The following is a 138,891-nucleotide window of genomic DNA, read 5'->3' on the forward strand; positions in this document are numbered from 1 at the left end:
CCTAAACCTCACCCACACAGTCACCCGTGTTCCGGAATTCTGAGTGTGGGGAGGTTCCGTCTTATGTCTGCAGCACCCGGGTTCACCTAGGAGCCCTTCGAGTGTCTTCCCCCAGTGCCTCCCAGTGCGGGCTGCCGGGAAATGGCGGAGGTTGGGTTGGAAAAGCAGGTAGCATCTTGTGCCTCCCCATGGACAAGGGAGGTAATTAGCGGTCTTCCCCTTACCAGGGAACACCTGTGACACCAGGAAGCTGTGTGGAGGGCGGCCCTAAACCTCACCCACACAGTCAACCGTGTTCCGGAATTCTGAGTGTGGGGAGGTTCCGTCTTCTGTCTGCAGCACCCGGGATCTCCTAGGAGCCCTTCGAGTGTCTTCCCAGAGTCCCTCCCTGTGTGGGCTGCCGGGGAAAGGATGGGGTTGTGCTGGAAACGCAGGTAGCATCTAGTGCCTCCCCATGGACTGGGGAGGTAATTAGCGGACTTCCACCTGTCAGGGAACACCTGTGACACCAGGCAGCTGCGTGGAGGGCGGCCCTAAACCTCACCCACACAGTCACGCGTGTTCCGGAATTCTGAGTGTGGGGAGGTTCCGTCTTCTGTCTGCAGCACCCGGGTTCACATATTAGCCCTTCGAGTGTCTTCCCACAGTGCCTCACAGTGCGGGCTGCCGGGGAATGGCGGAGGTTGGGTTGGAAAAGCACGTAGCATCATGTGCCTCCCCATGGACAAGGGAGGTAATTAGCGGACTTACTCCTGCCAGGGAACACCTGTGACACCAGGCAGCTGCGTGGAGGGCGGCCCCGAACCTCTCCAACACAGTCAGCCGTGTTCCGGGATTCTGAGTGTGGGGAGGTTCCGTCTTTTGTCTGCAGCACCCGGGATCTCCTAGGAGCCCTTCGAGTGTCTTCCCCGAAACCCTCCCACTGCGGGCTGCCGGGGAAAGGCGGGGGTTGGGCTGGAAAAGCAGGTAGCATCTTGTGCCTCCCCATGGACAAGGGAGGTAATTAGCGGACGTCCCCCTGCCAGGGAACACCTGTGACACCAGGCAGCTGCGTGGAGGGCGGCCCGGAACCTCTCCAACACAGTCAGCCGTGTTCCGGGATTCTGAGTGTGGGGAGGTTCCGTCTTTTGTCTGCAGCACCCGGGATCTCCTAGGAGCCCTTCCAGTGTCTTCCCCCAGTCCCTCCCTGTGCGGGCTGCCGGGGAACTGCGGGGGTTGGGCTGGAAAAGCAGGTAGCATATAGTGCCTCCCCATGGACAAGGGAGGTAATTAGCGGACTTCCCCCTGCCATTGAACACCTGTGACACCAGGAAGCTGCGTGGAGTGCGGCCCTAAACCTCACCCACACTGTCACACGTGTTCCGGAATTCTGAGTGTGGGGAGGTTCCGTCTTCTGTCTGCAGCACCCGGGTTCTCCTAGGAGCCTTTCGAGTGTCTTCCCCCAGTCCCTCACTGTGCGGTCTGCAGGGGAAAGGCGGGGGTTGGGCTGGAAAAGCAGGTAGCATCTTGTGCCTCCCCATGGACAAGGAAGGTTATTAGCGGACTTCCCCCTGCCAGGGAAAACCTGTGACACCAGGCAGCTGCGTGGAGGGCGGCCCCGAAACTCCCCCACACAGTCAGCCGTGTTCCGGAATTCTGAGTGTGGGGAGGTTCCGTCTTCTGTCTGCAGCACCCGGGATCTCCTAGGAGCCCTTCGAGTGTCTTCCCCGAATCCCTCCCACTGCGGGCTGCCGGGGAAAGGCGGGGGATGGGCTGGAAATTCAGGTAGAATTTAGTGCCTCCCCATGGACAGGAGAGGTAATTAGCGGACTTCCCCTACCAGGGAACAACTGTGACACCAGGAAGCTGTGTGGAGGGCGGCCCTAAACCTCACCCACACAGTCACCCGTGTTCCGGAATTCTGAGTGTGGGGAGGTTCCGTCTTATGTCTGCAGCACCCGGGTTCACCTAGGAGCCCTTCGAGTGTCTTCCCCCAGTATCTCCCAGTGCGGGCTGCCGGGGAATGGCGGAGGTTGGGTTGGAAAAGCAGGTAGCATCTAGTGCCTACACATGGACTGGGGAGGTAATTAGCGGACTTCCACCTGCCAGGGAACACCTGTGACACAAGGCAGCTGCGTGGAGTGCGGCCCCGAACCTCCCCCACACAGTCATCCGTGTTCCGGAATTCTGAGTGTGGGGAGGTTCCGTCTTATGTCTGCAGCACCCGGGTTCACCTAGGAGCCCTTCGAGTGTCTTCCCCCAGTCCCTCACTGTGCGGGCTGCCGGGGAATGGCGGAGGTTGGGCTGGAAAAGCAGGTAGCATCTTGTGCCTCCCCATGGACAAGGGAGGTAATTAGCGGACTTCTCCCTGCCAGGGAACACCTGTGACACCAGGCAGCTACGTGGAGGGCGGCCCCGAACCTCTCCAACACAGTCAGCCGTGTTCCGGGATTCTGAATATGGGGAGGTTCCGTCTTTTGTCTGCAGCACCCGGGATCTCCTAGGAGCACTTCCAGTGTTTTCCCCCAGTCCCTCTCTTTGCGGGCTGCCGGGGAACGGCGGGGGTTGGGCTGGAAAAACAGGTAGCATATAGTGCCTCCCCATGGACAAGGGAGGTAATTAGCGGACTTCCCCCTGCCAGGGAACACCTGTGACACCAGGAAGCTGCGTGGAGTGCGGCCCTAAACCTCACCCACACAGTCACACGTGTTCCGGAATTCTGAGTGTGGGGAGGTTCCGTCTTCTGTCTGCAGCACCCGGGTTCTCCTAGGAGCCTTTCGAGTGTCTTCCCCCAGTCCCTCCCTGTGCGGGCTGCAGGGGAAAGGCGGGGGTTGGGCTGGAAAAGCAGGTAGCATCTTGTGCCTCCCCATGGACAAGGGAGGTAATTAGCGGACTTCCCCCTGCCAGGGAAAACCTGTGACACCAGGCAGCTGCGTGGAGGGCGGCCCCGAAACTCCCCCACACAGTCAGCCGTGTTCCGGAATTCTGAGTGTGGGGAGGTTCCGTCTTCTGTCTGCAGCACCCGGGATCTCCTAGGAGCCCTTCGAGTGTCTTCCCCGAATCCCTCCCACTGCGGGCTGCCGGGGAAAGGCGGGGGTTGGGCTGGAAATTCAGGTAGCATCTAGTGCCTCCCCATGGACAGGGGAGGTAATTAGCGGACTTCCCCTACCAGGGAACACCTGTGACACCAGGAAGCTGTGTGGAGGGCGGCCCTAAACCTCACCCACACAGTCACCCGTGTTCCGGAATTCTGAGTGTGGGGAGGTTCCGTCTTATGTCTGCAGCACCCGGGTTCACCTAGGAGCCCTTCGAGTGTCTTCCCCCAGTGCCTCCCAGTGCGGGCTGCCGGGTAATGGCGGAGGTTGGGTTGGAAAAGCAGGTAGCATCTTGTGCCTCCCCATGGACAAGGGAGGAAATTAGCGGACTTTCCCATGCCAGGGAACACCTGTGACACCAGGCAGCTGCGTGGAGGGCGGCCCCGAACCTCTCCAACACAGTCAGCCGTGTTCCGGGATTCTGAGTGTGGGGAGGTTCCGTCTTTTGTCTGCAGCACCCGGGATCTCCTAGGAGCCCTTCGAGTGTCTTCCCCGAATCCCTCCCAGTGCAGGCAGCCGGGGAAAGGCGGGGGTTGGGCTGGAAGCTCAGGTAGCATCTAGTGCCTCCCCATGGACAGGGGAGGTAATTAGCGGTCTTCCCCTTACCAGGGAACACCTGTGACACCAGGAAGCTGTGTGGAGGGCGGCCCTAAACCTCACCCACACAGTCAACCGTGTTCCGGAATTCTGAGTGTGGGGAGGTTCCGTCTTCTGTCTGCAGCACCCGGGATCTCCTAGGAGCCCTTCGAGTGTCTTCCCAGAGTCCCTCCCTGTGTGGGCTGCCGGGGAAAGGATGGGGTTGTGCTGGAAACGCAGGTAGCATCTAGTGCCTCCCCATGGACTGGGGAGGTAATTAGCGGAGTTCCAACTGTCAGGGAACACCTGTGACACCAGGCAGCTGCGTGGAGTGCGGCCCTAAACCTCACCCACACTGTCACACGTGTTCCGGAATTCTGAGTGTGGGGAGGTTCCGTCTTCTGTCTGCAGCACCCGGGTTCTCCTAGGAGCCTTTCGAGTGTCTTCCCCCAGTCCCTCCCTGTGCGGTCTGCAGGGGAAAGGCGGGGGTTGGGCTGGAAAAGCAGGTAGCATCTTGTGCCTCCCCATGGACAAGGAAGGTTATTAGCGGAATTCCCCCTGCCAGGGAAAACCTGTGACACCAGGCAGCTGCGTGGAGGGCGGCCCCGAACCTCTCCAACACAGTCAGCCGTGTTCCGGGATTCTGAATATGGGGAGGTTCCGTCTTTTGTCTGCAGCACCCGGGATCTCCTAGGAGCCCTTCCAGTGTCTTCCCCCAGTCCCTCCCTGTGCGGGCTGCCTGGGAACGGCGGGGGTTGGGCTGGAAAAGCAGGTAGCATATAGTGCCTCCCCATGGACAAGGGAGGTAATTAGCCGACTTCCCCCTGCCAGGGAAAACCTGTGACACCAGGCAGCTGCGTGGAGGGCGGCCCCGAAACTCCCCCACACAGTTAGCCGTGTTCCGGAATTCTGAGTGTGGGGAGGTTCCGTCTTCTGTCTGCAGCACCCGGGATCTCCTAGGAGCCCTTCGAGTGTCTTCCCCGAATCCCTCCCACTGCGGGCTGCCGGGGAAAGGCGGGGGTTGGGCTGGAAATTCAGGTAGCATCTAGTGCCTCCCCATGGACAGGGGATGTAATTAGCGGTCTTCCCCCTACCAGGGAACACCTGTGACACCAGGAAGCTGTGTGGAGGGCGGCCCTAAACCTCACCCACACAGTCACGCGTGTTCCGGAATTCTGAGTGTGGGTAGGTTCCGTCTTCTGTCTGCAGCACCCGGGTTCACCTATTAGCCCTTCGAGTGTCTTCCCACAGTGCCTCACAGTGCGGGCTGCCGGGGAATGGCGGAGGTTGGGTTGGAAAAGCAGGTAGCATCATGTGCCTCCCCATGGACAAGGGAGGTAATTAGCGGACTTCCCCCTGCCAGGGAACACCTGTGACACCAGGCAGCTGCGTGGAGGGCGGCCCCGAACCTCTCCAACACAGTCAGCCGTGTTCCGGGATTCTGAGTGTGGGGAGGTTCCGTCTTATGTCTGCAGCACCCGGGATCTCCTAGGAGCCCTTCCAGTGTCTTCCCCCAGTCCCTCCCTGTGCGGGCTGCCGGGGAACTGCGGGGGTTGGGCTGGAAAAGCAGGTAGCATATAGTGCCTCCCCATGGACAAGGGAGGTAATTAGCGGACTTCCCCCTGCCATGGAACACATGTGACACCAGGAAGCTTCGTGGAGTGCGGCCCTAAACCTCACCCACACTGTCACACGTGTTCCGGAATTCTGAGTGTGGGGAGGTTCCGTCTTCTGTCTGCAGCACCCGGGTTCTCCTAGGAGCCTTTCGAGTGTCTTCCCCCAGTCCCTCCCTGTGCGGTCTGCAGGGGAAAGGCGGGGGTTGGGCTGGAAAAGCAGGTAGCATCTTGTGCCTCCCCATGGACAAGGAAGGTTATTAGCGGAATTCCCCCTGCCAGGGAAAACCTGTGACACCAGGCAGCTGCGTGGAGGGCGGCCCCGAAACTCCCCCACACAGTCAGCCGTGTTCCGGAATTCTGAGTGTGGGGGGGTTCCGTCTTCTGTCTGCAGCACCCGGGATCTCCTAGGAGCCCTTCGAGTGTCTTCCCCGAATCCCACCCACTGCGGGCTGCCGGGGAAAGGCGGGGGATGGGCTGGAAATTCAGGTAGAATCTAGTGCCTCCCCATGGACAGGGGAGGTAATTAGCGGACTTCCCCTACCAGGGAACAACTGTGACACCAGGAAGCTGTGTGGAGGGCGGCCCTAAACCTCACCCACACAGTCACCCGTGTTCCGGAATTCTGAGTGTGGGGAGGTTCCGTCTTATGTCTGCAGCACCCGGGTTCACCTAGGAGCCCTTCGAGTGTCTTCCCCCAGTGTCTCCCAGTGCGTGCTGCCGGGGAATGGCGGAGGTTGGGTTGGAAAAGCAGGTAGCATCTAGTGCCTCCACATGGACTGGGGAGGTAATTAGCGGACTTCCACCTGCCAGGGAACACCTGTGACACAAGGCAGCTGCGTGGAGTGCGGCCCCGAACCTCCCCCACACAGTCATCCGTGTTCCGGAATTCTGAGTGTGGGGAGGTTCCGTCTTATGTCTGCAGCACCCGGGTTCACCTAGGAGCCCTTCGAGTGTCTTCCCCCAGTCCCTCACTGTGCGGGCTGCCGGGGAATGGCGGAGGTTGGGCTGGAAAAGCAGGTAGCATCTTGTGCCTCCCCATGGACAAGGGAGGTAATTAGCGGACTTCTCCCTGCCAGGGAACACCTGTGACACCAGGCAGCTACGTGGAGGGCGGCCCCGAACCTCTCCAACACAGTCAGCCGTGTTCCGGGATTCTGAATATGGGGAGGTTCCGTCTTTTGTCTGCAGCACCCGGGATCTCCTAGGAGCACTTCCAGTGTCTTCCCCCAGTCCCTCTCTTTGCGGGCTGCCGGGGAACGGCGGGGGTTGGGCTGGAAAAACAGGTAGCATATAGTGCCTCCCCATGGACAAGGGAGGTAATTAGCGGACTTCCCCCTGCCAGGGAACACCTGTGACACCAGGAAGCTGCGTGGAGTGCGGCCCTAAACCTCACCCACACAGTCACACGTGTTCCGGAATTCTGAGTGTGGGGAGGTTCCGTCTTCTGTCTGCAGCACCCGGGTTCTCCTAGGAGCCTTTCGAGTGTCTTCCCCCAGTCCCTCCCTGTGCGGGCTGCAGGGGAAAGGCGGGGGTTGGGCTGGAAAAGCAGGTAGCATCTTGTGCCTCCCCATGGACAAGGGAGGTAATTAGCGGACTTCCCCCTGCCAGGGAAAACCTGTGACACCAGGCAGCTGCGTGGAGGGCGGCCCCGAAACTCCCCCACACAGTCAGCCGTGTTCCGGAATTCTGAGTGTGGGGAGGTTCCGTCTTCTGTCTGCAGCACCCGGGATCTCCTAGGAGCCCTTCGAGTGTCTTCCCCGAATCCCTCCCACTGCGGGCTGCCAGGGAAAAGCGGGGGTTGGGCTGGAAATTCAGGTAGCATCTAGTGCCTCCCCATGGACAGGGGAGGTAATTAGCGGACTTCCCCTACCAGGGAACACCTGTGACACCAGGAAGCTGTGTGGAGGGCGGCCCTAAACCTCACCCACACAGTCACCCGTGTTCCGGAATTCTGAGTGTGGGGAGGTTCCGTCTTATGTCTGCAGCACCCGGGTTCACCTAGGAGCCCTTCGAGTGTCTTCCCCCAGTGCCTCCCAGTGCGGGCTGCCGGGTAATGGCGGAGGTTGGGTTGGAAAAGCAGGTAGCATCTTGTGCCTCCCCATGGACAAGGGAGGTAATTAGCGGACTTCCCCTACCAGGGAACACCTGTGACACCAGGAAGCTGTGTGGAGGGCGGCCCTAAACCTCACCCACACAGTCAACCGTGTTCCGGAATTCTGAGTGTGGGGAGGTTCCGTCTTCTGTCTGCAGCACCCGGGATCTCCTAGGAGCCCTTCGAGTGTCTTCCCAGAGTCCCTCCCTGTGTGGGCTGCCGGGGAAAGGATGGGGTTGTGCTGGAAACGCAGGTAGCATCTAGTGCCTCCCCATGGACTGGGGAGGTAATTAGCGGACTTCCACCTGTCAGGGAACACCTGTGACACCAGGCAGCTGCGTGGAGGGCGGCCCCGAACCTCACCCACACAGTCATCCGTGTTCCGGTATTCTGAGTGTGGGGAGGTTCCGTCTTATGTGTGCAGCAACGGGTTCACCTAGGAGCCCTTCGAGTGTCTTCCCCCAGTCCCTCACTGTGCGGGCTGCCGGGGAATGGCGGAGGATGGGCTGGAAAAGCAGGTAGCATCTTGTGCCTCCCCATGGACATGGGAGGTAATTAGCGGACTTCCTCCTGCCAGGGAACACCTGTGACACCAGGCAGCTGCGTGGAGGGCGGCCCCGAATCTCTCCAACACAGTCAACCGTGTTCCGGGATTCTGAGTGTGGGGAGGTTCCGTCTTTTGTCTGCAGCACCCGGGATCTCCTAGGAGCCCTTCGAGTGTCTTCCCCCAGTCCCTCCCTGTGCGGGCTGCTGGGGAACGGCGGGGGTTGGGCTGGAAAAGCAGGTAGCATATAGTGCCTCCCGATGGACAAGGGAGGTAATTAGCGGACTTCGCCCTGCCAGGGAACACCTGTGACACCAGGTTGCTGCGTGGAGTGCGGCCCTAAACCTCACCCACACAGTCACCCTTGTTGCGGAATTCTGAGTGTGGGGAGGTTCCGTCTTCTGTCTGCAGCACCCGGGATCTCCTAGGAGCCCTTCGAGTGACTTCCCCCAGTCCGTCCCAGTGCGGGCTGCCGAGGAAAGGAGGGGGTTTGGCTGGAAACGCAGGTAGCATCTAGTGCCTCCCCATGGACAGGGGAGGTAATTAGCGGACTTCTCCCTGCCAGGGAACACCTGTGACCCCAGGCAGCTGCGTTGGGGGCGGCCCCGAACCTCCCCCACACAGTCAGCCGTGTTCCGGAATTCTGATTGTGGGGAAGTTCCGTCTTCTGTCTGCAGCACCCGGGTTCTCCTAGGAGCCTTTCGAGTGTCTTCCCCCAGTCCCTCCCTGTGCTGGCTGCCAGGGAACGGCGGGGGATGGGCTGGAAAAGCAGGTAGCATCTAGTGCCTCCCCATGGACAAGGGAGGTAATAAGCGAAATACCCCCTGCCAGGGAACAACTGTGACACCAGGAAGCTGCGTGGGGTGCAGCCCTAAACCTCACCCACACAGTCACACGTGTTCCGGAATTCTGAGTGTGGGGAGTTTCCGTCTTCTGTCAGCAAAACCCGGGTTCTCCTAGGAGCCTTTCGAGTGTCTTCCCCCAGTCCCTCACTTTGCGGGCTGCAGGGGAAAGGCGGGGGTTGGGCTGGAAAAGCAGGTAGCATCTTGTGCCTCCCCATGGACAAGGGAGGTAATTAGCGGACTTCCCACTGCCAGGGAAACCCTGTGACACCAGGCAGCTGCGTGGAGGGCGGCCCGGAACCTCCCCCACACAGTCAGCCGTGTTCCGGAATTCTGAGTGTGGGGAGGTTCCGTCTTCTGTCTGCAGCACCTGGGATATCCTAGGAGCCCTTCGAATGTCTTCCCCGAATCCCTCCCACTGCGGGATGCAGGGGAAAGGCGGGGGTTGGGCTGGAAATTCAGGAATCATCTAGTGCCTCCCCATGGACAGGGGAGGTAATTAGCGGTCTTCCCCCTACCAGGGAACACCTGTAACACCAGGAAGCTGTGTGGAGTGCGGCCCTAAACCTCACCCAAACAGTCACCCGTGTTCCGGAATTCTGAGTGTGGGGAGGTTCCGTCTTATGTCTGCAGCACCCGGGTTCACCTAGGAGCCCTTCGAGTGTCTTCCCCCAGTGCCTCCCAGTGCGGGTTGCCGGGGAATGGCGGAGGTTGTGTTGGAAAACAGGTAGCATCTTGTGCCTCCCCATGGACAAGGGAGGTAATTAGCGGACTTCCCCCTGCCAGGGAACACCTGTGACAGCAGGCAGCTGCGTGGAGGGCGGCCCCGGACCTCTCCAACACAGTCAGCAGTGTTCCGGGATTCTGAGTGTGGGGAGGTTCCTTCTTTTGTCTGCAGCACCCGGGATCTCCTAGGAACCCTTCGAGTGTCTTCCCCAAGTCCGACCCAGTGCGGGCTGCCGAGGAAAGGAGGGGGTTGGGCTGGAAACGCAGGTAGCATCTAGTGCCACCCTAAGGACAGGGGAGGTAATTAGCGGACTTCTCCCTACCAGAGAACACCTGTGACACCAGGCAGCTGCGTGGAGGGCTGCCTCGAACCTCCCCCACACAGTCACCCGTGTTCCGGAATTCTGAGTTTTGGGAGGTTCCGTCTTCTGTGTGCAGCACCCGGGATCTCCTAGGAGCCCTTCGAGTGTCTTCTCCGAATCCCTCCCAGTGCGGGTTGCCGGGGAAAGGCGGGGGTTGGGCTGGAAACGCAGGTAGCATCTAGTGCCTCCCCATGGACTGGGGAGGTAATTAGCGGAATTCCCCCTGCCAGGGAACACCTGAGACACCAGGCAGCTGCGTGGAGGGCGGCCCTATACCTCCCCCACACAGTCATCCGTGTTCCGGAATTCTGAGTGTGGGGACGTTCCGTCTTATGTCTGCAGCACCCGGGATCTCCTAGGAGCCCTTCGAGTGTCTTCCCCCAGTCCGTCCCATTGCGGGCTGCCGAGGAAAGGAGGGGGTTGGGCTGGAAAGGCAGGTAGCATCTAGTGCCTCCCCATGGACAGGGGAGGTAATTAGCGGACTTCTCCTTGCCAGGGAACACCTGTGACAGCAGGCAGCTGCGTGGGGGGCGGCCCCGAACCTCCCCCACACAGTCAGCCGTGTTCCGGAATTCTGATTGTGGGGAAGTTCCGTCTTCTGTCTGCAGCACCCGGGTTCTCCTAGGAGCCTTTCGAGTGTCTTCCCCCAGTCCCTCACTGTGCGGGCTGCAGGGGAAAGGCGGGGGTTGGGCTGGAAAACAGGTAGCATCTTGTGCCTCCCCATGGACAAGGGAGGTAATTAGCGGACTTCCCCCTGCCAGGGAACACCTGTGACACCAGGCAGCTGCGTGGAGGGCGGCCCCGAACCTCCCCCACACAGTCAGCCGTGTTCCGGAATTCTGAGTGTGGGGAGGTTCCTTCTTCTGTCTGCAGCACCCGGGATCTCCTAGGAGCCCTTCGAGTGTCTTCCCCGAATCCCTCCCACTGCAGGCTGCCGGGGAAAGGCGGGGGTTGGGCTGGAAATTCAGGTAGCATCTAGTGCCTCCCCATGAACAGGGGAGGTAATTAGCGGTCTTCCCCCTACCAGGGAACACCTGTGACACCAGGAAGCTGTGTGGAGGGCGGCCCTAAACCTCACCCACACAGTCACCCGTGTTCCGGAATTCTGAGTGTGGGGAGGTTCCGTCTTATGTCTGCAGAACCCGGGTTCACCTAGGAGCCCTTCGAGTGTCTTCCCCCAGTGCCTCCCAGTGCGGGCTGCCGGGGAATGGCGGAGGTTGGGTTGGAAAAGCAGGTAGCATCTTGTGCCTCCCCATGGACAAGGGAGGTAATTAGCGGACTTCCCCCTGCCAGGGAACACCTGTGACAGCAGGCAGCTGCGTGGAGGGCGGCCCCGAACCTCTCCAACACAGTCAGCCGTGTTCCGGGATTCTGAGTGTGGGGAGGTTCCTTCTTTTGTCTGCAGCACCCGGGATCTCCTAGGAGCCCTTCGAGTGTCTTCCCCAAGTCCGACCCAGTGCGGGCTGCCGAGGAAAGGAGGGGGTTGGGCTGGAAATGCAGGTAGCATCTAGTGCCACCCTATGGACAGGGGAGGTAATTAGCGGACTTCTCCCTGCCAGGGAACACCTGTGAACCAGGCAGCTGCGTGGAGGGCTGCCTCGAACCTCCCCCACACAGTCAGCCGTGTTCCGGAATTCTGATTGTGGGGAAGTTCCGTCTTCTGTCTGCAGCACCCGGGTTCTCCTAGGAGCCTTTCGAGTGTCTTCCCCCAGTCCCTCCCTGTGCTGGCTGCCAGGGAACGGCGGGGGATGGGCTGGAAAAGCAGGTAGAATCTAGTGCCTCCCCATGGACAAGGGAGGTAATAAGCGAAATACCCCCTGCCAGGGAACAACTGTGACACCAAGAAGCTGCGTGGGGTGCAGCCCTAAACCTCACCCACACAGTCACACGTGTTCCGGAATTCTGAGTGTGGGGAGTTTCCGTCTTCTGTCAGCAAAACCCGGGTTCTCCTAGGAGCCTTTCGAGTGTCTTCCCCCAGTCCCTCACTTTGCGGGCTGCAGGGGAAAGGCGGGGGTTGGGCTGGAAAAGCAGGTAGCATCTTGTGCCTCCCCATGGACAAGGGAGGTAATTAGCGGACTTCCCACTGCCAGGGAAACCCTGTGACACCAGGCAGCTGCGTGGAGGGCTGCCTCGAACCTCCCCCACACAGTCACCCGTGTTCCGGAATTCTGAGTTTTGGGAGGTTCCGTCTTCTGTGTGCAGCACCCGGGATCTCCTAGGAGCCCTTCGAGTGTCTTCTCCGAATCCCTCCCAGTGCGGGTTGCCGGGGAAAGGCGGGGGTTGGGCTGGAAACGCAGGTAGCATCTAGTGCCTCCCCATGGACTGGGGAGGTAATTAGCGGAATTCCCCCTGCCAGGGAACACCTGAGACACCAGGCAGCTGCGTGGAGGGCGGCCCTATACCTCCCCCACACAGTCATCCGTGTTCCGGAATTCTGAGTGTGGGGACGTTCCGTCTTATGTCTGCAGCACCCGGGATCTCCTAGGAGCCCTTCGAGTGTCTTCTCCCAGTCCGTCCCATTGCGGGCTGCCGAGGAAAGGAGGGGGTTGGGCTGGAAAGGCAGGTAGCATCTAGTGCCTCCCCATGGACAGGGGAGGTAATTAGCGGACTTCTCCTTGCCAGGGAACACCTGTGACAGCAGGCAGCTGCGTGGGGGGCGGCCCCGAACCTCCCCCACACAGTCAGCCGTGTTCCGGAATTCTGATTGTGGGGAAGTTCCGTCTTCTGTCTGCAGCACCCGGGTTCTCCTAGGAGCCTTTCGAGTGTCTTCCCCCAGTCCCTCACTGTGCGGGCTGCAGGGGAAAGGCGGGGGTTGGGCTGGAAAACAGGTAGCATCTTGTGCCTCCCCATGGACAAGGGAGGTAATTAGCGGACTTCCCCCTGCCAGGGAACACCTGTGACACCAGGCAGCTGCGTGGAGGGCGGCCCCGAACCTCCCCCACACAGTCAGCCGTGTTCCGGAATTCTGAGTGTGGGGAGGTTCCTTCTTCTGTCTGCATCACCCGGGATCTCCTAGGAGCCCTTCGAGTGTCTTCCCCGAATCCCTCCCACTGCAGGCTGCCGGGGAAAGGCGGGGGTTGGGCTGGAAATTCAGGTAGCATCTAGTGCCTCCCCATGAACAGGGGAGGTAATTAGCGGTCTTCCCCCTACCAGGGAACACCTGTGACACCAGGAAGCTGTGTGGAGGGCGGCCCTAAACCTCACCCACACAGTCACCCGTGTTCCGGAATTCTGAGTGTGGGGAGGTTCCGTCTTATGTCTGCAGAACCCGGGTTCACCTAGGAGCCCTTCGAGTGTCTTCCCCCAGTGCCTCCCAGTGCGGGCTGCCGGGGAATGGCGGAGGTTGGGTTGGAAAAGCAGGTAGCATCTTGTGCCTCCCCATGGACAAGGGAGGTAATTAGCGGACTTCCCCCTGCCAGGGAACACCTGTGACAGCAGGCAGCTGCGTGGAGGGCGGCCCCGAACCTCTCCAACACAGTCAGCCGTGTTCCGGGATTCTGAGTGTGGGGAGGTTCCTTCTTTTGTCTGCAGCACCCGGGATCTCCTAGGAGCCCTTCGAGTGTCTTCCCCAAGTCCGACCCAGTGCGGGCTGCCGAGGAAAGGAGGGGGTTGGGCTGGAAATGCAGGTAGCATCTAGTGCCACCCTATGGACAGGGGAGGTAATTAGCGGACTTCTCCCTGCCAGGGAACACCTGTGAACCAGGCAGCTGCGTGGAGGGCTGCCTCGAACCTCCCCCACACAGTCACTCGTGTTCCGGAATTCTGAGTGTTGGTAGGTTCCGTCTTCTGTCTGCAGCACCCGGGAACTCCTAGGAGCCCTTCGAGTTTCTTCTCCGAGTCCCTCCCAGTGCGGGCTGCCGGGGAAAGGCGGGGGTTGGGCTTGAAACGCAGGTAGCATCTAGTGCCTCCCCATGGACTGGGGAGGTATCTAGCGGACTTCCCCCTGCCAGGGAACACCTGTGACACCAGGCAGCTGCGTGGAGGGCGGCCCTAAACCTCCCCCACACAGTCACACGTGTTCCGGAATTCTGAGTGTGGGGACGTTCCGTCTTCTGTCTGCAGCACCCGGGATCTCCTAGGAGCCCTTCGAGTGTCTTCCCCCAGTCCGTCCCAGTGCGGGCTGCCGAGGAAAGGAGGGGGTTGGGCTGGAAACGCAGGTAGCATCTAGTGCCTCCCCATGGACAGGGGAGGTAATTAGCGGACTTCTCCCTGCCAGGGAACACCTGTGACAGCAGGCAGCTGCGTGGGGGGCGGCCCCGAACCTCCCCCACACAGTCAGCCGTGTTCCGGAATTCTGAGTGTGGGGAGGTTCCGTCTTCTGTCTGCAGCACCCGGGTTCTCCTAGGAGCCTTTCGAGTGTCTTCCCCCAGTCCCTCCCTGTGCGGGCTGCAGGGGAAAGGCGGGGGTTGGGCTGGAAAACAGGTAGCATCTTGTGCCTCCCCATGGACAAGGGAGGTAATTAGCGGACTTCCCCCTGCCAGGGAACACCTGTGACACCAGGCAGCTGCGTGGAGGGCGGCCCCGAACCTCCCCCACACAGTCAGCCGTGTTCCGGAATTCTGAGTGTGGGGAGGTTCCTTCTTCTGTCTGCATCACCCGGGATCTCCTAGGAGCCCTTCGAGTGTCTTCCCCGAATCCCTCCCACTGCAGGCTGCCGGGGAAAGGCGGGGGTTGGGCTGGAAATTCAGGTAGCATCTAGTGCCTCCCCATGAACAGGGGAGGTAATTAGCGGTCTTCCCCCTACCAGGGAACACCTGTGACACCAGGAAGCTGTGTGGAGGGCGGCCCTAAACCTCACCCACACAGTCATCCGTGTTCCGGAATTCTGAGTGTGGGGAGGTTCCGTCTTATGTCTGCAGAACCCGGGTTCACCTAGGAGCCCTTCGAGTGTCTTCCCCCAGTGCCTCCCAGTGCGGGCTGCCGGGGAATGGCGGAGGTTGGGTTGGAAAAGCAGGTAGCATCTTGTGCCTCCCCATGGACAAGGGAGGTAATTAGCGGACTTCCCCCTGCCAGGGAACACCTGTGACAGCAGGCAGCTGCGTGGAGGGCGGCCCCGAACCTCTCCAACACAGTCAGCCGTGTTCCGGGATTCTGAGTGTGGGGAGGTTCCTTCTTTTGTCTGCAGCACCCGGGATCTCCTAGGAGCCCTTCGAGTGTCTTCCCCAAGTCCGACCCAGTGCGGGCTGCCGAGGAAAGGAGGGGGTTGGGCTGGAAATGCAGGTAGCATCTAGTGCCACCCTATGGACAGGGGAGGTAATTAGCGGACTTCTCCCTGCCAGGGAACACCTGTGAACCAGGCAGCTGCGTGGAGGGCTGCCTCGAACCTCCCCCACACAGTCACTCGTGTTCCGGAATTCTGAGTGTTGGTAGGTTCCGTCTTCTGTCTGCAGCACCCGGGAACTCCTAGGAGCCCTTCGAGTTTCTTCTCCGAGTCCCTCCCAGTGCGGGCTGCCGGGGAAAGGCGGGGGTTGGGCTTGAAACGCAGGTAGCATCTAGTGCCTCCCCATGGACTGGGGAGGTATCTAGCGGACTTCCCCCTGCCAGGGAACACCTGTGACACCAGGCAGCTGCGTGGAGGGCGGCCCTAAACCTCCCCCACACAGTCACACGTGTTCCGGAATTCTGAGTGTGGGGACGTTCCGTCTTCTGTCTGCAGCACCCGGGATCTCCTAGGAGCCCTTCGAGTGTCTTCCCCCAGTCCGTCCCAGTGCGGGCTGCCGAGGAAAGGAGGGGGTTGGGCTGGAAACGCAGGTAGCATCTAGTGCCTCCCTATGGACAGGGGAGGTAATTAGCGGACTTCTCCCTGCCAGGGAACACCTGTGACAGCAGGCAGCTGCGTGGGGGGCGGCCCCGAACCTCCCCCACACAGTCAGCCGTGTTCCGGAATTCTGAGTGTGGGGAGGTTCCGTCTTCTGTCTGCAGCACCCGGGTTCTCCTAGGAGCCTTTCGAGTGTCTTCCCCCAGTCCCTCCCTGTGCGGGCTGCAGGGGAAAGGCGGGGGTTGGGCTGGAAAACAGGTAGCATCTTGTGCCTCCCCATGGACAAGGGAGGTAATTAGCGGACTTCCCCCTGCCAGGGAACACCTGTGACACCAGGCAGCTGCGTGGAGGGCGGCCCCGAACCTCCCCACACAGTCAGCCGTGTTCCGGAATTCTGAGTGTGGGGAGGTTCCGTCTTCTGTCTGCAGCACCCGGGATCTCCTAGGAGCCCTTCGAGTGTCTTCCCCGAATCCCTCCCACTGCAGGCTGCCGGGGAAAGGCGGGGGTTGGGCTAGAAATTCAGGTAGCATCTAGTGCCTCCCCATGAACAGGGGAGGTAATTAGCGGTCTTCCCCCTACCAGGGAACACCTGTGACACCAGGAAGCTGTGTGGAGGGCGGCCCTAAACCTCACCCACACAGTCACCCGTGTTCCGGAATTCTGAGTGTGGGGAGGTTCCGTCTTAAGTCTGCAGAACCCGGGTTCACCTAGGAGCCCTTCGAGTGTCTTCCCCCAGTGCCTCCCAGTGCGGGCTGCCGGGGAATGGCGGAGGTTGGGTTGGAAAAGCAGGTAGCATCTTGTGCATCCCCATGGACAAGGGAGGTAATTAGCGAACTTCCCCCTGCCAGGGAACACCTGTGACACCAGGCAGCTGCGTGGAGGGCGGCCCCGAACTTCTCCAACACAGTCAGCCGTGTTCAGGGATTCTGAGTGTGGGGAGGTTCCGTCTTTTGTCTGCAGCACCCGGGATCTCCTAGGAGCCCTTCGAGTGTCTTCCCCCAGTCCGTCACAGTGCGGGCTGCCGAGGAAAGGAGGGGGTTGTTCTGGAAACGCAGGTAGCATCTAGTGCCTCCCCATTGACAGGGGAGGTAATTAGCGGACTTCTCCCTGCCAGGGAACACCTGTGACACCAGGCAGCTGCGTGGGGGGCGGCCCCGATCCTCCCCCACACAGTCAGCCGTGTTCCGGAATATTGATTGTGGGGATGTTCCGTCTTCTGTCTGCAGCACCCGGGTTCTCCTAGGAGCCTTTCGAGTGTCTTCCCCCAGTCCCTCACTGTGCGGGCTGCCGGGGAACGGCGGGGGTTGGGCTGGAAAAGCAGGTAGCATCTAGTGCCTCCCCATGGACAAGGGAGGTAATTAGCGGACTAACCCCTGCCAGGGAACAACTGTGACACCAGGAAGCTGTGTGGGGTGCGGCCCTAAACCTCACCCACACAGTCACACGTGTTCCGGAATTCTGAGTGTGGGGAGGTTCCGTCTTCTGTCTGCAGCACCCGGGATCTCCTAGGAGCCCTTCGAGTGTCTTCCCCGAATCCCTCCCACTGCGGGCTGCCGGGGAAAGGCGGGGGTTGGGCTGGAAACTCAGGTAGCATCTAGTGCCTCCCCATGGACAGGGGAGGTAATTCGCGGTTTTCCCCTACCAGGGAACACCTGTGACACCAGGAAGCTGTGTGGAGTGCGGCCCTAAACCTCACCCACACAGTCACCCGTGTTCCGGAATTCTGAGTGTGGGGAGGTTCCGTCTTCTGTCTGCAGCACCCGGGATCTCCTAGGAGGCCTTCGGTTGTCTTCCCAGTGTCCCTCCCTGTGCGGGCTGCCGGGGAATGGAGGGGGTTGTGCTGGAAACGCAGATAGCATCTAGTGCCTCCCCATGGACAGGGGAGGTAATTAGCGGACTTCCACCTGCCAGGGAACACCTGTGACACCAGGCAGCTGCGTGGAGGGCGGCCCCGAAACTCTCCAACACAGTCAGCCGTGTTCCGGGATTCTGAGTGTGGGGAGGTTCCGTCTTTTGTCTGCAGCACCCGGGATCTCCTAGGAGCCCTTCGAGTGTCTTCCCCCAGTCCCTTCCTGTGCGGGCTGCCTTAAAAAGGCGGGGGTTGGGCTGGAAACTCAGGTAGCATCTAGTGCCTCCCCATGGACGGGGGAGGTAATTCGCGGTCTTCCCCCTTCCAGGGAACACCTGTGACACCAGGAAGCTGTGTGAAGTGCGGCCCTAAACCTCACCCACACAGTCACCCGTGTTCCGGAATTCTGAGTGTGGGGAGGTTCCGTCTTCTGTCTGCAGCAACCGGGATCTCCTAGGAGCCCTTCGAGTGTCTTCCCAGTGTCCCTCCCTGTGCGGGCTGTCGGGGAAAGGAGGTGGTTGTGCTGGAAACGCAGATAACATCTAGTGCCTCCCCATGGACAGGGGAGGTAATTAGCGGACTTCCACCTGCCAGGGAACACCTGTGACACAAGGCAGCTGCGTGGAGAGCGGCCCCGAACCTCCCCAACACAGTCATCCGTGTTCCGTAATTCTGAGTGTGGGGAGGATCCGTCTTATGTCTGCAGCACCCGGGTTCACCTAGGAGCACTTCGAGTGTCTTCCCCCAGTCCCTACTGTGCGGGCTGCCGGGGAATAGCGGAGGTTGGGCTGGAAAAGCAGGTAGCATCTTGTGCCTCCCCATGGACAAGGGAGGTAATTAGCGGACTTCCCCCAGCCAGGGAACACCTCTGACACCAGGCAGCTGCGTGGAGGGCGGCCCCGAACCTCCCCCACACAGTCAGACGTGTTCCGGAATTCTGAGTTTGGGGAGGTTCCGTCTTTTGTCTGCAGCACCCGGGATCTCCTAGGAGCCCTTCGAGTGTCTTCCCCCAGTCCCTTCCTGTGCGGGCTGCCGGGGAACGGCGGGGGTTGGGCTGGAAAAGCAGGTAGCTTCTAGTGCCTCCCCATGGACAAGGGAGGTAATTAGCGGACTTCCACCTGCCAGGGAACACCTGTGACACCAGGCAGCTGCGTGGAGGGCGGCCCTAAACCTTACCCACACAGTCACCCGTGTTCCGGAATTCTGAGTGTGGGGAGGTTCCGTCTTCTGTCTGCCGCACCCGGGATCTCCTAGGAGCCCTTCGAGTGTCTTCCCCCAGTCCGTCCCAGTGCGGGCTGCCGAGGAAAGGAGGGGGTTGGGCTGGAAACGCAGGTAGCATCTTGTGCCTCCCCATGGACAGGGGAGGTAATTCGCGGTTTTCCCCTACCAGGGAACACCTGTGACACCAGGAAGCTGTGTGGAGTGCGGCCCTAAACCTCACCCACACAGTCACCCGTGTTCCGGAATTCTGAGTGTGGGGAGGTTCCGTCTTCTGTCTGCAGCACCCGGGATCTCCTAGGAGGCCTTCGGTTGTCTTCCCAGTGTCCCTCCCTGTGCGGGCTGCCGGGGAATGGAGGGGGTTGTGCTGGAAACGCAGATAGCATCTAGTGCCTCCCCATGGACAGGGGAGGTAATTAGCGGACTTCCACCTGCCAGGGAACACCTGTGACACCAGGCAGCTGCGTGGAGGGCGGCCCCGAAACTCTCCAACACAGTCAGCCGTGTTCCGGGATTCTGAGTGTGGGGAGGTTCCGTCTTTTGTCTGCAGCACCCGGGATCTCCTAGGAGCCCTTCGAGTGTCTTCCCCCAGTCCCTTCCTGTGCGGGCTGCCTTAAAAAGGCGGGGGTTGGGCTGGAAACTCAGGTAGCATCTAGTGCCTCCCCATGGACGGGGGAGGTAATTCGCGGTCTTCCCCCTTCCAGGGAACACCTGTGACACCAGGAAGCTGTGTGAAGTGCGGCCCTAAACCTCACCCACACAGTCACCCGTGTTCCGGAATTCTGAGTGTGGGGAGGTTCCGTCTTCTGTCTGCAGCAACCGGGATCTCCTAGGAGCCCTTCGAGTGTCTTCCCAGTGTCCCTCCCTGTGCGGGCTGTCGGGGAAAGGAGGTGGTTGTGCTGGAAACGCAGATAACATCTAGTGCCTCCCCATGGACAGGGGAGGTAATTAGCGGACTTCCACCTGCCAGGGAACACCTGTGACACAAGGCAGCTGCGTGGAGAGCGGCCCCGAACCTCCCCAACACAGTCATCCGTGTTCCGTAATTCTGAGTGTGGGGAGGATCCGTCTTATGTCTGCAGCACCCGGGTTCACCTAGGAGCACTTCGAGTGTCTTCCCCCAGTCCCTACTGTGCGGGCTGCCGGGGAATAGCGGAGGTTGGGCTGGAAAAGCAGGTAGCATCTTGTGCCTCCCCATGGACAAGGGAGGTAATTAGCGGACTTCCCCCAGCCAGGGAACACCTCTGACACCAGGCAGCTGCGTGGAGGGCGGCCCCGAACCTCCCCCACACAGTCAGACGTGTTCCGGAATTCTGAGTTTGGGGAGGTTCCGTCTTTTGTCTGCAGCACCCGGGATCTCCTAGGAGCCCTTCGAGTGTCTTCCCCCAGTCCCTTCCTGTGCGGGCTGCCGGGGAACGGCGGGGGTTGGGCTGGAAAAGCAGGTAGCTTCTAGTGCCTCCCCATGGACAAGGGAGGTAATTAGCGGACTTCCACCTGCCAGGGAACACCTGTGACACCAGGCAGCTGCGTGGAGGGCGGCCCTAAACCTTACCCACACAGTCACCCGTGTTCCGGAATTCTGAGTGTGGGGAGGTTCCGTCTTCTGTCTGCCGCACCCGGGATCTCCTAGGAGCCCTTCGAGTGTCTTCCCCCAGTCCGTCCCAGTGCGGGCTGCCGAGGAAAGGAGGGGGTTGGGCTGGAAACGCAGGTAGCATCTTGTGCCTCCCCATGGACAGGGGAGGTAATTAGCGGACTTCTCCCTGCCAGGGAACACCTGTGACAACAGGCAGCTTCGTGGAGGGCGGCCCCGAACCTCCCCCACACTGTCAGCCGTGTTCCGGAATTCTGAGTGTGGGGAGGTTCCGTCTTATGTCTGCAGCACCCGGGATGTCCTAGGAGCCCTTCGAGTGTCTTCCCCGAGTCCCTCCCTGTGCGGGCTGCCGGGGAAAGGCGGGGGTTGGGCTGGAAACTCAGGTAGCATCTAGTGCCTCCCCATGGACAGGGGAGGTAATTAGCGGAATTCTCCCTGCCAGGGAACACCTGTGACACCAGGCAGCTGCGTGGAGGGCGGCCCCGAACCTCCCCCACACAGTCAGCCGTGTTCCAGAATTCTGAGTGTGGGGAGGTTCCGTCTTCTGTCTGCAGCACCCGGGATCTCCTAGGAGCCCTTCGAGTGTCTTCCCCCAGTCCGTCCCAGTGCGGGCTGCCTAGGAAAGGAGGGGGTTGGGCTGTAAACTCAGGTAGCATCCAGTGCCTCCCCATGGACAGGGGAGGTAATTAGCGGACTTCTCCCTGCCAGGGAACACCTGTGACCCCAGGCAGCTGCGTGGGGGGCGGCCCCGAACCTCCCCCACACAGTCAGCCGTGTTCCGGAATTCTGATTGTGGGGAAGTTCCGTCTTCTGTCTGCAGCACCCGGGTTCTCCTAGGAGCCTTTCTAGTGTCTTCCCCCAGTCCCTCCCTGTGCGGGCTGCCGGGGAACGGCGGGGGTTGGGCTGGAAAAGCAGGTAGCATCTAGTGCCTCCCCATGGACAAGGGAGGTAATTAGCGGACTAACCCTTGCCAGGGAACACCTGTGACACCAGGCAGCTGCGTGGAGGGCGGCCCCGAACCTCCCCGACACAGTCAGCCGTGTTCCGGGATTCTGAGTGTGGGGAGGTTCCGTCTTCTGTCTGCAGCACCCGGGATCTCCTAGGAGCCCTTCGAGTGTCTTCCCCGAATCCCTCCCACTGCGGGCTGCCGGGGAAAGGAGGGGGTTGTGCTGGAAACGCAGGTAGCATCTAGTGCCTCCCCATGGACAAGGGAGGTAATTAGCGGACTTCCCCCTGCCAGGGAACACCTGTGACACCAGGCAGCTGCGTGGAGGGCGGCCCCGAACCTCTCCAACACAGTCAGCCGTGTTCCGGGATTCTGAGTGTGGGGAGATTCCGTCTTTTGTCTGCAGCACCTGGGATCTCCTAGGAGCCCTTCGAGTACTTCCCCCAGTGCCTCTCTGTGCGGGCTGCCGAGGAAAGGAGGGGGTTGTTCTGGAAACGCAGGTAGCATCTAGTGCCTCCCCATTGACAGGGGAGGTAATTAGCGGACTTCTCCCTGCCAGGGAACACCTGTGACACCAGGCAGCTGCGTGGGGGGCGGCCCCGATCCTCCCCCACACAGTCAGCCGTGTTCCGGAATACTGATTGTGGGGAAGTTCCGTCTTCTGTCTGCAGCACCCGGGTTCTCCTAGGAGCCTTTCGAGTGTCTTCCCCCAGTCCCTCACTGTGCGGGCTGCCGGGGAACGGCGGGGGTTGGGCTGGAAAAGCAGGTAGCATCTAGTGCCTCCCCATGGACAAGGGAGGTAATTAGCGGACTAACCCCTGCCAGGGAACAACTGTGACACCAGGAAGCTGTGTGGGGTGCGGCCCTAAACCTCACCCACACAGTCACACGTGTTCCGGAATTCTGAGTGTGGGGAGGTTCCGTCTTCTGTCTGCAGCACCCGGGATCTCCTAGGAGCCCTTCGAGTGTCTTCCCCGAATCCCTCCCACTGCGGGCTGCCGGGGAAAGGCGGGGGTTGGGCTGGAAACTCAGGTAGCATCTAGTGCCTCCCCATGGACAGGGGAGGTAATTCGCGGTTTTCCCCTACCAGGGAACACCTGTGACACCAGGAAGCTGTGTGGAGTGCGGCCCTAAACCTCACCCACACAGTCACCCGTGTTCCGGAATTCTGAGTGTGGGGAGGTTCCGTCTTCTGTCTGCAGCACCCGGGATCTCCTAGGAGGCCTTCGGTTGTCTTCCCAGTGTCCCTCCCTGTGCGGGCTGCCGGGGAATGGAGGGGGTTGTGCTGGAAAAGCAGATAGCATCTAGTGCCTCCCCATGGACAGGGGAGGTAATTAGCGGACTTCCACCTGCCAGGGAACACCTGTGACACAAGGCAGCTGCGTGGAGAGCGGCCCCGAACCTCCGCCACACAGTCATCCGTGTTCCGGAATTCTGAGTGTGGGGAGGTTCCGTCTTATGTCTGCAGCACCCGGGTTCACCTAGGAGCACTTCGAGTGTCTTCCCCCAGTCCCTCACTGTGCGGGCTGCCGGGGAATGGCGGAGGTTGGGCTGGAAAAGCAGGTAGCATCTTGTGCCTCCCCATGGACAAGGGAGGTAATTAGCGGACTTCCCCCAGGCAGGGAACACCTGTGACTACAGGCAGCTGCGTGGAGGGCGGCCCCGAAACTCTCCAACACAGTCAGCCGTGTTCCGGGATTCTGAGTGTGGGGAGGTTCCGTCTTTTGTCTGCAGCACCCGGGATCTCCTAGGAGCCCTTCGAGTGTCTTCCCCCAGTCCCTTCCTGTGCGGGCTGCCTTAAAAAGGCGGGGGTTGGGCTGGAAACTCAGGTAGCATCTAGTGCCTCCCCATGGACGGGGGAGGTAATTCGCGGTCTTCCCCCTTCCAGGGAACACCTGTGACACCAGGAAGCTGTGTGGAGTGCGGCCCTAAACCTCACCCACACAGTCACCCGTGTTCCGGAATTCTGAGTGTGGGGAGGTTCCGTCTTCTGTCTGCAGCAACCGGGATCTCCTAGGAGCCCTTCGAGTGTCTTCCCAGTGTCCCTCCCTGTGCGGGCTGTCGGGGAAAGGAGGTGGTTGTGCTGGAAACGCAGATAGCATCTAGTGCCTCCCCATGGACAGGGGAGGTAATTAGCGGACTTCCACCTGCCAGGGAACACCTGTGACACAAGGCAGCTGCGTGGAGAGCGGCCCCGAACCTCCCCCACACAGTCATCCGTGTTCCGTAATTCTGAGTGTGGGGAGGATCCTTCTTATGTCTGCAGCACCCGGGTTCACCTAGGAGCACTTCGAGTGTCTTCCCCCAGTCCCTACTGTGCGGGCTGCCGGGGAATTGCGGAGGTTGGGCTGGAAAAGCAGGTAGCATCTTGTGCCTCCCCATGGACAAGGGAGGTAATTAGCGGACTTCCCCCAGCCAGGGAACACCTCTGACACCAGGCAGCTGCGTGGAGGGCGGCCCCGAACCTCCCCCACACAGTCAGACGTGTTCCGGAATTCTGAGTGTGGGGAGGTTCCGTCTTTTGTCTGCAGCACCCGGGATCTCCTAGGAGCCCTTCGAGTGTCTTCCCCCAGTCCCTTCCTGTGCGGGCTGCCGGGGAACGGCGGGGGTTGGGCTGGAAAAGCAGGTAGCTTCTAGTGCCTCCCCATGGACAAGGGAGGTAATTAGCGGACTTCCACCTGCCAGGGAACACCTGTGACACCAGGCAGCTGCGTGGAGGGCGGCCCTAAACCTTACCCACACAGTCACCCGTGTTCCGGAATTCTGAGTGTGGGGAGGTTCCGTCTTCTGTCTGCCGCACCCGGGATCTCCAAGAGCCCTTCGAGTGTCTTCCCCCAGTCCGTCCCAGTGCGGGCTGCCGAGGAAAGGAGGGGGTTGGGCTGGAAACGCAGGTAGCATCTTGTGCCTCCCCATGGACAGGGGAGGTAATTAGCGGACTTCTCCCTGCCAGGGAACACCTGTGACAACAGGCAGCTGCGTGGAGGGCGGCCCCGAACCTCCCCCACACTGTCAGCCGTGTTCCGGAATTCTGAGTGTGGGGAGGTTCCGTCTTATGTCTGCAGCACCCGGGATGTCCTAGGAGCCCTTCGAGTGTCTTCCCCGAGTCCCTCCCTGTGCGGGCTGCCGGGGAAAGGCGGGGGTTGGGCTGGAAACTCAGGTAGCATCTAGTGCCTCCCCATGGACAGGGGAGGTAATTAGCGGAATTCTCCCTGCCAGGGAACACCTGTGACACCAGGCAGCTGCGTGGAGGGCGGCCCCGAACCTCCCCCACACAGTCAGCCGTGTTCCAGAATTCTGAGTGTGGGGAGGTTCCGTCTTCTGTCTGCAGCACCCGGGATCTCCTAGGAGCCCTTCGAGTGTCTTCCCCCAGTCCGTCCCAGTGCGGGCTGCCTAGGAAAGGAGGGGGTTGGGCTGTAAACTCAGGTAGCATCCAGTGCCTCCCCATGGACAGGGGAGGTAATTAGCGGACTTCTCCCTGCCAGGGAACACCTGTGACACCAGGCAGCTGCGTGGGGGGCGGCCCCGAACCTCCCCCACACAGTCAGCCGTGTTCCGGAATTCTGATTGTGGGGAAGTTCCGTCTTCTGTCTGCAGCACCCGGGTTCTCCGAGGAGCCTTTCTAGTGTCTTCCCCCAGTCCCTCCCTGTGCGGGCTGCCGGGGAACGGTGGGGGTTGGGCTGGAAAAGCAGGTAGCATCTAGTGCCTCCCCATGGACAAGGGAGGTAATTAGCGGACTAACCCTTGCCAGGGAACACCTGTGACACCAGGCAGCTGCGTGGAGGGCGGCCCCGAACCTCCCCCACACAGTCAGCCGTGTTCCGGGATTCTGAGTGTGGGGAGGTTCCGTCTTCTGTCTGCAGCACCCGGGATCTCCTAGGAGCCCTTCGAGTGTCTTCCCCGAATCCCTCCCACTGCGGGCTGCCGGGGAAAGGAGGGGGTTGTGCTGGAAACGCAGGTAGCATCTAGTGCCTCCCCATGGACAAGGGAGGTAATTAGCGGACTTCCCCCTGCCAGGGAACACCTGTGACACCAGGCAGCTGCGTGGAGGGCGGCCCCGAACCTCTCCAACACAGTCAGCCGTGTTCCGGGATTCTGAGTGTGGGGAGATTCCGTCTTTTGTCTGCAGCACCTGGGATCTCCTAGGAGCCCTTCGAGTACTTCCCCCAGTGCCTCCCTGTGCGGGCTGCCGGGGAAAGGAGGGGGTTGTGCTGGAAACGCAGGTAGCATCTAGTGCCTCCCCATGGACATGGGAGGTACTTAGCGGACTTCTCCCTAACAGGGAACACCTGTGACACCAGGCAGCTGCGTGGAGGGCGGCCCCGAACCTCCCCGACACAGTCACCCGTGTTCCGGAATTCTGAGTGTGGGGAGGTTCCGTCTTCTGTCTGCAGCACCCGGGATCTCCTAGGAGCCCTTCGAGTGTCTTCCCCGAGTCCCTCCCAGTGCGGGCTGCCGGGGAAAGGCGAGGGTTGGGCTGGAAACGCAGGTAGCATCTAGTGCCTCCCCATGGACAGGGGAGGTAATTAGCGGACTTCTCCCTGCCAGGGAACACCTGTGACACCAGGCATCTGCGTGGAGGGCGGCCCCGAACCTCCCCCATACAGTCAGCCGTGTTCCGGAATTCTGAGTGTGGGGAGGTTCCGTCTTCTGTCTGCAGCACCCGGGATCTCCTAGGAGCCCTTCGAGTGTCTTCCCCGTGTCCCTCCCAGTGCGGGCTGCCGGGGAAAGGCGGGGGTTTGGCTGGAAACGCAGGTAGCATCTAGTGCCTCCCCATGGACAGGGGAGGTAATTAGCGGAATTCTCCCTGCCAGGGAACACCTGTGACACCAGGCAGCTGCGTGGAGGGCGGCCCAGAAACTCCCCCACACAGTCAGCCGTGTTCCGGAATTGTGAGTGTGGGGAGGTTCCGTCTTCTGTCTGCAGCACCCGGGATCTCCTAGGAGCCCTTCGATTGTCTTCCCCCAGTCCGTCCCAGTGCGGGCCGCCGAGGAAAGAAGGGGGTTGGGCTGGAAACGCAGGTAGCTTCTAGTGCCTCCCCATGGACAGGGGAGGTAATTAGCGGACTTCTCCCTGCCAGGGAACACCTGTGACACCAGGCAGCTGCGTGGGGGGCGTCCCCGAACCTCCCCCACACAGTCAGCCGTGTTCCGGAATTCTGATTGTGGGGAAGTTCCGTCTTCTGTCTGCAGCACCCGGGTTCTCCTAGGAGCCTTTCGAGTGTCTTCCCCCAGTCCCTCCCTGTGCGGGCTGCCGGGGAACGGCGGGGGTTGGGCTGGAAAAGCAGGTAGCATCTAGTGCCTCCCCATGGACAAGGGAGGTAATTAGCGGATTACCCCCTGCAAGGGAACAACTGTGACACCAGGAAGCTGCGTGGGGTGCGGCCCTAAACTTCACCCACACAGTCACACGTGTTCCGGAATTCTGAGTGTGGGGAAGTTCCGTCTTCTGTCTGCAGCACCCGTGTTCTCCTAGGAGCCTTTCGAGTGTCTTCCCCCAGTCCCTCCCTGTGCGGGCTGCTGGGGAAAGGCGGGGGTTGTGCTGGAAAAGCAGGTAGAATCTTGTGCCTCCCAATGGACAAGGGAGGTAATTAGCGGACTTCCCCCTGCCAGGGAACACCTGTGACACCAGGCAGCTGCGTGGAGGTTGGCCCCGAACCTCCCCCACACAGTCAGCCGTGTTCCGGAATTCTGAGTGTGGGGAGGTTCCGTCTTCTGTCTGCAGCACCAGGGATCTCCTAGGAGCCCTTCGAGTGTCTTCCCCGAATCCCTCCCACTGCGGGCTGCCGGGAAAGGCGGGGGTTGGGCTGGAAATTCAAGTAGCATCTAGTGCCTCCCCATGGAAAGGGGAGGTAATTAGCGGTCTTCCCCCTACCAGGGAAAACCTGTGAAACCAGGAAGCTGTTTGGAGGGCGGCCCTAAACCTCACCCACACAGTCAACCATGTTCTGGAATTCTGAGTGTGGGGAGGTTCCGTCTTATGTCTGCAGCACCCGGGTTCACCTAGGAGCCCTTCAGTGTCTTCCTCCAGTCCCTCCCTGTGCGGGCTGCCGGGGAATGGCGGAGGTTGTGCTGGAAAAGCAGGTAGCATCTTGTGCCTCCCCATGGACAGGGGAGGTAATTAGCGGACTTCTCCCTACCAGGAAACACCTGAGACACCAGGCAGCTGCGTGGAGGGCGGCCCCGAACATCCCTAACACAGTCAGCCGTGTTCCGGAATTCTGAGTGTGGGGAGGTTCCGTCTTCTGTCTGCAGCACCCGGGATCTCCTAGGAGCCCTTCGAGTGTCTTCCCACAGTCCGTCCCAGTGCGGGCTGCCGAGGAAAGGAGGGGGTTGGGCTGGAAACGCAGGTAGCATCTAGTGCCTCCCCATGGACAGGGGAGGTAATTAGCGGACTTCTCCCTGCCAGGGAACACCTGTGACACCAGGCAGCTGCGTGGGGGGCGGCCCCGAACCTCCCCCACACAGTCAGCCGTGTTCCGGAATTCTGATTGTGGGGAAGTTCCGTCTTCTGTCTGCAGCACTCGGGTTCTCCTAGGAGCCTTTCGAGTGTCTTCCCCCAGTCCCTCCCTGTGCGGGCTGCCGGGGAACGGCGGGGGTTGGGCTGGAAAAGCAGGTAACATCTAGTGCCTCCCCATGGACAAAGGAGGTAATTAGCGGACTACCCCCTGCCAGGGAACAACTGTGACACCAGGAAGCTGCGTGGGGTGCGGCCCTAAACCTCACCCACACAGTCACACGTGTTCCGGAATTGTGAGTGTGGGGAGGTTCCGTCTTCTGTCTGCAGCACCCGGGTTCTCCTAGGAGCTTTTCGAGTGTCTTCCCCCAGTCCCTCCCTGTGCGGGCTGCCGGGGAAAGGCGGGGGTGGGGCTGGAAATGCAGGTAGCATCTTGTGCCACCCCATGGACAATGGAGGTAATTAGCGGACTTCCCCCTGCCAGGGAACACCTGTGACAGCAGGCAGCTGCGTGGAGGGCGGCCCCGAACCTCCCCCACACAGTCAGCCGTGTTCCGGAATTCTGAGTGTGGGGAGGTTCCGTCTTCTGTCTGCAGCACCCGGGATATCCTAGGAGCCTTTCGAGTGTCTTCCCCGAATCCCTCCCACTGCGGGCTGCCGGGGAAAGGCGGGGGTTGGGCTGGAAATTCAGGTAGCATCTAGTTCCTCCCCATGGACAGGGGAGGTAATTAGCGGTCTTCCCCCTACCAGGGAACACCTGTGACACCAGGAAGCTGTGTGGGGGGCGGCCCTAAACCGCACCCACACAGTCACCCGTGTTCCGAAATTCTGAGTGTGGGGAGGTTCCGTCTTCTGTCTGCAGCACCCGGGTTCACCTAGGAGCCCTTCGAGTGTCTTCCCCCATTCCCTCCCTGTGCGGGCTGCCGGGGAATGGCGGAGGTTGGGCTGGAAAAGCAGGTAGCATCTTGTGCCTCCCCATGGACAGGGGAGGTAATTAGCGGACTTCTCCCTACCAGGGAACACCTGTGACACCAGGCAGATGCGTGGAGGGCGGCCCCGAACCTCCCCCACACAGTCAGCCGTGTTCCGGAATTCTGAGATTGGGGAGGTTCCGTCTTCTGTCTGCAGCACCCGGGATCTCCTAGGAGAACTTCGATTGTCTTCCCCGAGTCCCTCCCTGTGCGGGCTGCCGGGGAAAGGCGGGAGTTGGGCTGGAATAGCAGGTAGAATCTAGTGCCTCCCCATGGACAGGGGAGGTAATTAGCGGACTTCTCCCTGCCAGGGAACACCTGTGACACCAGGCAGCTGCGTGGGGGGCGGCCCCGAACCTCCCCCACACAGTCAGCTGTGTTCCGGAATTCTGATTGTGGGGAAGTTCCGTCTTCTGTCTGCAGCACCCGGGTTTTCCTAGGAGCCTTTCGAGTGTCTTCCACCAGTCCCTCCCTGTGCGGGCTGCCGGGGAACGGAGGGGGTTGTGCTGGAAAAGCAGGTAGCATCTAGTGCCTCCCCATGGACAAGGGAGGTAATTAGCGGACTACCCCCTGCCAGGGAACATCTGTGACACCAGAAAGCTGCGTGGGGTGCGGCCCTAAACCTCACCCACACAGTCACACGTGTTCCGGAATTCTGAGTGTGGGGAGGTTCCGTCTTCTGTCTGCAGCACCCGGGTTTTCCTAGGAGCCTTTCGAGTGTCTTCCCCCAGTCCCTCCCTGTGCGGGCTGCCGAGGAAAGGCGGGGGTTGGGCTGGAAAAGAAGGTAGCATCTTGTGCCTCCCCATGGACAAGGGAGGTAATTAGCGGACTTCCCCCTGCCAGGGAACACCTGTGACACCAGGTAGCTGCGTGGGGGGCGGCCCCGAACCTCCCCCACACAGTCAGCCGTGTTCCGGAATTCTGAGTGTGGGGAGGTTCCGTCTTATGTCTGCAGCACCCGGGTTCACCTAGGAGCACTTCGAGTGTCTTCCCCGAGTCCCTCCCTGTGCGTGCTGCCGGGGAATGGCGGAGGTTTGGCTGGAAAAGCAGGTAGCATCTTGTGCCTCCCCTTGGACAGGGGAGGTAATTAGCGGACTTCTCCCAACCAGGGAACACCGGTGACACCAGGCAGCTGCGTGGAGGGCGGCCCCGAACCTCCCCCACACAGTCAGCCGTGTTCCGGAATTCTGAGTGTGGGGAGGTTCCGTCTTCTGTCTGCAGCACCCGGGATCTCCTAGGGGCCCTTCGAGTGTCTTCCCCGAGTCCCTCGCTGTGCAAGCTGCCGGGGAAAGGCGGGGGTTTGGCTGGAAACGCAGGTAGCATCTAGTGCCTCCCCATGGACAGGGGAGGTAATTAGCGGACTTCTCCCTGCCAGGGAACACCTGTGACACCAGGCAGCTGCGTGGAGGGCGGCCCCGAACCTCCCCCACACAGTCAGCCGTGTTCCGGAATTCTGAGTGTGGGGAGGTTCCGTCATATGTCTGCAGCACCCGGGTTCACCTAGGAGCCCTTCGAGTGTCTTCCCCCAGTCCCTCACTGTGCGGGCTGCCGGGGAATGGCGGAGGTTAGGCTGGAAAAGCAGGTAGCATCTTGTGCCTCCCCATGGACAAGGGAGGTAATTAGCGGACTTCCCCCTGCCAGGGAACACCTGTGACACCAGGCAGCTGCGTGGAGGGCGGCCCCGAACCTCTCCAACACAGTCAGCCGTGTTCCGGGACTCTGAGTGTGGGGAGGTTCCGTCTTTTGTCTGCAGCACCCGGGATCTCCTAGGAGCCCTTCGAGTGTCTTCCCCCAGTCCCTCCCTGTGCGGGCTGTCGGGGAAAGGCGCGGGCTGTGCTGGAAAAGCAGGTAGCATCTAATGCCTCCCCATGGACAAGGGAGGTATTTAGCGGACTTCCCCCTGCCAGGGAACACCTGTGACACCAGGAAGCTGCATGGAGTGCGGCCCTAAACCTCACCCACACAGTCACCGTGTTCCGGAATTCTGAGTGTGGGGAGGTTCCGTCTTCTGTCTGCAGCACCCGGGATCTCCTAGGAGCCCTTCGAGTGTCTTCCCCCAGTCCGTCCCAGTGCGGGCTGCCGAGGAAAGGAGGGGGTTGGGCTGGAAACGCAGGTAGCATCTAGTGCCTCCCTATGGACAGGGGAGGTAATTAGCGGACTTCTCCCTGCCAGGGAACACCTGTGACACCAGGCAGCTGCGTGGAGGGAGGCCCAGAACCTCCCCCACACAGTCACCCGTGTTTCGGAATTCTGAGTGTGGGGAGGTTCCGTCTTCTGTCTGCAGCACCCGGGATCTCCTAGGAGAACTTCGATTGTCTTCCCCGAGTCCCTCCCTGTGCGGGCTGCCGGGGAAAGTCGGGAGTTGGGCTGGAAAAGCAGGTAGAATCTAGTGCCTCCCCATGGACAGGGGAGGTAATTAGCGGACTTCTCCCTGCCAGGGAACACCTGTGACACCAGGCAGCTGCGTGGGGGGCGGCCCCGAACCTCCCCCACACAGTCAGCTGTGTTCCGGAATTCTGATTGTGGGGAAGTTCCGTCTTCTGTCTGCAGCACCCGGGTTTTCCTAGGAGCCTTTCGAGTGTCTTCCACCAGTCCCTCCCTGTGCGGGCTGCCGGGGAACGGAGGGGGTTGTGCTGGAAAAGCAGGTAGCATCTAGTGCCTCCCCATGGACAAGGGAGGTAATTAGCGGACTACCCCCTGCCAGGGAACATCTGTGACACCAGAAAGCTGCGTGGGGTGCGGCCCTAAACCTCACCCACACAGTCACACGTGTTCCGGAATTCTGAGTGTGGGGAGGTTCCGTCTTCTGTCTGCAGCACCCGGGTTTTCCTAGGAGCCTTTCGAGTGTCTTCCCCCAGTCCCTCCCTGTGCGGGCTGCCGAGGAAAGGCGGGGGTTGGGCTGGAAAAGAAGGTAGCATCTTGTGCCTCCCCATGGACAAGGGAGGTAATTAGCGGACTTCCCCCTGCCAGGGAACACCTGTGACACCAGGTAGCTGCGTGGGGGGCGGCCCCGAACCTCCCCCACACAGTCAGCCGTGTTCCGGAATTCTGAGTGTGGGGAGGTTCCGTCTTATGTCTGCAGCACCCGGGTTCACCTAGGAGCACTTCGAGTGTCTTCCCCGAGTCCCTCCCTGTGCGTGCTGCCGGGGAATGGCGGAGGTTTGGCTGGAAAAGCAGGTAGCATCTTGTGCCTCCCCTTGGACAGGGGAGGTAATTAGCGGACTTCTCCCAACCAGGGAACACCGGTGACACCAGGCAGCTGCGTGGAGGGCGGCCCCGAACCTCCCCCACACAGTCAGCCGTGTTCCGGAATTCTGAGTGTGGGGAGGTTCCGTCTTCTGTCTGCAGCACCCGGGATCTCCTAGGGGCCCTTCGAGTGTCTTCCCCGAGTCCCTCGCTGTGCAAGCTGCCGGGGAAAGGCGGGGGTTTGGCTGGAAACGCAGGTAGCATCTAGTGCCTCCCCATGGACAGGGGAGGTAATTAGCGGACTTCTCCCTGCCAGGGAACACCTGTGACACCAGGCAGCTGCGTGGAGGGCGGCCCCGAACCTCCCCCACACAGTCAGCCGTGTTCCGGAATTCTGAGTGTGGGGAGGTTCCGTCATATGTCTGCAGTACCCGGGTTCACCTAGGAGCCCTTCGAGTGTCTTCCCCCAGTCCCTCACTGTGCGGGCTGCCGGGGAATGGCGGAGGTTAGGCTGGAAAAGCAGGTAGCATCTTGTGCCTCCCCATGGACAAGGGAGGTAATTAGCGGACTTCCCACTGCCAGGGAACACCTGTGACACCAGGCAGCTGCGTGGAGGGCGGCCCCGAACCTCTCCAACACAGTCAGCCGTGTTCCGGGACTCTGAGTGTGGGGAGGTTCCGTCTTTTGTCTGCAGCACCCGGGATCTCCTAGGAGCCCTTCGAGTGTCTTCCCCCAGTCCCTCCCTGTGCGGGCTGTCGGGGAAAGGCGCGGGCTGTGCTGGAAAAGCAGGTAGCATCTAATGCCTCCCCATGGACAAGGGAGGTATTTAGCGGACTTCCCCCTGCCAGGGAACACCTGTGACACCAGGAAGCTGCATGGAGTGCGGCCCTAAACCTCACCCACACAGTCACCGTGTTCCGGAATTCTGAGTGTGGGGAGGTTCCGTCTTCTGTCTGCAGCACCCGGGATCTCCTAGGAGCCCTTCGAGTGTCTTCCCCCAGTCCGTCCCAGTGCGGGCTGCCGAGGAAAGGAGGGGGTTGGGCTGGAAACGCAGGTAGCATCTAGTGCCTCCCTATGGACAGGGGAGGTAATTAGCGGACTTCTCCCTGCCAGGGAACACCTGTGACACCAGGCAGCTGCGTGGAGGGAGGCCCAGAACCTCCCCCACACAGTCACCCGTGTTTCGGAATTCTGAGTGTGGGGAGGTTCCGTCTTCTGTCTGCAGCACCCGGAATCTCCTAGGAGCCCTTCGAGTGTCTTCCCCCAGTCCGTCACAGTGCGGGCTGCCGAGGAAAGGAGGGGGTTGGGCTGGAAACTCAGGTAGCATCTAGTGCCTCCCCATGGACAAGGGAGGTAATTAGCGTACTACCCCCTGCCAGGGAACAACTGTGACACGAGGAAGCTGCGTGGGGTGCGGCCCTAAACCTCACCCACACAGTAACACGTGTTCCGGAATTCTGAGTGTTGGGATGTTCCGTCTTCTGTCTGCAGCACCCGGGTTCTCCTAGGAGCCTTTCGAGTGTCTTCCCCGAGTCCCTCCCAGTGCGGGCTGCCGGGGAAAGGCGGGGGTTGGGCTGGAAACGCAGGTAGCATCTAGTGACTCCCCATGGACAGGGGAGGTAATGAGCGGACTTCCCCCTGCCAGGGAACACCTGTGACACAAGGCAGCTGCGTAGAGGGCGGCTCTAAACCTCCCCCACACAGTCATCCGTGTTCTGGAATTCTGAGTGTGGGGCGGTTCCGTCTTTTGTCTGCAGCACCCAGGATCTCCTAGGAGCCCTTCGAGTGTCTTCCCCCAGTCCCTACCTGTGCGGGCTGCCGAGGAACGGCGGGGGTTGGGCTGGAAAAGCAGGTAGCATATAGTGCCTACCCATGGACAAGGGAGGTAATTAGCGGACTTCCCCCTGCCAGGGAACACCTGTGACACCAGGCAGCTGCGTGGAGGGAGGCCCAGAACCACCCCAACACAGTCATCCGTGTTTCGGAATTCTGAGTGTGGGGAGGTTCCGTCCTCTGTCTGCAGCACCCGGAATCTCCTAGGAGCCATTCGAGTGTCTTCCCCGAGTCCCTCCATGTGCGGGCTGCCGGAGAAAGGCGGGGGTTGGGCTGGTAACGCAGGTAGCTTTTAGTGCCTCCCCATGGACAGGGGAGGTAATTAGCGGAATTCCCCCTGCCAGGGAACACCTGTGACACCAGGCAGCTGCGTCGTGGGCGGCCCTAAACCTCCCCCACACAGTCATCCGTGTTCCGGAATTCTGAGTGTGGGGAGGTTCCGTCTTATGTCTGCAGCACCCGGGTTCACCTAGGAGCCCTTCGAGTGTCTTCCCCCAGTCCCTCCCTGTGCGGGCTGCCGGGGAATTGCGGAGGTTGGGCTGGAATAGCAGGTAGCATCTTGTGCCTCCCCATGGACAGGGGAGGTAATTAGCGGACTTCTCCCTACCTGGGAACACCTGTGACACCAGGCAGCTGCGTGGAGGGCGGCCCCGAACCTCCCCCACACAGTCAGCCGTGTTCCGGAATTCTGAGTGTGGGGAGGTTCCGTCTTATGTCTGCAGCACCCGGGATCTCCTAGGAGCCCTTCGAGTGTCTTCCCCGAGTCCCTCACATTGCGGGCTGCCGGGGAAAGGCGGGGGTTGGGCTGGAAACGCAGGTAGCATCTAGTGCCTCCCCATGGACATGGGAGGTAATTAGCGGACTTCTCCCTGCCACGGAACACCTGTGACACCAGGCAGCTGCGTGGAGGGCGGCCCCGAACCTCCCCCACACAGTCAGCCGTGTTCCGGAATTCTGATTGTGGGGAAGTTCCGTCTTCTGTCTGCAGCACCCGGGTTCTCCTAGGAGCCTTTCGAGTGTCTTCCCTTAGTCCCTCCCTTTGCGGGCTGACGGGGAACGGTGGGGGTTGGACTGGAAAAGCAGGTAGCATCTAGTGCCTCCCCATGGACAAGGGAGGTAATTAGCGGACTATCCCCTGCCAGGGAACACCTGTGACACCAGGAAGCTGCATGGAGTGCGGCCCTAAACCTCACCAACACAGTCACCGTGTTCCGGAATTCTGAGTGTGGGGAGGTTCCGTCTGCTGTCTGCAGCACCCGGGAACTCCTAGGAGCCTTTCGAGTGTCTTCCCCCAGTCCGTCCCACTGCGGGCTGCCGAGGAAAGGAGGGGGTTGGGCTGGAAACGCAGGTAGCATCTAGTGCCTCCCCATGGACATGGGAGGTAATTAGCGGAATTCTCCCTGCCAGGGAACACCTGTGACACCAGGCAGCTGCGTGGAGGGCGGAACCGAACCTCCCCCACAGAGTCAGCCGTGTTCCGGAATTCTGATTGTGGGGAAGTTCCGTCTTCTGTCTGCAGCACCCGGGTTCTCCTAGGAGCCTTTCGAGTGTCTTCCCTTAGTCCCTCCCTGTGCGGGCTGCCGGGGAACGGTGGGGGTTGGGCTGGAAAAGCAGGTAGAATCTAGTGCCTCCCCATGTACAAGGGAGGTAATTAGCGGACTACCCCCTGCCAGGGAACAACTGTGACACCAGGAAGCTTTGTGGAGTGCGGCCCTAAACCTCACCCACACAGTCACACGTGTTCCGGAATTCTGAGTGTGGGGAGGTTCCGTCTTCTGCCTGTAGCACCCGGGTTCTCCTAGGAGCCTTTCGAGTGTCTTCCCCGAGTCCCTCCCTGTGCGGGCTGCCGGGGAAAGGAGGGGGTTGGGCTGGAAAAGCAGGTAGCATCTTGTGCCTCCCCATGGACAAGGGAGGTAATTAGCGGACTTCCCCCTGCCAGGGAACACCTGTGACACCAGGCAGCTGCGTGGAGGGCGGCCCCGAACCTCCCCCACACAGTCAGCCGTGTTCCGGAATTCTGAGTGTGGGGAGGTTCCGTCTTCTGTCTGCAGCACCCGGGATCTCCTAGGAGCCCTTCGAGTGTATTCCCCGAATCCCTCCCAGTGCGGGCTGCCGGGGAAAGGCGGGGGTTGGGCTGGAAACTCAGGTAGCATCTAGTGCCTCCCCATGGACAGGGGAGTTAATTAGCGGTCTTCCCCCTGCCAGGGAACACCTGTGACACCAGGCAGCTGCGTGGAGTGCGGCCCTGAACCTCCCCCACTCAGTCATCCGTGTTCCGGAATTCTGAGTGTGGGGAGGTTCCGTCTTATGTCTGCAGCTCCCGGGTTCACCTAGGAGCCCTTCGAGTGTCTTCCCCGAATCCCTCCCAGTTCGGGCTGCCGGGGAAAGGCGGGGGTTGGGCTGGAAACGCAGGTAGCATCTAGTGCCTCCCCATGGACAAGGGAGGTAATTAGCGGACTACACCCTGCCAGGGAACAACTGTGACACCAGGAAGCTGCATGGGGTGCGGCCCTAAACCTCACCCACACAGTCACACGTGTTCCGGAATTCTGAGTGTGGGGCGGTTCCGTCTTTTGTCTGCAGCACCCAGGATCACCTAGGAGCCCTTCGAGTGTCTTCCCCCATTCCGTCCCAGTGCGGGCTGCCGAGGAATGAAGGGGGTTGTGCTGGAAACGCAGGTAGCATCTAGTGCCTCCCCATGGACAAGGGAGGTAATTAGCGGACTTCTCCCTGCCAGGGAACACCTGTGACACCAGGCATCTGCTTGGAGGGCGGCCCCGAAACTCTCCAACACAGTCAGCCGTGTTCCGGGATTTTGAGTGTGGGGAGGTTCCGTCTTTTGTCTGCAGCAACCAGGATCTACTAGGAGCCCTTCCAGTGTCTTCCCCCAGTCCCTCCCTTTGCGGGCTGCCGGGGAACGGCGGGGGTTGGGCTGGAAAGCAGGTTGCATCTAGTGCCTCCCCATGGACAAGGGAGGTAATTAGCGGACTACCCCCTACCAGGGAACATCTGTGACACCAGGAAGCTTCGTGGAGTGCGGCCCTAAACCTCACCCACACAGTCACACGTGTTCCGGAATTCTGAGTGTGGGGAGGTTCCGTCTTCTGTCTGCAGCACCCGGGATCTCCTAGGAGCCCTTCGAGTGTCTTCCCCCATTCCGTCCCAGTGCGGGCTGCCGGGGAATGAAGGGGGTTGTGCTGGAAACGCAGGTAGCATCTAGTGCCTCCCCATGGACAGGGGAGGTAATTAGCGGACTTCTCCCTGCCAGGGAACACCTGTGACACCAGGCATCTGCTTGGAGGGCGGCCCCGAAACTCTCCAACACAGTCAGCCGTGTTCCGGGATTTTGAGTGTGGGGAGGTTCCGTCTTTTGTCTGCAGCAACCAGGATCTACTAGGAGCCCTTCCAGTGTCTTCCCCCAGTCCCTCCCTTTGCGGGCTGCCGGGGAACGGCGGGGGTTGGGCTGGAAAGCAGGTTGCATCTAGTGCCTCCCCATGGACAAGGGAGGTAATTAGCGGACTACCCCCTACCAGGGAACATCTGTGACACCAGGAAGCTTCGTGGAGTGCGGCCCTAAACCTCACCCACACAGTCACACGTGTTCCGGAATTCTGAGTGTGGGGAGGTTCCGTCTTCTGTCTGCAGCACCCGGGATCTCCTAGGAGCCCTTCGAGTGTCTTCCCAGAGTCCCTTCCTGTGCGGGCTGCCGGGGAAAGAAGGGGGTTGTGCTGGAAACGCAGGTAGCATCTAGTGCCTCCCCATGGACAGGAGAGGTAATTAGCGGACTTCCCCCTGCCAGGGAACACCTGTGACACCAGGCAGCTGCGTGGAGGGCGGCCCCGAACCTCCCCCACACAGTCATCCGTGTTCCGGAATTCTGAGTGTGGGGAGGTTCCGTCTTATGTCTGCAGCACCCAGGTTCACCTAGGAGCCCTTCGAGTGTCTTCCCCGAGTCCCTCCCAGTGCGGGCTGCCGGGGAAAGGCGGGGGTTGGGCTGGAAACGCAGGTAGCATCTAGTGCCTCCCCATGGACAGGGGAGGTAATTAGCGGTCTTCCCCCTACCAGGGAACACTTGTGACACCAGGCAGATGCGTGGAGGGCGGCCCCGAACCTCCCCCACACAGTCAGCCGTGTTCCGGAATTCTGAGAGTGGGGAGGTTCCGTCTTCTGTCTGCAGCACCCGGGATCTCCTAGGAGCACTTCGAGTGTCTTCCCCGAGTCCCTCCCTGTGCGGGCTGCCGGGGAAAGGAGGGGGCTGTGCTGGAAACGCAGGTAGCATCTAGTGCCTCCCCATGGACAGGGGAGGTAATTAGCGGACTTCCACCTGCCAGGGAACACCTATGACACAAGGCAGCTTCGTGGAGAGTGGCCCCGACCCTCCCACTCACAGTCATCCGTGTTCCGGAATTCTGAGTTTGGGGAGGTTCCGTCTTATGTCTGCAGCACCCGGGTTCACCTAGGAGCCCTTCGAGTGTCTTCCCACAGTCCCTCACTTAGCGGGCTGCCGGGGAATGGCGGAGGTTGGGCTGGAAAAGCAGGTATCATCTTGTGCCTCCCCATGGACAAGGGAGGTAATTAGTGGACTTCCCCCTGCCAGGGAACACCTGTGACACCAGGCAGCTGCGTGGAGGGCGGCCCCGAAACTCTCCAACACAGTCAGCCGTGTTCCGGGATTTTGAGTGTGGGGAGGTTCCGTCTTTTGTCTGCAGCAACCGGGATCTCCTAGGAGCCCTTCGAGTGTCTTCCCCCAGTCCCTCCCTGTGCGGGCTGCCGGGGAACGGCGGGGGTTGGGCTGGAAAAGCAGGTTGCATCTAGTGCCTCCCCATGGATAAGGGAGGTAATTAGCGGACTACCCCCTGCCAGGGAACAACTGTGACACCAGGAATCTTCGTGGAGTGCGGCCCTAAACCTCACCCACACAGTCACACGTGTTCCGGAATTCTGAGTGTTGGGATGTTCCGTCTTCTGTCTGCAGCATCCGGGTTCTCCTAGGAGCCTTTCGAGTGTCTTCGCCGAGTCCCTCCCAGAGCGGGCTGCCGGGGAAAGGCGGGGGTTGGGCTGGAAACGCATGTAGCATCTAGTGCCTCCCCATGGACAGGGGAGGTAATTAGCGGACTTCCCCCTGCCAGGGAACACCTGTGACACAAGGCAGCTGCGTGGAGGGCGGCCCTAAACCTCCCCCACACAGTCATCCGTGTTCTGGATTTCTGAGTGTGGGGCGGTTCCGTCTTTTGTCTGCAGCACCCAGGATCTCCTAGGAGCCCTTCGAGTGTCTTCCCCCATTCCGTCCCAGTGCGGGCTGCCGAGGAATGAAGGGGGTTGTGCTGGAAACGCAGGTAGCATCTAGTGCCTCCCCATGGACAGGGGAGGTAATTAGCGGACTTCTCCCTGCCAGGGAACACCTGTGACACCAGGCATCTGCTTGGAGGGCGGCCCCGAAACTCTCCAACACAGTCAGCCGTGTTCCGGGATTTTGAGTGTGGGGAGGTTCCGTCTTTTGTCTGCAGCAACCGGGATCTCCTAGGAGACCTTCGAGTGTCTTCCCCCAGTCCCTCCCTTTGCGGGCTGCTGGGGAACGGCGGGGGTTGGGCTGGAAAAGCAGGTTGCATCTAGTGCCTCCCCATGGACAAGGGAGGTAATTAGCGGACTACCCCCTACCAGGGAACATCTGTGACACCAGGAAGCTTCGTGGAGTGCGGCCCTAAACCTCACCCACACAGTCACACGTGTTCCGGAATTCTGAGTGTGGGGAGGTTCCGTCTTCTGTCTGTAGCACCCAGGTTCTCCTAGGAGCCTTTCGAGTGTCTTCCCCCAGTCCCTTCCTGTGCGGGCTGCCAGGGAAAGGCGGGGGTTGGGCTGGAAAAGCAGGTAGCATCTTGTGCCTCCCCATGGACAAGGGAGGTAATTAGCGGACTTCCCCCTGCAAGGGAACACCTGTGACACAAGGCAGCTGCGTGTAGGGCGGCCCCGAACCTCCCCCACACAGTCAGCCGTGTTCCGGAATTCTGAGTGTGGGGAGGTTCCGTCTTCTGTCTGCAGCACCCGGGATCTCCTAGGAGCCCTTCGAGTGTCTTCCCAGAGTCCCTTCCTGTGCGGGCTGCCGGGGAAAGAAGGGGGTTTTGCTGGAAACGCAGGTAGCATCTAGTGCCTCCCCATGGACAGGGGAGGTAATTAGCGGACTTCCCCCTGCCAGGGAACACCTGTGACACCAGGCAGCTGCGTGGAGGGCGGCCCCGAACCTCCCCCACACAGTCATCCGTGTTCCGGAATTCTGAGTGTGGGGAGGTTCCGTCTTATGTCTGCAGCACCCGGGATCTCCTAGGAGCCCTTCGAGTGTCTTCCCCCAGTCCGTGCCAGTGCGGGCTGCCGAGGAAAGGAGGGGGTTGGGCTGGAAACGCAGGTAGCATCTAGTGCCTCCCCATGGACAGGGGAGGTAATTAGCGGACTTCTCCTTGCCAGGGAACACCTGTGACACCAGGCAGCTGCGTGGGGGGCGGCCCCGAACCTCCCCCACACAGTCAGCCGTGTTCCGGAATTCTGATTGTGGGGAAGTTCCGTCTTCTGTCTGCAGCACCCGGGTTCTCCTAGGAGCCTTTCGAGTGTCTTCCCCCAGTCCCTCCCTGTGCGGGCTGCCGGGGAACGGCGGGGGTTGGGCTGGAAAAGCAGGTAGCATCTAGTGCCTCCCCATGGACAAGGGAGGTAATTAGCGGACTACCCCCTGCCAGGGAACAACTGTGACACCAGGAAGCTGCGTGGGGTGCGGCCCTAAACCTCACCCACACAGTCACACGTGTTCCGGAATTCTCAGTGTGGGGAGGTTCCGTCTTCTGTCTGCAGCACCCGGGTTCTCCTAGGAGCCTTTCGAGTGTCTTCCCCCAGTCCCTCACTGTGCGGGCTGCCGGGGAAAGGCGGGGGTTTGGCTGGAAAAGCAGGTAGCATCTTGTGCCTCCCCATGGACAAGGGAGGTAATTAGCGGACTTCCCCCTGCCAGGGAACACCTGTGACACCAGGCAGCTGCGTGGAGGGCGGCCACGAACCTCCCCCACCCAGTCAGCCGTGTTCCGGAATTCTGAGTGTGGGGAGGTTCCGTCTTCTGTCTGCAGCACCCGGGATCTCCTAGGAGCCCTTCGAGTGTCTTCCCCGAATCCCTCCCACTGCGGGCTGCCAGGGAAAGGCGGGGGTTGGGCTGGAAACTCAGGTAGCATCTAGTGCCTCGCCATGGACAGGGGAGTTAATTAGCGGTCTTCCCCCTACCAGGGAACACCTGTGACACCAGGAAGCTGTGTGGAGGGCGGCCCTAAACCTCACCCACACAGTCACCCGTGTTCCGGAATTCTGAGTGTGGGGAGGTTCCGTCTTCTGTCTGCAGCACCCGGGATCTCCTAGGAGCCCTTCGAGTGTCTTCCCAGAGTCCCTTCCTGTGCGGGCTGCCGGGGAAAGAAGGGGGTTTTGCTGGAAACGCAGGTAGCATCTAGTGCCTCCCCATGGACAGGGGAGGTAATTAGCGGACTTCCCCCTGCCAGGGAACACCTGTGACACCAGGCAGCTGCGTGGAGTGCGGCCCTGAACCTCCCCCACACAGTCATCCGTGTTCCGGAATTCTGAGTGTGGGGAGGTTCCGTCTTATGTCTGCAGCTCCCGGGTTCACCTAGGAGCCCTTCGAGTGTCTTCCCCGAATCCCTCCCAGTTCGGGCTGCCGGGGAAAGGCGGGGGTTGGGCTGGAAACGCAGGTAGCATCTAGTGCCTCCCCATGGACAAGGGAGGTAATTAGCGGACTACACCCTGCCAGGGAACAACTGTGACACCAGGAAGCTGCATGGGGTGCGGCCCTAAACCTCACCCACACAGTCACACGTGTTCCGGAATTCTGAGTGTTGGGATGTTCCGTCTTCTGTCTGCAGCATCCGGGTTCTCCTAGGAGCCTTTTGAGTGTCTTCCCCGAGTCCCTCCCAGAGCGGGCTGCCGGGGAAAGGCGGGGGTTTGGCTGGAAACGCATGTAGCATCTAGTGCCTCCCCATGGACAGGGGAGGTAATTAGCGGACTTCCCCCTGCCAGGGAACACCTGTGACACAAGGCAGCTGCGTGGAGGGCGGCCCTAAACCTCCCCCACACAGTCATCCGTGTTCTGGAATTCTGAGTGTGGGGCGGTTCCGTCTTTTGTCTGCAGCACCCAGGATCACCTAGGAGCCCTTCGAGTGTCTTCCCCCATTCCGTCCCAGTGCGGGCTGCCGAGGAATGAAGGGGGTTGTGCTGGAAACGCAGGTAGCATCTAGTGCCTCCCCATGGACAGGGGAGATAATTAGCGGACTTCTCCCTGCCAGGGAACACCTGTGACACCAGGCATCTGCTTGGAGGGCGGCCCCGAAACTCTCCAACACAGTCAGCCGTGTTCCGGGATTTTGAGTGTGGGGAGGTTCCGTCTTTTGTCTGCAGCAACCAGGATCTCCTAGGAGCCCTTCCAGTGTCTTCCCCCAGTCCCTCCCTTTGCGGGCTGCCGGGGAACGACGGGGGTTGGGCTGGAAAGCAGGTTGCATCTAGTGCCTCCCCATGGACAAGGGAGGTAATTAGCGGACTACCCCCTACCAGGGAACATCTGTGACACCAGGAAGCTTCGTGGAGTGCGGCCCTAAAACTCACCCACACAGTCACACGTGTTCCGGAATTCTGAGTGTGGGGAGGTTCCGTCTTCTGTCTGCAGAACCCGGGATCTCCTAGGAGCCCTTCGAGTGTCTTCCCAGAGTCCCTTCCTGTGCGGGCTGCCGGGGAAAGAAGGGGGTTGTGCTGGAAACGCAGGTAGCATCTAGTGCCTCCCCATGGACAGGGGAGGTAATTAGCGGACTTCCCCCTGCCAGGGAACACCTGTGACACCAGGCAGCTGCGTGGAGGGCGGCCCCGAACCTCCCCCACACAGTCATCCGTGTTCCGGAATTCTGAGTGTGGGGAGGTTCCGTCTTATGTCTGCAGCACCCGGGTTCACCTAGGAGCCCTTCGAGTGTCTTCCCCGAGTCCCTCCCAGTGCGGGCTGCCGGGGAAAGGCGGGGGTTGGGCTGGAAACGCAGGTAGCATCTAGTGCCTCCCCATGGACAGGGGAGGTAATTAGCGGTCTTCCCCCTACCAGGGAACACTTGTGACACCAGGCAGATGCGTGGAGGGCGGCCCCGAACCTCCCCCACACAGTCAGCCGTGTTCCGGAATTCTGAGAGTGGGGAGTTTCCGTCTTCTGTCTGCAGCACCCGGGATCTCCTAGGAGCACTTTGAGTGTCTTCCCCGAGTCCCTCCCTGTGCGGGCTGCCGGGGAAAGGCGGGAGTTGGGCTGGAAACGCAGGTAGAATCTAGTGCCTCCCCATGGACAGGGGAGGTAATTAGCGGACTTCTCCCTGCCAGGGAACACCTGTGACACCAGGCAGCTGCGTGGGGGGCGGCCCCGAACCTCCCCCACACAGTCAGCTGTGTTCCGGAATTCTGATTGTGGGGAAGTTCCGTCTTCTGTCTGCAGCACCCGGGTTTTCCTAGGAGCCTTTCGAGTGTCTTCCACCAGTCCCTCCCTGTGCGGGCTGCCGGGGAACGGAGGGGGTTGGGCTGGAAAAGCAGGTAGCATCTAGTGCCTCCCCATGGACAAGGGAGGTAATTAGCGGACTACCCCCTGCCAGGGAACAACTGTGACACCAGAAAGCTGCGTGGGGTGCGGCCCTAAACCTCACCCACACAGTCACACGTGTTCCGGAATTCTGAGTGTGGGGAGGTTCCGTCTTCTGTCTGCAGCACCCGGGTTTTCCTAGGAGCCTTTCGAGTGTCTTCCCCCAGTCCCTCCCTGTGCGGGCTGCCGAGGAAAGGCGGGGGTTGGGCTGGAAAAGAAGGTAGCATCTTGTGCCTCCCCATGGACAAGGGAGGTAATTAGCGGACTTCCCCCTGCCAGGGAACACCTGTGACACCAGGCAGCTGTGTGGAGGGCGGCCCCGAACCTCCCCCACACAGTCAGCCGTGTTCCGGAATTCTGAGTGTGGGGAGGTTCCGTCTTCTGTCTGCAGCACCCGGGATCTCCTAGGAGCCCTTCGAGTGTCTTCCCCGAGTCCCTCCCTGTGCGGGGTGCTGGGGAAAAGCGGGGGTTGGGCTGGAAACGCAGGTAGCATCTAGTGCCTCCCAATGGACAGGGGAGGTAATTAGCGGACTTCTCCCTGCCAGGGAACACCTGTGACACCAGGCAGCTGCGTGGAGGGCGGCCCCGAACCTCCCCCACACAGTCAGCCGTGTTCCGGAATTCTGAGTGTGGGGAGGTTCCGTCATATGTCTGCAGCACCCGGGTTCACCTAGGAGCCCTTCGAGTGTCTTCCCCCAGTCCCTCACTTTGCGGGCTGCCGGGGAATGGCGGAGGTTAGGCTGGAAAAGCAGGTAGCATCTTGTGCCTCCCCATGGACAAGGGAGGTAATTAGCGGACTTCCCCCTGCCAGGGAACACCTGTGACACCAGGCAGCTGCGTGGAGGGCGGCCCCGATCCTCTCCAACACAGTCAGCCGTGTTCCGGGACTCTGAGTGTGGGGAGGTTCCGTCTTTTGTCTGCAGCACCCGGGATCTCCTAGGAGCCCTTCGAGTGTCTTCCCCCAGTCCCTCCCTGTGCGGGCTGCCGGGGAAAGGCGGGGGCTGTGCTGGAAAAGCAGGTAGCATCAAATGCCTCCCCATGGACAAGGGAGGTATTTAGCGGACTTCCCCCTGCCAGGGAACACCTGTGACACCAGGAAGCCGCATGGAGTGCGGCCCTGAACCTCACCCACACAGTCACCGTGTTCCGGAATTCTGAGTGTGGGGAGGTTCCGTCTTCTGTCTGCAGCACCCGGGATCTCCTAGGAGCCCTTCGAGTGTCTTCCCCCATTCCGTCCCAGTGCGGGCTGCCGAGGAAAGGAGGGGGTTTGGCTGGAAACGCAGGTAGCATCTAGTGCCTCCCTATGGACAGGGGAGGTAATTAGCGGACTTCTCCCTGCCAGGGAACACCTGTGACACCAGGCAGCTGCGTGGAGGGAGGCCCAGAACCACCCCCACACAGTCACCCGTGTTTCGGAATTCTGAGTGTGGGGAGGTTCCGTCTTCTGTCTGCAGCACCCGGAATCTCCTAGGAGCCCTTCGAGTGTCTTCCCCGAGTCCCTCCATGTGCGGGCTGCCGGAGAAAGGCGGGGGTTGGGCTGGTAACGCAGGTAGCACTTAGTGCCTCCCCATGGACAGGGGAGGTAATTAGCGGAATTCCCCCTGCCAGGGAACACCTGTGACACCAGGCAGCTGCGTCGTGGGCGGCCCTAAACCTCCCCCACACAGTCATCCGTGTTCCGGAATTCTGAGTGTGGGGAGGTTCCGTCTTATGTCTGCAGCACCCGGGATCTCCTAGGAGCCCTTCGAGTTTCTTCCCCGAGTCCCTCACATTGCTGGCTGCCGGGGAAAGGCGGGGGTTGGGCTGGAAACGCAGGTAGCATCTAGTGCCTCCCCATGGACATGGGAGGTAATTAGCGGACTTCTCCCTGCCACGGAACACCTGTGACACCAGGCAGCTGCGTGGAGGGCGGCCCCGAACCTCCCCCACACAGTCAGCCGTGTTCCGGAATTCTGATTGTGGGGAAGTTCCGTCTTCTGTCTGCAGCACCCGGGTTCTCCTAGGAGCCTTTCGAGTGTCTTCCCTTAGTCTCTCCCTTTGCGGGCTGCCGGGGAACGGTGGGGGTTGGACTGGAAAAGCAGGTAGCATCTAGTGCCTCCCCATGGACAAGGGAGGTAATTAGCGGACTACCCCCTGCCAGGGAACAACTGTGACACCAGGAAGCTGCGTGGGGTGCGGCCCTAAACCTCACCCACACAGTCACACGTGTTCCGGAATTCTGAGTGTGGGGAGGTTCCGTCTTCTGTCTGCAGCACCCGGGTTCTCCTAGGAGCCTTTCGAGTGTCTTCCCCCAGTCCCTCCCTGTGCGGGCTGCCGGGGAATGGCGGAGGTTGGGCTGGAAAAGCAGGTAGCATCTTGTGCCTCCCCATGGACAGGGGAGGAAATTAGCGGACTTCTCCCTACCAGGGAACACCTGTGACACCAGGCAGCTGCGTGGAGGGCGGCCCCGAACCTCTCCAACACAGTCAGCCGTGTTCCGGGATTCTGAGTGTGGGGAGGTTCCGTCTTTTGTCTGCAGCACCCGGGTTCTCCTAGGAGCCTTTCGAGTGTCTTCCCTTAGTCCCTCCCTGTGCGGGCTGCCGGGGAACGGTGGGGGTTGGGCTGGAAAAGCAGGTAGCATCTAGTGCCTCCCCATGGACAAGGGAGGTAATTAGCTTACTACCCCCTGCCAGGGAACAACTGTGACACCAGGAAGCTTCGTGGAGTGCGGCCCTAAACCTCACGCACACAGTCACACGTGTTCCGGAATTCTGAGTGTGGGGAGGTTCCGTCTTCTGCCTGTAGCACCCGGGTTCTCCTAGGAGCCTTTCGAGTGTCTTCCCCGAGTCCCTCCCTGTGCGGGCTGCCGGGGAAAGGCGGGGGTTGGGCTGGAAAAGCAGGTAGCATCTTGTGCCTCCCCATGGACAAGGGAGGTAATTAGCGGACTTCCCCCTGCCAGGGAACACCTGTGACACCAGGCAGCTGCGTGGAGGGCGGCCCCGAACCTCCCCCACAGAGTCAGACGTGTTCCGGAATTCTGAGTGTGGGGAGGTTCCGTCTTCTGTCTGCAGCACCCGGGATCTCCAAGGAGCCCTTCGAGTGTCTTCCCCGAATCCCTCCCAGTGCGGGCTGCCGGGGAAAGGCGGGGGTTGGGCTGGAAACGCAGGTAGCATCTAGTGCCTCCCCATGGACAAGGGAGGTAATTAGCGTACTACCCCCTGCCAGGGAACAACTGTGACACCAGGAAGCTGCGTGGGGTGCGGCCCTAAACCTCACCCACACAGTCACACGTGTTCCGGAATTCTGAGTGTTGGGATGTTCCGTCTTCTGTCTGCAGCACCCGGGTTCTCCTAGGAGCCTTTCGAGTGTCTTCCCCGAGTCCCTCCCTGTGCGGGCTGCCGAGGAAAGGAGGGGGTTGGGCTGGAAACGCAGGTAGCATCTAGTGCCTCCCCATGGACAGGGGAGGTAATTAGCGGACTTCTCCCTGCCAGGGAACACCTGTGACACGTGGCATCTGCGTGAGGGGCGGCCACGAACCTCCCCCACACAGTCAACCGTGTTCCGGAATTCTGATTGTGGGGAAGTTCCGTCTTCTGTCTGCAGAACCCGGGTTCTCCTAGGAGCCTTTCGAGTGTCTTCCCCCAGTCCCTCCCTGTGCGGGCTGCCGGGGAACGGCGGGGGTTGGGCTGGAAAAGCAGGTAGCATCTAGTGCCTCCCCATGGACAAGGGAGGTAATTAGCGGACTACCCCCTGCCAGGGAACAACTGTGACACAAGGCAGCTGCGTGGAGGGCGGCCCCGGACCTCCCCCACACAGTCAGCCGTGCTCCGGAATTCTGAGTTTGGGGAGGTTCCGTCTTCTGTCTCCTGCACCCGGGATCTCCTAGGAGCCCTTCGAGTGTCTTCCCCGAATCCCTCCCACTGCGGGCTGCCGGGGAAAGGCGGGGGTTGGGCTGGAAACTCAGGTAGCATCTAGTGCCTCCCCATGGACAGGGGAGTTAATTAGCGGTCTTCCCCCTACCAGGGAACACCTGTGACACCAGGAAGCTATGTGGAGGGCGGCCCTAAACCTCACCCACACAATCACCCGTGATCAGGATTTCTGAGTGTGGGGAGGTTCCGTCTTCTGTCTGCAGCACCCGGGATCTCCTAGGAGCCCTTCGAGTGTCTTCCCAGAGTCCCTCCCTGTGCGGGCTGCCGGGGAAAGGAGGGGGCTGTGCTGGAAACGCAGGTAGCATCTAGTGCCTCCCCATGGACAGGGGAGGTAATTAGCGGACTTCCACCTGCCAGGGAACACCTGTGACACAAGGCAGCTTCGTGGAGAGCGGCCCCGAACCTCCCACTCACAGTCATCCGTGTTCCGGAATTCTGAATTTGGGGAGGTTCCGTCTTATGTCTGCAGCACCCGGGTTCACCTAGGAGCCCTTCGAGTGTCTTCCCACAGTCCCTCACTTAGCGGGCTGCCGGGGAATGGCGGAGGTTTGGCTGGAAAAGCAGGTAGCATCTTGTGCCTCCCCATGGACAAGGGAGGTAATTAGTGGACTTCCCCCTGCCAGGGAACACCTGTGACACCAGGCAGCTGCGTGGAGGGCGGCCCCGAAACTCTCCAACACAGTCAGCCGTGTTCCGGGATTTTGAGTGTGGGGAGGTTCCGTCTTTTGTCTGCAGCAACCGGGATCTCCTAGGAGCCCTTCGAGTGTCTTCCCCCAGTCCCTCCCTGTGCGGGCTGCCGGGGAACGGCGGGGGTTGGGCTGGAAAAGCAGGTTGCATCTAGTGCCTCCCCATGGACAAGGGAGGTAATTAGCGGACTACCCCCTGCCAGGGAACAACTGTGACACCAGGAATCTTCGTGGAGTGCGGCCCTAAACCTCACCCACACAGTCACACGTGTTCCGGAATTCTGAGTGTGGGGAGGTTCCGTCTTCTGTCTGTAGCACCCGGGTTCTCCTAGGAGCCTTTCGAGAGTCTTCCCCCAGTCCCTCCCTTTGCGGGCTGCCGGGGAATAGCGGGGGTTGGGCTGGAAAAGCAGGTAGCTTCTTGTGCCTGCCCATGGACAAGGGAGGTAATTAGCGGACTTCCCCCTGCCAGGGAACACCTGTGACACCAGGCAGCTGCGTGGAGGGCGGCCACGAACCTCCCCCACACAGTCAGCCGTGTTCCGGAATTCTGAGTGTGGGGAGGTTCCGTCTTCTGTCTGCAGCACCCGGGATCTCCTAGGAGCCCTTCGAGTGTCTTCCCCGAATCCCTCCCAGTGCGGGCTGCCGGGGAAAGGCGGGGGTTGGGCTGGAAACTCAGGTAGCATCTAGTGCCTCCCCATGGACAGGGGAGGTAATTAGCGGTCTTCCCCCTACCAGGGAACACCTGTGACTCCAGGAAGCTGTGTGGAGGGCGGCCCTAAACCTCACCCACACAGTCACCCGTGTTCCGGAATTCTGAGTGTGGGGAGGTTCCGTCTTCTGTCTGCAGCACCCGGGATCTCCTAGGAGCCCTTCAAGTGTCTTCCCAGAGTCCCTTCCTGTGCGGGCTGCCGGGGAAAGAAGGGGGTTTTGCTGGAAACGCAGGTAGCATCTAGTGCCTCCCCATGGACAGGGGAGGTAATTAGCGGACTTCCCCCTGCCAGGGAACACCTGTGACACCAGGCAGCTGCGTGGAGGGCGGCCCCGAACCTCCCCCACACAGTCATCCGTGTTCCGGAATTCTGAGTGTGGGGAGGTTCCGTCTTATGTCTGCAGCTCCCGGGTTCACCTAGGAGCCCTTCGAGTGTCTTCCCCGAGTCCCTCCCAGTTCGGGCTGCCGGGGAAAGGCGGGGGTTGGGCTGGAAACGCAGGTAGCATCTAGTGCCTCCCAATGGAAAAGGGAGGTAATTAGCGGACTACCCCCTGCCAGGGAACAACTGTGACACCAGGAAGCTGCATGGGGTGCGGCCCTAAACCTCACCCACACAGTCACACGTGTTCCGGAATTCTGAGTGTTGGGATGTTCCGTCTTCTGTCTGCAGCATCCGGGTTCTCCTAGGAGCCTTTCGAGTGTCTTCCCCGAGTCCCTCCCAGAGCGGGCTGCCGGGGAAAGGCGGGGGTTGGGCTGGAAACGCATGTAGCATCTAGTGCCTCCCCATGGACAGGGGAGGTAATTAGCGGACTTCCCCCTGCCAGGGAACACCTGTGACACAAGGCAGCTGCGTGGAGGGCGGCCCTAAACCTCCCCCACACAGTCATCCGTGTTCTGGATTTCTGAGTGTGGGGCGGTTCCGTCTTTTGTCTGCAGCACCCAGGATCTCCTAGGAGCCCTTCGAGTGTCTTCCCCCATTCCGTCCCAGTGCGGGCTGCCGAGGAATGAAGGGGGTTGTGCTGGAAACGCAGGTAGCATCTAGTGCCTCCCCATGGACAGGGGAGGTAATTAGCGGACTTCTCCCTGCAAGGGAACACCTGTGACACCAGGCATCTGCTTGGAGGGCGGCCCCGAAACTCTCCAACACAGTCAGCCGTGTTCCGGGATTTTGAGTGTGGGGAGGTTCCATCTTTTGTCTGCAGCAACCGGGATCTCCTAGGAGCCCTTCGAGTGTCTTCCCCCAGTCCCTCCCTTTGCGGGCTGCCGGGGAACGGCGGGGGTTGGGCTGGAAATGCAGGTTGCATCTAGTGCCTCCCCATGGACAAGGGAGGTAATTAGCGGACTACCCCCTACCAGGGAACATCTGTGACACCAGGAAGCTTCGTGGAGTGCGGTCCTAAACCTCACCCACACAGTCACACGTGTTCCGGAATTCTGAGTGTGGGGAGGTTCCGTCTTCTGTCTGTAGCACCCGGGTTCTCCTAGGAGCCTTTCGAGTGTCTTCCCCCAGTCCCTTCCTGTGCGGGCTGCCAGGGAAAGGCGGGGGTTGGGCTGGAAAAGCAGGTAGCATCTTGTGCCTCCCCATGGACAAGGGAGGTAATTAGCGGACTTCCCCCTGCAAGGGAACACCTGTGACACCAGGCACCTGCGTGTAGGGCGGCCCCGAACCTCCCCCACACAGTCAGCCGTGTTCCGGAATTCTGAGTGTGGGGAGGTTCCGTCTTCTGTCTGCAGCACCCGGGATCTCCTAGGAGCCCTTCGAGTGTCTTCCCCGAATCCCTCACAGTGCGGGCTGCCGGGGAAAGGCGGGGGTTGGGCTGGAAACTCAGGTAACATCTAGTGCCTCCCCATGGACAGGGGAGGTAATTAGCGGTCTTCCCCCTACTAGGGAACACCTGTGACACCAGGAAGCTGTGTGGAGGGCGGCCCTAAACCTCACCCACACAGTCACCCGTGTTCAGGAATTCTGAGTGTGGGGAGGTTCCGTCTTCTGTCTGCAGCACCCGGGATCTCCTAGGAGCCCTTCGAGTGTCTTCCCAGAGTCCCTTCCTGTGCGGGCTCCCGGGGAAAGAAGGGGGTTGTGCTGGAAAAGCAGGTAGCATCTAGTGCCTCCCCATGGACAGGGGAGGTAATTAGCGGACTTCCCCCTGCCAGGGAACACCTGTGACACCAGGCAGCTGCGTGGAGGGCGGCCCCGAACCTCCCCCACACAGTCATCCGTGTTCCGGAATTCTGAGTGTGGGGAGGTTCCGTCTTCTGTCTGCAGCACCCGGGATCTCCTAGGAGCCCTTCGAGTGTCTTCCCCGAATCCCTCCCACTGCGGGCTGCCAGGGAAAGGCGGGGGTTGGGCTGGAAACTCAGGTAGCATCTAGTGCCTCCCCATGGACAGGGGAGTTAATTAGCGGTCTTCCCCCTACCAGGGAACACCTGTGACACCAGGAAGCTGTGTGGAGGGCGGCCCTAAACCTCACCCACACAGTCACCCGTGTTCCGGAATTCTGAGTGTGGGGAGGTTCCGTCTTCTGTCTGCAGAACCCGGGATATCCTAGGAGCCCTTCGAGTGTCTTCCCAGAGTCCCTCCCTGTTCGGGCTGCCGGGGAAAGGAGGGGGCTGTGCTGGAAACGCAGGTAGCATCTAGTGCCTCCCCATGGACAGGGGAGGTAATTAGCGGACTTCCACCTGCCAGGGAACACCTGTGACACAAGGCAGCTGCGTGGAGAGAGGCCCCGAACCTCCCACACACAGTCATCCGTGTTTCGGAATTCTGAGTGTGGGGAGGTTCCGTCTTATGTCTGCAGCACCCGGGTTCACCTAGGAGCCCTTCAAGTGTCTTCCCCCAGTCCGTCCCTGTGCGGGCTGCCGGGGAATGGCGGAGGTTGGGCTGGAAAAGCAGGTAGGATCTAGTGCCTCCCCATGGACAAGGGAGGTAATTAGCGGAATTCCCCCTGCCAGGGAACACCTGTGACACCAGGCAGCTGCGAGGGGGGCGGCCCCGAACCTCCCCCACACAGTCAGCCGTGTTCCGGAATTCTGATTGTGGGGAAGTTCCGTCTTCTGTCTGCAGCACCCGGGTTCTCCTAGGAGCCTTTCGAGTGTCTTCCCCCAGTCCCTCCCTGTGCGGGCTGCCGGGAATCAGCGGGGGTTGGGCTGAAAAAGCAGGTAGAATCTAGTGCCTCCCTATGGACAAGGGAGGTATTTAGCGGACTACCCCCTGCCAGGGAACAACTGTGACACCAGGAAGCTGTGTGGGGTGCGGCCCTAAACCTCACCCACACAGTCACACGTGTTCCGGAATTCTGAGTGTGGGGATGTTCCGTCTTCTGTCTGCAGCACCCGGGTTCTCCTAGGAGCCTTTCGAGTGTCTTCCCCCAGTCTCTCCCTGTGCGGGCTGCCGGGGAAAGGCGGGGGTTGGGCTGGAAACTCAGGTAGCATCTAGGGCCTCCGCATGGACAGGGGAGGAAATTAGCGGTCTTCCCCCTACTAGGGAACACCTGTGACACCAGGAAGCTGTGTGGAGGGCGGCCCTAAACCTCCCCCACCCAGTCAGCCGTGTTCCGGAATTCTGAGTGTGGGGAGGTTCCGTCTTATGTCTGCAGCACCCGGGTTCACCTAGGAGCCCTTCGAGTGTCTTCCCCCAGTCCCTCACTGTGCGGGCTGCCGGGGAATGGCGGAGGTTGGGCTGGAAAAGCAGGTAGCATCTTGTGCCTCCCCATGGACAAGGGAGGTAATTAGCGGACTTCCCCCTGCCAGGGAACACCTGTGACACCAGGCAGCTGCGTGGAGGGCGGCCCTAATCCTCCCCCACACAGTCATCCGTGTTCCGGAATTCTGAGTGTGGGGAGGTTCCGTCTTCTGTCTGCAGCACCCGGGATCTCCTAGGAGCCCTTCGAGTGTCTTCCTCGAATCCCTCCCACTGCGGGCTGCCGGGGAAAGGCGGGGGTTGGGCTGGAAACTCAGGTAGCATCTAGTGCCTCCCCATGGACATGGGAGGTAATTAGCGGTCTTCCTTTTACCAGGGAACACCTGTGACACCAGGAAAATTTGTGGAGGGCGGCCCTAAACCTCACCCACACAGTCACCCGTGTTCCGGAATTCTGAGTGTGGGGAGGATCCGTCTTCTGTCTGCAGCACCCGGGATCTCCTAGGAGCCTTTCGAGTGTCTTCCCAGAGTCCCTCCCTGTGCGGGCTGCCGGGGAAAGGAGGGGGTTGTGCTGGAAACGCAGGTAGCATCTAGTGCCTCCCCATGGACAGGGGAGGTAATTAGCGGATTCCACCTGCCAGGGAACACCTGTGACACAAGGCAGCTGCGTGGAGGGCAGCCCCGAACCTCCCCCACACAGTCATCCGTGTTCCGGAATTCTGAGTGTGGGGAGGTTCCGTCTTATGTCTGCAGCACCCGGGTTCACCTAGGAGCCCTTCGAGTGTCTTCCCCCAGTCCCTCACTGTGCGGGCTGCCGGGGAATGGCGGAGGTTGGGCTGGAAAATCAGGTAGCATCTTGTGCCTCCCCATGGACAAGGGAGGTAATTAGCGGACTTCCCCCTGCCAGGGAACACCTGTGACACCAAGCAGCTGCGTGGAGGGCGGCCCTAAACCTCCCCCACACAGTCATTCGTGTTCCGGAATTCTGAGTGTGTGGAGGTTCCGTCTTATGTCTGCAGCACCCGGGATCTCCTAGGAGCCCTTCGAGTGTCTTCCCCCAGTCCGTCCCATTGCGGGCTGCCGAGGAAAGGAGGGGGTTGGGCTGGAAAAGCAGGTAGCATCTAGTGCCTCCCCATGGACAAGGGAGGTAATTAGCGGACTACCCCCTGCCAGGGAACAACTGTGACACCAGGAAGCTGCGTGGGGTGCGGCCCTGAACCTCACCCACACAGTCACACGTGTTCCGGAATTCTCAGTGTGGGGAGGTTCCGTCTTCTGTCTGCAGCACCCGGGTTCTCCTAGGAGCCTTTCGAGTGTCTTCCCAGAGTCCCTCCCTGTGCGGGCTGCCGGGGAAAGGAGGGGGCTGTGCTGGAAACGCAGGTAGCATCTAGTGCCTCCCCATGGACAGGGGAGGTAATTAGCGGACTTCCACCTGCCAGGGAACACCTGTGACACAAGGCAGCTGCGTGGAGAGTGGCCCCGAACCTCCCACACACAGTCATCCGTGTTCCGGAATTCTGAGTGTGGGGAGGTTCCGTCTTTTGTCTGCAGCACCCGGGATCTCCTAGGAGCCCTTCGAGTGTCTTCCCCAGTCCCTCCCTGTGCAGGCTGCCGGGGAAAGGCGGGGGTTGGGCTGGAAAAGCAGGTAGTATCTAGTGCCTCCCCATGGACATGGGAGGTAATTAGCGGACTTGCCCCTGCCAGGGAACACCTGTGACACCAGGCAGCTGCGTGTAGGGCGGCCTTAAACCTCCCCCACACAGTCATCCGTGTTCCGGAATTCTGAGTGTGGGGAGGTTCCGTCTTATGTCTGCAGCACCCGGGTTCACCTAGGAGCCCTTCGAGTGTCTTCCCCCAGTCCCTCCATGTGCGGGTTGCCGGGGAATGGCGGAGGTTGGGCTGGAAAAGCAGGTAGCATCTAGTGCCTCCCCATGGACTGGGGAGGTAATTAGCGGACTTCCCCCTGCCAGGGAACACCTGTGAAACCAGGCAGCTGCGTGGAGGGGGGCCCTAAACCTCCCCCACACAGTCATCCGTGTTCCGGAATTCTGAGTGTGGGGAGGTTCCGTCTTCTGTCTGCAGGACCCGGGATCTCCTAGGAGCCCTTCGAGTGTCTTCCCCGAGTCCCTCCCAGTGCGGGCTGCCGGGGAAAGGCGGGGGTTGGGCTGGAAACGCAGGTAGCATCTAGTGCCTCCAGATGGACAGGAGAGGTAACTAGCGGACTTCCCCCTGCCAGGGAACACCTGTGACACAAGGCAGCTGCGTGGAGGGCGGCCCTAAACCTCCCCCACACAGTCATCCGTGTTCCGGAATTCTGAGTTTGGGGAGGTTCCGTCTTCTGTCTGCATCACCCGGGATCTCCTAGGAGCCCTTCGAGTGTCTTCCTCGAATCCCTCCCACTGCGGGCTGCCGGGGAAAGGCGGGGGTTGGGCTGGAAACTCAGGTAGCATCTAGTGCCTCCCCATGGACAGGGGAGGTAATTAGCGGTCTTCCTTTTACCAGGGAACACCTGTGACACCAGGAAACTTTGTGGAGGGCGGCCCTAAATCTCACCCACACAGTCACCCGTGTTCCGGAATTCTGAGTGTGGGGAGGATCCGTCTTCTGTCTGCAGCACCCGGGATCTCCTAGGAGCCCTTCGAGTGTCTTCCCCCAGTCCGTCCCAGTGCGGGCTGCCGAGGAATTGAGGGGGTTGGGCTGGAAACGCAGGTAGAATCTAGTGCCTCCCCATGGACAAGGGAGGTAATTAGCGGACTACCCCCTGCCAGGGAACAACTGTGACACCAGGAAGCTGCGTGGGGTGCGGCCCTAAACCTCACCCACACAGTCACACGTGTTCCGGAATTCTGAGTGTGGGGAGGTTCCGTCTTCTGTCTGCAGCACCCGGGTTCTCCTAGGAGCCTTTCGAGTGTCTTCCCCCAGTCCCTCCCTGTGCGGGCTGCCGGGGAAAGGCGGGGGTTGGGCTGGAAAAGCAGGTAGCATCTTGTGCCTCCCCATGGACAAGGGAGGTAATTAGCGGACTTCCCCCTGCCAGGGAACACCTGTGACACCAGGCAGCTGCGTGGAGGGCGGCCTCGAACCTCCCCCACACAGTCAGCCGTGTTCCGGAATTATGAGTGTGGGGAGGTTCCGTCTTCTGTCTGCTGCACCCGGGATCTCCTAGGAGCCCTTCGAGTGTCTTCCCCGAATCCCTCCCACTGCGGGCTGCCGGGGAAATGCGGGTGTTGGGCTGGAAACTCAGGTAGCATCTAGTGCCTCCCCATGGACAGGGGAGGTAATTAGCGGTCTTCCCTCTACCAGGGAACACCTGTGACACCAGGAAGCTGTGTGGAGGGCGGCCCTAAACCTCAACCACACAGTCAACCGTGTTCCGGAATTCTGAGTGTGGGGAGGTTCCGTCTTCTGTCTGCAGCACCCGGGATCTCCTAGGAGCCCTTCGAGTGTCTTCCCAGAGTCCCTCCCTTTGCGGGCTGCCGGGGAATGGAGGGGGCTGTGCTGGAAACGCAGGTAGCATCTAGTGCCTCCCCATGGACAGGGGAGGTAATTAGCGGACTTCCACCTGCCAGGGAACACCTGTGACACAAGGCAGCTGCGTGGAGAGCGGCCCCGAACCTCCCCCACACAGTCATCCGTGTTCCGGAATTCTGAGTGTGGGGAGGTTCCGTCTTATGTCTGCAGCACCCGGGTTCACCTAGGAGCTCTTCGAGTGTCTTCCCCCAGTCCCTCACTTTGCGGGCTGCCGAGGAATGGCGGAGGTTGGGCTGGAAAAGCAGGTAGCATCTTGTGCCTCCCCATGGACAAGGGAGGTAATTAGCGGACTTCCAACTGCCAGGGAACACCTGTGACACCAGGCAGCTGCGTGGAGGGCGGCCCCGAAACTCTCCAACACAGTCAGCCGTGTTCCGGGATTTTGAGTGTGGGGAGGTTCCGTCTTTTGTCTGCAGCAACCGGGATCTCCTAGGAGCCCTTCGAGTGTCTTCCTCCAGTCCCTCCCTGTGCGGGCTGCCAGGGAACGGCGGGGGTTGGGCTGGAAAAGCAGGTTGCATCTAGTGAGTCCCCATGGACAAGGGAGGTAATTAGCGGACTACCCCCTGCCAGGGAACAACTGTGACACCAGGAAGCTCCGTGGGGTGCGGCCCTAAACCTCACCCACACAGTCACACGTGTTCCGGAATTCTGAGTGTGGGGAGGTTCCGTCTTCTGTCTGCAGCACCCGGGATCTCCTAGGAGCCCTTCGAGTGTCTTCCCAGAGTCCCTCCCTGTGCGGGCTGCCGGGGAAAGGAAGGGGATGTGCTGGAAACGCAGGTAGCATCTAGTGCCTCCCCATGGACAGGGGAGGTAATTAGCGGACTTCCACCTGCCAGGGAACTCCTGTGACACCAGGCAGCTGCGTGGAGGGCGGCCCCGAAACTCTCCAACACAGTCAGCCGTGTTCCGGGATTCTGAGTGTGGGGAGGTTCCGTCTTTTGTCTGCAGAACCCGGGATCTCCTAGGAGCCCTTCGAGTGTCTTCCCCAGTCCCACCCTCTGCGGGCTGCCGGGAACGGCGGGGGTTGGTCTGGAAAAGCAGGTAGCATCTAGTGCCTCCCCATGGACAAGGGAGGTAATTAGCGGACTTCCCCCTGCCAGGGAACAACTGTGACACCAGGAAGCTGCGTGGAGTGCGGCCCTAAATTTCACCCACACAGTCACACGTGTTCCGGAATTCTGAGTGTGGGGAGGTTCCGTCTTCTGTCTGCAGCACCCGGGATCTCCTAGGAGCCCTTCGAGTGTCTTCCCCCAGTCCGACCCAGTGCGGGCTGTCGAGGAAAGGAGGGGGTTGGGCTGGAAACGCAGGGAGCATCTAGTGCCTCCCTATGGACAGGGGAGGTAATTAGCGGACTTCTCCTTTCCAGGGAACACCTGTGACACCAGGCAGCTGCGTGGAGGGCGGCCCCGAACCTCCCCCACACAGTCAACCGTGTTCCGGAATTCTGAGTGTGGGGAGGTTCCGTCTTCTGTCTGCAGCACCCGGGATCTCCTAGGAGCCCTTCGAGTGTCTTCCCCGAGTCCCTCCCAGTGCGGGCTGCCGGGGAAAGGCGGGGGTTGGGCTGGAAACGCAGGTAGCTTCTAGTGCCTCCCCATGGACAGGGGAGGTAATTAGCGGACTTCCCCCTGCCAGGGAACACCTGTGACACCAGGCAGCTGCGTGGAGGGCGGCCCCGAACCTCCCCCACACAGTCAGCCGTGTTCCGGAATTCTGAGTGTGGGGAGGTTCCGTTTTCTGTCTGCAGCACCCGGGATCTCCTAGGAGCCCTTCGAGTGTCTTCCCCGAATCCCTCCCACTGCGGGCTGCCGGGGAAAGTCGGGGGTTGGGCTGGAAACTCAGGTAGCATCTAGTGCCTCCCCATGGACAGGGGAGGTAATTAGCGGTCTTCCCCCTACCAGGGAACACCTGTGACACCAGGAAGCTGTGTGGAGGGCGGCCCTAGACACCACCCACACAGTCACCCGTGTTCCAGAATGCTGAGTGTGGGGAGGTTCCGTCTTATGTCTGCAGCACCCGGGTTCACCTAGGAGCTCTTCGAGTGTCTTCCCTCAGTCCCTCACTTTGCGGGCTGCCGAGGAATGGCGGAGGTTGGGCTGGAAAAGCAGGTAGCATCTTGTGCCTCCCCATGGACAAGGGAGGTAATTAGCGGACTTCCCCCTGCCAGGGAACACCTGTGACACCAGGCAGCTGCGTGGAGGGTGGCCCCGAAACTCTCCAACACAGTCAGCCGTGTTCCGGGATTTTGAGTGTGGGGAGGTTCCGTCTTTTGTCTGCAGCATCCGGGATCTCCTAGGAGCCCTTCGAGTGTCTTCCCCCATTCCCTCCCTGTGCGGGCTGCCGGGGAACGGCGGGGGTTGGGCTGGAAAAGCAGGTTGCATCTAGTGAGTCCCCATGGACAAGGGAGATAATTAGCGGTATTCCCCCTGCCAGGGAACACCTGTGACACCAGGCAGCTGCGAGGGGGGCGGCCCCGAACCTCCCCCACACAGTCAGCCGTGTTCCGGAATTCTGATTGTGGGGATTTCCGTCTTCTGTCTGCAGCATCCGGGTTCTCCTAGGAGCCTTTCGAGTGTCTTCCCCCAGTCCCTCCCTGTGCGGGCTGCCGGGGAACAGCGGGGGTTGGGCTGGAAAAGCAGGTAGCATCTAGTGCCTCCCCATGGACAAGGGAGGTAATTAGCGGACTTCCCCCTGCCAGGGAACAGCTGTGACACCAGGAAGCTGCGTGGAGTGCGGCCCTAAATTTCACCCACACAGTCACACGTGTTCCGGAATTCTGAGTGTGGGGAGGTTCCGTCTTCTGTCTGCAGCACCCGGGATCTCCTAGGAGCCCTTCGAGTGTCTTCCCCCAGTCCGACCCAGTGCGGGCTGTCGAGGAAAGGAGGGGGTTGGGCTGGAAACGCAGGGAGCATCTAGTGCCTCCCTATAGACAGGGGAGGTAATTAGCGGACTTCTCCTTTCCAGGGAACACCTGTGACACCAGGCAGCTGCGTGGAGGGCGGCCCCGAACCTCCCCCACACAGTCAACCGTGTTCCGGAATTCTGAGTGTGGGGAGGTTCCGTCTTCTGTCTACAGCACCCGGGATCTCCTAGGAGCCCTTCGAGTGTCTTCCCCGAATCCCTCCCACTGCGGGCTGCCGGGGAAAGGCGGGGGTTGGGCTGGAAACTCAGGTAGCATCTAGTGCCTCCCCATGGACAGGGGAGGTAATTAGCGGTCTTCCCCCTACCAGGGAACACCTGTGACTCCAGGAAGCTGTGTGGAGGGCGGCCCTAAACACCACCCACACAGTCATCCGTGTTCGGGAATTCTGAGTGTGGGGAGGTTCCGTCTTATGTCTGCAGCACCCGGGATCACCTAGGAGCCCTTCGAGTGTCTTCCCAGAGTCCCTCCCTATGCGGGCTGCCGGGGAAAGGAAGGGGTTGTGCTGGAAACGCAGGCAGCATCTAGTGCCTCCCCATGGACAGGGGAGGTAGTTAGCGGACTTCCGCCTGCCAGGGAACTCCTGTGACACCAGGCAGCTGCGTGGAGGGCGGCCCCGAAACTCTCCAACACAGTCAGCCGTGTTCCGGGTTTCTGAGTGTGGGGAGGTTCCGTCTTTTGTCTGCAGCACGCGGGATCTCCTAGGAGTCCTTCGAGTGTCTTCCCCAGTCCCTCCCTGTGCGGGCTGCCGGGGAACGGCGGGGGTTGGGCTGGAAAAGCAGGTAGCATCTAGTGCCTCCCCATGGACAAGGGAGGTAATTAGCGGACTTCCCCCTGCCAGGGAACAGCTGTGACACCAGGAAGCTGCGTGGAGTGCGGCCCTAAATTTCACCCACACAGTCACACGTGTTCCGGAATTCTGAGTGTGGGGAGGTTCCGTCTTCTGTCTGCAGCACCCGGGATCTCCTAGGAGCCCTTCGAGTGTCTTCCCCCAGTCCGACCCAGTGCGGGCTGCCGAGGAAAGGAGGGGGTTGGGCTGGAAACGCAGGTAGCATCTAGTGCCTCCCTATGGACAGGGGAGGTAATTAGCGGACCTCTCCTTGCCAGGGAACACCTGTGACACCAGGCAGCTGCGTGGAGGGCGGCCCCGAACCTCCCCCACACAGTCAGCCGTGTTCCGGAATTCTGAGTGTGGGGAGGTTCCGTCTTCTGTCTGCAGCACCCGGGATCTCCTAGGAGCCCTTCGAGTGTCTTCCCCGAATCCCTACCACTGCGGGCTGCCGGGGAAATGCGGGGGTTGGGCTGGAAACTCAGGTAGCATCTAGTGCCTCCCCATGGACAGGGGAGGTAATTAGCGGTCTTCCCTCTACCAGGGAACACCTGTGACACCAGGAAGCTGTGTGGAGGGCGGCCCTAAACATCACCCACACAGTCACCCGTGTTCCGGAATTCTGAGTGTGGGGAGGTTCCGTCTTCTGTCTGCAGCACCCGGGATCTCCTAGGAGCCCTTCGAGTGTCTTCCCAGAGTCCCTCCCTGTGCGGGATGCCGGGGAAAGGAGGGGGCTGTGCTGGAAACGCAGGTAGCATCTAGTGTCTCCCCATGGACAGGGGAGGTAATTAGCGGACTTCCACCTGCCAGGGAACACCTGTGACACAAGGCAGCTGCGTGGAGAGCGGCCCCGAACCTCCCCCACACAGTCATCCGTGTTCCGGAATTCTGAGTGTGGGGAGGTTCCGTCTTATGTCTGCAGCACCCGGGATCACCTAGGAGCGCTTCGAGTGTCTTCCCACAGTCCCTCACTTTGCGGGCTGCCGGGGAACGGCGGAGGTTGGGCTGGAAAAGCAGGTAGCATCTTGTGCCTCCCCATGGACAAGGGAGGTAATTAGCGGACTTCCCCCTGCCAGGGAACACCTGTGACACCAGGCAGCTGCGTGGAGGGCGGCCCCGAAACTCTCCAACACAGTCAGCCGTGTTCCGGGATTTTGAGTGTGGGGAGGTTCCGTCTTTTGTCTGCAGCAACCGGGATCTCCTAGGAGCCCTTCGAGTGTCTTCCCCCAGTCCCTCCCTGTGCGGGCTGCCGGGGAACGGCGGGGGTTGTGCTGGAAAAGCAGGTTGCATCTAGTGTCTCCAAATGGACAACGGAGGTAATTAGCGGAATTCCCCCTTCCAGGGAACACCTGTGACATCAGGCAGCTGCGAGGGGGGCGGCCCCGAACCTCCCCCACACAGTCAGCTGTGTTCTGGAATTCTGATTGTGGGGAAGTTCCGTCTTCTGTCTGCAGCTTCCGGGTTCTCCTAGGAGCCTTTCGAGTGTCTTCCCCCAGTCCCTCCCTGTGCGGGCTGCCGGGGAACAGCGGGGGTTGGGCTGGAAAAGCAGGTAGCATCTAGTGCCTCCCCATGGACAAGGGAGGTAATTAGCGGACTACCCCCTGCCAGGGAACAACTGTGACACCAGGAAGCTGCGTGGGGTGCGGCCCTAAACCTCACCCACACAGTCACACGTGTTCCGGAATTCTGAGTGTGGGGAGGTTCCGTCTTCTGTCTGCAGCACCCGGGATCTCCTAGGAGCCCTTCGAGTGTCTTCCCCGAGTCCCTCCCTGTGCGGGCTGCCGGGGAACAGCGGGGGTTGGGCTGGAAACGCAGGTAGCATCTAGTGCCTCCCCATGGACAGGGGAGGTAATTAGCGGACTTCTCCCTGCCAGGGAACACCTGTGACACCAGGCAGCTGCGTGGAGGGCGGCCCCGAACCTCCCCCACACAGTCAGCCGTGTTCTGGAATTCTGAGTGTGGGGAGGTTCCGTCTTCTGTCTGCAGCACCCGGGATCTCCTAGGAGCCCTTCGAGTGTCTTCCCCGAGTCCCTCCCTGTGCGGGCTGCCGGGGAACGGCGGGGGTTGAGCTGGAAAGGCAGGTAGCATCTAGTGCCTCCCCATGTACAGGGGAGGTAATTAGCGGACTTCTCCCTGCCTGGGAACACCTGTGACACCAGGCAGCTGCGTGGAGGGCGGCCCCGAACCTCCCCCACACAGTCAGCCGTGTTCTGCAATTCTGAGTGTGGGGAGGTTCCGTCTTCTGTCTGCAGAACCCGGGATCTCCTAGGAGCCCTTCGAGTGTCTTCCCCGAATCCCTCCCACTGTGGGCTGCCGGGGAAAGGCGGGGGTTGGGCTGGAAATTCAGGTTGCATCTAGTGCCTCCCCATGGACAGGGGAGGAAATTAGCGGTCTTCCCCCGACCAGGGAACACCTGTGACACCAGGAAGCTGTGTGGAGGGCGGCCCTAAACCTCACCCACACAGTCACCCGTGTTCCGGAATTCTGAGTGTGGGGAGGTTCCGTTTTATGTCTGCAGCACCCGGGTTAACCTAGGAGCCCTTCGAGTGTCTTCCCCCAGTCCCTCCCTGTGCGGGCTGCCGGGGAATGGCGGAGGTTGTGCTGGAAAAGCAGGTAGCATCATGTGCATCCCCATGGACAAGGGAGGTAATTAGCGGACTTCCCCCTGCCAGGGAACACCTGTGACACCAGGCAGCTACGTGGAGGGCGGCCCCGAACCTCCCCCACACAGTCAGCCGTGTTCCGGAATTCTGAGTGTGGGGAGGTTCCGTCTTCTGTCTGCAGCACCCGGGATCACCTAGGAGCCCTTCGAGTGTCTTCCCCGAGTCCCTCCCTGTGCGGGCTCCCGGGGAAAGGCGGGGGTTGGGCTGGAAACGCAGGTAGCATCTAGTGCCTCCCCATGGACAGAGGAGGTAATTAGCGGAATTCTCCCTGACAGGGAACACCTGTGACAACAGGCAGCTGCGTGGGGGGCGGCCCCGAACCTCCCCCACACAGTTAGCCGTGTTCCGGAATTCTGATTGTGGGGAAGTTCCGTCTTCTGTCTGCAGCACCCGGGTTCTCCAAGGAGCCTTTCGAGTGTCTTCCCCCAGTCCCTCCCTGTGCGGGCTGCCGGGGAACAGCGGGGGTTGGGCTGGAAAAGCAGGTAGCATCAAGTGCCTACCCATGGACAAGGGAGGTAATTAGAGGACTACCCCCTGCCAGGGAACAACTGTGACACCAGGAAGCTGCGTGGGGTGCGGCCCTAAACCTCACCCACACAGTCACACGTGTTCCGGAATTCTGAGTGTGGGGAGGTTCCGTCTTCTGTCTGCAGCACCCGGGATCTCCTAGGAGCCCTTCGAGTGTCTTCCCCCAGTCCGTCCCAGTGCGGGCTGCCGAGGATAGGAGGGGGTTGGGCTGGAAACGCAGGTAGCATCTAGTGCCTCCCCATGGACAGGGGAGGTAATTAGCGGACTTCTCCATGCCAGGGAACACCTGTGACACCAGGAAGGTGCGTGGGGTACGGCCCTAAACCTCACCCACACAGTCACACGTGTTCCGGAATTCTGAGTGTGGGGAGGTTCCGTCTTCTGTCTGCAGCACCCGGGTTCTCCTAGGAGCCTTTCGAGTGTCTTCCCACAGTCCCTCCCTGTGCCGGCTGCCGGGGAAAGGCGGGGGTTGGGCTGGAAAAGCAGGTAGCATCTTGTGCCTCCCCATGGACAAGGGAGGTAATTAGCGGACTTCCCCCTGCCAGGGAACACCTGTGACTCCAGGCAGCTGCGTGGAGGGCGGGCCCGAACCTCCCCCACACAGTCAGCCGTGTTCCGGAATTCTGAGTGTGGGGAGGTTCCGTCTTCTGTCTGCAGCACCCGGGATCTCCTAGGAGCCCTTCGAGTGTCTTCCCCGAGTCCCTCCCTGTGCGGGCTGCCGGGGAACGGCGGGGGTTGGGCTGGAAAGGCAGGTAGCATCTAGTGCCTCCCCATGGACAGGGGAGGTAATTAGCGGACTTCTCCCTGCCTGGGAACACCTGTGACGCCATGCAGCTGCGTGGAGGGCGGCCCCGAACCTCCCCCACACAGTCAGCCGTGTTCTGGAATTCTGAGTGTGGGGAGGTTCCGTCTTCTGTCTGCAGAACCCGGGATCTCCTAGGAGCCCTTCGAGTGTCTTCCCCGAATCCCTCCCACTGCGGGCTGCCGGGGAAAGGCGGGGGTTGGGCTGGAAATTCAGGTTGCATCTAGTGCCTCCCCATGGACAGGGGAGGAAATTAGCGGTCTTCCCCCGACCAGGGAACACCTGTGACACCAGGAAGCTGTGTGGAGGGCGGCCCTAAACCTCACCCACACAGTCACCCGTGTTCCGGAATTCTGAGTGTGGGGAGGTTCCGTTTTATGTCTGCAGCACCCGGGTTAACCTAGGAGCCCTTCGAGTGTCTTCCCCCAGTCCCTCCCTGTGCGGGCTGCCGGGGAATGGCGGAGGTAGTGCTGGAAACGCAGGTAGCATCTAGTGCCTCCCCATGGACAGGGGAGGTAATTAGCGGACTTCTCCCTGACAGGGAACACCTGTGACAACAGGCAGATGCGTGGGGGGCGGCCCCGAACCTCCCCCACACAGTCAGCCGTGTTCCGGAATTCTGATTGTGGGGAAGTTCCGTCTTCTGTCTGCAGCACCCGGGTTCTCCTAGGAGCCTTTCGAGTGTCTTCCCCCAGTCCCTCCCTGTGCGGGCTGCCGGGGAACAGCGGGGGTTGGGCTGGAAAAGCAGGTAGCATCAAGTGCCTACCCATGGACAAGGGAGGTAATTAGAGGACTACCCCCTGCCAGGGAACAACTGTGACACCAGGAAGCTGCGTGGGGTGCGGCCCTAAACCTCACCCACACAGTCACACGTGTTCCGGAATTCTGAGTGTGGGGAGGTTCCGTCTTCTGTCTGCAGCACCCGGGATCTCCTAGGAGCCCTTCGAGTGTCTTCCCCGAGTCCCTCCCTGTGCGGGCTGCCGGGGAACGGCGGGGGTTGGGCTGGAAAGGCAGGTAGCATCTACTGCCTCCCCATGGACAGGGGAGGTAATTAGCGGACTTCTCCCTGCCTGGGAACACCTGTGACACCATGCAGCTGCGTGGAGGGCGGCCCCGAACCTCCCCCACACAGTCAGCCGTGTTCTGGAATTCTGAGTGTGGGGAGGTTCCGTCTTCTGTCTGCAGAACCCGGGATCTCCTAGGAGCCCTTCGAGTGTCTTTCCCGAATCCCTCCCACTGCGGGCTGCCGGGGAAAGGCGGGGGTTGGGCTGGAAATTCAGGTTGCATCTAGTGCCTCCCCATGGACAGGGGAGGAAATTAGCGGTCTTCCCCCGACCAGGGAACACCTGTGACACCAGGAAGCTGTGTGGAGGGCGGCCCTAAACCTCACCCACACAGTCACCCGTGTTCCGGAATTCTGAGTGTGGGGGGGTTCCGTTTTATGTCTGCAGCACCCGGGTTAACCTAGGAGCCCTTCGAGTGTCTTCCCCCAGTCCCTCCCTGTGCGGGCTGCCGGGGAATGGCGGAGGTTGTGCTGGAAACGCAGGTAGCATCTAGTGCCTCCCCATGGACAGGGGAGGTAATTAGCGGACTTCTCCCTGACAGGGAACACCTGTGACAACAGGCAGCTGCGTGGGGGGCGGCCCCGAACCTCCCCCACACAGTCAGCCGTGTTCCGGAATTCTGATTGTGGGGAAGTTCCGTCTTCTGTCTGCAGCACCCGGGTTCTCCTAGGAGCCTTTCGAGTGTCTTCCCCCAGTCCCTCCCTGTGCGGGCTGCCGGGGAACAGCGGGGGTTGGGCTGGAAAAGCAGGTAGAATCTAGTGCCTCCCCATGGACAAGGGAGGTAATTAGAGGACTACCCCCTGCCAGGGAACAACTGTGACACCAGGAAGCTGCGTGGGGTGCGGCCCTAAACCTCACCCACACAGTCACACGTGTTCCGGAATTCTGAGTGTGGGGAGGTTCCGTCTTCTGTCTGCAGCACCCGGGATCTCCTAGGAGCCCTTCGAGTGTCTTCCCCCAGTCCGACCCAGTGCGGGCTGCCGAGGAAAGGAGGGGGTTGGGCTGGAAACGCAGGTAGCATCTAGTGCCTCCCTATGGACAGGGGAGGTAATTAGCGGACCTCTCCTTGCCAGGGAACACCTGTGACACCAGGCAGCTGCGTGGAGGGCGGCCCCGAACCTCCCCCACACAGTCAGCCGTGTTCCGGAATTCTGAGTGTGGGGAGGTTCCGTCTTCTGTCTGCAGCACCCGGGATCTCCTAGGAGCCCTTCGAGTGTCTTCCCCGAATCCCTACCACTGCGGGCTGCCGGGGAAATGCGGGGGTTGGGCTGGAAACTCAGGTAGCATCTAGTGCCTCCCCATGGACAGGGGAGGTAATTAGCGGTCTTCCCTCTACCAGGGAACACCTGTGACACCAGGAAGCTGTGTGGAGGGCGGCCCTAAACATCACCCACACAGTCACCCGTGTTCCGGAATTCTGAGTGTGGGGAGGTTCCGTCTTCTGTCTGCAGCACCCGGGATCTCCTAGGAGCCCTTCGAGTGTCTTCCCAGAGTCCCTCCCTGTGCGGGATGCCGGGGAAAGGAGGGGGCTGTGCTGGAAACGCAGGTAGCATCTAGTGTCTCCCCATGGACAGGGGAGGTAATTAGCGGACTTCCACCTGCCAGGGAACACCTGTGACACAAGGCAGCTGCGTGGAGAGCGGCCCCGAACCTCCCCCACACAGTCATCCGTGTTCCGGAATTCTGAGTGTGGGGAGGTTCCGTCTTATGTCTGCAGCACCCGGGATCACCTAGGAGCGCTTCGAGTGTCTTCCCACAGTCCCTCACTTTGCGGGCTGCCGGGGAACGGCGGAGGTTGGGCTGGAAAAGCAGGTAGCATCTTGTGCCTCCCCATGGACAAGGGAGGTAATTAGCGGACTTCCCCCTGCCAGGGAACACCTGTGACACCAGGCAGCTGCGTGGAGGGCGGCCCCGAAACTCTCCAACACAGTCAGCCGTGTTCCGGGATTTTGAGTGTGGGGAGGTTCCGTCTTTTGTATGCAGCAACCGGGATCTCCTAGGAGCCCTTCGAGTGTCTTCCCCCAGTCCCTCCCTGTGCGGGCTGCCGGGGAACGGCGGGGGTTGTGCTGGAAAAGCAGGTTGCATCTAGTGTCTCCAAATGGACAACGGAGGTAATTAGCGGAATTCCCCCTTCCAGGGAACACCTGTGACATCAGGCAGCTGCGAGGGGGGCGGCCCCGAACCTCCCCCACACAGTCAGCTGTGTTCTGGAATTCTGATTGTGGGGAAGTTCCGTCTTCTGTCTGCAGCTTCCGGGTTCTCCTAGGAGCCTTTCGAGTGTCTTCCCCCAGTCCCTCCCTGTGCGGGCTGCCGGGGAACAGCGGGGGTTGGGCTGGAAAAGCAGGTAGCATCTAGTGCCTCCCCATGGACAAGGGAGGTAATTAGCGGACTACCCCCTGCCAGGGAACAACTGTGACACCAGGAAGCTGCGTGGGGTGCGGCCCTAAACCTCACCCACACAGTCACACGTGTTCCGGAATTCTGAGTGTGGGGAGGTTCCGTCTTCTGTCTGCAGCACCCGGGATCTCCTAGGAGCCCTTCGAGTGTCTTCCCCGAGTCCCTCCCTGTGCGGGCTGCCGGGGAACAGCGGGGGTTGGGCTGGAAACGCAGGTAGCATCTAGTGCCTCCCCATGGACAGGGGAGGTAATTAGCGGACTTCTCCCTGCCAGGGAACACCTGTGACACCAGGCAGCTGCGTGGAGGGCGGCCCCGAACCTCCCCCACACAGTCAGCCGTGTTCTGGAATTCTGAGTGTGGGGAGGTTCCGTCTTCTGTCTGCAGCACCCGGGATCTCCTAGGAGCCCTTCGAGTGTCTTCCCCGAGTCCCTCCCTGTGCGGGCTGCCGGGGAACGGCGGGGGTTGAGCTGGAAAGGCAGGTAGCATCTAGTGCCTCCCCATGTACAGGGGAGGTAATTAGCGGACTTCTCCCTGCCTGGGAACACCTGTGACACCAGGCAGCTGCGTGGAGGGCGGCCCCGAACCTCCCCCACACAGTCAGCCGTGTTCTGCAATTCTGAGTGTGGGGAGGTTCCGTCTTCTGTCTGCAGAACCCGGGATCTCCTAGGAGCCCTTCGAGTGTCTTCCCCGAATCCCTCCCACTGTGGGCTGCCGGGGAAAGGCGGGGGTTGGGCTGGAAATTCAGGTTGCATCTAGTGCCTCCCCATGGACAGGGGAGGAAATTAGCGGTCTTCCCCCGACCAGGGAACACCTGTGACACCAGGAAGCTGTGTGGAGGGCGGCCCTAAACCTCACCCACACAGTCACCCGTGTTCCGGAATTCTGAGTGTGGGGAGGTTCCGTTTTATGTCTGCAGCACCCGGGTTAACCTAGGAGCCCTTCGAGTGTCTTCCCCCAGTCCCTCCCTGTGCGGGCTGCCGGGGAATGGCGGAGGTTGTGCTGGAAAAGCAGGTAGCATCATGTGCATCCCCATGGACAAGGGAGGTAATTAGCGGACTTCCCCCTGCCAGGGAACACCTGTGACACCAGGCAGCTACGTGGAGGGCGGCCCCGAACCTCCCCCACACAGTCAGCCGTGTTCCGGAATTCTGAGTTTGGGGAGGTTCCGTCTTCTGTCTGCAGCACCCGGGATCACCTAGGAGCCCTTCGAGTGTCTTCCCCGAGTCCCTCCCTGTGCGGGCTCCCGGGGAAAGGCGGGGGTTGGGCTGGAAACGCAGGTAGCATCTAGTGCCTCCCCATGGACAGAGGAGGTAATTAGCGGAATTCTCCCTGACAGGGAACACCTGTGACAACAGGCAGCTGCGTGGGGGGCGGCCCCGAACCTCCCCCACACAGTTAGCCGTGTTCCGGAATTCTGATTGTGGGGAAGTTCCGTCTTCTGTCTGCAGCACCCGGGTTCTCCAAGGAGCCTTTCGAGTGTCTTCCCCCAGTCCCTCCCTGTGCGGGCTGCCGGGGAACAGCGGGGGTTGGGCTGGAAAAGCAGGTAGCATCAAGTGCCTACCCATGGACAAGGGAGGTAATTAGAGGACTACCCCCTGCCAGGGAACAACTGTGACACCAGGAAGCTGCGTGGGGTGCGGCCCTAAACCTCACCCACACAGTCACACGTGTTCCGGAATTCTGAGTGTGGGGAGGTTCCGTCTTCTGTCTGCAGCACCCGGGATCTCCTAGGAGCCCTTCGAGTGTCTTCCCCCAGTCCGTCCCAGTGCGGGCTGCCGAGGATAGGAGGGGGTTGGGCTGGAAACGCAGGTAGCATCTAGTGCCTCCCCATGGACAGGGGAGGTAATTAGCGGACTTCTCCATGCCAGGGAACACCTGTGACACCAGGAAGGTGCGTGGGGTACGGCCCTAAACCTCACCCACACAGTCACACGTGTTCCGGAATTCTGAGTGTGGGGAGGTTCCGTCTTCTGTCTGCAGCACCCGGGTTCTCCTAGGAGCCTTTCGAGTGTCTTCCCACAGTCCCTCCCTGTGCCGGCTGCCGGGGAAAGGCGGGGGTTGGGCTGGAAAAGCAGGTAGCATCTTGTGCCTCCCCATGGACAAGGGAGGTAATTAGCGGACTTCCCCCTGCCAGGGAACACCTGTGACTCCAGGCAGCTGCGTGGAGGGCGGGCCCGAACCTCCCCCACACAGTCAGCCGTGTTCCGGAATTCTGAGTGTGGGGAGGTTCCGTCTTCTGTCTGCAGCACCCGGGATCTCCTAGGAGCCCTTCGAGTGTCTTCCCCGAGTCCCTCCCTGTGCGGGCTGCCGGGGAACGGCGGGGGTTGGGCTGGAAAGGCAGGTAGCATCTAGTGCCTCCCCATGGACAGGGGAGGTAATTAGCGGACTTCTCCCTGCCTGGGAACACCTGTGACGCCATGCAGCTGCGTGGAGGGCGGCCCCGAACCTCCCCCACACAGTCAGCCGTGTTCTGGAATTCTGAGTGTGGGGAGGTTCCGTCTTCTGTCTGCAGAACCCGGGATCTCCTAGGAGCCCTTCGAGTGTCTTCCCCGAATCCCTCCCACTGCGGGCTGCCGGGGAAAGGCGGGGGTTGGGCTGGAAATTCAGGTTGCATCTAGTGCCTCCCCATGGACAGGGGAGGAAATTAGCGGTCTTCCCCCGACCAGGGAACACCTGTGACACCAGGAAGCTGTGTGGAGGGCGGCCCTAAACCTCACCCACACAGTCACCCGTGTTCCGGAATTCTGAGTGTGGGGAGGTTCCGTTTTATGTCTGCAGCACCCGGGTTAACCTAGGAGCCCTTCGAGTGTCTTCCCCCAGTCCCTCCCTGTGCGGGCTGCCGGGGAATGGCGGAGGTAGTGCTGGAAACGCAGGTAGCATCTAGTGCCTCCCCATGGACAGGGGAGGTAATTAGCGGACTTCTCCCTGACAGGGAACACCTGTGACAACAGGCAGATGCGTGGGGGGCGGCCCCGAACCTCCCCCACACAGTCAGCCGTGTTCCGGAATTCTGATTGTGGGGAAGTTCCGTCTTCTGTCTGCAGCACCCGGGTTCTCCTAGGAGCCTTTCGAGTGTCTTCCCCCAGTCCCTCCCTGTGCGGGCTGCCGGGGAACAGCGGGGGTTGGGCTGGAAAAGCAGGTAGCATCAAGTGCCTACCCATGGACAAGGGAGGTAATTAGAGGACTACCCCCTGCCAGGGAACAACTGTGACACCAGGAAGCTGCGTGGGGTGCGGCCCTAAACCTCACCCACACAGTCACACGTGTTCCGGAATTCTGAGTGTGGGGAGGTTCCGTCTTCTGTCTGCAGCACCCGGGATCTCCTAGGAGCCCTTCGAGTGTCTTCCCCGAGTCCCTCCCTGTGCGGGCTGCCGGGGAACGGCGGGGGTTGGGCTGGAAAGGCAGGTAGCATCTACTGCCTCCCCATGGACAGGGGAGGTAATTAGCGGACTTCTCCCTGCCTGGGAACACCTGTGACACCATGCAGCTGCGTGGAGGGCGGCCCCGAACCTCCCCCACACAGTCAGCCGTGTTCTGGAATTCTGAGTGTGGGGAGGTTCCGTCTTCTGTCTGCAGAACCCGGGATCTCCTAGGAGCCCTTCGAGTGTCTTCCCCGAATCCCTCCCACTGCGGGCTGCCGGGGAAAGGCGGGGGTTGGGCTGGAAATTCAGGTTGCATCTAGTGCCTCCCCATGGACAGGGGAGGAAATTAGCGGTCTTCCCCCGACCAGGGAACACCTGTGACACCAGGAAGCTGTGTGGAGGGCGGCCCTAAACCTCACCCACACAGTCACCCGTGTTCCGGAATTCTGAGTGTGGGGGGGTTCCGTTTTATGTCTGCAGCACCCGGGTTAACCTAGGAGCCCTTCGAGTGTCTTCCCCCAGTCCCTCCCTGTGCGGGCTGCCGGGGAATGGCGGAGGTTGTGCTGGAAACGCAGGTAGCATCTAGTGCCTCCCCATGGACAGGGGAGGTAATTAGCGGACTTCTCCCTGACAGGGAACACCTGTGACAACAGGCAGCTGCGTGGGGGGCGGCCCCGAACCTCCCCCACACAGTCAGCCGTGTTCCGGAATTCTGATTGTGGGGAAGTTCCGTCTTCTGTCTGCAGCACCCGGGTTCTCCTAGGAGCCTTTCGAGTGTCTTCCCCCAGTCCCTCCCTGTGCGGGCTGCCGGGGAACAGCGGGGGTTGGGCTGGAAAAGCAGGTAGAATCTAGTGCCTCCCCATGGACAAGGGAGGTAATTAGAGGACTACCCCCTGCCAGGGAACAACTGTGACACCAGGAAGCTGCGTGGGGTGCGGCCCTAAACCTCACCCACACAGTCACACGTGTTTCGGAATTCTGAGTGTGGGGAGGTTCCGTCTTCTGTCTGCAGCACCCGGGATCTCCTAGGAGCCCTTCGAGTGTCTTCCCCCAGTCCGTCCCAGTGAGGGCTGCCGAGGATAGGAGGGGGTTGGGCTGGAAACGCAGGTAGCACCTAGTGCCTCCCCATGGACAGGGGAGGTAATTAGCGGAGTTCTCCCTGCCAGGGAACACCTGTGACACCAGGAAGCTGCGTGGGGTACGGCCCTAAACCTCACCCACACAGTCACACGTGTTCCGGAATTCTGAGTGTGGGGAGGTTCCGTCTTCTGTCTGCAGCACCCGGGTTCTCCTAGGAGCCTTTCGAGTGTCTTCCCACAGTCCCTCACTGTGCGGGCTGCCGGGGAAAGGCGGGGGTTGGGCTGGAAAAGCAGATAGCATCTTGTGCCTCCCCATGGACAAGGGAGGTAATTAGCGGACTTCCCCCTGCCAGGGAAAACCTGTGACACCAGGCAGCTGCGTGGAGGGCGGCCCCGAAACTCCCCCACACAGTCAGCCGTGTTCCGGAATTCTGAGTGTGGGGAGGTTCCGTCTTCTGTCTGCAGCACCCGGGATCTCCTAGGAGCCCTTTGAGTGTCTTCCCAGAGTCCCTCCCTGTGCGGGCTGCCGGGAAAGAGGGGGTTGTGCTGGAAACGCAGGTAGCATCTAGTGCCTCCCCATGGAGAGGGGAGGTAATTAGCGGACTTCCACCTGCCAGGGAACACCTGTGACACAAGGAAGATGCGTGGAGGGCGGCCCCGAACCTCCCCCACACAGTCATCCGTGTTCCGGAATTCTGAGTGTGGGGAGGTTCCGTCTTCTGTCTGCATAACCCGGGTTCTCCTAGGAGCCTTTCGAATGTCTTCCCCCAGTCCCTCCCTGTGCGGGCTGCCGGGGAAAGGCGGGGGTTGGGCTGGAAAAGCAGGTAGCATCTTGTGCCTCCCCATGGACAAGGGAGGTAATTAGCGGACTTCCCCCTGCCAGGGACCACCTGTGATACCAGGCAGCTGCGTGGAGGGCGGCCCCGAATCTCTCCAACACTGTCAGCCGTGTTCCGGGATTCTGAGTGTGGGGAGATTCCGTCTTTTGTCTGCAGCACCCGGGATCTCCTAGGAGCCCTTCGAGTGTCTTCCCCCAGTGCCTCCCTTTGCGGGCTGCCGGGGAAAGGAGGGGGTTGTTCTGGAAACGCAGGTAGCATCTAGTGCCTCCCCATGGACAGGGGAGGTTATTAGCGGACTTCCCCCTGACAGGGAACACCTGTGACACCAGGCAGCTGCGTGGAGGGCGGCCCCGAACCTCTCCAACACAGTCAGCCGTGTTCCGGGATTCTGAGTGTGGGGAGATTCCGTCTTTTCTCTGCAGCACCCGGGATCTCCTAGGAGCCCTTCGAGTGTCTTCCGCCAGTGCCTCCCTGGCGGGCTGCCGGGGAAAGGAGGGGGTTGTGCTGGCAACGCAGGTAGCATCTAGGGCCTCCCCATGGACAGGGGAGGTAATTAGCGGACTTCCACCTGCCAGGAAACACCTGTGACACCAGGCAGCTACGTGGAGGGCGTCCCCGAACATCCCCCACACAGTCATCCGTGTTCCGGAATTCTGAGTGTGGGGAGGTTCCGTCTTCTGTCTGCAGCAACCGGGATCTCCTAGGAGCCCTTCGAGTGTCTTCCCCGAATCCCTCCCACTGCCGGTTGCCGGGGAAATGCGGGGGTTGGGCTGGAAACTCAGGTAGCATCTAGTGCCTCCCCATGGACAGGGGAGGTAATTAGCGGTCTTCCCCCTACCAGGGAACACCTGTGACACCAGGAAGCTGTGTGGAGGGCGGCCCTAAACCTCACCCACACAGTCACCCGTGTTCCGGAATTCTGAGTGTGGGGAGGTTCCGTCTTCTGTCTGCAGCACCCGGGATCTCCTAGGAGCCCTTCGAGTGTCTTCATAGAGTCCCTCCCTGTGCGGGCTGCCGGGGAAAGGAGGGGGTTGTGCTGGAAACGCAGGTAGCATCTAGTGCCTCCCCATGGGCAGGGGAGGTAATTAGCGGACTTCCACCTGCCAGGAAACACCTGTGACACAAGGCAACTGCGTGGAGTGCGTCCCCGAACCTCCCCCACACAGTCATCCGTGTTCCGGAATTCTGAGTGTGGGGAGGTTCCGTCTTATGTCTGCAGCACCCGGGTTCACCTAGGAGCCCTTCGAGTGTCTTCCCCCAGTCCCTCCCTGTGCGGGCTGCCGGGGAATGGCGGAGGTTGTGCTGGAAACGCAGGTAGCATCTAGTGCCTCCCCATGGACAGGGGAGGTAATTAGCGGACTTCTCCCTGACAGGGAACACCTGTGACAACAGGCAGCTGCGTGGGGGGCGGCCCCGAACCTCCCCCACACAGTCAGCCGTGTTCCGGAATTCTGATTGTGGGGAAGTTCCGTCTTCTGTCTGCAGCACCCGGGTTCTCCTAGGAGCCTTTCGAGTGTCTTCCCCCAGTCCCTCCCTGTGCGGGCTGCCGGGGAACAGCGGGGGTTGGGCTGGAAAAGCAGGTAGAATCTAGTGCCTCCCCATGGACAAGGGAGGTAATTAGAGGACTACCCCCTGCCAGGGAACAACTGTGACACCAGGAAGCTGCGTGGGGTGCGGCCCTAAACCTCACCCACACAGTCACACGTGTTTCGGAATTCTGAGTGTGGGGAGGTTCCGTCTTCTGTCTGCAGCACCCGGGATCTCCTAGGAGCCCTTCGAGTGTCTTCCCCCAGTCCGTCCCAGTGAGGGCTGCCGAGGATAGGAGGGGGTTGGGCTGGAAACGCAGGTAGCATCTAGTGCCTCCCCATGGACAGGGGAGGTAATTAGCGGACTTCTCCCTGCCAGGGAACACCTGTGACACCAGGAAGCTGCGTGGGGTACGGCCCTAAACCTCACCCACACAGTCACACGTGTTCCGGAATTCTGAGTGTGGGGAGGTTCCGTCTTCTGTCTGCAGCACCCGGGTTCTCCTAGGAGCCTTTCGAGTGTCTTCCCACAGTCCCTCACTGTGCGGGCTGCCGGGGAAAGGCGGGGGTTGGGCTGGAAAAGCAGATAGCATCTTGTGCCTCCCCATGGACAAGGGAGGTAATTAGCGGACTTCCCCCTGCCAGGGAAAACCTGTGACACCAGGCAGCTGCGTGGAGGGCGGCCCCGAAACTCCCCCACACAGTCAGCCGTGTTCCGGAATTCTGAGTGTGGGGAGGTTCCGTCTTCTGTCTGCAGCACCCGGGATCTCCTAGGAGCCCTTTGAGTGTCTTCCCAGAGTCCCTCCCTGTGCGGGCTGCCGGGAAAGAGGGGGTTGTGCTGGAAACGCAGGTAGCATCTAGTGCCTCCCCATGGAGAGGGGAGGTAATTAGCGGACTTCCACCTGCCAGGGAACACCTGTGACACAAGGAAGATGCGTGGAGGGCGGCCCCGAACCTCCCCCACACAGTCATCCGTGTTCCGGAATTCTGAGTGTGGGGAGGTTCCGTCTTCTGTCTGCATCACCCGGGTTCTCCTAGGAGCCTTTCGAATGTCTTCCCCCAGTCCCTCCCTGTGCGGGCTGCCGGGGAAAGGCGGGGGTTGGGCTGGAAAAGCAGGTAGCATCTTGTGCCTCCCCATGGACAAGGGAGGTAATTAGCGGACTTCCCCCTGCCAGGGACCACCTGTGATACCAGGCAGCTGCGTGGAGGGCGGCCCCGAATCTCTCCAACACTGTCAGCCGTGTTCCGGGATTCTGAGTGTGGGGAGATTCCGTCTTTTGTCTGCAGCACCCGGGATCTCCTAGGAGCCCTTCGAGTGTCTTCCCCCAGTGCCTCCCTTTGCGGGCTGCCGGGGAAAGGAGGGGGTTGTTCTGGAAACGCAGGTAGCATCTAGTGCCTCCCCATGGACAGGGGAGGTTATTAGCGGACTTCCCCCTGACAGGGAACACCTGTGACACCAGGCAGCTGCGTGGAGGGCGGCCCCGAACCTCTCCAACACAGTCAGCCGTGTTCCGGGATTCTGAGTGTGGGGAGATTCCGTCTTTTCTCTGCAGCACCCGGGATCTCCTAGGAGCCCTTCGAGTGTCTTCCGCCAGTGCCTCCCTGGCGGGCTGCCGGGGAAAGGAGGGGGTTGTGCTGGCAACGCAGGTAGCATCTAGGGCCTCCCCATGGACAGGGGAGGTAATTAGCGGACTTCCACCTGCCAGGAAACACCTGTGACACCAGGCAGCTGCGTGGAGGGCGTCCCCGAACATCCCCCACACAGTCATCCGTGTTCCGGAATTCTGAGTGTGGGGAGGTTCCGTCTTCTGTCTGCAGCAACCGGGATCTCCTAGGAGCCCTTCGAGTGTCTTCCCCGAATCCCTCCCACTGCCGGTTGCCGGGGAAATGCGGGGGTTGGGCTGGAAACTCAGGTAGCATCTAGTGCCTCCCCATGGACAGGGGAGGTAATTAGCGGTCTTCCCCCTACCAGGGAACACCTGTGACACCAGGAAGCTGTGTGGAGGGCGGCCCTAAACCTCACCCACACAGTCACCCGTGTTCCGGAATTCTGAGTGTGGGGAGGTTCCGTCTTCTGTCTGCAGCACCCGGGATCTCCTAGGAGCCCTTCGAGTGTCTTCATAGAGTCCCTCCCTGTGCGGGCTGCCGGGGAAAGGAGGGGGTTGTGCTGGAAACGCAGGTAGCATCTAGTGCCTCCCCATGGGCAGGGGAGGTAATTAGCGGACTTCCACCTGCCAGGAAACACCTGTGACACAAGGCAACTGCGTGGAGTGCGTCCCCGAACCTCCCCCACACAGTCATCCGTGTTCCGGAATTCTGAGTGTGGGGAGGTTCCGTCTTATGTCTGCAGCACCCGGGTTCACCTAGGAGCCCTTCGAGTGTCTTCCCCCAGTCCCTCCCTGTGCGGGCTGCCCGGGAATGGCGGAGGTTGGGCTGGAAAAGCAAGTAGCATCTTGTGCCTCCCCATGGACAAGGGAGGTAATTAGGGGACTTCCCCCAGCCAGGGAACACCTGTGACACCAGGCAGCTGCGTGGAGGGCGGCCCCGAACCTCCCCCACACAGTCACCCGTGTTCCGGAATTCTGAGTGTGGGGAGGTTCCGTCTTCTGTCTGCAGCACTCGGGATCTCCCAGGAGCCCTTCGAGTGTCTTCTCCGAGTCCCTCCCAGTGCGGGCTGCCGGGGAAAGGCGGGGGCTGGGCTGGAAACGCAGGTAGCATCTAGTGCTTCCCCATGGACAGGGGAGGTAACTAGCGGACTTCCACCTGCCAGGGATCACCTGTGACACAAGGCAGCTGCGTGGAGAGTGGCCCCGAACCTCCCCCACACAGTCATTCGTGTTCCGGAATTCTGAGTGTGGGGAGGTTCCGTTTTATGTCTGCAGCACCCGGGTTCACCTAGGAGCCCTTCGAGTGTCTTCCCCCAGTCCCTCACTGTGCGGGCTGCCGGGGAATGGCGGAGGTTGGGCTGGAAAAGCAGGTAGCATCTTGTGCCTCCCCATGGACAAGGGAGGTAATTAGCGGACTTCCCCCTGCCAGGGAACACCTGTGACACCAGGCAGCTGCGTGGAGGGCGGCCCCGAAACTCTCCAACACAGTCAGCCTTGTTCCGGGATTCTGAGTGTGGGGAGGTTCCGTCTATTGTCTGCAGCACCCGGGATCTCCTAAGAGCCCTTCGAGTGTCTTCCCCCAGTCCCTCCTTGTGCGGGCTGCCGGGGAACAGCGGGGGTTGGGCTGGAAAAGCAGGTAGTATCTAGTGCCTCCCCATGGACAAGGGAGGTAATTAGCGGTCTTCCCCCTACCAGGGAAAACCTGTGACACCAGGAAGCTGTGTGGAGGGCAGCCCTAAACCTCACCCACACAGTCACCCGTGTTCCGGAATTCTGAGTGTGGGGAGGTTCCGTCTTATGTATGCAGCACCCGGTTTCACCTAGGAGCCCTTCAAGTGTCTTCCGCCAGTGCCTCCCTGTGCGGGCTGCCGGGGAAAGGAGGGGGTTGTGCTGGAAACGCAGGTAGCATCTAGTGCCTCCCCATGGAAAGGGGAGGTAATTAGCGGACTTCCCCCTGCCAGGGAACACCTGTGACACCAGGCAGCTGCGTGGAGGGCGGCCCCGAACCTCTCCAACACAGTCAGCCGTGTTCCGGGATTCTGAGTGTGGGGAGATTCCGTCTTTTCTCTGCAGCACCCGGGATCTCCTAGGAGCCCTTCGAGTGTCTTCCGCCAGTGCCTCCCTGGCGGGCTGCCGGGGAAAGGAGGGGGTTGTGCTGGAAACGCAGGTAGCATCTAGTGCCTCCCCATGGACAGGGGAGGTAATTAGCGGACTTCCACCTGCCAGGAAACACCTGTGACACCAGGCAGCTGCGTGGAGGGCGTCCCCGAACATCCCCCACACAGTCATCCGTGTTCCGGAATTCTGAGTGTGGGGAGGTTCCGTCTTCTGTCTGCAGCAACCGGGATCTCCTAGGAGCCCTTCGAGTGTCTTCCCCGAATCCCTCCCACTGCCGGTTGCCGGGGAAATGCGGTGGTTGGGCTGGAAACTCAGGTAGCATCTAGTGCCTCCCCATGGACAGGGGAGGTAATTAGCGGTCTTCCCCCTACCAGGGAACACCTGTGACACCAGGAAGCTGTGTGGAGGGCGGCCCTAAACCTCACCCACACAGTCACCCGTGTTCCGGAATTCTGAGTGTGGGGAGGTTCCGTCTTCTGTCTGCAGCACCCGGGATCTCCTAGGAGCCCTTCGAGTGTCTTCATAGAGTCCCTCACTGTGCGGGCTGCCGGGGAAAGGAGGGGGTTGTGCTGGAAACGCAGGTAGCATCTAGTGCCTCCCCATGGACAGGGGAGGTAATTAGCGGACTTCCACCTGCCAGGAAACACCTGTGACACAAGGCAACTGCGTGGATTGCGTCCCCGAACCTCCCCCACACAGTCATCCGTGTTCCGGAATTCTGAGTGTGGGGAGGTTACGTCTTATGTCTGCAGCACCCGGGTTCACCTAGGAGCCCTTCGAGTGTCTTCCCCCAGTCCCTCCCTGTGCGGACTGCCTGGGAATGGCGGAGGTTGGGCTGGAAAAGCAAGTAGCATCTTGTGCCTCCCCATGGACAAGGGAGGTAGTTAGGGGACTTCCCCCAGCCAGGGAACACCTGTGACACCAGGCAGCTGCGTGGAGGGCGGCCCCGAACCTCCCCCACACAGTCACCCGTGTTCCGGAATTCTGAGTGTGGGGAGGTTCCGTCTTCTGTCTGCAGCACTCGGGATCTCCCAGCAGCCCTTCGAGTGTCTTCTCCGAGTCCCTCCCAGTGCGGGCTGCCGGGGAAAGGCGGGGGTTGGGCTGGAAACGCAGGTAGCATCTAGTGCTTCCCCATGGACAGGGGAGGTAACTAGCGGACTTCCACCTGCCAGGGATCACCTGTGACACAAGGCAGCTGCGTGGAGAGCGGCCCCGAAACTCCCCCACACAGTCATTCGTGTTCCGGAATTCTGAGTGTTGGGAGGTTCCGTTTTATGTCTGCAGCACCCGGGTTCACCTAGGAGCCCTTCGAGTGTCTTCCCCCAGTCCCTCACTCTGCGGGCTGCCGGGGAATGGCGGAGGTTGGGTTGTAAAAGCAGGTAGCATCTTGTGCCTCCCCATGGACAAGGGAGGTAATTAGCGGACTTCCCCCTGCCAGGGAACACCTGTGACACCAGGCAGCTGCGTGGAGGGCGGCCCCGAAGCTCTCCAACACAGTCAGCCTTGTTCCGGGATTCTGAGTGTGGGGAGGTTCCGTCTTTTGTCTGCAGCACCCGGGATCTCCTAACAGCCCTTCGAGTGTCTTCCCCCAGTCCCTCACTGTGCGGGCTGCCTGGGAACAGCGGGGGTTGGGCTGGAAAAGCAGGTAGCATCTAGTGCCTCCCCATGGACAGGGGAGGTAATTAGCGGACTTCCACCTGCCAGGAAACACCTGTGACACCAGGCAGCTGCGTGCAGGGCGTCCCCGTACCTCCCCCACACAGTCATCCTTGTTCCGGAATTCTGAGTGTGGGGAGGTTCCGTCTTCTGTCTGCAGCAACCGGGATCTCCTAGGAGCCCTTCGAGTGTCTTCCCCGAATCCCTCCCACTGCCGGTTTCCGGGGAAATGCGGGGGTTGGGCTGGAAACTCAGGTAGCATCTAGTGCCTCCCCATGGACATGGGAGGTAATTAGCGGTCTTCCCCCTACCAGGGAACACCTGTGACACCAGGAAGCTGTGTGGAGGGCGGCCCTAAACCTCACCCACACAGTCACCCGTGTTCCGGAATTCTGAGTGTGGGGAGGTTCCGTCTTCTGTCTGCAGCACCCGGGATCTCCTAACAGCCCTTCGAGTGTCTTCCCCCAGTCCCTCACTGTGCGGGCTGCCTGGGAACAGCGGGGGTTGGGCTGGAAACTCAGGTAGCATCTAGTGCCTCCCCATGGACAGGGGAGGTAATTAGCGGACTTCCACCTGCCAGGAAACACCTGTGACACAAGGCAACTGCGTGGAGTGCGACCCGGAAGCTCCCCCACACAGTCAGCCGTGTTCCGGAATTCTGAGTGTGGGTAGGTTCCGTCTTCTGTCTGCAGCACCCGGGATCTCCTAGGAGCCCTTCGAGTGTCTTTCCCGAATCCCTCCCACTGTGGGCTGCCGGGGAAAGGCGGGGGTTGGGCTGGAAATTCAGGTAGCATCTAGTGCCTCCCCATGGACTGGGGAGGTAATTAGCGGACTTCCCCCTACCATGGAACACCTGTGACACCAGGAAGCTGTGTGGAGGGCGACCCAAAACCTCACCCACACAGTCACCCGTGTTCCGGAATTCTGAGTGTGGGGAAGTTCCGTCTTCTGTCTGCAGCACCCGGGTTCTCCTAGGAGCCTTTCGAGTTTCTTCCCCGAGTCCGTCCCAGTGCGGGCTGCCGAGGAAAGGAGGGGGTTGGGCTGGAAACGCAGGTAGCATCTAGTGCCTCCCCATGGACAGGGGAGGTAATTAGCGGACTTCTCCCTGCCAGGGAACACCTGTGACACCAGGCAGCTGCGTGGGGGGCAGCCCCGAACCTCCCCCACACAGTCATCCGTGTTCCGGAATTCTAAGTGTGGGGAGGTTCCGTCTTATGTCTGCAGCACCCGGGTTCACCTAGGAGCCCTTCGAGTGTCTTCCCCCAGTCCCTCACTGTGCGGGCTGCCGGGGAATGGCGGAGGTTGGGCTGGAAAAGCAGGTAGAATCTTGTGCCTCCCCATGGAAAAGGGAGTTAATTAGCGGACTTCCCCCTGCCAGGGAACACCTGTGACACCAGGCAGCTGCGTGGAGGGAGGCCCCGAATCTCTCCAACACAGTCACCCGTGTTCCGGGATTCTGAGTGTGGGGAGGTTCCGTCTTTTGTCTGCAGCACCCGGGATCTCCTAGGAGCCCTTCGAGTGTCTTCTCCCAGTCCCTCCCTGTGCGGGCTGCCAGGGAACGGCGGGGGTTGGGCTGGAAAAGCAGGTAGCATCTAGTGCCTCCCCATGGACAAGGGAGGTAATTAGCGGACTTCCCCCTGCCAGGGAACACCTGTGACTCCAGGAAGCTGCGTGGAGTGCGGCCCTAAACTTCACCCACACAGTCACCCTTGTTCCGGAATTCTGAGTGTGGGGAGGTTCCGTCTTCTGTCTGCAGCACCCGGGATCTCCTAGGAGCCCTTCGAGTGTCTTCCCCCAGTCCGTCCCAGTGCGGGCTGCCGAGGAAAGGAGGGGGTTGGGCTGGAAACGCAGGTAGCATCTAGTGCCTCCCTATGGACAGGGGAGGTAATTAGCGGACTTCTCCCTGCCAGGGAACACCTGTGACACCAGGCAGCTGCGTGGAGGGCGGCCCCGAACCTCCCCCACACAGTCATCCGTGTTCCGGATATCTGAGTGTGGGGAGGTTCCGTCTTCTGTCTGCAGCACCCGGGATCTCCTAGGAGCCCTTCGAGTGTATTCCCCGAGTCCCTCCCATTGCGGGCTGCCGGGGAAAGGCGGGGGATGGGCTGGAAACGCAGGTAGCATCTAGTGCCTCCCCAAGGACAGGGGAGGTAATTAGCGGACTTCTCCCTGCCAGGGAACACCTGTGACACTAGGCAGCTGCGTGGATGGCGGCCCCGAACCTCCCCCACACAGTCAGCCGTGTTCCGGATTTCTGATTGTGGGGAAGTTCCGTCTTCTGTCTGCAGCACCCGGGTTCTCCTAGGAGCCTTTCGAGTGTCTTCCCCGAGTCCGTCCCAGTGCGGGCGGCCGAGGAAAGGAGGGGATTGGGCTGGAAACGCAGGTAGCATCTAGTGCCTCCACATGGACAGGGGAGGTAATTAGCGGACTTCTCCCTGCCAGGGAACACCTGTGACACCGGGAAGCTGCGTGGGAGGCGGCCCCCATCCTCCCCCACACAGTCAGCCGTGTTCCGGAATTCTGATTGTGGGGAAGTTCCGTCTTCTGTCTGCAGCACCCGGGTTCTCCTAGGAGCCTTTCGAGTGTCTTCCCCCAGTCCCTCCCTGTGCGGGCTGCCAGGGAACGGCGGGGGTTGGGCTGGAAAAGCAGGTAGCATCTAGTGCCTCCCCATGGACAAGGGAGGTAATTAGCGGACTACCCCCTGCCAGGGAACAACTGTGACACCAGGAAGCTTCGTGGGGTGCGGCCCTAAACCTCACCCACACAGTCACACGTGTTCCGGAATTCTGAGTGTGGGGAGGTTCCGTCTTCTGTCTGCAGCACCCGGGATCTCCTAGGAGCCCTTCGAGTGTCTTCCCCGAATCCCTCCCACTGCGGGCTTCCGGGGAAAGGCGGGGGTTGGGCTGGAAAATCAGGTAGCATCTAGTGATCCCCATGGACAGGGGTGGTAATTAGCGGTCTTCCCCCTACCAGGGAACACCTGTGACACCAGGAAGCTGTGTGGAGGGCGGCCCTAAACCTCACCCACACAGTCACCCGTGTTCCGGAATTCTGAGTGTGGGGAGGTTCCGTCTTCTCTCTGCAGCACCCGGGATCTCCTAGGAGCCCTTCGAGTGTCTTCCCAGAATCCCTCCCTTTGCGGGCTGCCGGGGAAAGGAGGGGGTTGTGTTGGAAACGCAGGTAGCATCTAGTGCCTCCCCATGGACAGAGGAGGTAATTAGCGGAATTCCCCCTGCCAGGGAACACCTGTGACACCAGGCAGCTGCGTGGAGGGCGGCCCTAAACCTCCCCCACACAGTCATCCGTGTTCCGGAATTCTGAGTGTGGGGAGGTTCCGTCTTATGTCTGCAGCACCCTGGATCTCCTAGGAGCCCTTCGAGTGTCTTCCCCCAGTCCGTCCCAGTGCGGGCTGCCGAGGAAAGGAGGGGGTTGGGCTGGAAACGCAGGTAGCATCTAGTGCCTCCCCATGGACAGGGGAGGTAATTAGCGGAATTCTCCCTGCCAGGGAACACCTGTGACACCAGGCAGCTGCGTGGGGTGCGGCCCCGAACCTCCCCCACACAGTCAGCCCTGTTCCGGAATTCTGATTGTGGGGAAGTTCCGTCTTCTGTCTGCAGCACCCGGGTTCTCCTAGGAGCCTTTCGAGTGTCTTCCCCCAGTCCCTCCCTGTGCGGGCTGCCGGGAACGGCGGGGGTTGGGCTGGAAATTCAGGTAGCATCTAGTGCCTCCCCATGGACAAGGGAGGTAATTAGCGGACTACCCCCTGCCAGGGAACAACTGTGACACCAGGAAGCTGCGTGGGGTGCGGCCCTAAACCTCACACACACAGTCACACGTGTTCCGGAATTCTGAGTGTGGGGAGGTTCCGTCTTCTGTCTGCAGCACCCGGGTTCTCCTAGGAGCCTTTCGAGTGTCTTCCCCCAGTCCCTCCCTGTGCGGGCTGCCGGGGAAAGGCGGGGGTTGGGCTGGAAACGCAGGTAGCATCTTGTGCCTCCCCATGGACAAGGGAGGTAATTAGCGGACTTCCCCCTGCCAGGGAACACCTGTGACACCAGGCAGCTGCTTGGAGGGCGACCCGGAACCTCCCCCACACAGTCAGCCGTGTTCCGGAATTCTGAGTGTGGGAGGTTCCGTCTTCTGTCTGCAGCACCCGGGATCTCCTAGGAGCCTTCGAGTGTCTTCCCCGAATCCCTCCCACTGCGGGCTGCCGGGGAAAGGCGGGGGCTGGGCTGGAAAATCAGGTAGCATCTAGTGACTCCCCATGGACTGGGGAGGTAATTAGCGGTCTTCCCCCTACCATGGAACACCTGTGACACCAGGAAGTTTTGTGGAGGGCGGCCCTAAACCTCACCCACACAGTCACCCGTTTTCCGGAATTCTGAGTGTGGGGAGGGTCCGTCTTATGTCTGCAGCACCCGGGTTCACCTAGGAGCCTTTCGAGTGTCTTCCCCCAGTCCCTCCCTGTGCGGGCAGCCGGGGAATGGCGGAGGTTGGGCTGGAAATGCAGGTAGCATCATGTGCCTCCCCATGGACAACGGAGGTAATTAGCGGACTTCCCCCTGCCAGGGAACACCTGTGACACCAGGCAGCTGCGTGGAGGGCGGCCCCGAACCTCTCCAACACAGTCAGCCGTGTTCCCGGATTCTGAGTGTGGGGAGATTCCGTCTTTTGTCTGCAGAACCCGGGATCTTCTAGGAGCCCTTCGAGTGTCTTCCCCCAGTCCCTCCCTGTGCGAGCTGCCGGGGAAAGGAGGGGGTTGTGCTGGAAACCCAGGTAGCATCTAGTGCCTCCCCATGGACAGGGGAGGTAATTAGCGGACTTCCACCTGCCAGGGAACACCTGTGACACAAGGCAGCTGCGTGGAGGGCGGCCCCGAACCTCCCCCACACAGTCATCCGTGTTCCCGAATTCTGAGTATGGGGAGGTTCCGTCTTATGTCTGCAGCACCCGGGTTCACCTAGGAGCCATTCGAGTGTCTTCCCCCAGTCCCTCACTGTGCGGGCTGCCGTTGAATGGCAGAGGTTGGGCTGGAAAAGCAGGTAGCATCTTGTGCCTCCCCATGGACAAGGGAGGTAATTAGCGGACTTCCCCCTACCAGGGAACACTTGTGACACCAGGCAGCTGCGTGGAGTTCGGCCCCGAACCTCTCCAACACAGTCAGCCGTGTTCCGGGATTCTGAGTGTGGGGAGGTTCCGTCTTCTGTCTGCAGCACCCGGGATCTCCTAGGAGCCCTTCGAGTGTCTTCCCCCAGTCCCTCCCTGTGCGGGCTGCCGAGGAAAGGAGGGGGTTGTGCTGGAAACGCAGGTAGCATCTAGTGCCTCCCTATGGACAGAGGAGGTAATTAGCGGACTTCTCCCTGCCAGGGAACACCTGTGACACCAGGCAGCTGCGTGGAGGGCGGCCCCGAACCTCCCCCACACAGTCACCCGTGTTCCGGAATTCTGAGTGTGGGGAGGTTCCGTCTTCTGTCTGCAGCACCCGGGATCTCCTAGGAGCCCTTCGAGTGTCTTCCCCGTGTCCCTCCCATTGCGGGCTGCCGGGGAAAGGCGGGGGTTGGGCTGGAAAAGCAGGTAGCATCTAGTGCCTCCCCATGGACAAGGGAGGTAATTAGCGGACTACCCCCTGCCAGGGAACAACTGTGACACCAGGAAGCTGCGGGGGGTGCGGCCCTAAACCTCACCCACACAGTCACACTTGTTCCGGAATTCTGAGTGTGGGGAGGTTCCGTCTTCTGTCTGCAGCACCCGGGTTCTCCTAGGAGCCTTTCGATAGTCTTCCCCCAGTCCCTCCCTGTGCGGGCTGCCGGGGAAAGGCGGGGGTTGGGCTGGAAATTCAGGTAGCATCTAGTGCCTCCCCATGGACAAGGGAGGTAATTAGCGGACTACCCCCTGCCAGGGAACAACTGTGACACCAGGAAGCTGTGTGGAGGGCGGCCCTAAAACTCACCCACACAGTCACCCGTGTTCCGGAATTCTGAGTGTGGGGAGGTTCCGTCTTATGTCTGCAGCACCCGGGTTCACCTAGGAGCCTTTGGAGTGTCTTCCCCCAGTCCCTCCCTGTGCGGGCTGCAGGGGAATGGCGGAGGTTGGGCTGGAAATGCAGGTAGCATCATGTGCCTCCCCATGGACAAGGGAGGTAATTAGCGGACTTCCCCCTGCCAGGGAACACCTGTGACACCAGGCAGCTGCGTGGAGGGCGGCCCCGAACCTCTCCAACACAGTCAGCCGTGTTCCGGGATTCTGAGTGTGGGGAGATTCCGTCTTTTGTCTGCAGCACCCGGGATCTCCTAGGAGCCCTTCGAGTGTCTTACCCCAGTCCCTCCCTGTGCGAGCTGCCGGGGAAAGGAGGGGGTTGTGCTGGAAACCCAGGTAGAATCTAGTGCCTCCCCATGGACAGGGGAGGTAATTAGCGGACTTCTCCCTACCAGGGAACACCTGTGACACCAGGCAGCTGCGTGGAGTCGGCCCCGAACCTCCCCCACACAGTCAGCCGTGTTCCGGAATTCTGAGTGTGGGGAGGTTCCGTCTTCTGTCTGCAGCACCCGGGATCTCCTAGGAGCCCTTCGAGTGTCTTCCCCGAGTCCCTCACAGTGCGGGCTGCCTGGGAAAGGCGGGGGTTGGGCTGGAAACGCAGGTAGCATCTAGTGCCTCCCCATGGACAAGGGAGGTAATTAGCGGACTTCCCCCTGCCAGGGAACACCTGTGACACCAGGCAGCTGCGTGGAGGGAGGCCCCGAACCTCCCCCACACAGTCAGCCGTGTTCCGGATTTCTGATTGTGGGGAAGTTCCGTCTTCTGTCTGCAGCACCCAGGTTCTCCTAGGAGCCTTTCGAGTGTCTTCCCCGAGTCCGTCCCAGTGCGGGATGCCGAGGAAAGGAGGCGGTTGGGCTGGAAACGCAGGTAGAATCTAGTGCCTCCCCATGGACAAGGGAGGTAATTAGCGGACTACCCCCTGCCAGGGAACAACTGTGACACCAGGAAGCTGTGTGGAGGGCGGCCCTAAAACTCACCCACACAGTCAGCCGTGTTCCGGAATTCTGAGTGTGGGGAGGTTCCGTCTTATGTCTGCAGCACCCGGGTTCACCTAGGAGCCTTTGGAGTGTCTTCCCCCAGTCCCTCCCTGTGCGGGCTGCAGGGGAATGGCGGAGGTTGGGCTGGAAATGCAGGTAGCATCATGTGCCTCCCCATGGACAAGGGAGGTAATTAGCGGACTTCCCCCTGCCAGGGAACACCTGTGACACCAGGCAGCTGCGTGGAGGGCGGCCCCGAACCTCTCCAACACAGTCAGCCGTGTTCCGGGATTCTGAGTGTGGGGAGATTCCGTCTTTTGTCTGCAGCACCCGGGATCTCCTAGGAGCCCTTCGAGTGTCTTCCCCCAGTCCCTCCCTGTGCGAGCTGCCGGGGAAAGGAGGGGGTTGTGCTGGAATCCCAGGTAGAATCTAGTGCCTCCCCATGGACAGGGGAGGTAATTAGCGGACTTCTCCCTACCAGGGAACACCTGTGAAACCAGGCAGCTGCGTGGAGTCCGCCCCGAACCTCCTCCACACAGTCAGCCGTGTTCCGGAATTCTGAGTGTGGGGAGGTTCCGTCTTCTGTCTGCAGCACCCGGGATCTCCTAGGAGCCCTTCGAGTGTCTTCCCCGAGTCCCTCACAGTGCGGGCTGCCTGGGAAAGGCGGGGGTTGGGCTGGAAACGCAGGTAGCATCTAGTGCCTCCCCATGGACAAGGGAGGTAATTAGCGGACTTCCCCCTGCCAGGGAACACCTGTGACACCAGGCAGCTTCGTGGAGGGAGGCCCCGAACCTCCCCCACACAGTCAGCCGTGTTCCGGATTTCTGATTGTGGGGAAGTTCCGTCTTCTGTCTGCAGCACCCGGGTTCTCCTAGGAGCCTTTCGAGTGTCTTCCCCGAGTCCGTCCCAGTGCGGGCTGCCGAGGAAAGGAGGGGGTTGGGCTGGAAACGCAGGTAGAATCTAGTGCCTCCCCATGGACAGGGGAGGTAATTAGCGGACTTCTCCCTGCCAGGGAACACCTGTGACACCAGGCAGATGCGTGGGGGGCGGCCCCGAACCTCCCCCACAAGTCATCCGTGTTCCGGAATTCTGAGTGTGGGGAGGTTCCGTCTTATGTCTGTAGCACCCGGGTTCACCTAGGAGCCCTTCGAGTGTCTTCCCCCAGTCCCTCACTGTGCGGGCTGCCGGGGAATGGCGGAGGTTGGGCTGGAAAAGCAGGTAGAATCTTGTGCCTCCCCATGGACAAGGGAGGTAATTAGCGGACTTCCCCCTGCCAGGGAACACCTGTGACACCAGGCAGCTGCGTGGAGGGAGGCCCCGAATCTCTCCAACACAGTCACCCGTGTTCCGGGATTCTGAGTGTGGGGAGGTTCCGTCTTTTGTCTGCAGCACCCGGGATCTCCTAGGAGCCCTTCGAGTGTCTTCCCCCAGTCCCTTCCTTTGCGGGCTGCCGGGGAAGGGCGGGGGTTGGGCTGGAAAAGCAGATAGCATCTAGTGCCTCCCCATGGACAAGGGAGGTTATTAGCGGAGTTTCCCCTGCCAGGGAACACCTGTGACACCAGGAAGCTGCGTGGAGTGCGGCCTTAAACCTCACCCACACAGTCACCCTTGTTCCGGAATTCTGAGTGTGGGGAGGTTCCGTCTTCTGTCTGCAGCACCCGGGATCTCCTAGGAGCCATTCGAGTGTCTTCCTCGAGTCCCTCACATTGCGGGATACCGGGGAAAGGCGGGGGTTGGGCTGGAAACGCAGGTAGCAGCTAGTGCCTCCCCATGGACAGGGGAGGTAATTGGCGGACTTCTCCCTGCCAGGGAACACCTGTGACACCAGGCAGCTGCGTGGAGGGCGGCCCCGAAATTCCCCCACACAGTCAGCCGTGTTCCGGAATTCTGATTGTGGGGAAGTTCCGTCTTCTGTCTGCAGCAACCGGGTTCTCCTAGGAGCCTTTCGAGTGTCTTCCCCCAGTCCCTCCCTGTGCGGGCAGCCGGGGAACGGTGGGGGTTGGGCTGGAAAAGCAGGTAGCATCTAGTGCCTCCCCATGGACAAGGGAGGTAATTAGCGGACTACCCCCTGCCAGGGAACAACTGTACACTAGGAAGCTGCGTGGAGTGCGGCCCTAAACTTCACCCACACAGTCACTCGTGTTCCGGAATTCTGAGTGTGGGGAGGTTCTGTCTTCTGTCTGCAGCACCCGGGTTCTCCTAGGAGCCTTTCGAGTGTCTTCCCCTAGTCCCTCCCTGTGCGGGCTGCCGGGGAAAGGCGGGGGTTGGGCTGGAAAAGCAGGTAGCATCTTGTGCCTCCCCATGGACAAGGGAGGTAATTAGCGGACTTCCCCCTGCCAGGGAACACCTGTGACACCAGGCAGCTGCGTGGAGGGCGGCCCCGAACCTCCCCCAAACAGTCAGCCGTGTTCCGGAATTCTGAGTGTGGGGAGGTTCCGTCTTCTGTCTGCAGCACCCGGGATCTCCTAGGAGCCCTTCGAGTGTCTTCCCCGAGTCCCTCCCATTGCGGGCTGCCGGGGAAAGGCGGGGGTTGGGCTGGAAAAGCAGGTAGCATCTAGTGCCTCCCCATGGACAAGGGAGGTAATTAGCGGACTACCCCCTGCCAGGGAACAACTGTGACACCAGGAAGCTGCGGGGGGTGCGGCCCTAAACCTCACCCACACAGTCACACGTGTTCCGGAATTCTGAGTGTGGGGAGGTTCCGTCTTCTGTCTGCAGCACCCGGGTTCTCCTAGGAGCCTTTCGAGTGTCTTCCCCCAGTCCCTCCCTGTGCGGGCTGCCGGGGAAAGGCGGGGGTTGGGCTGGAAATTCAGGTAGCATCTAGTGCCTCCCCATGGACAAGGGAGGTAATTAGCGGACTACCCCCTGCCAGGGATCAACTGTGACACCAGGAAGCTGTGTGGAGGGCGGCCCTAAAACTCACCCACACAGTCACCCGTGTTCCGGAATTCTGAGTGTGGGGAGGTTCCGTCTTATGTCTGCAGCACCCGGGTTCACCTAGGAGCCTTTCGAGTGTCTTCCCCCAGTCCCTCCTTGTGCGGGCTGCAGGGGAATGGCGGAGGTTGGGCTGGAAATGCAGGTAGCATCATGTGCCTCCCCATGGACAAGGGAGGTAATTAGCGGACTTCCCCCTGCCAGGGAACACCTGTGACACCAGGCAGCTGCGTGGAGGGCGGCCCCGAACCTCTCCAACACAGTCAGCCGTGTTCCGGGATTCTGAGTGTGGGGAGATTCCGTCTTTTGTCTGCAGCACCCGGGATCTCCTAGGAGCCCTTCGAGTGTCTTCCCCCAGTCCCTCCCTGTGCGAGCTGCCGGGGAAAGGAGGGGGTTGTGCTGGAATCCCAGGTAGAATCTAGTGCCTCCCCATGGACAGGGGAGGTAATTAGCGGACTTCTCCCTACCAGGGAACACCTGTGAAACCAGGCAGCTGCGTGGAGTCGGCCCCGAACCTCCTCCACACAGTCAGCCGTGTTCCGGAATTCTGAGTGTGGGGAGGTTCCGTCTTCTGTCTGCAGCACCCGGGATCTCCTAGGAGCCCTTCGAGTGTCTTCCCCGAGTCCCTCACAGTGCGGGCTGCCTGGGAAAGGCGGGGGTTGGGCTGGAAACGCAGGTAGCATCTAGTGCCTCCCCATGGACAAGGGAGGTAATTAGCGGACTTTCCCCTGCCAGGGAACACCTGTGACACCAGGCAGCTGCGTGGAGGGAGGCCCCGAACCTCCCCCACACAGTCAGCCGTGTTCCGGATTTCTGATTGTGGGGAAGTTCCGTCTTCTGTCTGCAGCACCCGGGTTCTCCTAGGAGCCTTTCGAGTGTCTTCCCCGAGTCCGTCCCAGTGCGGGCTGCCGAGGAAAGGAGGGGGTTGGGCTGGAAACGCAGGTAGAATCTAGTGCCTCCCCATGGACAGGGGAGGTAATTAGCGGACTTCTCCCTGCCAGGGAACACCTGTGACACCAGGCAGATGCGTGGGGGGCGGCCCCGAACCTCCCCCACAAGTCATCCGTGTTCCGGAATTCTGAGTGTGGGGAGGTTCCGTCTTATGTCTGCAGCACCCGGGTTCACCTAGGAGCCCTTCGAGTGTCTTCCCCCAGTCCCTCACTGTGCAGGCTGCCGGGGAATGGCGGAGGTTGGGCTGGAAAAGCAGGTAGAATCTTGTGCCTCCCCATGGACAAGGGAGGTAATTAGCGGACTTCCCCCTGCCAGGGAACACCTGTGACACCAGGCAGCTGCGTGGAGGGAGGCCCCGAATCTCTCCAACACAGTCACCCGTGTTCCGGGATTCTGAGTGTGGGGAGGTTCCGTCTTTTGTCTGCAGCACCCGGGATCTCCTAGGAGCCCTTCGAGTGTCTTCCCCCAGTCCGTCCCAGTGCGGGCTGCCGAGGAAAGGAGGGGGTTGGGCTGGAAACGCAGGTAGCATCTAGTGCCTCCCTATGGACAGGGGAGGTAATTAGCGGACTTCTCCCTGCCAGGGAACACCTCTGACACCAGGCAGCTGCGTGGAGGGCGGCCCCGAACCTCCCGCACACAGTCACCCGTGTTCCGGAATTCTGAGTGTGGGGAGGTTCCGTCTTCTGTCTGCAGCACCCGGGATCTCCTAGGAGCCCTTCGAGTGTATTCCCCGAGTCCCTCCCATTGCGGGCTGCCGGGGAAAGGCGGGGGATGGGCTGGAAACGCAGGTAGCATCTAGTGCCTCCCCATGGACAGGGGAGGTAATTAGCGGACTTCTCCCTGCCAGGGAACACCTGTGACACCAGGCAGCTGCGTGGATGGCGGCCCCGAACCTCCCCCACACAGTCAGCCGTGTTCCGGATTTCTGATTGTGGGGAAGTTCCGTCTTCTGTCTGCAGCACCCGGGTTCTCCTAGGAGCCTTTCGAGTGTCTTCCCCGAGTCCGTCCCAGTGCAGGCTGCCGAGGAATGGAGGGGGTTGGGCTGGAAACGCAGGTAGCATCTAGTGCCTCCACATGGACAGGGGAGGTAATTAGCGGACTTCTCCCTGCCAGGGAACACCTGTGACACCAGGAAGCTGCGTGGGGGGCGGCCCCGATCCTCCCCCACACAGTCAGCCGTGTTCCGGAATTCTGATTTTGGGGAAGTTCCGTCTTCTGTCTGCAGCACCCGGGTTCCCCTAGGAGCCTTTCGAGTGTCTTCCCCCAGTCCCTCCCTGTGCGGGCTGCCGGGGAACGGCGGGGGTTGGGCTGGAAAAGCAGGTAGCATCTAGTGCCTCCCCATGGACAAGGGAGGTAATTAGCGGACTTCCCCCTGCCAGGGAACACCTGTGACACCAGGAAGATGCGTGGAGTGCGGCCCTAAACCTCACCCACACAGTCACCCTTGTTCCGGAATTCTGAGTGTGGGGAGGTTCCGTCTTCTGTCTGCAGCACCCGGGATCTCCTAGGAGCCATTCGAATGTCTTCCTCGAGTCCCTCACATTGCGGGATACCGGGGAAAGGCGGGGGTTGGGCTGGAAACGCAGGTAGCAGCTAGTGCCTCTCCATGGACAGGGGAGGTAATTAGCGGACTTCTCCCTGCCAGGGAACACCTGTGACACCAGGCAGCTGCGTGGAGGGCGGCCCCGAAATTCCCCCACACAGTCAGCCGTGTTCCGGAATTCTGATTGTGGGGAAGTTCCGTCTTCTGTCTGCAGCAACCGGGTTCTCCTAGGAGCCTTTCGAGTGTCTTCCCCCAGTCCCTCCCTGTGCGGGCTGCCGGGGAACGGTGGGGGTTGGGCTGGAAAAGCAGGTAGCATCTAGTGCCTCCCCATGGACAAGGGAGGTAATTAGCGGACTACCCCCTGCCAGGGAACAACTGTACACCAGGAAGCTGCGTGGAGTGCGGCCCTAAACCTCACCCACACAGTCACTCGTGTTCCGGAATTCTGAGTGTGGGGAGGTTCTGTCTTCTGTCTGCAGCACCCGGGTTCTCCTAGGAGCCTTTCGAGTGTCTTCCCCTAGTCCCTCCCTGTGCGGGCTGCCGGGGAAAGGCGGGGGTTGGGCTGGAAAAGCAGGTAGCATCTTGTGACTCCCCATGGACAAGGGAGGTAATTAGCGGACTTCCCCCTGCCAGGGAACACCTGTGACACCAGGCAGCTGCGTGGAGGGCGGCCCCGAACCTCCCCCAAACAGTCAGCCGTGTTCCGGAATTCTGAGTGTGGGGAGGTTCCGTCTTCTGTCTGCAGCACCCGGGATCTCCTAGGAGCCCTTCGAGTGTCTTCCCCGAATCCCTCCCACTGCGGGCTGCCGGGGAAATGCGGGGGTTGGGCTGGAAACTCAGGTAGCATCTAGTGCCTCCCCATGGACAGGGGAGGTAATTAGACGTCTTCCCCCTACCAGGGAACACCTGAGACACCAGGAAGTTGTGTGGAGGGCGGCCCTAAACCTCACCCACACAGTCACCCGTGTTCCGGAATTCTGAGTGTGGGGAGGTTCCGTCTTCTGTCTGCAGCACCCGGGATCTCCTAGGAGCCCTTCGAGTGTCTTCCCAGAGTCCCTCCCTGTGCGGGCTGCCGGGTAAAGGAGGGGGTTGTGCTGGAAACGCAGGTAGCATCTAGTGCCTCCCCATGGACAGGGGAGGTAATTAGCGGACTTCCCCCTGCCAGGGAACACCTGTGACACCAGGCAGCTGCGTGGAGGGCGGCCCCGAAACTCCCCCACACATTCAGCCGTGTTCCGGAATTCTGATTGTGGGGAAGTTCCGTCTTCTGTCTGCAGCACCCGGGTTCTCCTAGGAGCCTTTCGAGTGTCTTCCCCCAGTCCCTCCATGTGCGGGCTGCCGGGGAACGGTGGGGGTTGGGCTGGAAAAGCAGGTAGCATCTAGTGCCTCCCCATGGACAAGGGAGGTAATTAGCGGACTACCCCCTGCCAGGGAACAACTGTACACCAGGAAGCTGCGTGGATTTCAGCCCTAATCCTCACCCACACAGTCACACGTGTTCCGGAATTCTGAGTGTGGGGAGGTTCTGTCTTCTGTCTGCAGCACCCGGGTTCTCCTAGGAGCCTTTCGAGTGTCTTCCCCCAGTCCCTCCCTGTGCGGGCTCCCGGGGAAAGGCGGGGGTTGGGCTGGAAAAGCAGGTAGCATCTTGTGCCTCCCCATGGACTAGGGAGGTAATTAGCGGACTTCTCCCTGCCTGGGAACACCTGTGACACCAGGCAGCTGCGTGGGGGGTGGCCCCGAACCTCCCCCACACAGTCAGCCGTGTTCCGGAATTCTGATTGTGGGGAGGTTCCGTCTTCTGTCTGCAGCACCCGGGTTCTCCTAGGAGCCTTTCGAGTGTCTTCCCCCAGTCCCTCCCTGTGCGGGCTGCCGGGGAACGGCGGGGGTTGGGCTGGAAAAGCAGGTAGCATCTAGTGCCTCCCCATGGACAAGGGAGGTAATTAGCGGACTACCCCCTGCCAGGGAACAACTGTGACACCAGGAAGCTGCGTGGGGTGCGGCCCTAAACCTCACCCACACAGTCACACGTGTTCCGGAATTCTGAGTGTGGGGAGGTTCCTTCTTCTGTCTGCAGCACCCGGGTTCTCCTTGGAGCCTATCGAGTGTCTTCCCCCAGTCCTTCTCTGTGCGGGCTGCCTGGGAAAGGCGGGGGTTGGGCTGGAAAAGCAGGTAGCATCTAGTGCCTCCCCATGGACAGGGGAGGTAATTAGCGGACTTCCCCCTGCTAGGGAACACCTGTGACACCAGGCAGCTGCGTGGATTGTGGCCCTAAACCTCCCCCACACAGTCATCCGTGTTCCGGAATTCTGAGTGTGGGGAGGTTCCGTCTTATGTCTGCAGCACCCGGGATCTCCTAGGAGCCCTTCGAGTGTCTTCCCCCAGTCCGTCCCAGTGCGGGCTGCCGAGGAAAGGAGGGGGTTGGGCTGGAAACGCAGATAGCATCTAGTGCCTCCCCATGGACAGGGGAGGTAATTAGCGGAATTCTCCCTGCCAGGGAACCCCTGTGACACCAGGCAGCTGCGTGGGGGGCGGCCCCGAACCTCCCCATCACAGTCAGCCGTGTTCCGGAATTCTGATTGTGGGGAAGTTCCTTCTTCTGTCTGCAGCACCCGGGTTCTCCTAGGAGCCTTTCGAGTGTCTTCCCCCAGTCCCTCACTGTGCGGGCTGCCGGGGAACGGCGGGGGTTCGGCTGGAAAAGCAGGTAGCATCTAGTGCCTCCCCATGGACAAGGGAGGTAATTAGCGGACTACCCCCTGCCAGGGAACAACTGTGACACCAGGAAGCTGCGTGGGGTGCGGCCCTAAACCTCACCCACACAGTCACACGTGTTCCGGAATTCTGAGTGTGGGGAGGTTCCGTCTTATGTCTGCAGCACCCGGGTTCACCTAGGAGCCCTTCGAGTGTCTTCCCCCAGTCCCTCACTGTGCGGGCTGCCGGGGAATGGCGGAGGTTGGGCTGGAAATGCAGGTAGCATCTTGTGCATCCCCATGGACAAGGGAGGTAATTAGCGGACTTCCCCCTGCCAGGGAGCACCTGTGACACCAGGCAGCTGCGTGGAGGGCGACCCCGAACCTGTCCAACACAGTCAGCAGTGTTCCGGGATTCTGAGTGTGGGGAGGATCCGTCTTTTGTCTGCAGCACCCGGGATCTCCTAGGAGCCTTTCGAGTGTCTTCCCCGAGTCCGTCCCAGTGCGGGCTGCCGAGGAAAGGAGGGGGTTTGGCTGGAAAAGCAGGTAGCATCTAGTGCCTCCCCATGGACAGGGGAGGTAATTAGCGGACTTCTCCCTGCCAGGGAACACCTGTGACACCAGACAGATGCGTGGGGGGCGGCCCCGAACCTCCCCCACACAGTCATCCGTGTTCCGGAATTCTGAGTGTGGGGAGGTTCCGTCTTATGTCTGCAGCACCCGGGTTCACCTAGGAGCCCTTCGAGTGTCTTTTCACAGTCCCTCACTGTGCGGGCTGCCGGGGAATGGCGGAGGTTGGGCTGGAAAAGCAGGTAGAATCTTGTGCCTCCCCATGGACAAGGGAGGTAATTAGCGGACTTCCCCCTGCCAGGGAACACCTGTGACAACAGGCAGCTGCGTGGAGGGCGACCCGGAAGCTCCCCCACACAGTCAGCCGTGTTCCGGAATTCTGAGTGTGGGGAGGTTCCGTCTTCTGTCTGCAGCACCCGGGATCGCCTAGGAGCCCTTCGAGTGTCTTCCCCGAATCCCTCCCACTGTGGGCTGCCGGGGAAAGGCGGGGGTAGGGCTGGAAATTCAGGTAGCATCTAGTGCCTCCCCATGGACTGGGGAGGTAATTAGCGGTCTTCCCCCTACCATGAAACACCTGTGACACCAGGAAGCTGTGTGGAGGGCGACCCTAAACCTCACCCACACAGTCACACGTGTTCCGGAATTCTGAGTGTGGGGAGGATCCGTCTTATGTCTGCAGCACCCGGATTCACCTAGGAGCCTTTCAAGTGTCTTCCCCCAGTCCCTCCCTGTGCGGGCTGCAGGGGAATGGCGGAGGTTGGGCTGGAAATGCAGGTAGCATCATGTGCCTCCCCATGGACAAGGGAGGTAATTAGCGGACTTCCCCCTGCCAGGGAACACCTGTGACACCAGGCAGCTGCGTGGAGGGCGGCCCCGAACCTCTCCAACACAGTCAGCCGTGTTCCGGGATTCTGAGTGTGGGGAGATTCCGTCTTTTGTCTGCAGCACCCGGGATCTCCTAGGAGCCCTTCGAGTGTCTTCCCCCAGTCCCTCCCTGTGCGAGCTGCCGGGGAAAGGAGGGGGTTGTGCTGGAAAACCAGGTAGAATCTAGTGCCTCCCCATGGACAGGGGAGGTATTTAGCGGACTTCCACCTGCCAGGGAACACCTGTGACACAAGGCAGCTGCGTGGAAGGCGGCCCCGAACCTCCCCAACACAGTCATCCGTGTTCCGGAATTCTGAGTGTGGGGAGGATCCGTCTTATGTCTGCAGCACCCGGGTTCACCTAGGAGCCCTTCGAGTGTCTTCCCCCAGTCCCTCACTGTGCGGGCTGCCGGGGAATGGCGGAGGTTGGGCTGGAAAAGCAGGTAGCATCTTGTGCCCCCCCATGGACAGGGGAGGTATTTAGCGGACTTCTCCCTACCAGGGAACACCTGTGAAACCAGGCAGCTGCGTGGAGTCGGCCCCGAACCTCCCCCACACAGTCAGCCGTGTTCCGGAATTCTGAGTGTGGGGAGGTTCCGTCTTCTGTCTGCAGCACCCGGGATCTCCTAGGAGCCCTTCGAGTGTCTTCCCCGAGTCCCTCACAGTGCGGGCTGCCTGGGAAAGGCGGGGGTTGGGCTGGAAACGCAGGTAGCATCTAGTGCCTCCCCATGGACAAGGGAGGTAATTAGCGGACTTCTCCCTGCCAGGGAACACCTGTGACACCAGGCAGCTGCGTGGAGGGAGGCCCCGAACCTCCCCCACACAGTCAGCCGTGTTCCGGATTTCTGATTGTGGGGAATTTCCGTCTTCTGTCTGCAGCACCCGGGTTCTCCTAGGAGCCTTTCGAGTGTCTTCCCCGAGTCCGTCCCAGTGCGGGCTGCCGAGGAAAGGAGGGGGTTGGGCTGGAAACGCAGGTAGCATCTAGTGCCTCCCCATGGACAGGGGAGGTAATTAGCGGACTTCTCACTGCCAGGGAACACCTGTGACACCAGGCAGATGCGTGGGGGGCGGCCCCGAACCTCCCCCACACAGTCATCCGTGTTCCGGAATTCTGAGTGTGGGGAGGTTCCGTCTTATGTCTGCAGCACCCGGGTTCACCTAGGAGCCCTTCGAGTGTCTTCCCCCAGTCCCTCACTGTGCGGGCTGCCGGGGAATGGCGGAGGTTGGGCTGGAAAAGCAGGTAGAATCTTGTGCCTCCCCATGGACAAGGGAGGTAATTAGCGGACTTCCCCCTGCCAGGGAACACCTGTGACACCAGGCAGCTGCGTGGAGCGAGGCCCCGAATCTCTCCAACACAGTCACCCGTGTTCCGGGATTCTGAGTGTGGGGAGGTTCCGTCTTTTGTCTGCAGCACCCGGGATCTCCTAGGAGCCCTTCGAGTGTCTTCCCCCAGTCCCTCCCTGTGCGGGCTGCCGGGGAACGGCGGGGGTTGGGCTGGAAATGCAGGTAGCATCTAGTGCCTCCCCATGGACAAGGGAGGTAATTAGCGGACTTCCCCCTGTCAGGGAACACCTGTGACACCAGGAAGCTGCGTGGAGTGCGGCCCTAAACCTCACCCACACAGTCACCCTTGTTCCGGAATTCTGAGTGTGGGGAGGTTCCGTCTTCTGTCTGCAGCACCCGGGATCTCCTAGGAGCCCTTCGAGTGTCTTCCCCCAGTCCGTCCCAGTGCGGGCTGCCGAGGAATGGAGGGGGGTGGGCTGGAAACGCAGGTAGCATCTAGTGCCTCCCTATGGACAGGGGAGGTAATTAGCGGACTTCTCCCTGCCAGGGAACACCTGTGACACCAGGCAGCTGCGTGGAGGGCGGCCCCGAACCTCCCGCACACAGTCACCCGTGTTCCGGAATTCTGAGTGTGGGGAGGTTCCGTCTTCTGTCTGCAGCACCCGGGATCTCCTAGGAGCCCTTCGAGTTTATTCCCCGAGTCCCTCCCATTGCGGGCTGCCGGGGAAAGGCGGGGGATGGGCTGGAAACGCAGGTAGCATCTAGTGCCTCCCCATGGACAGGGGAGGTAATTAGCGGACTTCTCCCTGCCAGGGAACACCTGTGACACCAGGCAGCTGCGTGGATGGCGGCCCCGAACCTCCCCCACACAGTCAGTCGTGTTCCGGATTTCTGATTGTGGGGAAGTTCCGTCTTCTGTCTGCAGCACCCGGGTTCTCCTAGGAGCCTTTCGAGTGTCTTCCCCGAGTCCGTCCCAGTGCAGGCTGCCGAGGAATGGAGGGGGTTGGGCTGGAAACGCAGGTAGCATCTAGTGCCTCCCCATGGACAGGGGAGGTAATTAGCGGACTTCTCCCTGCCAGGGAACACCTGTGACACAAGGAAGCTGCGTGGGTGGCGGCCCCGATCCTCCCCCACACAGTCAGCCGTGTTCCGGAATTCTGATTGTGGGGAAGTTCCGTCTTCTGTCTGCAGCACCCGGGTTCCCCTAGGAGCCTTTCGAGTGTCTTCCCCCAGTCCCTCCCTGTGCGGGCTGCCAGGGAACGGCGGGGGTTGGGCTGGAAAAGCAGGTAGCATCTAGTGCCTCCCCATGGACAAGGGAGGTAATTAGCGGACTACCCCCTGCCAGGGAACAACAATGACACCAGGCAGCTGCGTGGAGGGCGGCCCCCAACCTCTCCAACACAGTCAGCAGTGTTCCGGGATTCTGAGTGTGGGGAGGATCCGTCTTTTGTCTGCAGCACCCGGGATCTCCTAGGATCCCTTCGAGTGTCTTCCCCCAGTCTCTCCCTGTGCGGGCTGCCGGGGAACGGCGGGGGTTGGGCTGGAAAAGCAGGTAGCATCTAGTGCCGCCCCATGGACAAGGGAGGTAATTAGCGGACTTCCCCCTGCCAGGGAACACCTGTGACACCAGGAAGATGCGTGGAGTGCGGCCCTAAACCTCACCCACACAGTCACCCTTGTTCCGGAATTCTGAGTGTGGGGAGGTTCTGTCTTCTGTCTGCAGCACCCGGGTTCTCCTAGGAGCCTTTCGAGTGTCTTCCCCCAGTCCCTCCCTGTGCGGGCTCCCGGGGAAAGGCGGGGGTTGGGCTGGAAAAGCAGGTAGCATCTTGTGCCTCCCCATGGACAAGGGAGGTAATTAGCGGACTTCCCCCTGCCAGGGAACACCTGTGACACCAGGCAGCTGCGTGGAGGGCGGCCCCGAACCTCCCCCAAACAGTCAGCCGTGTTCCGGAATTCTGAGTGTGGGGAGGTTCCGTCTTCTGTCTGCAGCACCCGGGATCTCCTAGGAGCCCTTCGAGTGTCTTCCCCGAATCCCTCCCACTGCGGGCAGCCGGGGAAAGGCGGGGGTTGGGCTGGAAACTCAGGTAGCATCTAGTGCCTCCCCATGGACAGGGGAGGTAATTAGCGGTCTTCCCCCTACCAGGGAACACCTGAGACACCAGGAAGTTGTGTGGAGGGCGGCCCTAAACCTCACCCACACAGTCACCCGTGTTCCGGAATTCTGAGTGTGGGGAGGTTCCGTCTTCTGTCTGCAGCACCCGGGATCTCCTAGGAGCCCTTCTAGTGTCTTCCCAGAGTCCCTCCCTGTGCGGGCTGCCGGGTAAAGGAGGGGGTTGTGCTGGAAAAGCAGGTAGCATCTAGTGCCTCCCCATGGACAGGGGAGGTAATTAGCGGACTTCCACCTGCCAGGGAACACCTGTGACACAAGGCAGCTGCGTGGAGGGCGGCCCCGAACCTCCCCCACACAGTCATCCTTGTTCCGGAATTCTGAGTGTGGGGAGATTCCGTCTTATGTCTGCAGCACCCGGGTTCACCTAGGAGCCCTTCGAGTGTCTTCCCGGAGTCCCTCCCAGTGCGGGCTGCCGGGGAAAGGCGGGGGTTGGGCTGGAAACGCAGGTAGCATCTAGTGCATACCCATGGACCGGGGAGGTAATTAGCGGACTTCCCCCTGCCAGGGAACACCTGTGACACCAGGCAGCTGCGTGGAGGGCGGCCCCGAAACTCCCCCACACAGTCAGCCGTGTTCCGGAATTCTGATTGTAGGGAAGTTCCGTCTTCTGTCTGCAGCACCCGGGTTCCCCTAGGAGCCTTTCGAGTGTCTTCCCCCAGTCCCTCCATTTGCGGGCTGCCGGGGAAAGGTGGGGGATGGGCTGGAAAAGCAGGTAGCATCTAGTGCCTCCCCATGGACAAGGGAGGTAATTAGCGGACTACCCCCTGCCAGGGAACAACTGTACACCAGGAAGCTGCGTGGATTTCGGCCCTAATCCTCACCCAAACAGTCACACGTGTTCCGGAATTCTGAGTGTGGGGAGGTTCTGTCTTCTGTCTGCAGCACCCGGGTTCTCCTAGGAGCCTTTCGAGTGTCTTCCCCCAGTCCCTCCCTGTGCGTGCTCCCGGGGAAAGGCGGGGGTTGGGCTGGAAAAGCAGGTAGCATCTTGTGCCTCCCCATGGACAAGGGAGGTGATTAGCGGACTTCTCCTTGCCTGGGAACACCTGTGACACCAGGCAGCTGCGTGGGGGGTGGCCCCGAACCTCCCCCTCACAGTCAGCCGTGTTCCGGAATTCTGATTGTGGGGAGGTTCCGTCTTCTGTCTGCAGCACCCGGGTTCTCCTAGGAGCCTTTCGAGTGTCTTCCCCCAGTCCCTCCCTGTGCGGGCTGCCGGGGAACGGCGGGGGTTGGGCTGGAAAAGCAGGTAGCATCTAGTGCCTCCCCATGGACAAGGGAGGTAATTAGCGGACTACCCCCTGCCAGGGAACAACTGTGACACCAGGAAGCTGCGTGGGGTGCGGCCCTAAACCTCACCCACACAGTCACACGTGTTCCGGAATTCTGAGTGTGGGGAGGTTCTTTCTTCTGTCTGCAGCACCCGGGTTCTCCTAGGAGCCTTTCGAGTGTCTTCCCCCAGTCCTTCACTGTGCGGGCTGCCGAGGAAAGGAGGGGGTTGGGCTGGAAACGCAGGTAGCATCTAGTGCCTACCCATGGACAGGGGAGGTAATTAGCGGACTTCCCCCTGCCAGGGAACACCTGTGACACCAGGCAGCTGCGTGGAGGGTGGCCCTAAACCTCCCCCACACAGTCATCCGTGTTCCGGAATTCTGAGTGTGGGGAGGTTCCGTCTTATGTCTGCAGCACCCGGGATCTCCTAGGAGCCCTTCGAGTGTCTTCCCCCAGTCCGTCCCAGTGCGGGCTGCCGAGGAAAGGAGGGGGTTGGGCTGGAAACGCAGGTAGCATCTAGTGCCTCCCCATGGACAGGGGAGGTAATTAGCGGAATTCTCCCTGCCAGGGAACACCTGTGACACCAGGCAGCTGCGTGGAGAGCGGCCCCGAACCTCCCCCTCACAGTCAGCCGTGTTCCGGAATTCTGATTGTGGGGAAGTTCCTTCTTCTGTCTGCAGCACCCGGGTTCTCCTAGGAGCCTTTCGAGTGTCTTCCCCCATTCCCTCACTGTGCGGGCTGCCGGGGAACGGCGGGGGTTCGGCTGGAAAAGCAGGTAGCATCTAGTGCCTCCCCATGGACAAGGGAGGTAATTAGCGGACTACCCTCTGCCAGGGAACAACTGTGACACCAGGAAGCTGCGTGGGGTGCGGCCCTAAACCTCACCCACACAGTCACACGTGTTCCGAAATTCTGAGTGTGGGGAGGTTCCGTCTTATGTCTGCAGCACCCGGGTTCACCTAGGAGCCCTTCGAGTGTCTTCCCCCAGTCCCTCACTGTGCGGGCTGCCGGGGAATGGCGGAGGTTGGGCTGGAAAAGCAGGTAGCATCTTGTGCATCCCCATGGACAAGGGAGGTAATTAGCGGACTTCCCCCTGCCAAGGAGCACCTGTGACACCAGGCAACTGCGTGGAGGGCGGCCCCGAACCTCTCCAACACAGTCAGCAGTGTTCCGGGATTCTGAGTGTGGGGAGGATCCGTCTTTTGTCTGCAGCACCCGGGATCTCCTAGGAGCCCTTCAAGTGTCTTCCCCCAGTCCCACACTGTGCGGGCTGCCGGGGAACAGCGGGGGTTGGGCTGGAAAAGCAGGTAGCATCTAGTGCCTCCCCATGGACAAGGGAGGTAATTAGCGGACTTCCCCCTGCCAGGGAACACCTGTGACACCAGGAAGATGCGTGGAGTGCGGCCCTAAACCTCACCCACACAGTCACCCGTGTTCCGGAATTCTGAGTTTGGGGAGGTTCCGTCTTCTGTCTGCAGCACCCGGGATCTCCTAGGAGCCCTTCGAGTGTCTTCCCAGAGTCCCTCCCAGTGCGGGCTGCCGGGGAAATGCGGGGGTTGTGCTGGAAACGCAGGTAGCTTCTAGTCCCTCCCCGTGGACAGGGGAGGTAATTAGCAGACTTCTCCCTGCCAGGGAACACCTGTGACACCAGGCAGCTGCGTGGGGGGCGGCCCAGAACCTCCCCCACACAGTCAGCCGTGTTCCGGAATTCTGATTGTGGGGAAGTTCCGTCTTCTGTCTGCAGCACCCTGGTTCTCCTAGGAGCCTTTCGAGTGTCTTCCCCCAGTCCCTCCCTGTGCGGGCTGCCGGGGAACGGCGGGGGTTGGGCTGGAAAAGCAGGTAGCATCTAGTGCCTCCCCATGGAGAGGGGAGGTAATTAGCGGACTACCCCCTGCCAGGGAACAACTGTGACACCAGGAAGCTGCGTGGAGTGCGGCCCTAAACCTCACCCACACAGTCACACGTGTTCCGGAATTATGAGTGTGGGGAGGATCCTTCTTCTGTCTGCAGCACCCGGGTTCTCCTAGGAGCCTTTCGAGTGTCTTCCCCCAGTCCTTCCCTGTGCGGGCTCCCGGGGAAAGGCGGGGGTTGGGCTGGAAACACAGGTAGCATCTAGTGCCTCCCCATGGACAGGGGAGGTAATTAGCGGACTTCCCCCTGCCAGGGAACACCTGTGACACCAGGCAGCTGCGTGGAGTGTGGCCCTAAGCCTCCCCCACACAGTCATCCGTGTTCCGGAATTCTGAGTGTGGGGAGGTTCCGTCTTCTGTCTGCAGCACCCGGGATCTCCTAGGAGCCCTTCGAGTGGCTTCCCCCAGTCCGTCCCAGTGCGGGCTGCCTAGTAAAGGAGGGGGTTGGGCTGGAAACGCAGGTAGCATCTAGTGCCTCCCCATGGACAGGGGAGGTAATTAGCGGAATTCTCCCTGCCAGGGAACACCTGTGACACCAAGCAGCTGCGTGGGGGGCGGCCCCGAACATCCCCCACACAGTCAGCCGTGTTCCGGAATTCTGATTGTGGGGAAGTTCCTTCTTCGGTCTGCAGCACCCGGGTTCTCCTAGGAGCCTTTCGAGTGTCTTCCCCCAGTCCCTCCCTGTGCGGGCTGCCGGGGAAAGGCGGGGGTTGGGCTGGAAAAGCAGGTAGCTTCTTGTGCCTCCGCATGGACAAGGGAGGTAATTAGCGAACTTCCCCCTGCCAGGGAACACCTGTGACAACAGGCAGCTGCGTGGTGGGCGGCCCCGAACCTCCCCCACACAGTCAGCCGTGTTCCGGAATTCTGAGTGTGAGGAGGTTCCGTCTTCTGTCTGCAGCACCCGGGATCTCCTAGGAGCCCTTCGAGTGTCTTCCCCGAATCCCTGCCACTGCGGGCTGCCGGGGAAAGGCGGGGGTTGGGCTGGAAACTCAGGTAGGATCTAGTGCCTCCCCATGGACAAGGGAGGTAATTAGCGGACTTCCCTGTGCCAGGGAACACCTGTGACACCAGGCAGCTGCGTGGAGGGCGGCCCCGAACCTCCCCCAAACAGTCAGCCGTGTTCCGGAATTCTGAGTGTGGGGAGGTTCCGTCTTATGTCTGCAGCACCCGGGATCTCCTAGGAGCCCTTCGAGAGTTTTCCCCGAATCCCTCCCACTGCGGGCTGCCGGGGAAAGGCGGGGGTTGGGCTGGAAACGCAGGTAGCATCTAGTGCCTCCCCATGGACAGGGGAGGTAATTAGCGGACTTCCCCCTGCAAGGGAACACCTGTGACACCAGGCAGCTGCATGGAGGGTGGCCCTAAACCTCCCCCACACAGTCATTCGTGTTCCGGAATTCTGAGTGTGGGGAGGTTCCGTCTTATATCTGCAGCACCCGGGATCTCCTAGGAGCCCTTCGAGTGTCTTCCCCCAGTCCGTCCCAGTGCGGTCTGCCGAGTAAAGGAGGGGGTTGTGCTGGAAACGCAGGTAGCATCTAGTGCCTCCCCATGGACAGGGGAGGTAATTAGCGGAATTCTCCCTGCCAGGGAACACCTGTGACACCAGGCAGCTGCGTGGGGGGCGGCCCCGAACCTCCCCCTCACAGTCAGCCGTGTTCCGGAATTCTGATTGTGGGGAAGTTCCGTCTTCTGTCTGCAGCACCCGGGTTCTCCTAGGAGCCTTTCGAGTGTCTTCCCCCAGTCCCTCCCTGTGCGGGCTGCCGGGGAACGGCGGGGGTTGGGCTGGAAAAGCAGGTAGCATCTAGTGCCTCCCCATGGACAAGGGAGGTAATTAGCGGACTACCCCCTGCCAGGGAACAACTGTGACACCAGGAAGCTGCGTGGGGTGCGGCCATAAACCTCACCCTCACAGTCAGCCGTGTTCCGGAATTCTGAGTGTGGGGAGGTTCCGTCTTCTGTCTGCAGCACCCGGGATCTCCTAGGAGCCCTTCGAGTGTCTTCCCAGAGTCCCTCCCTGTGCGGGCTGCCGGGGAAAGAAGGGGGTTGTGCTGGAAACGCAGGTAGCATCTAGTGCCTCCCCATGGACAGGGGAGGTAATTAGCGGACTTCCACCTGCCAGGAAACAACTGTGACACAAGGCAGCTGCGTGGAGGGCGTCCCCGAACCTCCCCCACACAGTCATCCGTGTTCCGGAATTCTGAGTGTGGGGAGATTCCGTCTTATGTCTGCAGCACCCGGGTTCACCTAGGAGCCCTTCGAGTATCTTCCCCCAGTCCCTCCCTTTGCGGGCTGCCGGGGAATGGCGGAGGTTGGGCTGGAAAAGCAGGTAGCATCTTGTGCCTCCCCATGGACAAGGGAGGTAATTAGCTGACTTCCCCCTGCCAGGGAACACCTGTGACACCAGGCAGCTGCGTGGAGGGCGGCCCCGAACCTCAACAAAACAGTCAGCCGTGTTCCGGGATTCTGAGTGTGGGGAGGTTCCGTCTTAAGTCTGCAGCACCCGGGTTCTCCTAGGAGCCCTTCGAGTGTCTTCTCCGAGTCCCTCCCAGTGCGGGCTGCCGGGGAAAGGCGGGGGTTGGGCTGGAAACGCAGGTAGCATCTAGTGCCTCCCCATGGACAGGGGAGGTAATTAGCGGACTTCCCCCTGCCAGGGAACACCTGTGACACCAGGCAGCTACGTGGAGGGCGGCCCTAAACCTCCCCCACACAGTCATCCGTGTTCCGGAATTCTGAGTGTGGGGAGGTTCCGTCTTATGTCTGCAGCACCCGGGATCTCCTAGGAGCCCTTCGAGTGTCTTCCCCCAGTCCGTCCCAGTGCGAGATGCCGAGGAAGGAGGGGGTTGGGCTGGAAACGCAGGTAGCATCTAGTGCCTCCCCATGGACAGGGGATGTAATTAGCGGAATTCTCCCTGCCAGGGAACACCTGTGACACCAGGCAGCTGCGTGGGGGGTGGCCCCGAACCTCCCCCACACAGTCAGCCGTGTTCCCGAATTCTGAGTATGGGGAGGTTCCGTCTTCTGTCTGCAGCACCCGGGATCTCCTAGGAGCCCTTCGAGTGTCTTCCCCGAATCCCTCCCACTGCGGGCTGCCAGGGAAAGGCGGGGGTTGGGCTGGAAACTCAGGTAGCATCTAGTGCCTCCCCATGGACAGGGGAGGTAATTAGCGGTCTTCCCACTACCAGGGAACACCTGTGACACCAGGAAGCTGTGTGGAGGGCGGCCCTAAACCTCACCCACACAGTCACCCGTGTTCCGGAATTCTGAGTGTGGGGAGGTTCCGTCTTCTGTCTGCAGCACTCGGGTTCTCCTAGGAGCCCTTCGAGTGTCTTCCCCGAGTCCCTCCCAGTGCGGGCTGCCGGGGAATGGCGGAGGTTGGGCTGGAAAAGCAGGTAGCATCTTGTGCCTCCCCATGGACAAGGGAGGTAATTAGCGGACTTCCCCCTGCCAGGGAACACCTCTGACACCAGGAAGCTGCGTGGAGGGCGGCCCTAAACCTCACCCACACAGTCACCCGTGTTCCGGAATTCTGAGTGTGGGGAGGTTCCGTCTTCTGTCTGCAGCACCCGGGATCTCCTAGGAGCCCTTCGAGTGTCTTCCCCGAGTCCCTCCCAGTGCGGGCTTCCAACGAAAGAGGGAGTTGGGCTGGAAACGCAGGTAGCATCTAGTGCCTCCCTATGGACAAGGGAGGTAATTAGCGGTCTTCTCCCTGCCAGGGAACACCTGTGACACCAGGCAGCTGCGTGGAAGGCGGCCCCGAACCTCCCCCACACAGTCACCCGTGTTCCGGAATTCTGAGTGTGGGGAGGTTCCGTCTTCTGTCTGCAGCACCCGGGATCTCCTAGGAGCCCTTCGAGTGTCTTCCCCGAGTCCCTCCCAGTGCGGGCTGCCGGGGAAAGGCGGGGGTTGGCCTGGAAACGCAGGTAGCATCTAGTGCTTCCCCATGGACAGGGGAGGTAATTAGCGGACTTCCCCCTGCCAGGGAACACCTGTGACACCAGGCAGCTGCGTGGAGGACGGCCCTAAACCTACCCCACACAGTTATTCGTGTTCCGGAATTCTGAGTGTGGGGAGGTTCCGTCTTATGTCTGCAGCACCCGGGTTCACCTAGGAGCACTTCGAGTGTCTTCCCCCAGTCCCTCTCTGTGCGGGCTGCCGGGGAATGGCGGAGGTTGGGCTGGAAAAGCAGGTAGCATCTTGTGCCTCCCCATGGACAGGGGAGGTAATTAGCGGACTTCTCCCTACCAGGGAACACCTTTGACACCAGGCATCTGCGTGGAGGGCGGGCCCGAAACTCCCCCACACAGTCAGCCGTGTTCCGGAATTCTGATTATGGGGAAGTTCCGTCTTCTGTCTGCAGCACCCGGGTTCACCTAGGAGCCTTTCGAGTGTCTTCCCCCAGTCCCTCCCTGTGCGGGCTGCCGGGGAACTGCGGGGGTTGGGCTGGAAAAGCAGGTAGCATATAGTGCCTCTCCATGGACAAGGGAGGAAATTAGCGGACTACCCCCTGCCAGGGAACAACTGTGACACCAGGAAGCTGCGTGGGGTGCGGCCCTAAACCTCACCCACAAGGTCACACGTGTTCCGGAATTCTGAGTGTGGGGAGGTTCCGTCTTCTGTCTGCAGCAACCGGGTTCTCCTAGGAGCCTTTCGAGTGTCTTCCCCCAGTCCCTCCCTGTGCGGGCTGCCGGGGAATGGCGGGGGTTGTGCTGGAAACGCAGGTAGCATCTAGTGCCTCCCCATGGACAGGGGAGGTAATTAGCGGACTTCCCCCTGCCAGGGAACACCTGTGACACCAGGCAGCTGCGTGCAGGGCGGCCCTAAACCTCCCCCACACAGTCATCCGTGTTCCGGAATTTTGAGTGTGGGGAGGTTCCGTCCTCTGTCTGCAGCACCCGGGATCTCCTAGGAGCCCTTCGAGTGTCTTCCCCCAGTCCGTCCCAGTGCGGGCTGCCGAGGAAAGGAGGGGGTTGGGCTGGAAACGCAGGTAGCATCTAGTGCCTCCCCATGGACAGGGGAGGTAATTGGCGGACTTCTCCCTGCCAGGGAACACCTGTGACACCAGGCAGCTGCGTGGGGTGCGGCCCCGAACCTCCCCCTCACAGTCAGCCGTGTTCCGGAATTCTGATTGTGGGGAAGTTCCGTCTTCTGTCTGCAGCACCCGGGTTCTCCTAGAAGCCTTTCGAGTGTCTTCCCCCAGTCCCTCCCTGTGCGGGCTGCCGGGGAACGGCGGGGGTTGGGCTGGAAATGCAGGTAGCATCTAGTGCCTCCCCATGGAAAAGGAAGGTAATTAGCGGACTACCCCCTGCCAGGGAACAACTGTGACACCAGGAAGCTGCGTGGGGTGCGGCCCTAAACCTCACCCACACAGTCACACGTGTTCCGGAATTCTGAGTGTGGGGAGGTTCCGTCTTCTGTCTGCAGCACCCGGGTTCTCCTAGGAGCCTTCCGAGTGTCTTCCCCCAGTCCCTCCCTGTGCGGGCTGCTGGGGAAAGGCGGGGGTTGGGCTGGAAACTCAGGTAGAATCTAGTGCCTCCCCATGGACAGTGGAGGTAATTAGCGGTCTTCCCCTTACAAGGGAACACCTGTGACACAAGGCAGCTGCGTGGAGGGCGGCCCCGAACCTCCCCCACACAGTCATCCGTGTTCCGGAATTCTGAGTGTGGGGAGGTTCCGTCTTATGTCTGCAGTACCCGGGTTCACCTAGGAGCCCTCCGAGTGTCTTCCCCCAGTCCCTCACTGTGCGGGCTGCCGGGGAATTGCGGAGGTTGGCCTGTAAAAGCAGGTAGCATCTTGTGCCTCCCCATGGACAAGGGAGGTAATTAGCGGACTTCCCCCTACCAGGGAACACCTGTGACACCAGGAAGCTGCGTGGAGTGCGGCCCTAAACCTCCCCCACACAGTCAGCCGTGTTCCGGAATTCTGAGTATGGGGAGGTTCCGTCTTTTGTCTGCAGCACCCGGAATCTCCTAGGAGCCCTTCGAGTGTCTTCCCCTAGTCCCTCCCTTTGCGGGCTGCCGGGGAACGGCGGGGGTTGGGCTGGAAAAGCAGGTAGCATATAGTGCCTCCCCAAGGACAAGGGAGGTAATTAGCGGACTTCCCCCTGCCAGGGAACACCTGTGACACCAGGCAGCTGCGTGGAGGGCGGCCCCGAACCTCCCCCACACAGTCACCCGTGTTCCGGAATTCTGAGTGTGGGGAGGTTCCGTCTTCTGTCTGCAGCACCCGGGATCTCCTAGGAGCCCTTCGAGTGTCTTCCCCGAATCCCTCCGACTGCGGGCTGCTGGGGAAAGGTGGGGGTTGGGCGGGAAATTCAGGTAGCATCTAGTGCCTCCCCATGGACAGGGGAGGTAATTAGCGGTATTCCCCCTACCAGGGAACACCTGTGACACCAGGAAGCTGTGTGGAGGGCGGCCCTAAACCTCACCCACACAGTCACCCGTGTTCCGGAATTCTGAGTGTGGGGAGGTTCCGTCTTATGTCTGCAGCACCCGGGTTCACCTAGGAGCCCTTCGAGGGTCTTCCCCCAGTCCCTCCCTGTGCGGGCTGCCGGGGAATGGCGGAGGTTGGGCTGGAAAAGCAGGTAGCATCATGTGCCTCCCCATGGACAAGGTAGGTAATTAACGGACTTCCCCCTGCCAGTGAACACCTGTGACACCAGGCAGCTGCGTGGAGGGCGGCCCCGAACCTCTCCAACACAGTCAGCCGTGTTCCGGGATTCTGAGTGTGGGGAGATTCCGTCTTTTGTCTACAGCACCCGGGATCTCCTAGGAGCCCTTCGAGTGTCTTCACCCAGTGCCTCCCTGTGCGGGCTGCCGGGGAAAGGAGGGGGTTTTGCTGGAAACGCAGGTAGCATCTAGTGCCTCCCCATGGACAGGGGAGGTAATTAGCGGAATTCCACCTGCCAGGAAACACCTGTGACACCAGGCAGCTGCGTGGAGGGCGGCCCCGAACCTCTCCAACACAGTCAGCCGTGTTCCGGGATTCTGAGTGTGGGGAGGTTCCGTCTTTTGTCTGCAGCACCCGGGATCTCCTAGGAGCCGTTCGAGTGTCTTCTCCGAGTCCCTCACAGTGCGGGCTGCCGGGGAAAAGCGGGGGTTGGGCTGGAAACGCAGGTATCATCTAGTGCCTCCCCATGGACAGGGGAGGTAATTAGCGGACTTCCCCCTGCCAGGGAACACCTGTGACACCAGTCAGCTGCGTGGAGGGCGGCCCTAAACCTCACCCACACAGTCACACGTGTTCCGGAATTCTGAGTGTGGGGAGGTTCCGTCTTCTGTCTGCAGCACCCGGGTTCTCCTGGGAGCCTTTCGAGTGTCTTCCCCCAGTCCCTCCCTTTGCGGGCTGCCGGGGAAAGGCAGGGGTTGGGCTGGAAACGCAGGTAGCATCTAGTGCCTCCCCATGGACAGGGGAGGTAATTAGCGGACTTCCCCCTGCCAGGGAACACCTGTGACACCAGGCAGCTGCGTGGAGGGCGGCCCTAAACCTCCCCCACACAGTCATCCGTGTTCCGGAATTCTGAGTGTGGGGAGGTTCCGTCTTATGTCTGCAGCACCCGCGATCTCCTAGGAGCCGTTCGAGTGTCTTCCCCCAGTCCGTCCCAGTGCGGGCTGCCGAGGAAAGGAGGGGGTAGGGCTGGAAACTCAGGTAGCATCTTGTGCCTCCCCATGGACAGGGGAGGTAATTAGCCGTCTTCCCCCTACCAGGGAACACCTGTGACACCAGGAAGCTCTGTGGAGGGCGGCCCTAAACCTCACCCACACAGTCACCCGTGTTCCGGAATTCTGAGTGTGGGGAGGTTCCGTCTTCTGTCTGCAGCACCCGGGATCTCCTAGGAGCCCTTCGAGTGTCTTCCCAGAGTCCCTCCCTGTGCGGGCTGCCGGGGAAAGGAGGGGGTTGTGCTGGAAACGCAGGTAGAATCTAGTGCCACCCCATGGACAGGGGAGGTAATTAGCGGACTTCCCCCTGCCAGGGAACACCTGTGACACCAGGCAGCTGCGTGGAGGGCGGCCCCGAACCTATCCACCACAGTTAGCCGTGTTCCGGGATTCTGAGTGTGGGGAGATTCCGTCTTTTGTCTGCAGCACCCGGGATCTCCTAGGAGCCCTTCGAGTTCTTCCCCCAGTCCATCCCTGTGCGGGCTGCCGGGGAAAGGAGGGGGTTGTTCTGGAAACGCAGGTAGCATCTAGTGTCTCCCCATGGACAGGGGAGGTAATTAGCGGACTTCCACCTGCCAGGGAACACCTGAGACACAAGGCAGCTGCGTGGAGGGCGGCCCCGAACCTCCCCCACACAGTCACCCGTGTTCCGGAATTCTGAGTGTGGGGAGGTTCCGTCTTCTGTCTGCAGCACCCGGGATCTCCTAGGAGCCCTTCGAGTGTCTTCCCCGAGTCCCTCCCAGTGCGGGCTGCCGGGGAAAGGCGGGGGTTGGGCTGGAAACGCAGGTAGCATCTAGTGCCTCCCCATGGACAGGTTAGGTAATTAGCGGAATTCCCCCTGCCAGGGAACACCTGTGACACCAGGCAGCTGCGTGGAGGGCGGCCCTAAACCTCCCCCACTCAGTCATCCGTGTTCCGGAATTCTGAGTGTGGGGAGGTTCCGTCTTATGTCTGCAGCACCCGGGATCTCCTAGGAGCCCTTCGAGTGTCTTCCCCCAGTCCGTCCCATTGCGGGCTGCCGAGGAAAGTAGGGGGTTGGGCTGGAAACGCAGGTACCATCTAGTGCCTCCCCATGGACAGGGGAGGTAATTAGCGGAATTCTCCCTGCCAGGGAACACCTGTGACACCAGGCAGCTGCGTGGGGGGCGGCCCCGAACCTCCTCCACACAGTCAGCCGTGTTCCGGAATTCAGATTGTGGGGAAGTTCCGTCTTCTTTCTGCAGCACCCGGGTTCTCCTAGGAGCCTTTCGAGTGTCTTCACCCAGTCCCTCCCTGTGCGGGCTGCCAGGGAACGGCGGGGGTTCGGCTGGAAAAGTAGGTAGCATCTAGTGCCTCCCCATGGACAAGGGAGGTAATTAGCGGACTACCCCCTGCCAGGGAACAACTGTGACACCAGGATGCTGCGTGGGGTGCGGCCCTAAACCTCACCCACACAGTCAAACGTGTTCCGGAATTCTGAGTGTGGGGAGGTTCCGTCTTCTGTCTGCAGCACCCGGGTTCTCCTAGGAGCCTTTCGAGTGTCTTCCCCCAGTCCCTCCCTGTGCGGGCTGCCGGGGAAAGGCCGGGGTTGGTCTGGAAAAGCAGGTAGCATCTTGTGCCTCCCCATGGACAAGGGAGGTAATTAGCGGACTTCCCCCTACCAGGGAACACCTGTGACACCAGGAAGATGTGTGGAGGGTGGCCCCAAACCTCACCCACACAGTCACCCGTGTTCCGGAATTCTGAGTGTGGGGAGGTTCCGTCTTATGTCTGCAGCACCGGGGTTCACCTAGGAGCCCTTCGAGTGTCTTCCCCCAGTCCCTCCCTGTGCGGGCTGCCGGGGAATGGCGGAGGTTGGGCTGGAAAAGCAGGTAGCATCATGTGCCTCCCCATGGACAAGGGAGGTAATTAGCGGACTTCAACCTGCCAGGGAACACCTGTGACACCAGGCAGCTGCGTGGAGGGCGGCCCCGAACCTCTCCAACACAGTCAGCCGTGTTCCGGGATTCTGAGTGTGGGGAGATTCCGTCTTATGTCTGCAGCACCCGGGATCTCCTAGGAGCCATTCGAGTGTCTTCCCCCAGTCCCTCCCTGTGCGAGCTGCCGGTGAAAGGAGGGGGTTGTGCTGGAAACCCAGGTAGCATCTAGTGCCTCCCCATGGACAGGGGAGGTAATTAGCGGATTTCTCCCTGCCAGGGAACACCTGTGACACCAGGCAGCTGCGTGGGGTGCGGCCCCGAACCTCCCCCACACAGTCAGCCGTGTTCCGGAATTCTGATTGTGGGGAAGTTCCGTCTTCTGTCTGCAGCACCCGGGTTCTCCTAGGAGCCTTTCGAGTGTCTTCCCCCAGTCCCTCACTTTGCGGGCAGCCGGGGAACGGCGGGGATTGGGCTGGAATAGTAGGTAGCTTCTAGTGCCTCCCCATGGACAGGGGAGGTAATTAGCGGACTTCCCCCTGCCAGGGAACACCTGTGACACCAGGCAGCTGCGTGGTGGGCGGCCCTAAACCTCCCCCACACAGTCATCCGTGTTCCGGAATTCTGAGTGTGGGGAGGTTCCGTCTTCTGTCTGCAGCACCCGGGATCTCCTAGGAGCCCTTCGAGTGTCTTCCCCGAATCCCTCCCACTGCGGGCTGCCAGGGAAAGGCGGGGGTTGGGCTGGAAACTCAGGTAGCATCTAGTGCCTCCCCATGGACAGGGGAGGTAATTAGCGGTCTTCCCACTACCAGGGAACACCTGTGACACCAGGAAGCTGTGTGGAGGGCGGCCCTAAACCTCACCCACACAGTCACCCGTGTTCCGGAATTCTGAGTGTGGGGAGGTTCCGTCTTCTGTCTGCAGCACTCGGGTTCTCCTAGGAGCCCTTCGAGTGTCTTCCCCGAGTCCCTCCCAGTGCGGGCTGCCGGGGAATGGCGGAGGTTGGGCTGGAAAAGCAGGTAGCATCTTGTGCCTCCCCATGGACAAGGGAGGTAATTAGCGGACTTCCCCCTGCCAGGGAACACCTCTGACACCAGGAAGCTGCGTGGAGGGCGGCCCTAAACCTCACCCACACAGTCACCCGTGTTCCGGAATTCTGAGTGTGGGGAGGTTCCGTCTTCTGTCTGCAGCACCCGGGATCTCCTAGGAGCCCTTCGAGTGTCTTCCCCGAGTCCCTCCCAGTGCGGGCTTCCAACGAAAGAGGGAGTTGGGCTGGAAACGCAGGTAGCATCTAGTGCCTCCCTATGGACAAGGGAGGTAATTAGCGGTCTTCTCCCTGCCAGGGAACACCTGTGACACCAGGCAGCTGCGTGGAAGGCGGCCCCGAACCTCCCCCACACAGTCACCCGTGTTCCGGAATTCTGAGTGTGGGGAGGTTCCGTCTTCTGTCTGCAGCACCCGGGATCTCCTAGGAGCCCTTCGAGTGTCTTCCCCGAGTCCCTCCCAGTGCGGGCTGCCGGGGAAAGGCGGGGGTTGGCCTGGAAACGCAGGTAGCATCTAGTGCTTCCCCATGGACAGGGGAGGTAATTAGCGGACTTCCCCCTGCCAGGGAACACCTGTGACACCAGGCAGCTGCGTGGAGGACGGCCCTAAACCTACCCCACACAGTTATTCGTGTTCCGGAATTCTGAGTGTGGGGAGGTTCCGTCTTATGTCTGCAGCACCCGGGTTCACCTAGGAGCACTTCGAGTGTCTTCCCCCAGTCCCTCTCTGTGCGGGCTGCCGGGGAATGGCGGAGGTTGGGCTGGAAAAGCAGGTAGCATCTTGTGCCTCCCCATGGACAGGGGAGGTAATTAGCGGACTTCTCCCTACCAGGGAACACCTTTGACACCAGGCATCTGCGTGGAGGGCGGGCCCGAAACTCCCCCACACAGTCAGCCGTGTTCCGGAATTCTGATTATGGGGAAGTTCCGTCTTCTGTCTGCAGCACCCGGGTTCACCTAGGAGCCTTTCGAGTGTCTTCCCCCAGTCCCTCCCTGTGCGGGCTGCCGGGGAACTGCGGGGGTTGGGCTGGAAAAGCAGGTAGCATATAGTGCCTCTCCATGGACAAGGGAGGAAATTAGCGGACTACCCCCTGCCAGGGAACAACTGTGACACCAGGAAGCTGCGTGGGGTGCGGCCCTAAACCTCACCCACAAGGTCACACGTGTTCCGGAATTCTGAGTGTGGGGAGGTTCCGTCTTCTGTCTGCAGCAACCGGGTTCTCCTAGGAGCCTTTCGAGTGTCTTCCCCCAGTCCCTCCCTGTGCGGGCTGCCGGGGAATGGCGGGGGTTGTGCTGGAAACGCAGGTAGCATCTAGTGCCTCCCCATGGACAGGGGAGGTAATTAGCGGACTTCCCCCTGCCAGGGAACACCTGTGACACCAGGCAGCTGCGTGCAGGGCGGCCCTAAACCTCCCCCACACAGTCATCCGTGTTCCGGAATTTTGAGTGTGGGGAGGTTCCGTCCTCTGTCTGCAGCACCCGGGATCTCCTAGGAGCCCTTCGAGTGTCTTCCCCCAGTCCGTCCCAGTGCGGGCTGCCGAGGAAAGGAGGGGGTTGGGCTGGAAACGCAGGTAGCATCTAGTGCCTCCCCATGGACAGGGGAGGTAATTGGCGGACTTCTCCCTGCCAGGGAACACCTGTGACACCAGGCAGCTGCGTGGGGTGCGGCCCCGAACCTCCCCCTCACAGTCAGCCGTGTTCCGGAATTCTGATTGTGGGGAAGTTCCGTCTTCTGTCTGCAGCACCCGGGTTCTCCTAGAAGCCTTTCGAGTGTCTTCCCCCAGTCCCTCCCTGTGCGGGCTGCCGGGGAACGGCGGGGGTTGGGCTGGAAATGCAGGTAGCATCTAGTGCCTCCCCATGGAAAAGGAAGGTAATTAGCGGACTACCCCCTGCCAGGGAACAACTGTGACACCAGGAAGCTGCGTGGGGTGCGGCCCTAAACCTCACCCACACAGTCACACGTGTTCCGGAATTCTGAGTGTGGGGAGGTTCCGTCTTCTGTCTGCAGCACCCGGGTTCTCCTAGGAGCCTTCCGAGTGTCTTCCCCCAGTCCCTCCCTGTGCGGGCTGCTGGGGAAAGGCGGGGGTTGGGCTGGAAACTCAGGTAGAATCTAGTGCCTCCCCATGGACAGTGGAGGTAATTAGCGGTCTTCCCCTTACAAGGGAACACCTGTGACACAAGGCAGCTGCGTGGAGGGCGGCCCCGAACCTCCCCCACACAGTCATCCGTGTTCCGGAATTCTGAGTGTGGGGAGGTTCCGTCTTATGTCTGCAGTACCCGGGTTCACCTAGGAGCCCTCCGAGTGTCTTCCCCCAGTCCCTCACTGTGCGGGCTGCCGGGGAATTGCGGAGGTTGGCCTGTAAAAGCAGGTAGCATCTTGTGCCTCCCCATGGACAAGGGAGGTAATTAGCGGACTTCCCCCTACCAGGGAACACCTGTGACACCAGGAAGCTGCGTGGAGTGCGGCCCTAAACCTCCCCCACACAGTCAGCCGTGTTCCGGAATTCTGAGTATGGGGAGGTTCCGTCTTTTGTCTGCAGCACCCGGAATCTCCTAGGAGCCCTTCGAGTGTCTTCCCCTAGTCCCTCCCTTTGCGGGCTGCCGGGGAACGGCGGGGGTTGGGCTGGAAAAGCAGGTAGCATATAGTGCCTCCCCAAGGACAAGGGAGGTAATTAGCGGACTTCCCCCTGCCAGGGAACACCTGTGACACCAGGCAGCTGCGTGGAGGGCGGCCCCGAACCTCCCCCACACAGTCACCCGTGTTCCGGAATTCTGAGTGTGGGGAGGTTCCGTCTTCTGTCTGCAGCACCCGGGATCTCCTAGGAGCCCTTCGAGTGTCTTCCCCGAATCCCTCCGACTGCGGGCTGCTGGGGAAAGGTGGGGGTTGGGCGGGAAATTCAGGTAGCATCTAGTGCCTCCCCATGGACAGGGGAGGTAATTAGCGGTATTCCCCCTACCAGGGAACACCTGTGACACCAGGAAGCTGTGTGGAGGGCGGCCCTAAACCTCACCCACACAGTCACCCGTGTTCCGGAATTCTGAGTGTGGGGAGGTTCCGTCTTATGTCTGCAGCACCCGGGTTCACCTAGGAGCCCTTCGAGGGTCTTCCCCCAGTCCCTCCCTGTGCGGGCTGCCGGGGAATGGCGGAGGTTGGGCTGGAAAAGCAGGTAGCATCATGTGCCTCCCCATGGACAAGGTAGGTAATTAACGGACTTCCCCCTGCCAGTGAACACCTGTGACACCAGGCAGCTGCGTGGAGGGCGGCCCCGAACCTCTCCAACACAGTCAGCCGTGTTCCGGGATTCTGAGTGTGGGGAGATTCCGTCTTTTGTCTACAGCACCCGGGATCTCCTAGGAGCCCTTCGAGTGTCTTCACCCAGTGCCTCCCTGTGCGGGCTGCCGGGGAAAGGAGGGGGTTTTGCTGGAAACGCAGGTAGCATCTAGTGCCTCCCCATGGACAGGGGAGGTAATTAGCGGAATTCCACCTGCCAGGAAACACCTGTGACACCAGGCAGCTGCGTGGAGGGCGGCCCCGAACCTCTCCAACACAGTCAGCCGTGTTCCGGGATTCTGAGTGTGGGGAGGTTCCGTCTTTTGTCTGCAGCACCCGGGATCTCCTAGGAGCCGTTCGAGTGTCTTCTCCGAGTCCCTCACAGTGCGGGCTGCCGGGGAAAAGCGGGGGTTGGGCTGGAAACGCAGGTATCATCTAGTGCCTCCCCATGGACAGGGGAGGTAATTAGCGGACTTCCCCCTGCCAGGGAACACCTGTGACACCAGTCAGCTGCGTGGAGGGCGGCCCTAAACCTCACCCACACAGTCACACGTGTTCCGGAATTCTGAGTGTGGGGAGGTTCCGTCTTCTGTCTGCAGCACCCGGGTTCTCCTGGGAGCCTTTCGAGTGTCTTCCCCCAGTCCCTCCCTTTGCGGGCTGCCGGGGAAAGGCAGGGGTTGGGCTGGAAACGCAGGTAGCATCTAGTGCCTCCCCATGGACAGGGGAGGTAATTAGCGGACTTCCCCCTGCCAGGGAACACCTGTGACACCAGGCAGCTGCGTGGAGGGCGGCCCTAAACCTCCCCCACACAGTCATCCGTGTTCCGGAATTCTGAGTGTGGGGAGGTTCCGTCTTATGTCTGCAGCACCCGCGATCTCCTAGGAGCCGTTCGAGTGTCTTCCCCCAGTCCGTCCCAGTGCGGGCTGCCGAGGAAAGGAGGGGGTAGGGCTGGAAACTCAGGTAGCATCTTGTGCCTCCCCATGGACAGGGGAGGTAATTAGCCGTCTTCCCCCTACCAGGGAACACCTGTGACACCAGGAAGCTCTGTGGAGGGCGGCCCTAAACCTCACCCACACAGTCACCCGTGTTCCGGAATTCTGAGTGTGGGGAGGTTCCGTCTTCTGTCTGCAGCACCCGGGATCTCCTAGGAGCCCTTCGAGTGTCTTCCCAGAGTCCCTCCCTGTGCGGGCTGCCGGGGAAAGGAGGGGGTTGTGCTGGAAACGCAGGTAGAATCTAGTGCCACCCCATGGACAGGGGAGGTAATTAGCGGACTTCCCCCTGCCAGGGAACACCTGTGACACCAGGCAGCTGCGTGGAGGGCGGCCCCGAACCTATCCACCACAGTTAGCCGTGTTCCGGGATTCTGAGTGTGGGGAGATTCCGTCTTTTGTCTGCAGCACCCGGGATCTCCTAGGAGCCCTTCGAGTTCTTCCCCCAGTCCATCCCTGTGCGGGCTGCCGGGGAAAGGAGGGGGTTGTTCTGGAAACGCAGGTAGCATCTAGTGTCTCCCCATGGACAGGGGAGGTAATTAGCGGACTTCCACCTGCCAGGGAACACCTGAGACACAAGGCAGCTGCGTGGAGGGCGGCCCCGAACCTCCCCCACACAGTCACCCGTGTTCCGGAATTCTGAGTGTGGGGAGGTTCCGTCTTCTGTCTGCAGCACCCGGGATCTCCTAGGAGCCCTTCGAGTGTCTTCCCCGAGTCCCTCCCAGTGCGGGCTGCCGGGGAAAGGCGGGGGTTGGGCTGGAAACGCAGGTAGCATCTAGTGCCTCCCCATGGACAGGTTAGGTAATTAGCGGAATTCCCCCTGCCAGGGAACACCTGTGACACCAGGCAGCTGCGTGGAGGGCGGCCCTAAACCTCCCCCACTCAGTCATCCGTGTTCCGGAATTCTGAGTGTGGGGAGGTTCCGTCTTATGTCTGCAGCACCCGGGATCTCCTAGGAGCCCTTCGAGTGTCTTCCCCCAGTCCGTCCCATTGCGGGCTGCCGAGGAAAGTAGGGGGTTGGGCTGGAAACGCAGGTACCATCTAGTGCCTCCCCATGGACAGGGGAGGTAATTAGCGGAATTCTCCCTGCCAGGGAACACCTGTGACACCAGGCAGCTGCGTGGGGGGCGGCCCCGAACCTCCTCCACACAGTCAGCCGTGTTCCGGAATTCAGATTGTGGGGAAGTTCCGTCTTCTTTCTGCAGCACCCGGGTTCTCCTAGGAGCCTTTCGAGTGTCTTCACCCAGTCCCTCCCTGTGCGGGCTGCCAGGGAACGGCGGGGGTTCGGCTGGAAAAGTAGGTAGCATCTAGTGCCTCCCCATGGACAAGGGAGGTAATTAGCGGACTACCCCCTGCCAGGGAACAACTGTGACACCAGGATGCTGCGTGGGGTGCGGCCCTAAACCTCACCCACACAGTCAAACGTGTTCCGGAATTCTGAGTGTGGGGAGGTTCCGTCTTCTGTCTGCAGCACCCGGGTTCTCCTAGGAGCCTTTCGAGTGTCTTCCCCCAGTCCCTCCCTGTGCGGGCTGCCGGGGAAAGGCCGGGGTTGGTCTGGAAAAGCAGGTAGCATCTTGTGCCTCCCCATGGACAAGGGAGGTAATTAGCGGACTTCCCCCTACCAGGGAACACCTGTGACACCAGGAAGATGTGTGGAGGGTGGCCCCAAACCTCACCCACACAGTCACCCGTGTTCCGGAATTCTGAGTGTGGGGAGGTTCCGTCTTATGTCTGCAGCACCGGGGTTCACCTAGGAGCCCTTCGAGTGTCTTCCCCCAGTCCCTCCCTGTGCGGGCTGCCGGGGAATGGCGGAGGTTGGGCTGGAAAAGCAGGTAGCATCATGTGCCTCCCCATGGACAAGGGAGGTAATTAGCGGACTTCAACCTGCCAGGGAACACCTGTGACACCAGGCAGCTGCGTGGAGGGCGGCCCCGAACCTCTCCAACACAGTCAGCCGTGTTCCGGGATTCTGAGTGTGGGGAGATTCCGTCTTATGTCTGCAGCACCCGGGATCTCCTAGGAGCCATTCGAGTGTCTTCCCCCAGTCCCTCCCTGTGCGAGCTGCCGGTGAAAGGAGGGGGTTGTGCTGGAAACCCAGGTAGCATCTAGTGCCTCCCCATGGACAGGGGAGGTAATTAGCGGATTTCTCCCTGCCAGGGAACACCTGTGACACCAGGCAGCTGCGTGGGGTGCGGCCCCGAACCTCCCCCACACAGTCAGCCGTGTTCCGGAATTCTGATTGTGGGGAAGTTCCGTCTTCTGTCTGCAGCACCCGGGTTCTCCTAGGAGCCTTTCGAGTGTCTTCCCCCAGTCCCTCACTTTGCGGGCAGCCGGGGAACGGCGGGGATTGGGCTGGAATAGTAGGTAGCTTCTAGTGCCTCCCCATGGACAGGGGAGGTAATTAGCGGACTTCCCCCTGCCAGGGAACACCTGTGACACCAGGCAGCTGCGTGGTGGGCGGCCCTAAACCTCCCCCACACAGTCATCCGTGTTCCGGAATTCTGAGTGTGGGGAGGTTCCGTCTTCTGTCTGCAGCACCCGGGATCTCCTAGGAGCCCTTCGAGTGTCTTCCCCGAGTCCCTCCCAGTGCAGGCTGCCGGGCAAAGGCGGGGGTTGGGCTGGAAACGCAGGTAGCATCTACTGCCTCCCCATGGACAAGGGAGGTAATTAGCGGACTTCTCCCTGCCAGGGAACACCTGTGACACCAGGCAGCTGCGTGGAGGGCGGCCCCGAACCTCCCCCACACAGTCAGCCGTGTTCCGGAATTCTGATTATGGGGAAGTTCCGTCTTCTGTCTGCAGCACCCGGGTTCTCCAAGGAGCCTTTCGAGTGTCTTCCCCCAGTCCCTCCCTGTGTGGTCTGCCGGGGAATGGCGGAGGTTGGGCTGGAAAAGCAGGTAGCATCTTGTGCCTCCCCATGGACAAGGGAGGTAATTAGCGGACTTCCCCCTGCCAGGGAACACCTGTGACAACAGGTAGCTGCGTGGAGGGCGGCCCCGAAACTCTGCAACACAGTCAGCCGTGTTCCGGGATTCTGAGTGTGGGGAGGTTCCGTCTTTTGTCTGCAGCACCCGGGATCTCCTAGGAGCCCTTCGAGTGTCTTCCCCGAGTCCCACCCTTTGCGGGCTGCCGGGGAACGGCGGGGGTTGGGCTGGAAAAGCAGGTAGCATCTAGTGCCTCCCCATGGACAAGGGAGGTAATTAGCGGTCTTCCCCCTGCCAGGGAACACCTGTGACACCAGGAAGCTGCGTGGAGTGCGGCCCTAAACCTCACCCACACAGTCACCCTTGTTCCGGAATTCTGAGTGTGGGGAGGTTCCGTCTTCTGTCTGCAGCACCCGGGATCTCCTAGGAGCCCTTCGAGTGTCTTCCCCCAGTCCGTTCCAGTGCGGGCTGCCGGGGAATGGCGGAGGTTGGGCTGGAAACGCAGGTAGCATCTTGTGCCTCCCCATGGACAGGGGAGGTAATTAGCGGACTTCTCCCTACCAGGGAACACCTGTGACACCAGGCAGCAGCGTGGAGGGCGGCCCCGAACCTCCCCCTCACAGTCAGCCGTGTTCCGGAATTCTGAGTGTGGGGAGGTTCCGTCTTCTGTCTGCAGCACCCGGGATCTCCTAGGAGCCCTTCGAGTGTCTTCCCCGAGTCCCTCCCAGTGCAGGCTGCCGGGCAAAGGCGGGGGTTGGGCTGGAAACGCAGGTAGAATCTACTGCCTCCCCATGGACAGGGGAGGTAATTAGCGGATTTCTCCCTGCCAGGGAACACCTGTGACACCAGGAAGCTGCGTGGAGGGCGGCCCCCAACCTCCCCCACACAGTCAGCCATGTTCCGGAATTCTGATTGTGGGGAAGTTCCGTCTTCTGTCTGCAGCACCCGGGTTCTCCAAGGAGCCTTTCGAGTGTCTTCCCCCAGTCCCTCCCTGTGCGGGCTGCCGGGGAATGGCGGAGGTTGGGCTGGAAAAGCAGGTAGCATCTTGTGCCTCCCCATGGACAAGGGAGGTAATTAGCGGACTTCCCCCTGCCAGGGAACACCTGTGACAACAGGCAGCTGCGTGGAGGGCGGCCCCGAAACTCTCCAACACAGTCAGCCGTGTTCCGGGATTCTGAGTGTGGGGAGGTTCCGTCTTTTGTCGGCAGCACCCGGGATCTCCTAGGAGCCCTTCGAGTGTCTTCCCCGAGTCCCACCCTTTGCGGGCTGCCGGGGAACAGCGGGGGTTGGGCTGGAAAAGCAGGTAGCATCTAGTGCCTCCCCATGGACAAGGGAGGTAATTAGCGGACTTCCCCCTGCCAGGGAACACCTGTGCCACCAGGCAGCTGCGTGGAGGGCGGCCCTAAAACTCCCCCACACAGTCATCCGTGTTCCGGAATTCTGAGTGTGGGGAGGTTCCGTCTTATGTCTGCAGCACCCGGGATCACCTAGGAGCCCTTCGAGTGTCTTCCCCCAGTCCGTCCCAGTGCGGGCTGCCGAGGAAAGAAGGGGGTAGGGCTGGAAACGCAGGTAGCATCTAGTGCCTCCCCATGGACAGGGGAGGTAATTAGAGGACTTCTCCCTGCCAGGGAACACCTGTGACACCAGGCAGCTGCGTGGGGGGAGGCCCCGAACCTCCCCCACACAGTCAGCCGTGTTCCGGAATTCTGATTGTGGGGAAGTTCCGTCTTCTGTCTGCAGCACCCGGGTTCTCCTAGGAGCCTTTCGAGTGTCTTCCCCCAGTCCCTTCCTGTGCGGGCTGCCGGGGAATGGCGGAGGTTGGGCTGGAAAAGCAGGTAGCATCATGTGCCTCCCCATGGACAAGGGAGGTAATTAGCGGACTTCCCCCTGCCAGGGAACACCTGTGACACCAGGCAGCTGCGTGGAGGGCGGCCCCGAACCTCTCCAACACAGTCAGCCTTGTTCCGGGATTCTGAGTGTGGGGAGATTCCGTCTTTTGTCTGCAGCACCAGGGATCTCCTAGGAGCCCTTCGAGTTTCTTCCCCCAGTCCCTCGCTGTGCGGGCTGCCGGGGAACGGCGGGGGTTGGGCTGGAAAAGCAGGTAGCATCTAGTGCCTCCCCATTGACAGGGGAGGTAATTAGCGGACTTCTCCCTGCAAGGGAACACCTGTGACACCAGGCAGCTGCGTGGGGGGCGCCCCGAACCTCCCCCACACAGTCAGCCGTGTTCCGGAATTCTGATTGTGGGGAAGTTCCGTCTTCTGTCTGCAGCACCCTGGTTCTGCTTGGAGCCTTTCGAGTGTCTTCCCCCAGTCCCTCCCTGTGCGGGCTGCCGGGGAATGGCGGAGGTTGGGCTGGAAAAGCAGGTAGCATCTTGTGCCTCCCCATGGACAGGGGAGGTAATTAGCGGACTTCTCCCTGCCAGGGAACACCTGTGAAACCAGGCAGCTGCGTGGGGGGAGGCCCCGAACCTCCCCCACACAGTCAGCCGTGTTCCGGAATTGTGATTGTGGGGAAGTTCCGTCTTCTGTCTGCAGCACCCGGGTCCTCCTAGGAGCCTTTCGAGTGTCTTCCCCGAGTCCCACCCTGTGCGGCCTGCCGGGGAATGGCGGGGGTTGGGCTGGAAAAGCAGGTAGCATCTAGTGCCTCCCCATGGACAAGGGAGGTAATTAGCGGACTACCCCCTGCCAGGGAACAACTGTGACACCAGGAAGCTGCGTGGGGTGCGTCCATAAACCTCACCAACACAGTCACACGTGTTCCGGAATTATGAGTGTGGGGAGGTTCCGTCTTCTGTCTGCAGCACCCGGGTTCTCCTAGGAGCCTTTCGAGTGTCTTCCCCCAGTCCCTCCCTGTGCGGGCTGCCGGGGAATGGCGGAGGTTGGGCTGGAAAAGCAGGTAGCATCATGTGCCTCCCCATGGACAAGGGAGTAAATTAGCGGACTTCCCCCTGCCAGGGAACACCTGTGACACCAGGCAGCTGCGTGGAGGGCGGCCCCGAACCTCTCCAACACAGTCAGCCGTGTTCCGGGATTCTGAGTGTGGGGAGATTCCGTCTTTTGTCTGCAGCACCCGGGATCTCCTAGGAGCCCTTCGAGTGTCTTCCCCGAGTCCCTCCTAGTGCGGGCTGCCGAGGAAAGGAGGGGGTTGGGCTGGAAACGCAGGTAGCATCTAGTGCCTCCCCATGGACAGGGGAGGTAATTAGCGGACTTCTCCCTGCAAGGGAACACCTGTGACACCAGGCAGCTGCGTGGGGGGCGGCCCCGAACCTCCCCCTCACAGTCAGCCGTGTTCCGGAATTCTGATTGTGGGGAAGTTCCGTCTTCTGTCTGCAGCAACCGGGTTCTCCTAGGAGCCTTTCGAGTGTCTTCACCCAGTCCCTCCCTGTGCGGGCTGCCGGAGAATGGCGGAGGTTGGGCTGGAAAAGCAGGTAGCATCTTGTGCCTCCCCATGGACAGTGGAGGTAATTAGCGGACTTCTCCCTACCAGGGAACACCTGTGACACCAGGCAGCTGCATGGAGGGCGGCCCCGAACCTCCCCAACACAGTCAGCCGTGTTCCGGGATTCTGAGTGTGGGGAGGTTCCGTCTTCTGTCTGCAGCACCCGGGATCTCCTAGGAGCCCTTCGAGTGTCTTCCCCGAGTCCCTCACTGTGCGGGCTGCCGGGGAAAGTCGGGGGTTGGGCTGGAAACGCAGGTAGCATCTAGTGCCTCCCCATGGACAGTGGAGGTAATTAGCGGACTTCTCCCTGCCAGGGAACACCTGTGACACCAGGCAGCTGCGTGGAGGGCGGCCCCGAACCTCTCCCACTCAGTCAGCCGTGTTCCGGAATTCTGATTGTGGGGAAGTTCCGTCTTCTGTCTGCAGCACCCGAGTTCCCCCAGGAGCCTTTCGAGTGTCTTACCCAGTCCCTCCCTGTGCGGGCTGCCTGGGAACTGTTGGGGATGGGCTGGAAAAGCAGGTAGCATCTAGTGCCTCCCCATGGACAAGGGAGTTAATTAGCGGACTACCCCCTGCCAGGGAACAACTGTGACACCAGGAAGCTGCGTGAAGTGCGGCCCTAAACCTCACCCACACAGTCACACGTGTTCCGGAATTCTGAGTGTGGGGAGGTTCCGTCTTCTGTCTGCAGCACCCGGGATCTCCGAGGAGCCCTTCGAGTGTCTTCCCCGAATCCCTCCCACTGCGGGCTGCCGGGGAAAGGCGGGGGTTGGGCTGGAAAATCAGTTAGCATCTAGTGCCTCCCCATGGACAAGGCAGGTAATTAGCGGTCTTCCCCCTACCAGGGAACACCTGTGACACCAGGAAGCTGTGTGGAGGGCGGCCCTAAACCTCACCCACACAGTCACCCGTGTTCCGGAATTCTGAGTGTGGGTAGGTTCCGTCTTCTGTCTGCAGCACCCGGGATCTCCTAAGAGCCCTTCGAGTGTCTTCCCAGAGTCCCTCCCTGTGCGGGCTGCCGGGGAAAGAGGGGGTTGTGCTGGAAACGCAGGTAGCATCTAGTGCCTCCCCATGGACAGGGGAGGTAATTAGCGGAATTCCACCTGCCAGGGAACACCTGTGACACAAGGCAGCTGCGTGGAGGGCGACCCAGATCCTCCCCCACACAGTCATCCGTGTTCCGGAATTCTGAGTGTGGGGAGGTTCCGTCTTATGTCTGCAGCACCCGGGTTCACCTAGGAGCCCTTCGAGTGTCTTCCCCAAGTCCCTCCCAGTGCGGGCTGCCGGGGAAAGGCGGGGGTTGTGCTGGAAAAGCAGGTAGCATCTAGTGCCTCCCCATGGACAGGGGAGGTAATTAGCGGACTTCTCCCTGCCAGGGAACACCTGTGACACCAGGCAGGTGCGTGGGGGGCGGCCCCGAACCTCTCCCACACAGTCAGCCGTGTTCCGGAATTCTGATTGTGGGGAAGTTCCGTCTTCTGTCTGCAGCACCCGGGTTCTCCTAGGAGCCTTTCGAGTGTCTTCCCCCAGTCCCTCCCTTTGCGGGCTGCCGGGGAAAGGCGGGGGTTGGGCTGGAAAATCAGGTAGCATCTAGTGCCTCCCCATGGACAGGGGAGGTAATTAGCGGACTTCTCCCTGCAAGGGAACACCTGTGACACCAGGCAGCTGCGTGGAGGGCGGCCCCGAACCTCCCCCACACAGTCACCCGTGTTCCGGAATTCTGAGTGTTGGGATGTTCCGTCTTCTGTCTGCAGCACCCGGGATCTCCTAGGAGCCCTTCGAGTGTCTTCCCAGAGTCCCTCCCAGTGCGGGCTGCCGGGGAAAGGCGGGGGTTGGGCTGGAAACGCAGGTAGCATCTAGTGCCTCCCCATGGACAGGGGAGGTAATTAGCGGACTTCCCCCTGCCAGGGAACACCTGTGACACCTGGCAGCTTCGTGGTGGGCGGCCCTAAACCTACCACACACAGTCATCCGTGTTCCGGAATTCTGAGTGTGGGGAGGTTCCGTCTTATGTCTGCAGCACCCGGGGTCTCCTAGGAGCACTTCGAGTGTCTTCCCCCAGTCCCTCCCTTTGCGGGCTGCCGGGGAACGGCGGGGGTTGGGCTGGAAAAGCAGGTAGCATCTAGTGCCTCCCCATGGACAAGGGAGTTAATTAGCGGACTAACCCCTGCCAGGGAACAACTGTGACACCAGGAAGCTGCGTGGGGTGCGGCCCTAAACCTCACCCACACAGTCACACGTGTTCCGGAATTCTGAGTGTGGGGAGGTTCCGTCTACTGTCTGCAGCACCCGGGTTCTCCTAGGAGCCTTTCGAGTGTTTTCCCCAGTCCCTCCCTGTGCGGGGTGCCGGGGAAAGGCGGGGGTTGGGCTGGAAACGCAGGTAGCATCTAGTGCCTCCCCATGGACAGGGGAGGTAATTAGCGGACTTCCCCCTGCCAGGGAACACCTGTGACACCAGGCAGCTGCGTGGGGTGCGGCCCTAAACCTCTCCAACACAGTCAGCCGTGTTCCGGAATTCTGAGTGTGGGGAGGTTCCGTCTTCTGTCTGCAGCACCCGGGATCTACTAGGAGCCATTCCAGTGTCTTCCCCGAGTCCCTCCTAGTGCGGGCTGCTGGGGAAAGGCGGGGGTTGTGCTGGAAACGCAGGTAGCATCTAGTGCCTCCCTATGGACAGGGGAGGTATTTAGCGGAATTCTCCCTGCCAGGGAACACCTGTGACACCAGGCAGCTGCGTGGAGGTCGGCCCCGAACATCCCCCACACAGTCACCCGTGTTCCGGAATTCTGAGTGTGGGGAGGTTCCGTCTTATGTCTGCAGCACCCGGGATCTCCTAGGAGCCCTTCGAGTGTCTTCCTCGAGTCCCTCCTAGTGCGGGCTGCCGGGGAAAGGCGGGGGTTGTTCTGGAAACGCAGGTAGCATCTAGTGCCTCCCCATGGACAGGGGAGGTAATTAGCGGACTTCCCCCTGCCAGGGAACACCTGTGACACCAGGCAGCTGCGTGGAGGGACGGCCCTAAACCTCCCCCACACAGTCATCCGTGTTCCGGAATTCTGAGTGAGGGGAGGTTCCGTCTTATGTCTGCAGCACCCGGGATCTCCTAGGAGCCCTTCGAGTGTCTTCCCCCAGTTCGTCCCAGTGTGGGCTGCCGAGGAAAGGAGGGGGTTGGGCTGGAAACGCAGGTAGCATCTAGTGCATCCCCATGGACAGGGGAGGTAATTAGCGGAAATCTCCCTGCCAGGGAACACCTGTGACACCAGGAAGCTGCGTGGGGGGCCACCCCGAACCTCCCCCTCACAGTCAGCCGTGTTCCGGAATTCTGATTGTGGGGAAGTTCCGTCTTCTGTCTGCAGCAACCGGGTTCTCCTAGGAGCCTTTCGAGTGTCTTCACCCAGTCCCTCCCTGTGCGGGCTGCCGGGGAACGGCGGGGGTTGGGCTGGAAAATTAGGTAGCATCTAGTGCCTCCCCATGGACAAGGAAGGTAATTAGCGGACTACCCCCTGCCAGGGAACAACTGTGACACCAGGAATCTGCGTGGAGTGCGGCCCTAAACCTCACACACACAGTCACACGTGTTCCGGAATTATGAGTGTGGGGAGGTTCCGTCTTCTGTCTGCAGCACTCGGGTTCTCCTAGGAGCCTTTCGAGTGTCTTCCCCCAGTCCCTCCCTCTGCGGGCTGCCGGGGAAAGGCGAGGGTTGGGCTGGAAAAGCAGGTAGCATCTTGTGTCTCCCCATGGACAAGGGAGGTAATTAACGGACTTCTCCCTGCCAGGGAACACCTGTGACACCAGGCAGCTTCGTGGAGGGCGGCCCCGAACCTCCCCCACACAGTCACCCGTGTTCCGGAATTCTGAGTGTGGGGAGGATCCGTCTTCTGTCTGCAGCACCCGGGATCTCCTAGGAGCCCTTCGAGTGTCTTCCCCGAGTCCCTCTCAGTGCGGGCGGCCGGGGAAAGGCGGGGGTTGGGCTGGAAACGCAGGTAGCATCTAGTGCCTCCCCATGGGCTGGGGAGGTAATTAGCGGACTTCCCCATGCCATGGACCACCTGTGACACCAGGCAGCTGCGTGGTGGGCGGCCCTAATCCTCCCCCACACAGTCATCCGTGTTTCGGAATTCTGAGTGTGGGGAGGTTCCCTCTTATGTCTGCAGCACCCGGGATCTCCTAGGAGCCCTTCGAGTGTTTTCCCCCAGTTCGTCACAGTGCGGGCTGCCGAGGAAAGGCGGGGGTTGGGCTGGAAACGCAGGTAGCATCTAGTGCCTCCCAATGGACAGGGGAGGTAATTAGCGGTCTTCCCCCTACCAGGGAACACCTCTGACACCAGGAAGCTGTGTGGAGGGCGGCCTTAAACCTCACCCACACAGTCACCCATGTTCCGGAATTGTGAGTGTGGGTAGGTTCCGTCTTCTGTCTGCAGCACCCGAGATCTCCTAAGAGCCCTTCGAGTGTCTTCCCAGAGTCCCTCCCTGTGCGGGCTGCCGGGGAAAGGAGGGGGTTGTGCTGGAAACGCAGGTAGCATCTAGTGCCTCCCCATGGACAGGGGAGGTAATTAGCGGACTTCCACCTGCCAGGGAACACCTGTGACACAAGGCAGCTGCGTGGAGTGCGGCCCCGAACCTCCCCCACACAGTCATCCGTGTTCCGGAATTCTGAGTGTGGGGAGGTTCCGTCTTATGTCTGCAGCACCCGGGTTCACCTAGGAGCCCTTCGAGTGTCTTCCCCAAGTCCCTCCCTGTGCGGGCTGCCGGGGAAAGGCGGGGGTTGTGCTGGAAAAGCAGGTAGCATCTAGTGCCTCCCCATGGACAGGGGAGGTAATTAGCGGACTTCTCCCTGCCAGGGAACACCTGTGACACCAGGCAGCTGCGTGGGGGGCGGCCCCGAACCTCCCCCACACAGTCAGCCGTGTTCCGGAATTCTGATTGTGGGGAAGTTCCGTCTTCTGTCTGCAGCACCCGGGTTCTCCTAGGAGCCTTTCGAGTGTCTTCCCCCAGTCCCTCCCTGTGCGGGCTGCCGGGGAACGGCGGGGGTTGGGCTGGAAAAGCAGGTAGCATCTTGTGCCTCCCCATGGACAAGGGAGGTAATTAGCGGACTTCTCCCTGCCAGGGAACACCTGTGACACCAGGCAGCTGCGTGGAGGGCGGCCCCGAACTTCCCCCACACAGTCACCCGTGTTCCGGAATTCTGAGTGTGGGGAGGTTCCGTCTTCTGTCTGCAGCACCCGGGATCTCCTAGGAGCCCTTCGAGTGTCTTCCCCGTGTCCCTCCCAGTGCGGGCTGCCGGGGAAAGGCGGGGGTTGGGCTGGAAACGCAGGTAGCATCTAGTGCCTCCCCATGGACAGGGGAGGTAATTAGCGGACTTCCCCATGCCAGGGACCACCTGTGACACCAGGCAGCTGCGTGGTGGGCGGCCCTAATCCTCCCCCACACAGTCATCCGTGTTCCGGAATTCTGAGTGTGGGGAGGTTCCGTCTTATGTCTGCAGCACCCGGGTTCACCTAGGAGCCCTTCGAGTGTCTTCCCCAAGTCCCTCCCAGTGCGGGCTGCCGGGGAAAGGCGGGGGTTGTGCTGGAAAAGCAGGTAGCATCTAGTGCCTCCCCATGGACAGGGGAGGTAATTAGCGGACTTCTCCCTGCCAGGGAACACCTGTGACACCAGGCAGCTGCGTGGGGGGCGGCCCCGAACCTCCCCCACACAGTCAGCCGTGTTCCGGAATTCTGATTGTGGGGAAGTTCCGTCTTCTGTCTGCAGCACCCGGGTTCTCCTAGGAGCCTTTCGAGTGTCTTCCCCCAGTCCCTCCCTGTGCGGGCTGCCGGGGAAAGGCGGGGGTTGGGCTGGAAACGCAGGTAGCATCAAGTGCCTCCCCATGGACAAGGGAGTTAATTAGCGGACTACCCCCTGCCAGGGAACAACTGTGACACCAGGAAGCTGCGTGGGGTGCGGCCCTAAACCTCACCCACACAGTCACACGTGTTCCGGAATTCTGAGTGTGGGGAGGTTCCGTCTTCTGTCTGCAGCACCCGGGTTCTCCTAGGAGCCCTTCGAGTGTATTCCTCGAGTCCCTCCTAGTGCGGGCTGCCGGGGAAAGGCGGGGGTTGGGCTGGAAACGCAGGTAGCATCTAGTGCCTCCCCATGGACAGGGGAGGTAATTAGCGGACTTCCCCCTGCCAGGGAACACCTGTGACACCAGGCAGCTGCGTGGAGGGCGGCCCTAAACCTCCCCCACACAGTCATCCGTGTTCCGGAATTCTGAGTGTGGGGAGGTTCCGTCTTATGTCTGCAGCACCCGGGATCTCCTAGGAGCCCTTCGAGTGTCTTCCCCCAGTCCGTCTCAGTGCGGGCTGCCGAGGAAAGGCGGGGGTTGGGCTGGAAACGCAGGTAGCATCTAGTGCCTCCCCATGGACAGGGGAGGTAATTAGCGGACTTCCCCCTGCCAGGGAACACCTGTGACACCAGGCAGCTTCGTGGAAGCGGCCCCGAACCTCTCCAACACAGTCAGCCGTGTTCCGGAATTCTGATTGTGGGGAAGTTCCTTCTTCTGTCTGCAGCAACCGGGTTCTCCTAAGAGCCTTTCGAGTGTCTTAACCCAGTCCCTCCCTGTGCGGGCTGCCGGGGAACGGCGGGGGTTGGGCTGGAAAATTAGGTAGCATCTAGTGCCTCCCCATGGACTAGGAAGGTAATTAGCGGACTACCCACTGCCAGGGAACAACTATGACAGCAGGAAGCTGCGTGGAGTGCGGCCCTAAACCTCACACAAACAGTCACACGTGTTCCGGAATTATGAGTGTGGGGAGGTTCCGTCTTCTGTCTGCAGCACTCGGGTTCTCCTAGGAGCCTTTCGAGTGTCTTCCCCCAGTCCCTCCCTCTGCGGGCTGCCGGGGAAGGGCGAGGGTTGGGCTGTAAAAGCAGGTAGCATCTTGTGTCTCCCCATGGACAAGGGAGGTAATTAGCGGACTTCTCCCTGCCAGGGAACACCTGTGACACCAGGCAGCTTCGTGGAGGGCGGCCCCGAACCTCCCCCACACAGTCACCCGTGTTCCGGAATTCTGAGTGTGGGGAGGTTCCGTCTTCTGTCTGCAGCACCCGGGATCTCCTAGGAGCCCTTCGAGGGTCTTCCCCGAGTCCCTCTCAGTGCGGGCGGCCGGGGAAAGGCGGGGGTTGGGCTGGAAACGCAGGTAGCATCTAGTGCCTCCCCATGGGCTGGGGAGGTAATTAGCGGACTTCCCCATGCCATGGACCACCTGTGACACCAGGCAGCTGCGTGGTGGGCGGCCCTAATCCTCCCCCACACAGTCATCCGTGTTTCGGAATTCTGAGTGTGGGGAGGTTCCGTCTTATGTCTGCAGCACCCGGGATCTCCTAGGAGCCCTTCGAGTGTTTTCCCCCAGTTCGTCACAGTGCGGGCTGCCGAGGAAAGGCGGGGGTTGGGCTGGAAACGCAGGTAGCATCTAGTGCCTCCCAATGGACAGGGGAGGTAATTAGCGGTCTTCCCCCTACCAGGGAACACCTCTGACACCAGGAAGCTGTGTGGAGGGCGGCCTTAAACCTCACCCACACAGTCACCCGTGTTCCGGAATTGTGAGTGTGGGTAGGATCCGTCTTCTGTCTGCAGCACCCGAGATCTCCTAAGAGCCCTTCGAGTGTCTTCCCAGAGTCCCTCCCTGTGCGGGCTGCCGGGGAAAGGAGGGGGTTGTGCTGGACACGCAGGTAGCATCTAGTGCCTCCCCATGGACAGGGGAGGTAATTAGCGGACTTCCACCTGCCAGGGAACACCTGTGACACAAGGCAGCTGCGTGGAGTGCGGCCCCGAACCTCCCCCACACAGTCATCCGTGTTCCGGAATTCTGAGTGTGGGGAGGTTCCGTCTTATGTCTGCAGCACCCGGGTTCACCTAGGAGCCCTTCGAGTGTCTTCCCCAAGTCCCTCCCAGTGCGGGCTGCCGGGGAAATGCGGGGGTTGTGCTGGAAAAGCAGGTAGCATCTAGTGCCTCCCCATGGACAGGGGAGGTAATTAGCGGACTTCTCCCTGCCAGGGAACACCTGTGACACCAGGCAGCTGCGTGGGGGGCGGCCCCGAACCTCCCCCACACAGTCAGCCGTGTTCCGGAATTCTGATTGTGGGGAAGTTCCGTCTTCTGTCTGCAGCACCCGGGTTCTCCTAGGAGCCTTTCGAGTGTCTTCCCCCAGTCCCTCCCTGTGCGGGCTGCCGGGGAACGGCGGGGGTTGGGCTGGAAAAGCAGGTAGCATCTTGAGCCTCCCCATGGACAAGGGAGGTAATTAGCGGACTTCTCCCTGCCAGGGAACACCTGTGACACCAGGCAGCTGCGTGGAGGGCGGCCCCGAACTTCCCCCACACAGTCACACGTGTTCCGGAATTCTGAGTGTGGGGAGGTTCCGTCTTCTGTCTGCAGCACCCGGGATCTCCTAGGAGCCCTTCGAGTGTCTTCCCCGTGTCCCTCCCAGTGCGGGCTGCCGGGGAAAGGCGGGGGTTGGGCTGGAAACGCAGGTAGCATCTAGTGCCTCCCCATGGACAGGGGAGGTAATTAGCGGACTTCCCCATGCCAGGGACCACCTGTGTCACCAGGCAGCTGCGTGGTGGGCGGCCCTAATCCTCCCCCACACAGTCATCCGTGTTCCGGAATTCTGAGTGTGGGGAGGTTCCGTCTTATGTCTGCAGCACCCGGGTTCACCTAGGAGCCCTTCGAGTGTCTTCCCCAAGTCCCTCCCAGTGCGGGCTGCCGGGGAAAAGCGGGGGTTGTGCTGGAAAAGCAGGTAGCATCTAGTGCCTCCCCATGGACAGGGGAGGTAATTAGCGGACTTCTCCCTGCCAGGGAACACCTGTGACACCAGGCAGCTGCGTGGGGGCGGCCCCGAACCTCCCCCACACAGTCAGCCGTGTTCCGGAATTCTGAGTGTGGGGAAGTTCCGTCTTCTGTCTGCAGCACCCGGGTTCTCCTAGGAGCCTTTCGAGTGTCTTCCCCCAGTCCCTCCCTGTGCGGGCTGCCGGGGAAAGGCGGGGGTTGGGCTGGAAACGCAGGTAGCATCAAGTGCCTCCCCATGGACAAGGGAGTTAATTAGCGGACTACCCCCTGCCAGGGAACAACTGTGACACCAGGAAGCTGCGTGGGATGCGGCCCTAAACCTCACCCACACAGTCACACGTGTTCCGGAATTCTGAGTGTGGGGAGGTTCCGTCTTCTGTCTGCAGCACCCGGGTTCTCCTAGGAGCCCTTCGAGTGTCTTCCTCGAGTCCCTCCTAGTGCGGGCTGCCGGGGAAAGGCGGGGGTTGGGCTGGAAACGCAGGTAGCATCTAGTGCCTCCCCATGGACAGGGGAGGTAATTAGCGGACTTCCCCCTGCCAGGGAACACCTGTGACACCAGGCAGCTGCGTGGAGGGCGGCCCTAAACCTCCCCCACACAGTCATCCGTGTTCCGGAATTCTGAGTGTGGGGAGGTTCCGTCTTATGTCTGCAGCACCCGGGATCTCCTAGGAGCCCTTCGAGTGTCTTCCCCCAGTCCGTCTCAGTGCGGGCTGCCGAGGAAAGGCGGGGGTTGGGCTGGAAACGCAGGTAGCATCTAGTGCCTCCCCATGGACAGGGGAGGTAATTAGCGGACTTCTCCCTGCCAGGGAACACCTGTGACACCAGGCAGCTGCGTGGAAGCGGCCCCGAACCTCTCCAACACAGTCAGCCGTGTTCCGGGATTCTGAGTGTGGGGAGAATCCGTCTTTTGTCTGCAGCACCCGGGATCTCCTAGGAGCCCTTCGAGTTTCTTCCCCCAGTCCCTCCCTGTGCGGGCTGCCGGGGAACGGCGGGGGTTGGGCTGGAAAAGCAGGTAGCATCTAGTGCCTCCCCATGGACAGGGGAGGTAATTAGCGGACTTCTCCCTGCAAGGGAACACCTGTGACCCCAGGCAGGTGCGTGGGGGTCGGCCCCGAACCTCCCCCACACAGTCATCCGTGTTCCGGAATTCTGATTGTGGGGAAGTTCCGTCTTCTCTCTGCAGCACCCGGGTTCTGCTTGGAGCCTTTCGAGTGTCTTCCCCCAGTCCCTCCCTTTGCGGGCTGCCGGGGAACGGCGGGGGTTGGGCTGGAAAAGCAGGTAGCATCTAGTGCCTCCCCATGGACAAGGGAGTTAATTAGCGGACTTCCCCCTGCCAGGGAACACCTGTGACACCAGGCAGCTGCGTGGAGGGCGGCCCCGAACCTCCGCCACACAATCACCCGTGTTCCGGAATTCTGAGTGTGGGGAGGTTCCGTCTTCTGTCTGCAGCACCCGGGATCTCCTAGGAGCCCTTTGAGGGTCTTCCCCGAGTCCCTCCCAGTGCGGGCGGCCGGGGAAAGGCGGGGGTTGGGCTGGAAACGCAGGTAGCATCTAGTGCCTCCCCATGGACAGGGGAGGTATTTAGCGGACTTCCCCCTGCCAGGGAACACCTGTGACACCTGGCAGCTTCGTGGTGGTCGGCCCTAAACCTCCCACACACAGTCATCCGTGTTCCGGAATTCTGAGTGTGGGGAGGTTCCGTCTTATGTCTGCAGCACCCGGGTTCTCCTAGGAGCACTTCGAGTGTCTTCCCCCAGTCCCTCCCTTTGCGGGCTGCCTGGGAACGGCGGGGGTTGGGCTGGAAAAGCAGGTAGCATCTAGTGCCTCCCCATGGACAAGGGAGTTAATTAGCGGACTACCCCCTGCCAGGGAACAACTGTGTCACCAGGAAGCTGCGTGGGGTGCGGCCCTAAACCTCACCCACACAGTCACACGTGTTCCGGAATTCTGAGTGTGGGGAGGTTCCGTCTTATGTCTGCAGCACCCGGGTTCTCCTAGGAGCCTTTCGAGTGTTTTCCCCAGTCCCTCCCTGTGCGGGGTGCCGGGGAAAAGCGGGGGTTGGGCTGGAAACGCAGGTAGCATCTAGTGCCTCCCCATGGACAGGGGAGGTAATTAGCGGACTTCCCCCTGCCAGGGAACACCTGTGACACCAGGCAGCTGCGTGGGGTGCGGCCCTAAACCTCTCCAACACAGTCAGGCGTGTTCCGGAATTCTGAGTGTGGGGAGGTTCCGTCTTCTGTCTGCAGCACCCGGGATCTACTAGGAGCCATTCGAGTGTCTTCCCCGAGTCCCTCCTAGTGTGGGCTGCCGGGGAAAGGCGGGGGGTGTGCTGGAAACCCAGGTAGCATCTAGTGCCTCCCTATGGACAGGGGAGGTATTTAGCGGACTTCTCCCTGCCAGGGAACACCTGTGAACACCAGGCAGCTGCGTGGAGGTCGGCCCCGAACCTCCCCCACACAGTCAACCGTGTTCCGGAATTCCGAGTGTGGGGAGGTTCCGTCTTCTGTCTGCAGCACCCGGGATCTCCTAGGAGCCCTTCGAGTGTCTTCCTCGAGTCCCTCCTAGTGCGGGCTGCCGGGGAAAGGCGGGGGTTGTTCTGGAAACGCAGGTAGCATCTAGTGCCTCCCCATGGACAGGGGAGGTAATTAGCGGACTTCCCCCTGCCAGGGAACACCTGTGACACCAGGCAGCTGCGTGGAGGGACGGCCCTAAACCTCCCCCACACAGTCATCCGTGTTCCGGAATTCTGAGTGAGGGGAGGTTCCGTCTTATGTCTGCAGCACCCGGGATCTCCTAGGAGCCCTTCGAGTGTCTTCCCCCAGTTCGTCCCAGTGTGGGCTGCCGAGGAAAGGAGGGGGTTGGGCTGGAAACGCAGGTAGCATCTAGTGCCTCCCCATGGACAGGGGAGGTAATTAGCGGACTTCCACCTGCCAGGGAACACCTGTGACACCAGGCAGCTGCGTGGAGGGCGGCCCTAAACCTCCCCCACACAGTCATCAGTGTTCCGGAATTCTGAGTGTGGGGAGGTTCCGTCTTATGTCTGCAGCACCCGGGATCTCCTAGGAGCCATTCGAGTGTCTTCCCCCAGTCCGTCCCAGTGCGGGCTGCCGAGGAAAGGAGGTGATTGGGCTGGAAACGCAGGTAGCATCTAGTGCCTCCCCATGGACAGGGGAGGTAATTAGCGGACTTCTCCCTGCCAGGAACACCTGTGACACCAGACAGCTGCGTGGGGGGAGGCCCCGAACCTCCCCAACACAGTCAGCCGTGTTCCGGAATTCTGATTGTGGGGAAGTTCCGTCTTCTGTCTGCAGCACCCGGGTTCTCCTAGGAGCCTTTCGATTGTCTTCCCCCAGTCCCTCCCTGTGCGGGCTGCCGGGGAATGGCGGGGGTTGGGCTGGAAAAGCAGGTAGCAACTGGTGCCTCCCCATGGACAAGGGAGGTAATTAGCGGACTACCCCCTGCCAGGGAACAACTGTGACACCAGGAAGCTGCGTGGGGTGCGTCCCTAAACCTCACCCACACAGTCAAACTTGTTCCGGAATTATGAGTGTGGGGAGGTTCCGTCTTCTGTCTGCAGCACCCGGGTTCTCGTAGGAGCCTTTCGAGTGTCTTCCCCCAGTCCCTCCCTGTGCGGGCTGCCGGGGAATGGCGGAGGTTGGGCTGGAAAAGCAGGTAGCATCATGTGCCTCCCCATGGACAAGGGAGGTAATTAGCGGACTTCCCCCTGCCAGGGAACACCTGTGACACCAGGCAGCTGCATGGAAGCGGCCCCGAACCTCTCCAACACAGTCAGCCGTGTTCCGGGATTCTGAGTGTGGGGAGATTCCGTCTTTTGTCTGCAGCACCCGGGATCTCCTAGGAGCCCTTCGAGTTTCTTCCCCCAGTCCCTCCCTGTGCGGGCTGCCGGGGAACGGCGGGGGTTGGGCTGGAAAAGTTGGTAGCATCTAGTGCCTCCCCATGGACAGGGGAGGTATTTAGCGGACTTCTCCCTGCAAGGGAACACCTGTGACACCAGGCAGCTGCGTGGGGGGCGGCCCTAAACCTCACACACACAGTCACACGTGTTCCGGAATTCTGATTGTGGGGAAGTTCCGTCTTCTGTCTGCAGCACCCGGGTTCTGCTTGGAGCCTTTCGAGTGTCTTCCCCCAGTCCCTCCCTGTGCGGGCTGCCGGGGAACGGCGGGGGTTGGGCTGGAAAATTAGGTAGCATCTAGTGCCTCCCCATGGACAAGGAAGGTAATTAGCGGACTACCCCCTGCCAGGGAACAACTGTGACACCAGGAAGCTGCGTGGAGTGCGGCCCTAAACCTCACACACACAGTCACACGTGTTCCGGAATTATGAGTGTGGGGAGGTTCCGTCTTCTGTCTGCAGCACTCGGGTTCTCCTAGGAGCCTTCGAGTGTCTTCCCCCAGTCCCTCCCTGTGCGGGCTGCCGGGGAAAGGCGAGGGTTGGGCTGGAAACGCAGGTAGCATCTAGTGCCTCCCCATGGACAGGGGAGGTAATTAGCGGACTTCTCCATGCCAGGGAACACCTGTGACACCAGGCAGCTGCGTGGGGGGCGGCCCCGAACCTCCCCCACACAGTCAGCCGTGTTCCGGAATTCTGATTGTGGGGAAGTTCCGTCCTCTGTCTGCAGCAACCGGGTTCTCCTAGGAGCCTTTCGAGTGTCTTCACCCAGTCCCTCCCTGTGCGGGCTGCCGGGGAACGGCGGGGGTTGGGCTGGAAAATTAGGTAGCATCTAGTGCCTCCCCATGGACAAGGGAGGTAATTAGCGGACTACCCCCTGCCAGGGAACAACTGTGACACCAGGAAGCTGCGTGGAGTGCGGCCCTAAACCTCACCCACACAGTCACACGTGTTCCGGAATTATGAGTGTGGGGAGGTTCCGTCTTCTGTCTGCAGCACTCGGGTTCTCCTAGGAGCCTTCGAGTGTCTTCCCCCAGTCCCTCCCTGTGCGGGCTGCCGGGGAAAGGCGAGGGTTGGGCTGGAAAAGCAGGTAGCATCTTGTGCCTCCCCATGGACAAGGGAGGAAATTAGCGGACTTCTCCCTGCCAGGGAACACCTGTGACACCAGGCAGCTTCGTGGAGGGCGGCCCCGAACTTCCCCCACACAGTCACCCGTGTTCCGGAATTCTGAGTGTGGGGAGGTTCCGTCTTCTGTCTGCAGCACCCGGGATCTCCTAGGAGCACTTCGAGTGTTTTCCCCCAGTTCGTCACAGTGCGGGCTGCCGAGGAAAGGCGGGGGATGGGCTGGAAACGCAGGTAGCATCTAGTGCCTCCCCATGGACAGGGGAGGTAATTAGCGGACTTCTCCCTGCCAGGGAACACCTGTGACACCAGGCAGCTGCGTGGAGGGCGGCCCCGAACCTCCCCCACTCAGTCAGCCGTGTTCCGGAATTCTGATTGTGGGGAAGTTCCGTCTTCTGTCTGCAGCACCCGGGATCTCCGAGGAGCCCTTCGAGTGTCTTCCCCGAATCCCTCCCACTGCGGGCTGCCGGGGAAAGGAGGGGGTTGGGCTGGAAACTCAGGTAGCATCTAGTGCCTCCCCATGGACATGGGAGGTAATTAGCGGACTTCCCCCTGCCAGGGAACAACTGTGACACCAGGAAGCTGCGTGGGGTGCGGCCCCGAACCTCACCCACACAGTCACACGTGTTCCGGAATTCTGAGTGTGGGGAGGTTCCGTCTTCTGTCTGCAGCACCCGGGTTCTCCTAGGAGGCTTTCGAGTGTCTTCCCCCAGTCCCTCCATGTGCGGGCTGCCGGGGAAAGGCGGGGGTTGGGCTGGAAACGCAGGTAGCATCTAGTGCCTCCCCATGGACAGGGGAGGTAATTAGCGGACTTCCCCCTGCCAGGGAACACCTGTGACACCAGGCAGCTGCGTGGAGGGCGGCCCTAAACCTCCCCCACACAGTCATCCGTGTTCCGGAATTCTGAGTGTGGGGAGGTTCCGTCTTCTGTCTGCAGCACCCGGGATCTCCTAGGAGCCCTTCGAGTGTCTTCCCCGAGTCCCTCCTAGTGCGGGCTGCCGGGGAAAGGCGGGGGTTGTGCTGGAAACGCAGGTAGCATCTAGTGCCTCCCCATGGACAGGGGAGGTAATTAGCGGACTTCCCCTTGCCAGGGAACACTTGTGAAACCAGACAGCTGCGTGGAGGGCGGCCCTAAACCTCCCCCACACAGTCATCCGTGTTCCGGAATTCTGAGTGTGGGGAGGTTCCGTCTTATGTCTGCAGCACCCGGGATCACCTAGGATCCCTTCGAGTGTCTTCCCCCAGTTCGTCCCAGTGCGGGCTGCCGAGGAAAGGAGGGGGTAGGGCTGGAAACGCAGGTAGCATCTAGTGCCTCCCCATGGACAGGGGAGGTAATTAGCGGACTTCTCCATGCCAGGGAACACCTGTGACACCAGGCAGCTGCGTGGGGGGCGGCCCCGAACCTCCCCCACACAGTCACCCGTGTTCCTGAATTCTGAGTGTGGGGAGGTTCCGTCTTCTGTCTGCAGCACTCGGGTTCTCCTAGGAGCCTTTCGAGTGTCTTCACCC

This window comes from Camelus bactrianus, unplaced genomic scaffold (assembly GCF_048773025.1).
Source record: "Camelus bactrianus isolate YW-2024 breed Bactrian camel unplaced genomic scaffold, ASM4877302v1 HiC_scaffold_42, whole genome shotgun sequence".
Taxonomy (NCBI): domain Eukaryota; kingdom Metazoa; phylum Chordata; class Mammalia; order Artiodactyla; family Camelidae; genus Camelus; species Camelus bactrianus.